The sequence below is a fragment of the Ictidomys tridecemlineatus genome, chromosome 11 (genome assembly GCF_052094955.1).
Source record: "Ictidomys tridecemlineatus isolate mIctTri1 chromosome 11, mIctTri1.hap1, whole genome shotgun sequence".
NCBI lineage: Eukaryota > Metazoa > Chordata > Mammalia > Rodentia > Sciuridae > Ictidomys > Ictidomys tridecemlineatus.
The window spans coordinates 62,662,244-62,806,422 of record NC_135487.1 but is presented as its reverse complement, the minus strand read 5'-3'; the positions used below and the strand labels follow the sequence as shown (position 1 = coordinate 62,806,422).

At 33.3% G+C, this 144,179-nt stretch overlaps 1 protein-coding gene across 1 annotated transcript; it reads left to right on the top strand.

The window, feature by feature from the left end:
• Nucleotides 1–30,793: 30,793 nt before the first annotated feature.
• Nucleotides 30,794–135,825, top strand: Adgrl4 (adhesion G protein-coupled receptor L4). The gene is made up of 16 exons (XM_005330711.5): nucleotides 30,794–30,960; nucleotides 32,305–32,454; nucleotides 83,956–84,108; nucleotides 91,992–92,141; nucleotides 92,530–92,600; nucleotides 93,532–93,711; nucleotides 93,820–94,003; nucleotides 95,316–95,432; nucleotides 99,599–99,804; nucleotides 106,391–106,564; nucleotides 107,804–108,007; nucleotides 109,587–109,807; nucleotides 109,924–109,990; nucleotides 132,477–132,568; nucleotides 133,919–134,087; nucleotides 134,410–135,825. Exons 1-16 carry the CDS (start codon nucleotides 30,939–30,941, stop codon nucleotides 134,470–134,472), a joined length of 2,223 nt encoding a protein of 740 aa, XP_005330768.2. The 5' UTR covers nucleotides 30,794–30,938; the 3' UTR covers nucleotides 134,473–135,825.
• Nucleotides 135,826–144,179: the final 8,354 nt, after the last annotated feature.

Sequence of the window (144,179 nt, the reverse complement as noted above, 5' to 3'; positions counted from 1 at the left end):
AAGGAGTACTTGTCAATTTGCTTGATTCTTCTGTTTTAATTTTGGGAGGAAATTAAACTTGCTTAAAATTTTTCATTTTGACAGATTGCAGCTAAACTTCTTCAACTTCTGCCTTTAGTTTGCAAACATTAGGGAAAGTGCCCATAAATATTCAGCAACTGGAATAAATTAAGGCCAAATACACTTGAGAAAGATGATTTGATAATATCCCTTTTGGGGTAATATTCTTTCTAAATTACATGCAAGAATGTATCTGTATCATTTAAACAAATTTTCAAAATATTTGACAAAGAGCAGCATTATCTTCTGTTCACAAGTGTCTTCTCCAAAAGAATTCACATTGTTTCTGGTAATGAAGCTTCTGGGTTTTAAGTCCTTTTAAGGATTTTTAAAATTTTTATATGGAATCAGACTGTTTTTCACATATTGTTAGACAAAAATCCATGAATATTAAGCCATTATTTTTACATTAGCAAGTTTTCCCAAGGTGAGTTTTTATCATTTTAAGACATTTTGTTTTGTGTGTTACTCCCTTTTTGTCTAATCACCTCTAAAATTATGAGCACTACAAGAAAAATACATACTGAATAACAAAACAGCTTGAAATATTCATAACTAAGAAAGCAACTGTTAAATGTTCATAAACAAAGTTGTTTGGAGACTCCTTTATTAATTTTTAATTTATTTTCAGTCAATTCCTTATTACTTCCAAATTCCTGTAGGGGATTCTGTTAATTAGTCATGTGTAAAATATTCATTAAAACCAGCCTCCTATTTTCTTCTTTTATTGCAAATTTACATTTCTAATCTTATAACCAAAATAAATGCCATTGGGTAGAGGACCACATTAATTTTGATCAGGCATTTAAAATAGAAGCTTATACAACAAAAGATATGGTAATATAACCTAGACTAATATTGAGGTGCTATTTGGTAGATTCTGACATAAAATAGCAGGTGGGTATCTACTTCATTTATGAAAAAAATAAAATAAAATTTACATAAAGTATATCTTGTTTGAAATTAATAAAGTCATCTAACATGAATATACTGACTTCATGCTTTTAAACTCATGCACATTAAGAATATTTCAGAAATTGCATTTAGTGAAGTTAGGGATTCACGGTTAATCAACAGTGGTTGTATCAGCTCTAAAGTCAAATCAGTGAGTTTCTCAAGCTTTGTTAAATCAGTATTTAAGCCTCATGCTTTATTTTTTAATAAGTTTTTTAGAGGCTATTACTTTTAAAATATTTTAATTATCTTTATAATACGAATCACGTTGTTTTAATTCTGTTCCACAAATACTAATATAGTGTAGCAAGTGACACATTTATGAGTTTAACGTTATTAATGTAGCTGTTGATTTTCCCCAATATAAGGATATACTAGTAAAACATTCGTGGAAATAGCTCTAAAAGAAATATACATGCCAGCATTGTAAAAAAAAAAAGTTTCCAATACCAGTTATAGTGTTACACAGGAGAAATTCTTGTTCTTGTAAAAACCTTTTTACTTTGGATACATTTTACACTGTCCTGAAAAACTTCAGATAAACTATATAACTGCATTTCTTCTGGAAATTCATGTCTAAATTTTAACTCATGTAATTGAAATATGTAAATACAACTCCTTATGGTTGGTCATTCTTCTAAAAATCCATTTAACCTAATTACTCTTTTTGCTTTTTTTTATCTTGACTACAAGACATCAAGGAAAGTCATTCCATAGTAACACACACATAAGCTAATTTATCAGTCAGGTATTGTGATTAAAAAAATAAAATAAAGTTCATTTAATATTTCTTGCTGGTTAAGGATCAGCTTGCCCTCTGGAATTTTCAAAAAAAATTATTCACAGTCATGATTTCTGAGCTCCATGACTTTCTACTCTTCAGCAATGTAATTCTTCAGCATCAGAGTTTCCTAACCTAAATAAAGTCTTTTAAGAGATCCTAGAGTCATGTCTCATATCCTGAATGTTGATCACATGTGTCCTCTATTCTCCAATTTGAAAATCAATATCACATCTCAGATGGTGAAGTGGGAAGTGAGCAATGATCATGAAATCCAACCCTCTTTGCAATGAGGACCTTAAAGTCAAGCACCTGTAAATTCAGTGAACAGGAGGCCAGCTGGACCTGGGGCCATTCTACATGCTCAGTGTCTATGAAAAGAAGATGAAAGCAAAATAGGAGCTGACTAGTATGTAAGCCTGAGTACCAGAAGAAAATTAAAAACACCAAGCTCTGCTTTGGTTTAAATTCTAGCTCAACCCTTACCTTTAGGCCAATTTTTGAACATGTTTCTCTCATTTGAAAAAGAAAGAAAATCTTGTGCAGTGTTTCCACACCGCTGGGAGGCCCCAATAATACATATGTTAACATATTTCAGTATATAAGTGTATGTCATATTAATATTCTAAATTATACCATGTGTCCCTTGTGTGGGCTATGATTTTTTAGTTTCTATTTTTTTAATGAATACATAAAAACGTAAAAGTTTTGCATGGGTCCCTGTGTAATGGTTAGTGCATGTATACAGTGTATAATGTTTAAATTAGATTATACATAGTTATCTCCTCATTTATCATTTCTTTGCACTATGGGTAAAAATACTGTCTTTTAATAAATAATGCCTAAATTTTATATTACTCTAAAATGTACTTTGTATCACCCTTCAATATGAAAACAAAATAAAACAAAATGATGTCATTTAACCTAGACAAACGATAAAAAAAACCATTTTGCATTTACTGCATGCATTATGAAAAATCAATGAATGCAAACTACATAATTCTTATATGTTTTCTCCAATAGATTTATGTGAAAAATTACTAATAAAGCTGTTATTTTAAAATAGTTTTAATATTATTATCCCCTATGTTTTTCAATGAAATGATTAGTAAAAAGTATGTAAAAAGTCATAAAATGAGTTGGTATTAAGAAGTTAGTTGATTTTTTCTTCTAATCTTTAACAATTTTTATCTATTACCTCCAAATATATTCACAATAGGTCAAAACAAGTAAATACAATTTAATACAATTTAATATTAGGCTACACAATTGGGATGCTGTCATAGTAATAATCTTATTTTCATTTCACTATACAATAGAAAAATGAAAGTTATTTTCCACTCTTCTTTCAAACTCTAATTACAACTTATGCACAGAAAACATAGGTCCTGAAAAAAAATTAAAAAAAATTATTCACATTCAAATCACTTTTTGAGTTAAGATTCAGGTTGAAAAGGGAGGGATTTGGAAGAGAATCAAAGATTAAGAATTCATCATTGCAGAATGACATTTCTTTTGACAACATAACTCAATTGCTACTCAAAAATAAATCATTTATGATTCAAATGCTGTGAATATTTATTTAGTGTCATACCTGTCATTTGTTTGACTTTTTTCCCCATGGATAGAGAAGAACAACTGTGTATCTCTTATTACACAGTCAAAATGATTCCTGGTAGCAGAAAATCACAAACAGTGAGTGCAATAAAATGGGCAGCAAAACTTTTCATTCATTCAAATAAATCTCAAGGAGTGCCAATAGAATTCTCCAAAGACCACTCTACTTGCTCTGAGGCCATTACTTTATAAAATATAATTCAAATGCAGCATTAGAGAAATCTATCCAGGCTATGATGAAACTTTTATTAGATTTAATAAAAGTGGAAGGAGTCAAACCCCCAGTTATCTTCACAACTTAAGTCTCTGTGGAGACCCAAACAGTCCCTTGCATGGATCCTGTCATGCCTGTGCCAATATTTTCTTGAGGAGCTACCCATCATGCTGATATCATGCTGGACCAGAGAATAGTTCAAAATTAAGAAAAACTTCTAGGAAGTTAAAGTAAACAAAATAGACTGGGTTCTGGGTAGAAATGAGTCATATCTTAATGAGATTGCTGTTTCTTACAAGGTTAACATTCTAATATTGAAAAACAACATTTTAAATTAACTTACTCCTGAACTCATATGGCTTCTATTTGATGACGTCTTTGGAGATCAGATTTAATGTCAAGAACATCATGCAGGATGAGTGATTTTTAAACAAAGGACTAACACTCTCTAACCTGCAGTGGTAATTCCTATCTTGTACTATATTGAGTAAGGTAGACTGATGTTTCATATGTAAATCACACTGTCAAATAAAGCTTTATATTAATGTAATGGATCACAATTCTTATGGTAGTGATTAATATGTTTTGGCCAATTTAACCAGCTACATTGTCATCTAACTTTAATGTATTTTTGGTAGTTAATCACCCTACCTAAACCAGATAAAGTGTCTGAGTTTATCAGAGATTTTAATCTTAATGGGAATCTATTGAAAATTAAAGTAATGAGTTAGCATACAAGTCAGATTATCATGTTAAGATGGAGTATACAGTGAAGCAAGTTAGCAATTTCAAGATCTAGTTCCTTAATAAATCTGGCACTTGATATCTTTTAGTCCATGAAAGGTATGGGCTGGAGTAGAGGTCCTCCAATTTTCTGTCTAGCTATAAATCTTTATATTTATAGTCAAAGTCAGATCACCAATAACATAATGTTAGGAGCCAAACATTATTCTTTATCCACTAACTCAAATGGTCTTCAAGCCCCTCCTCCTCTAAAAAGCTCTGAGGCAGCACAAACATCACCTCTGACATTTTACAGATACATGAAGTTATGGAATTTGTCATGAATAAAAAATATAAGATGTTCAACAGGGACTGGAAGCAAATGTTTTTTAAAATCTCAGAAAATTTATTTGTTTATTCCTCATTAAGTGTGGTAGGCATGTGATTATTCATTCAAGATTTTACATGTTAGGCATTATATCTCCTTATCAAGTTATATTTGTATTTCAAACAAAAAGTCAGAATTTTAAAACTACATGTAATTATTATGATGTTTAAAAGTATTAATGTTTCCCTGGGTTCAAACAATAATAAATCATAAAACCTCTAGACTTATTAGAATCAAGTTCAAGCATATACATATTTTATTTTAAAGGCAATTAATTCATTTAATAAAAATGTACTCATACCATTAAACTCTTTACTATTAAACTTCTTACTCATACTATTAACTCCTTCTAAATATGATTCAAATAATAAAATTTTCTTGAGGTTAACATATGATACTAATATAAATAAGTATTTTAGAATAATGATCTATAAAGCTCTATTCCTGAATTTTCATGTTATTTAAAACAGTATGTGGCCAGCTTTGATAAAGTTTATAAAATTTGAAGTACAATGATACAGACATTCTTTTATATTCAAAGACATTTGATGTTAACTTTGGAAAATTTTCTACTACTGATCTCCTAGCAAAAAAAATAATCCACTGGAAAGAACTGTAGGTAGCTGATAGGATTTAATGAATTAAGACTTAGTAAAACCTATTTACTTCTTTCAGTAAGCTCAGTTTAAGAGAAAATTCGTCACAATGTGTAAATTTTCTTTTGTTGGTGGAGTGACAAGTATTATTGTACAATGGCCACAAGGTTATTAGCATAAACACTGAGGACTATTTTTTATTTGATAAATAAATTTTCTTGTGCAACTTTTACATTTATTCCAGGTTGGACTCTATTCCTTATTTCAGTAAACTGAAATTTTCTTTTAATTTAGAATACCAAGAACATATCCACTATATTTTAATATTTACTTTGTAACAGGTTTAGGATGCATTATTATGATAATAGCTTTGGGGACCTTTACAACTTTTAAAAAGGAAGGGAGGAAGGAAGAAAGGGGGCCACAGGAACAGAAAGAAAAATAGGAAATAGGGGGTCAGAGAAGAAAGGAAGGAAAAATATCTGACATCCTAATAAATTTACCTCTCATTCCCTCATATTCATTCCATCACATTGAGCAGGTTGTCAGTTGACAGACTGAAGTAATTCACAGATCCTGCAGATTCCAACCCATACTCACAGGAATGAATTCTGGCCTTCCTAAGAACTCTCTGAGAAGATGAAACTTGGCAGAACCCATGTGGAAATTCATTTCATCTGTTTTCATTTTATATGGTCTATCATGTATTTTTGATGACTAAATGGAAAGAAAAAATGAAATTCTACCATATGAATTTTTATTAAATATCATTTTAGCTATCAGTTGTCACACCTGCTATTTGATACATTTCAGTCAATTGACACAATTATGTATTTTTGCAACCTATATCATTCTCTGAAGGCTTGTTTATTTTGCAATAAATCCAATTTATTAAAAATTTATTTAAACATTTTAACACACACCAAATATTTGTTTCCAATATATTCTACTAATATTCATTCTGAATATATGAGGTATTGACTAATGTGCCTATTTTAATGTTATCCTGAGTCCCTTTTTCCAGGATAGTGTCATGACAGCTCTGTGGGCACTATTTACAAACATGCGGGTTTAGCAGATGTTATTAGATTAGCACACAATTTCAGGAAGTTTGAGGCTTCCTTCCACCTCTTCATTATCTCTTCCCAACTCCTGAAGCCCAAACTTCTAAATTTCATCATTAGACTCACAAATTTATTACTTTTTCAGACTCTAAATACATGTATATTTATTTATGTAAAATAGCGTATAATATTAATTTATTACATAAAATATACACATACAAATTCAGACTTTAAAAGATGAAACAAAAATGCAATGAACAGGGCTGGGGTTGTGGCTCAGCAGTAGAGAGCTCGCCTCACACATGAAAGGCCCTGGGTTCTATCCTCAGCACCAAATAAAAATAAATAAATAAAATAGAGGTATTGTGCCCAACTACAACTAAAACATAAACATTCTAAAAAAAAAAAAAAAAAAAAAAAAAAAAAAGATGCAATGAACCATATTTTACTGCTTCCTTATTGAAATGGTTTCAGGAGTCATGGCTTGTGTTCTAGTGAGTTTCTCAGTAAAATTATTTTATGTAAACCTAGTTTCAAAAAGAGTTCATGCTTTCTTTTTCTTTTTTTGGCAAAACTTTTTTCAGATCCTATTAGATAGTCACTACTTTTCCCTCCTGAAATAACTCATACTGGAAATAGAACTGTCAAAAAGTCAGCAGTCAATATATTACTATATACACACACTGGTTATTGTCTGCTTTAGAAAGAAACCACACTTTCCACGTGGTAGAATCTTGCCCAAACAGGAATTCACCAGTGGAACCCTAAAAACAGAAATACTCACACACATATATTTCAGGTTACATACATTTCAATTTCTTCAGTTCTAGTCAGCCTTAAATAAACTTTTAAATGCTTCCCCTTATATTTAATTATCCCTAGATTAAGAACTTTGAAATTTTACACTATCATAACAATATTTAAGATTATTTTCTGAACTTCTGGTTCTATATGTGCATGACATCTTATTCAGATCTCCTTGACTGTATAATCTGATAGAAAAAAAAATAAAAGAGTCTTACCTATGTTAACAAATATTTTCCCTTTTGGGGTTTTCCTGCCACATAATCTTTTTTTAACATTATAGCTAATATTTTATGAAAAAATATGCAATTCATTTCCCAATATTCATTTATTAAAAGAATATTTGAATGAATATTACTTATGAGCACCATGCTAGGTAATATAGCTGTCCTTTTCAATAGTTACTATATGCTTTCTTGCTTTATATAATAATTCTCACTCTTCAATTTGTGGAATTGACAAGGAACCACCCAAATTTCCTCTACTGTTTTTTTTTAAGTCTACTACAAATATTTTTTCCCAAGTCAATTGAAAATAGGTAGTCCTTGCCACAAAGAATTATTTAAATTTGAGTGAATGAGCACAGAATCAGTCCCCATCCTCACAATCTGAGTTTAGAATCAATCCTGGAAATCATGCTCATTTTATCAGGGAATATAGATGTGGACATTTCCATACATAGTCTGCTTAGTCTTTGGTAGTAATAGGGGTTAAGAAAAGACTGATCTAATATTAATCTTCTCAGTATTCCAAATTACATCATAGACAGTGATTCTTGAGATGAAAACACACCTCATTTCACAGACCTACTCTGTAAAGTTTATATTCTGTGCAGTGACATAGTATTTAGGGAGTGAAAATGACAGATGTACGGTACATTAGCAAAATGAATAGTCACTTCTTCCACCAGATGAAGTGCTTTTATCACAGCAATTTATCATGAACTAGATTGTGATTTAAGAGGAAACATTTGACTATAGTATATATTGCCAAGGGAGTTGGCAATTTTGAAATTATGACTACAAAAAAGGTAAGCAGAAGCTTTTTAAGCTACAGTGTGTTCACAAAGCATTTTTGTTTCTTTTTTAATATTTGGAAATTAAATTTCATCATTTAAAAGGTGAAGATATTATATACGTATATACATATTATATATGTATTATATGTATATACATATTGTATATACATATTATATATAAACGCACACACATATGTGTGTGTATGTGTGTGTGTATACTCAGAATATTTCAGGCAAAAGTTAGGGAAGAAAGAATCTTCACCCTGACTTGGTCAATAACTGCTTATAATTTTCACTCTGCAATTGCACACTTTGTTTTTTGATCATGCACCTGCTTTCATGGCAAGCATGAACAATTTCCATTGTTGCTATTTATACATTTTAGGAATAATCACAAATATAAGTTCAAACCCAAATGCTTAAAAAGCAAGCAGAGAAATTTTGATGAATTCTATTTTGCTTTATTTCATTTTCTTATTGACATTTAGGAAGTGTTATCTTAAGGTCATGTGTGTCCAAGAAAACCTCTGGAGATAAATATCTATGATAAATTCTGATAAATGCCAAAATTATAGAAGGGCTGTTTGCACTGAGTCAGAGCATACCTGTAGCCCTTTAATCTTTTACTCCCTTTATTATGCATGAAAAGTTCCTCTACTAGGTTCTAAAGATGAAGAAATTAGACACAGTCCAGGAACTTAAGAGCTCACACTCTTTTGAGGTAACAATAGATGATTTGAATACAGTGCAGACATATTTTAATAAAAATACATTTAATATGCTGTGAGAAAAAATAAAGACCAAGTATGTCAATTTTTGAGAAATCCTCAGGAAACACTGCCCAGAGAAAGATCTCTGTGTATGATAGGCTAGCAGGACACAGAATGTTCCCCAAAGTGGAAGCCAGCCCTTCCCTGGCCTACATCAGAAGGGTAAATCTAGCTAGTTGGAATATTTCCATTCTTCTGACCATTCATCATATTTAGAAAGTACTGCATGAAATGATACTAGGCAGTAGTGAAGGAGATCTGTAGGCAAAAGGGATTCTCGGGAAAGTTGAAGAGAAATCTAAACATGTGCACAGGGAGTAAAACATCTTTTGGCCTTTGCACATTTTTTGAGAGGATAGGACAAGAGAGAAGATAGTTTTGTTATCATTCTAAAAAGAAATAGGGAGGAAAAATGGGGGGGGGTGTCACATTAATTGAACACAGTCCAAGTCTTATATAAAGTTACATTTTGCATTTATAAACACATGCTTCTTTTGGGGCAAAGCAGGGGATGGAACAAGCAACTTAGAGTTCTCTACTTATCTGTTTAGTCCTAAACTTTCAACCTAAAAGATTGATTCCCTTGTGATATCAAAACTTAAACATCTTTGCAAGGGCTCAGTTATCATTAGCTAATGCAATAATTTTTATTATTTACATTATTACATGATGCAATCATGTAATAATTGTATTGATGTTCGAGAGAGAACTAGAAATAAATAAAGGGTACACATCAAATGAATGATGAAAGTGGAAGTGAGAATAGACACCAAACTTACCTATTTCATTAATTTTGGCTAGTTCTGATCTTTTTTTTAAAAGATAGGAGAGAGAGAGAGAGAGAGAGAGGTTTTTTAATATTTATTTTTCAGTTTTCGGTGGACACAACATCTTTATTTTATTCTTATGTGGTGCTGAGGTTTGAACCCAGCGCCCTGTGCATGCCAGGCAAGCATGTTACGGCTTGAGCCACATCCCCAGCTCTGATCTTAAGCACTATTTATCAGCCAAATTCTATTTCTTTACAGAGCAAACTTTTATACCTAAACTTGACTTTTTATTTCTTTATTAATTAAGACTATTGTGGAAAGGGAGCCAGTTAGAAAAATTCTATATTAATATTGGCAGGACTATTACAAAGTGATGATGAAAAATTGTGACATCATTGAAAATTACTATGTGCAGGCATAGTACTTGATAAGTATCATCTTATTTAATTCTCATTGCAAACTATAGACTGATAGATTCTTTATACTCTGGAACAAAATTAAGACTCTGTTGCCCAAGGCCACAGAACTTGTTAGTAGCAAAGCTGAGTTTCAAATCCAACCTTTCTGAATGAAAAGTCAGTGTTCATTCTTAACCCCTAAGCGTGGTCTGACTGCTCCCAAACTTGGGGTGTGGCACCTCTATGCCGTAGAGGTAATTATTCCAATGTTTTATTTTTGAATGTTAAAATAATCTGTTGAAATGGCTATGCTTTGAATATTCTCTCCAAAATTCATGCTGAATGTAATTGTCATTGCAACAGTAGTAAGAGATGAAGCCCCTAATAATTTTAAGAGGTGATTAGGACATGAGGGCTCTTCCACATGACTGGATTAATGTTTTATCATGGGGGTGGGCTAGTTATTTAAAGGTGGATGTTGGGCTTTTTGGTCCCCAGCTCTCATGTGCTTCTCACCGTTGATACTGTGCCATGATCTGGCGTGAAGGCTCTCACCAGTTTTGGCCCATTTTTCTTAGACTTCCCAGCTTCTTGAACCAGTCAAATAAACCACTTTTTAAAGTTTTTCTAGCCTGTGGTAATCTGTTCTAGAAGCAGAAAATTAACCAAGACAGAAGCATTTCTAAAATTTTTATACACCGTATCAATTTTCTTTATTAAGAAATGGTAGTGCTTTTTTTTTAATTGTAGGTGAACACACAATATCTTTATTTCATTTTTATGTGGTGCTGAGGATCGAACCCAGTGCCTCACACGTGCTAGGCGGGTGCTCTACCACTGAACCACAACCCCAGCCTGGTAATGCTGCTTTTTATCAGATTAACTACAGACTAAGTATTTACAAGGATTAATAATTCACTCAAATTTATCTGAAAGCATGCCTATAGCAACTTATAACTTCCTTCCTTTTATATATAAATTTGTAAAAATTAATATTTTAAAATTTGTTAGAATGTTAATGTGAACAACTCCTCTTGAAATTTTATGGGAACCGGTGTGTTAATATTCATAAGGTACATTGTAGTTCCTAGTTTAAAGGTGTTTAATTTAAAGAATATATGGACTCCAATAATGAGGTCAGGTGTGACATTTATTGAACTGAAAGCAAGTTGTTCATCATGTGCTATTAATCATGAGACTTTTATTGATGTGAACTTAAAAACAAACAGGTTCATTGCCTTCCAGGCTTGCTTGAATAGTTAGATGAGAGAACAAACTGTGGAAGTAACATCAGCCTGAAGAACACAATAGTAATGACATAAGCATAAGTATCATAACTGCCATAATTTAATATTTGCTGACTGCCTTCTGAGTGGATATGGATATAAGCACTTTAACAGTTTAAAAGAGAGAACATCGCGTGTCAGCAGCAAAGGAAAATAAGTTACATGATGATTTTAATAGTTCTAGAATATAGATCCACTTTAATTTATAGCAAACATCATTTATTCACAGTTGCATTATTCATAGCATTTTATTAATTGCTTTACTGTAAGCATTTGATACAGACAAAAGGTCATGTAAGTATGCAAGTTACAGAGCATACAATAAAGAAGGCACTGCCACATGTCTTGTGTTCTGCCTATATGTCTGATTTTTGTCTCTTGGCAGGAAGTAACAATTATCCTGAATTTTTTTTTGTAATTCCTTTGTTTCTTATGGTTTTAGTATAAATAAATCTACCATAGAACAATAACTCTTTGGTTTTGAGATTTCTATGAATGGTGTTGTACTTTGCCATCTTTTGTGGTTTTATTCTCTCTCCTCATTGTTTCCATGACTTACTCGTTTCTTTTTTTCATCCATAAATTGATCTGTAGATTTGTTTTGAATCACTCTTCTTGTATTATCCTTGCCTACTTTGAGTTTCAATGTTTTATCAGCTCCCTCCATTCTTGAAATGTTTGATTTAAATGATAGGTTTCTTGGAAATGTGATTAAATTCACCTGTAAAATTATACAGGTTTAAGGTTATCTCTGTGGGAAGACTTGTAAATTTTATGAAAATTGACATGAGATTTCCCTGTGTTGTATCTCTTTAGTCAGTCAAGGCAAATTATTTGTGTCTTGGAATGTATCATTTTGGGCGAATATTCCAAATTAATTAGAGTAAAATAGTTTATGCTATTATCTTTATGTTCTACTAAAAAAAAAAACTTCCCTTGGTAACAACAAATAGTAGCAACCTGAAGTGCATACTAAAAATTTTCATTGCTCTATATATAACTCATAATCCTTGCAACAATCTTAGGAGAAATATTTATCATTAATTGCATTTTAGAGATGTAAAACTGAAGTAGAAATGAGATTGTCATGCTTATAAATGACACAGTCAGAATTTATAACTAAGATCTTTTGCTTCAGGATATTTGCTAAAAGTTGTGTGATTTCATTTTTTTGTTTTGTTTTACACAAGAAAAGTCTTTCTTTCTTTTTTCTTTCCAACTTTAAAGATTCTGATGAAGGTCTTCAATTCAATCAGGTTACTCTAGTCCACTGTGGTCAGAATGGCAGAGTCTATACAAAAATCACTGCTCCCAGTCTCAGATTGAAGTAGAATTAGCAGATGTTCCCAAAATAAAAGTGCTGAATTTATAGAAGATGGTCAAGGTTCAGAGCCGAAAGAGGCACTGGACTGGGAAAATGTCTCTGAATATGAAGAACAATACTAGACTTGGAAGAAAGTCTCTTCTTTTATAAATGAAACTTCCTGTGTAATAAAGAATTTAACCTTACCCCAAAATAGGTCTGAGCTATGCACTTAGCTCCTAGGAGATAATCCTTAAGCTCTTAGAATGATCTACTCAGTAAAGTGTCTTTTTTTTTTTTTTCTAGAAATGTTAGACCGCCGCAACTAGTCATTGTGATCAATGTGATTTATGAGAAGCTGTTGGATCACACATTAGCCTGACCTCTGGAGGTGCTGGGAAGTAAGTCCAGCCTGGAAAGTGAACATGTCTATATGAGCTCAGGGAGAGCTCTGGGCATCAAGGCTTGTGTGACTGCCATGGCTGCTAAGACCATATTTTCACAGAGTTTTCCGGAGGTGTTAACAATTCCCATGTCTCCACTGGGAATGAACAATTAGCTCTACATTTGGAACTGTCCTGGAGTTAGCTTCATACATGTCTTCCCATGGCTGATTTTTTATCTGTATCATTTCATAGTCTAACAGATTTCAATGAGTTCTCTGAGTACTTTGGGTGAATTATCAAATCTAAGGGTGGTTTGGGGGAATCACTGAACTCTACCACTGAACTTATACCATTCCATATAATGGTACAAATATATCTGCCCAATGTCCTGTTCTCTTAGGATAGGATAGATCCTCTTTCAGTAAGTACCTTGTTCTCTAGCAAAAACATTGGTAGCGTACAGTCCATCAAGGCTTTTTTTAACATGTCTAATTTTCTATAAGGGATTCAACTCATACTTCTGTATATGTATATTTGTATATGCTGACATCAATTTATCATTGCATAATTATCTTTCCTTTTAGACTAGTAACTCCAGGAAGTTATAATATCGTCTTTCCTATCAGTCTACAGAGTCTCTATTCATTTATCATTTGGAATTGATTCACTGATATGAACATTTAATGTTTATATCATGTAAAGTTAAAGAAAGTAAATTACTCTCATGGATCTTACTATCCATCATGAAATACAATATAAATAATTACATATATATATATATTCTCAGATATTAATAAATTTATAAAGCCCTCATTTGAAATGTGACATTTAAACACATACCTGATGCAGTATGCCAATGCTGAGCAGGTGACTGAAGCAGACAAATTCATGTGAAAGTAAGGGGAGAAGCCCAGCATGGTAGCATATGCTTATAATCCCAGAGACTCTGGAAGCTGAGGAAGGAGGATTTCAAGTTCAAATCTGGCCTGAGCAGCTAAGTGAAGCCCTAAACAATTTAGTGAGAACTTCATTCAAAACTTAAAAAAAAAAAAAAGACTGGGGATATGGTTCAGTGGTAAAACACCACCTTTGGGTTCAACCCATATTACCAAAAAAAAAAAAAAAAAGAGAGAGAGAGGAGATATATATATAGAGAGAGAGAGGAAAATATTTACACACAGAGTAATTGTAAGTGAAAATTGTCTGGGGACACCAGCACTAACTCTAGTTGAGGGTGAAGTAAGAGAAATTATAAGAGAGGAAGAAGGAGAGGCAAGGAAGGTGACAAGTTACATAGGTCCCTGTTGGTGAGCAGAAATGTTCAGGCCTTAATTCTGAAGAACATAGACTGATGGTTTTGAGCAGAGAAGTCTCATATAATTTACATTTTTAAAAAGATCTGTCTAATTGCTCTGTTGAACACTGTCTATACTAGAATCACAGGTGGGAGTAGATCACCGAGCTAAGAGACAGGGAGAAACCAGGGAGCTCAGTGGTCCCTTATATCATATTCCAGGTCAGGGTGGGGACATCAGTGGAATGTGCAGTGACTGAGTGACCATGCAGCTTGACCTCACAGAATTCACTAGCAATTTAGATTGGGAGTAGGAGAGAGGAGCCCAGGGGTGAGTGGAAGGCTCTTGTCTCAAGTTCAGGAGGTCATCATTTCAAATTAACTAAGGAAATAGATGCATTTAATTTCAGATTTTCATTTGTGAAAATATTATTTTGTTTGAAGGGGAAAACAAGCAAAAGAAGAGAATTTTAGTTTGGGAAAACGTTTTAGATATTTAAATGGCAAAGTCAAGTGATTAGCAACAAGAGCTAGGGCTACAGTTTAAACTTGACAGGTATAAAAAACGAAGACATAGACTTTGCCAGGTTCCTGACTGTCTTGCTCACTGTGGCATTCCTATTACTTCACACAGTACGTTGCTTTTAGTTGCTCAGTAAACAAGTGAGAGTACTCAGTAAATGTTTACGACCTGAAGGAACAAAAGTTTAACTGTGAACCTTCAAATCCAGCCATAATTTTTCTCTGTGGAAGCTCGGCGACTGTAGTTCTTGAGGGTAGTGTCAGGAATTTCTTCAGAATGCAACTCCAGAATATTCTTTTCTGATTTCTACACAATAAGTAGCCTGTTTCCTGTAATGTTCTTGATTTTGAACAGTGATTTCCATGTGACCCAGTTAGGATGTTAGTCAGAAAACAGACCTCCAGACAAATAAACGAGTTAACTCGAGCAAAACAGTTTAGAGTTACCTATTAAAATACCAGATCATTTTGTGTAAAACAGTGACTATGACTTTCCCATAACTGATATGTGGCTGTTTTTCTGACAATAACTGGCCAAGATGTTTGGCTATTTCTTGAGGTCACTCCTGGAAAGAGGAAGTTTGTTTTCCTGTTGCTCAGACAGGAAGAGGTGGATCTAGTTCAGCAAAATGCAATACCAATTGGTTAGGGCATGAACTAAAAAGGAGAAAGTGTATGGTGCTCTTTAAAGTTATGCAGCTATAAGCACGAGATACGTGTGTGTGTGTTTGTGTGTGTGTGTGTGTGTGTGTAAAAGCTGAACTTGCAGTGCCAAGGAAATCTATTGTTATAGATTAAACAACCAATTCTAAATGCTCATTTGACAGTGAAACCAGAGGCACTGAGACAGGATCTAGACAGAGCCACTCACTGGTAGATGCATTGGACACATTTTAATCTTGCTAAGCCTCAAATCTTCATTTTCATTTCACATTTTCTTGAGTTTTGGTAAGAGATAATTGACTTACAAAAATTATATATATTTAAGGTATACAACAAGATGTTTTGATATACATAGTGAGTGTACTGATTCATTCAATAAAATTAACAAATCCATCACCTCAATGGTTACCTTCATATATGTGGTGAGCATATTTAAGATCTACTCTCTTAGCTAATTTCAAGTTCACAATATAGTACCTCATAGCTTGGTATACATAAGGAGTTGGTTACAGGAAGCTCCATCTCAGATACCAAAAATCCATGTATGCTCAAGTCCCTTATATCAAATGCCATAAGTTTGTGTACAACCTATGCACATCCTCCCATCCACTTTAAATGATCTCTAGAATACTTATTACACATTATACAATGTAATTTCTATGTAAATAGCTGTTATAACATAGTAGTTAGGCAATGATGAAAAGAAAAACATTTGTACATATTCAGTACAAACACCAATTTTTTTAATCAAATCTGCAGATGCAGTGGGCTGCCTGTGTAATTAACTGTAATTACCATGCTGTGCATTAGATCTCTGGAATTTATTCATACTGCATGACTGAAACATTGCACCCTTTGACCAACATCTCCCCAGTTTCCCTAGCCACAGCCCCTGGCAACCAGCATTTTACTCTGTTTCTTTGAGTTTTACTATTTTAGATTCCACATGTAAGTGAGATCATGCTGTATTTGTCTCTAGTATTTACCTTTTTTCATTTAGTGTAATATCTTCCAGGTTCATTCATATTATCATAAATAACAGAATTTTCTTTTTTATTTATGGCTGGATAATACTTCATTGTATATGTATATACCATATTTTCTTTTCCAGTTATCTATTGACAGGTACTTAAGATAAAGGTACTTTTTAAAACTTCATTTCTAAAGTGGTGAGGCATAATTGTGTCATGGGTCACCTCAAAATGTACATAAATTTCTATCTACTAGATGCTTTAAAATAACTGTGTAGAACAAACATTTACTCTATTGTAGTTATTGTAGCTGGATAATATTTCATTGTATATGTATATACCATATTTTCTTTTCCAGTTATCTATTGACAGGTACTTAAGATGCATTTTTAAAACTTCATTTCTAAAGTGGTGAGGCATAATTGTGACATGGGTCACCTCAAAATGTACATAAATTTCTATCTACTAAATGCTTTAAAATAACGGTGTAGAACAAACATTTACTCTATTGTAATTATTATTGTTAATGTTATTACAAATGCAATTTTGTATCTTTCTCTTCTTAAAATTATACCATAATTATTTTTCATGGTATTGAAAAGTCTTTATAAGATCCACTTTAAATAGTGCTTGTAATGCTTGTATTTAGTCATTACAGTATTCAGAGCAATTTTTAAAAACCCATACACCTATTTTTGTTAGTATTATGTCATCATATTAGCATTTAAAAAATATGAAGCTTTGTCATAATTTTATTCAGATAAAAACTGTCAACTCTATTAAACAATTAATATGAAAAGACAATTACAACTCTAAAAGTCTAGCCAGATATATACCATGAGTTTGAACAGGTAGATATATTGTTTTATTGCAATCCTTTTTTTGAGAGTAATTCTCACTCTACTGTAAAAATATTTCCAATGAGGAGAGTATGAAAAAATAGTATCGAAAATGATATAGGTAAAGTTTGTACCCAAACTTTTATCTATCTGAGATAAAATTAAAGAACAAACCAAGAAACTTCTGCTGTAACAAAAACAAAATATATAGCTTGCTATCAATAAAAAGTTTGCAGAGTCAGAAAAAAATACATAAAATCTTATTTTAAAAGATCTCCTCAAGGTTATCAACTCAGAGATGTATTATTTGGAGACGAAGGATTTAAAGTATTTGGAGTTATTTTATAGTCTGTCTCTGCCTCATTCTCTCAACTAATGCAGAGTCAAAAAGAGCTGCTTCAGCAGAAGCAGGGAATAATCTACCCAAAAATATACTCTTGAGTTCACATTGGCAACAGTGACACTTCAAGATAGTGCTTTTGGGGGTCAGAAAGTTCAAATATTATTTTGCTTTAAAATTTCATAATAAAATATAGTTTCTTGTTCAGAAAGTATTTCATTATCTTCTTTGATATTTTATTGGAAAACGTACAATTATACTGCATGTCTTATAATTTATTGTGTTAAAATTTTCATTTTATTTTATGAATTTAAAACTATTTTTAATTAAAAGATCAGATGATACAAAATGTTGGTACAACATTTTGAAATTAGCAAAATAATAGACATAAAGAACCAATATATCTATTTCCCCTTAGTATCACTGTCATTAATTTTATATTAACATACAACTTTGACTGGCTTATGGCATGATTTCAGAATATACATAAAAACTGAAAACTACTACATCAAAAGGTTTTAAAATACCTTTAAGGCATGTATGAACATTGAGAAATTACTCTCTTAAATCAGTTCAGCTGTTTTTTATTTGAATGCTTATCTAATTAACCAACAACTGCAGAAAATTTGGAGTGGGGGGTATTCTTAGGCATTGTTGCTGTTAATAGCTGAAGGGTAGATTTCCACAGTGGGCAGCAATGACTAAGTACAGGATGAGACTCAAAATCACATCTATAGATGACAGGACAGGACCTATCCCCTGAGGGAGCTTGCTGTCTGTGTCAGGCATTACAGTTATACATAAGTAGCAGCACTAAGAAAGACATTGGCAAGAGTCAAAATAGGGAAATAAAGATGGCAGGACATGGAGAATGAAGAAATAAACAATCACAAATCACAGGGCAAAAGGTGTCTTTCATAAATAATATGTGCTCAAAATGTGAAAAGAGATTATTCTTATTCTATTGATAATAGACCATGTTTCTGTATCTCTATTTTATTTAAAACTGGAAAGCACACTTCAAATTTTTCTTAATGTGGGCTAGGGTTGTAGCTCAGTGGTAAAGTGCTTGCCTTGCACAAGTGAGGCCCTGGTTCAATTCTCAGCACTACAGAAAAATAAATAAATAAAAATATTGTGTCCATCTACAACTAAATTTTTTAAAATTTCTTAATATTTTTCCCAAATTTTATTTTGGGAATAGCTATCAATATCAATACTTTACTAAAATAAATGAATTGCAAAAGAAAAAAAATCATTGTTATCCAAATTGTGATGTGCAGCAAAAGATTTGTGTCTTTGATTGATAAAAACTATCATGAGATTACTTGTAAAGATCAAAGAGCTATCCTTATTCTACTCAAAAGAAAATTTACCAATATGTGTTAGCTAAAATTGCATTTGAGAAGAAACTCAAACTGATGGTTTTAATAGTAAAGTTGCAAGTTCTAAGCATTTCACTTAATATATCAATGGCTTAGAGGCCAAATGACTTTATCAATAAACCACATTTGCTTCACTCAAAGCTTAGGATTCTGTTACAAAAACACCATGTGATAGTAATAAATTAATCACAGATTTCCATTATCATTTACAGCATGCTGGGATACTTTTTTCATGTTACTCCAATAAATACTATCTTATTTTTAATGACTGCCTTCATAATCTATAAAAGCCACCATGTCAACTCTCTGAAAGCATTTCAATAACCTTTTGGGTAAAATCCTTATGGATTTCTTTGAAATCTTGAAGGTTTGTCACTATTGTTAATAGACTAAGTAGAACACCCAGAGAATGGAGTCATGAGCAGTTAAGTCACTTATATAGGGCATGCCACACAGAAGGACTTGCGTGCAGCATTTATATTTCAATGAAGAAAATCATTTTAATTTAGTTCACAAGCTAATGGAACTCTTATAAGCTCAATATGTGCACAGAATTTGAATATAGAGGGATATAACATTGAACTCATAATAAATATTGAGAAAACATTTTAATTTTTTTTAATCACTAGACTCAATAAGTGGAAAAAAGGTGAAAATGAAGATTTTAATTTTGAATAATTTTTGTTGTACTTACATATGAAAAGACAATATATAAGTTTCAAAAGTTTTGCATTTTTGTCCATAACTCACACACTCTCTCTCTCCACACCTCCCCACCTATTAATATACATATACATGTAACGTTAACATATGTATATGTATATATGGGTGTGTGTGTGTGTATGTGTGTGTGTGTTTAATGTATTTATTCTTTGAAATTGTAGTTCTGAGCCTTGAGATAACCTAGTCTTATCCCAAAGTTCTTAGCTCCTCCTGAGCTTCTGACTTTCTTGCTGAGGCTTTGGTCATTAACTACTAGAAGCCAAGAGCAATTTTCGTAGGGTCCAGGCATCGTGTTAGTACAGAAGTGACTGTCATCTCAGTGAATGAGAACACTGCCTGGTTAGTGGCGGAGCATGACCCTATCCTCATCTCTAGCCCTGTCAACTCCAAACCAAACCATTGATGGTTCTGAAATTAGTGTCAGTTGGGATTACATTTATATATACTTAGGAGTAAATTCCAAATGATGATAGGAGGTAATTTTTCTTGCATTAAAGAAAATTAGGAGTATCCATTTTTGCCTCCACTTTTGTGGAGGCTGCATTGCCTCAACCATCTTCAGGTTTCTCACTTCAACATTGCAAAAGCTGTAGCTCTTTCTTCTACTCCAAGAGAATAGCTAGAGTTCCAATTTTTACCACTTTGTCATAAGTAGCAGAATGGAGAGAGCAGAGAGAGAAAAAATCTCATCTATTTTAAGATTTCTATGAGTGAAATCCAAAGAGTGTACTTACACTCAATAGCCAAACTTAGTCTCAAGGATAACAGCTGCAGGGTAGACTAGGAAATGCAAAAGTTTTAGCTTACTAGGCTGGGTTCACTGCTCTAAGTACAAGATACCATTGTTAAGTAGAAATATTTGTTAGAGAAACAACAAGGAGATTATGCAATGCTCTCCAGCAGTCTGAATTGTTTATACCATTATTGACAATTTCTTTGCATCATAATATTTGGTTTATCCTTATGTTATAGTTTGGATCTGAATGTCCCACAAAGGTCTTGTGCTAAAACCATGATCCCCAAACCAGCATGGCTTGGGAGGTGAGTCTTTAAGGCAACCATTGCATCATGATGTCATCACTGATAGCTAAATGGACTACAGGGAGGTAGGAACTAGTTGAAGGAAGTAGGTCAATGGGGCCTGCCCCGGAAGGATTTATCTTCTCCAAAGCCCCTTCCTGTCTCTATCTTCTTCCTGACTCCAATGAGCTGAGCAACTTTCCTCTGCTAGGCCCTTCTGCCATGACATTTCTGCTTTAGAGTCAGTTAACCATGGACTGAACCTCTGAAACTGTGGGCCAAAATAAATCTTTCCTCTTCTAAGTTGTTCTTGTCAGACATTTTGGCCACAACAACCAAAAAGTGACCCACACATATTATTTAACTCTAAAATCATTGAAGCCTAGGATATATCTTGTCAACTTTTATAGTATGAGGGGCAGGACTGAGAACTCATTTTGGGATACCCAGGAAGATAGATTAGAGAAAGAATTTCTCTTCTCCTATCACGAGCCAGCTTTATCTCCCACCCCTGACAACCCATAGGACTCCACAGTCACTGATGTTGGACAACCAGGACCTAAAGTCAGATTTCTTGTATCCTAGGTGACTGTTATCCTCTGAAAAAGGCATTTTCTTAGGCTTGCCCTAAAAGAAGGGAGGAAAGACCCAAATCCCCTTGCACATCAATCCAAACCTACACAATATGCATCCTAAAAAGTACCTGACCAAGTAAATATACAAGCTTCTGTGGTATGAATATAGTTTACTCCTTCAGAAACTCATATTGAAACATAATTCCTAACATGAGTTATTAAAATATAAGACTAGGTAAGACCCTTAAGAAGTAATTAGGGTTCTGCTGTCTTGAATGAATTAACCCATTCATGTGACTCATCAGCAAGTTATCTTAAGAATGGGTCTTGGGGCTGGGGATGTGGCTCAAGTGGTAGTGTGCTCACCTAGCATGCATGAGGCACTGGTTCGATTCTCAGAACCACATAAAAATAAAAAAAATAAAGATAGTGTGTCCACCTAAAACTAAAAAATAAATATTTTTTTTAAAAAGAATGGGTCTAATACAGAAGCCAGTTTGGCCAGGTCTGTGGCATAATCCCTGTCTCTTACCCTGCCCGATGCCACATTGAGACTGCAATGAGTATGAGACCAACATACTCAGCCCCTCAACCTTGGACCATACCTTGGACCATAGCTGTGAACCAAAATTATCCTCTTTTCTTTAAAATTTACCTAGTGTATGGCATTGTGTTATTAGCAACAGCAAAGAGGCTAAGATGGAAGACAAGGGTCAACAAAAAAAAAGAAGACACAGGCCTCCCAGTCTATCCATCATCTGCAGAAAACGATTGTCCAGGTCTCTCTGCTGTCCATGAAGTACAGATGTGTCTTCCAGGGGAGAGGGTCTCTCATTCTCTTTTGATGGGAAAAAGTAGGACTTTAATTTTGTCAGTTGTAGAAGAAAGAATTGTCAGTAAATTTTGAGGTCAAGAAGTTTCCATTTTTATCCTAGTTATTGACAACAGTTTTCTGGGAAACTACCTGGGTACCTTGGGGTCCACTGTAAAGTCAAGTTTAGCCCTTCAATCTGCTTAAGAAGGCAGAGGGCAAAGTCCATGTTCCAGCTGGCTCACTGTCCAGGCAATCCAATGTTAGTCCCTGTGCCGTTTGAGATATTGCCACTTGTGCTACTATAGCTTTGGGAATCCAGGATGTCACACAGATTATGCCACACTGTAGACTCTCAGTAATGCTGGCTGGAAACCTGGTGAACAGAGCTATGATATCTAATGTTGCACCTGAAGCAGCAGCAAAAAATAAATTGATAGTTGAATTATTTTCTTTTTTATTTAAATGAAACAAAAAATTCTTGCTTTGGATTTAATAACTCTAGAGTGTGTGTTTTATAATGAAAAACCAACCTTCTTGTGATTCTACCAAGGAAAATACGGAACGAGCTTTAGTGGAATATGGCTAAGAGCCTTTAATTACTAGAGTAACCACTCATCAGCATGGAAGAAGCTTCATGCTGTTCTTTTTTTTTTAACTTACACATTTCTATCAGTCTGATCCCAATCATCTAATTAGAATAGTTCCCCTTCATTGTAAAATAAAAAAAAAATATTCATTATAAACTAAATTTCTCTTGAGGACTATGGAAGTAAGCAATTATTTGCAGCTGGTGTGCAGGTACATTAAGAGCAGCAAGGCTTGGTTGGACACCAATGTTCCTGTTCTGGGCCTGGTAGATTGAAGCAAAGCATTCAGCTTCAGAAGATGAAGAAATTGAACATCACCTTGGGCAGATGAAGTTACTGGAAGTTAATGGAGCTGTGATCATTACATGATAAATAAGTACTGGGACAAAGTTTTTGAGATAAAGCACGGAATTCAAAAACATTTTATGTACTATTGTTCCAAGTAACTTAGTTAATGATTCTATTCTATACAGACTATTGCTTTCATTGGATAATAATACTTAATAGATAATTCAATTCCAAAATGATCTTATAAGCTAATAATGAATCATTAATTTGAGATTTGGACACTACACATTCAAAGTTGCATCTGACAAAATTTTACCAGATTTCTCTAGTGCAATGCTGCCTTCAAAAAAATCCATGAAGTTAGAACTTAAAGACTCCAATAAGAATAGGTTCTTTTGTTAACCACATTTTCCCTTAAAAAAAAAATCTTAGTACAGTGAAAGTATGAAATACACTTTAAATTCAACCACAACTGTTTTTTAGGTGGGAGCATTTTTATGTCAGATTCACAAAATTAATCCATACTTTTGACAGTCTTGTAAGTCCTTCAGAAAAAAAAAACAAAAACAAAAAAGAAAAACAAAAAGATCAGGATAAATTTTAGCTGCTCTATTGACAAGGACAGTAGGGAAATGGAACAAAATTAGTATATTTACAGGACAACCTTTAAGACCATAATCATATGGTTCCTCTCAAATGCACTGGTAATGGACCACAGAGAATTGTAAACAAGATACATCACTTAAATATTGTACACATCAACCTTATCAATCTTAGCACTGAAAGTAAAAGCAATTCATAAAATTAATTTTAGCTTTTCAAAGACAGGAAGATAGAGAAATCATAATTTTAGTTGTATGCGTTATTATAAAGTTCTCAAAAGTGATTCCTTTCAAGTATGAGTAAAACATTTTATACTCAAAAATATAGGAGTGTTGAGGAACATATTTAGAAGATATGTTGCTAAAGATAGAATGCTGGATTTATTAAAAATAAAAGAATGTATAATTATGAAAACAAATCTGGATAATAATAATATTAGCTGTTTTAGTAGAAATATTGGTATTTAGCATAATAAAAATCTAATAAAAACTACATTAAATCTTTAATATATAGCTCAATTTTTTAATGAACTGCCTCAATTAAGGAAAATGTCAACTGCTTGTACTATAATCTTATTTCTATATTTTAATTTAATTAGACAAAATGAGAAACATACTAAAATAGAATTTCAACCTCAGGATTAAGGGTCCATTATGTTGATGAAATTCAGCTGCAACTTTGGTTGTTCATACCTACACAGTTTCACAGCTAACTACAATTATAGTTTAGAAATTTTCCCATTTTAAATTTCCTTAATATTCATTAAGGAAATTACTTGTAAATATTTGCTCATCTACTTATTTAAAAAACCTCTTCATTCGTTCACTGCATTTTGTCACAAAAACAAAATGTTAGATTTTTTTATATCATTATTCTTCATACCTTAAAAATTATTATGCTTCAAAAACAAAATTGACTTTCAAAAGATGTCATTTTTCTTTTTTCTTTTCTAGAAGTCCATCCATACAGATGTTTCTGGAAACATCTCTAAATCTGATCAATGTTTTAATTTTTATAACTCTCTTATAAGTTAATGAAAAACAAATGTGTCTATATAAATTCATATGCAAGGAAACCAAATGGTATTGACAACTTTAAAAATGATCAAACTATGTACTGTGTTGCTAGGATAAATCACTAGAATAAGTTTCTAGGATAAATATTATTTAGTATAATTAAAAATTTGAAAGTCAAAAAAGTAAGATTTTGGCAGAAAGTAGTGCAACTTTTTTGGTAAATAGTTTTTTATGAGATATAAGAGTAAAATTGTTAAAATAGACTCTTTATGAGAGTCCCTGGTTCAAAAATGTTAATCGATAAGTTATGTATCAATAATGCCTTTATGGCATCATAGCTTGAAAGAGCAAATGGTTACATTTAATTTGCCTAATTATTTTAGGCAAAAACACATTTTCAGTTTTTTGGAGACAGCCCTATTTATGTTTATTTGTGGTTTTAAATGAAGACATGAAGCAATCTCAGGACCTGACACCTACATTTAAAATAATTTTTTTTTAAATAAGAGAAATCATAAGTGAGTATCAGTTAACACACTTTATTTAGACTCCCAAATAGCTTTCTATTTTCTGATCCATTTCCTCCTCACAAAGGACAATTCACAACACAGGTTACAATAGAAAAATTTAATCTTAGCCAAGATTTTTGACAAAGTAGAAAACCAAGAGTAAGAATGTACAGTGGGGCTGAGGCTGGGGCTGCGTAGTAGTGCACTTACCTGGCATGTGTGAGGCACTGGGTTCAATTTTCAGCACCACATAAAGGCCTATCAACAACTAAAAAAAATATTTAAAAAAATATAAATAAAATTTTCAAAGCAATAGGAAGGTAGGAATGTTGTTCCCTGGAGACCTTAGCCAAAGGCCTGTATCTTCAATTTGCACATTAATAACAATGCATCGTAGTTCCTCTTGGGACATAATTATAATATTTAATTTTGCTAAGGAAATGAGCCATTGTAGAGAAGTGTAAGAAGATGTAATAAGCTAGTGATTGAAGAACATAAAGGTAGATGAAATTTAATGTAAAGTACAATGTATTACAAATCTAAAAAGAATAATTTAAATCACTTATACATCCTGATGGATTCAGTAACCTCTCAGGACATAATTATAGACAACTTGATGAAGAAGAGCAATCAAGTATGAATAATCAGAACTACAACATAAGGAAAGCACAGTTAAAAGTGAAACAATATTAAATAGAAAGTGAGTAACATGGTTTCTGTTTCAAGAGCGCAGTCCTTTTATAAAATGTGGTCAGATTTAGATTTTTGTAACATGCAAAAGTCCTAAAGAAAGAAAAAGAAATTAATGCAATAATTTAGACAGGTGTTAAAAGGCAAACAAAATTAACATAGATTCAGGTCTCTTTCTCTCTTTCTCTCTCTCTCTCTCTCTCTCTCTCTCTCTCTCTCTCTCTCTCTCTCTCTCTCTTCCTAAGTGTAGGTGCTCATTTATAAATATTTATGAAGGGAACCTTGAGGAGAAAAGAAACCATACAAAACAGGGACACTTGCAAATGTTAAACAGAATAATGGAAAGATTTAGTGATTTTTTTTGAAGGTCATAGAACAATTGAACAACCAGGCTGGGAAGGAACTTGGGCCTCCTCCCTTCCATGCAACACTAAAAATTAGCAGATGCTTTTTGCACCACCTTCCACTGAGAAGGTTACTAGCAGGAAAGCCCAACAAATGTTCCTACTCGTAATCTTGGAAAATCAATTTTAAAAATGGTCTTTGAAAGACTAACTTGACGTTCATAATTAGATGATTAAATTACACATACCTAAGTAGAAATGTATATTAAAATATTGTAATGTATTTTTATTACAAAATGTTGACAAATATTAATATAGATTATAAAGGTCCAAATTTCCAGAGAGCTATGTTTGAATATTGCAACATCTCTTTCCTGAGTGGAAATTATATTCTATATTACATTATAAAGTTAACACTAGACAAAAAAGAATTTGTCCCCTACCCCCGACCCAGAACTTAGAATTACTGTAAATAGAACTGTTTTGCTGACTTTTATTTTAAATTTAAATCCAATAGATAATACTTCGATATTCCAATAATAAAAAATGCATCTGTATACTTACAGGACCTCTGAGACAAGCAATTTCCAGCTAATCTCTGAAAGTAAGAGACCACATTAAGAAGAAGCATTTAACAAAGAAGTCCATTTTGTGATAACTCAGTCCTTATCCTTATGGGAGTTCCCATAGTCTGAGAGGGTTCCAGTTTCACTTTGCTAAACCATTTTTTTTAACTTTCAATATTACTTTGTTGTGATAAAGTCTTCTTTCTTTCTTTATCTTTCTGCAGTACTTTTGCCATTTGTACATTGTTCAAGCTGGTTTTGATAAAAATTGAGGCTCAGGGAAAAATGATGTGGTAGATGATAATCCAGCTGTGCTATAGGAACTGTGATAGTGTGAAGTCATGAGAAATGACCCAAATTAACAAATTGCTGATGAAAGTCCAGTAATTTGAGAAAGTCAAATGAACTGTGATGGCTAAGGTTTGGAGGTTCAGTATCATGGTTTGACAAACAGAATCCAATCACATTAACACTTAGGTGAGAATTAAGACACTGTCTCAAAGACCTCAGGAAGGAAGGTCCAGGAGCAGCATTATGTTTCTAGTAGATGCCTTTGCAGTACTTTTGGGAAGGTCTTTTTAATCAACTGTGCACTGATTTACTGTATTTAGATGAGCAGAATGTTTAAAGTATGGTTGTTTGATAATTCTGACAGGTAATGCACTATCTCAATTTCCATGTAACAGGCCAACTGATCCCCAATAAAGTTAAAGAATCCATTCAAGATAGAAGCTGGACTAAACTGAGGTCTTCACATTGAATACCTTCCATAGCAAACTCAAATCTGTCCAAGAACTTTTCAAGGAAATCCTGTATAATTCAGCATTTGTAAACAGACCTCAGATAGAAGTAAGCATAAATATGATAAGATCTTACATTGATGATAGAATACGCCAATACAATGGTGTATTTCCTAAAAATCACAATCAGGTAGGCAGATTAAAGTGACTTGACTCCATGTGCCATACTTAGCCACATTTAAGCTCCAAGTGATCATTCTATCTTCAAAAGCCAAACATGCCCCAATGGCACCCAAAGGAAATGTGTTGATAAAAGTTTAGACATACAGTTTAATATTCCTTTGTAAAACACCTCTTTCAAACATGGTTTCTTTCATTGACAATTAAATTTTTTATTGAAAATTCTCAATGCTTCTGTGTAAGTAATGTAAAGATGATGGATTCAGAGTTACATAGTGATTACATGTATTCCTTTAGGGAATGCAGGCTTCTTCGATCAATATATTTTTAAACAATTTTGATATTGCAACTTGGCATCTGTAAACCAGAAGTATAGTAGTAAACACTTGTGTATGCTATCATTTTCTTAATGAGAAGTATGAATAGATTTTTACCTATAGAAAGAATGCCCAGGTGAAAGGAAAGCTTGAAAAATATTTTAATAAGAAATTCAAGTTTTAATTCTCTTTTGCTAATTTTTAAGCAATGTACAGAGAAGACATATTTTAAAAGATTTGGCTGTCTTCTCTATTCTTTGGGATAAAACTAAAGATTAAGCATGTGTAACAGATATATGGGGTAAATTATTTTAGAATAATGATTTTTTTAAATAGATGCTGTATTTCAGTTATAGCTTGTTTCCGAAAATAATACACTTCTATATTTAAGCCTTTTGAAGTTAGTTTCTCTGTATATACAGCACATGGAAACTCAGCCTCATATGAAGGAACTAGTTTCACCTAAACAGAGTCAGATCTGTATTATCGGTGTACTTACAATTTTATGTTGCAAAAATAGGCTCAATTTTTTCTCCTTCAAAGGTAGTCCTTATCATAGCTTTCCTCTTTGTGAGAATAGTTCTTTCTTCCACTCACATAACTTGAAAATCTACATTCTCTCTACCTCAAACATATACTTACCTCACCATCCCTAAATCTTCTACTCTTGTTCAGGAATTTGTTGTTTACTGCCTGTACTCTTTGTAGTCTATTCTTGCTTCATTGCCTTTGGTATCTTCTTAAAATCCATCATTTGTGTTGCTACCAGATTTTTTTCTATTGAATTGCTATCCTATTTAAAAAGAGAGGTATCGTCCTGTAATCCCATCTGCTCAGGAGACTGAGACATACTGATGAAAAGTTCAAGGCCAGCCTGGACAACTTAGTGAGATACTGTCTCAAACAAATTAAATAAACAAAAAGATCTAGGGATACAGCTCAGTGGTACAGGTGCACCCCTACTCCCCCCACTCCCTGTTCAATCCCCAGTAGGAAGAGTTTGGAAGAGCAGAAAGAGAAAGATAAAAGAAATCTTTAAAAGAAAAGTTTTGTGTTTGTTGTTGTTCTTATTTTACCTTAAGGGTTTTCAAGCTCCTTAAGTAGCACTATCTGATGGCTTCTCATTCTTTCAACAACCTCCTGAGGGTAGGGCCACTACTAAAGGAATACAGTAGGTAACTAAGAGCAAAGTAGCCTGAGATTGAATCAAGCCCAGCTACTAAGAATAACTGTGACTCTGACCAAGGCATGTAACACTCTGTGCCTCCTTAGCCTCACATATTGTGGTATTACTCTTAGGAATTTTTGGTCATCTTTAAACTAAATTAGAAAAGATCCAGGAAAATGCTATGGAGAGCCAGGGAAATGTGTCTATACTTAAGCACTTAATGTCTTTGTGATGTGTCATTATGACTAATTTTGATTTTTACCACCACTATTTTGTTAAACTCCATGGAGCTGGGGGGACCACAGCTGTTCATAGTTTTGAAGATGCTGTCTATAAAATGTCCATTCACAGTTGACATTCAGTGAATCAGACTTTGAGATTTGACAGGGTAAATCCAACTTTTTCCAGGCACAATGGCTACTGTAGATGGTATGAACATCAGTCATTTCTTTTCCTTAAATTGATTTTATTTAAATTTACCTAGAATTTGATTTCTTTAACATACAATACAATGAACCCATTTTGAGTACACAATTAGATGAGTTTTGACCAATGCTTGTATTCATGTATCACCATCTCAATCAAGATATGCAATGTTACCATTACCCCAAATTTCTGCAGCCAATTAACTCGTCTTTCCCATTCTATGAAACCACTGATCTGCATTCCCATTATTACACATTATTTTACCTTCCGATTATACTTAATTTTTAGAATTGTTTTTATGTTCCAACCTGAATCATGTTTCTACATAATGAACTTATTCAGTAACACGCAAAAGGAAAACCATCTATGATGCATAAATTGTTCTGGGGTGAGAAAGTAGAAACAAGTGTATTTTAAGTGAAACTTAGTTTAAAAAAGGAAAACAACATTTTGTAGTTCCATAGCTGTTTTATTTTTGAAACTCTGTTTTTGTTGTTGTTTGGTTTTTATTATTCTCTCTCTCTCTCTCTCTCTCTCTCTCTCTCTCTCTCTCTCTCTCTCTCGTTTATTTATTTATTTTTGTGTAGTTGTTTTAGCTGTTTGGTTTTTGTCTATTGATCTGTTTGTGTGTGTGCAGTTGTTTTAGCAATTCTAATCTCCCTGTAACCCTGAGTTCCAGCAAGGTGAGTACTGAGTATTGGCAATGCTGTATTGCATAAACCCAGGTCTATTGACTACTTTTTGGTCAATTGCTCCTTATGGAAGTTAATTATTGAACAGTAGGAGGCTGTATCTTGGAGTACAGGTTGCAGGGAGGACCCCTAAAATCTAGCTAGCTCTGTATGCCCTCAGGAAGCTATTCCATGGGTCTCCGGAGATTTTTGACTATTGAACACAGGTTTTGAGGGTGACACTCTTGAGAGCTGCTCCTGGGGTCAAAAGATGCACAGGGGATCTACCATAGTCCTGGCAGCTATAGTCACCAGGCAGAGAATGCAGCCCAGGTGGCCTGGGGAAAGGGTCCAGAGGCCGGACGTGGCTTGCAGACTCAGGACTTGACACACAAACTCACACAAAAGAGGCCGGAAAGTGTCCGGAGGAAGCCCGTGCGTCACGGGGGACGGAGCCCAGCAGGACCCTGCCGCGCCCGCCCCGCCATCCAGGGCACAGGGTCCCGGACAGCCAGCCGCGCTCACTGCCAGCCCCACCGCCGCGGCCGCCGCCAAATGAAGCTTCTCCCGCTCCTAGGTGAGTGCTCCGCGTCTCTGGTCACCGCGGTAGCAGGGGGAAAGTCGCTTGTAGGAATGGGAGTTTTTACAAGGTGGAGCTCACATGGTAAGCACATCTGGCAGAGTCTCAGAGGAGAACTGACTCAGGATGTTTTTCTCCTTGGCCTTTCAATTCTAGAGCTTGGTATTCAAGGCTCAGGGACTTTACTTTTTTATTCCTACTGGAGAAGTCCCCAAAGCCCTCAAAGACTCAGACTTTGACCATTTTTTTTTTTTTCTGATTTCCCCCCCTCCCCCAAGAAACCCAGGACATCCAAGCCATTAGCACTTGTGGGAGGCTTCCTGACATTTTAAGGGGATTGCCTGCCCAGACTGTAGGTTCACTGAAAATACCATTTTGATGATGCTGCCCTGAAAGATAATAAATCACATCTCGGAAGACGAATTAATTCTGGTTTGGACAGTATATACAGTCCTACGTGGGCCTGGGATTTAGAATTGAATGTTTAAGGATCTCTTGGTACCAGATAGGGACAATTTATCTCAGATGTCTGTTTTCAGAACAATGACTTCATGATTCATAACTGTTGGTCCCCAAGCCTTCTCTTGAGAAGACCTGGAACAACAATAAAAAAAAGGAACACCCTATGCTTTTTCTTATCTTAACAGTCCATAAAATAGCATTTCCAAGTTTATTTTCAGCAACTTTGAAATAAAACCTTGTTCTGTTTTTGTTGGTTGTGTTGGGGTGATATTCCATTTCTGGAAGATCAATCTTTGAACAGTACGTTGTATTTTGTTTTAATTTCCCCTAGTGTAAGAAAATGTAAAAAAAAAAAAAATGTGTTATAAGATAAGCAGAATTAACAATCATTAGAACACAGAGAAAAGAATAAACAACAATTACATTTGTCTTCCTAGATAATAAGGTATCATCTTAAAATAACACATATTTGAATATAAGATCCAAATAACTGATTTCCTTGATTTCTGAAAAAAAAATTACAATAATTACTCCCAAAAGAGAAAAATTGCTTTACAATCTTGCAGTTACCTGTGAGGAATGATATTAGATCACCTTGGCACAATGATCTGGAAACACAGTTTTTATTACAAAACTGTGCTGCTTATTATATTTTAGTTTTGTCAAGCTGTACTTGATAATGATTGAAATTGAAAAAGGTCTTTTTCTTTTTGCCTAGTTGCTTTTGTGCTGTTATTTAGCTAAATGCTCCCTTGGGAAATTTTCATAATCCATTTATCTAAATGGAAAGAAAGAGGAATATTTGTATTTATTATATTCTAACTCAACAATGAGGGGATGTTTTTTAAAAAACGTTTTATGTTTTTCTGTTGTATCTAGTGGGTTTTTCCACTTTGTTGAATTGTGCCCATACTCAAAATTGCACCAAGACACCCTGTCTCTCAAATGCAAAATGTGAAATCCGCAATGGAGTTGAAGCCTGCTACTGCAACCTGGGATTTACAGGAAATGGTGTCACAATTTGTAAAGGTACGCCATTTTATTATCTTTTATGGATTTTACTGTAAAATTCAATTTCTGATATTATGGTATTTATGGTCTTCCAGAAATTAACTTGTTTCACCTTATCCCGTTAGATTGCAGGCTATTGAAAAAAAAAAAAGCTTAATTAAACAAATTTGAATGTCCTATGTAAATTTATACTGTATTTTTTAAATTTTTGATGACACCATGTGCATCCATCTTTCGTTGTGAATATTAAAGATTGTTCTAGAACCTAAATTGGAACATTTAGGTGCCAACAGCAGAGTCAGTACTTTGAGAGCACAGGAACAGAGAGGGTTCATGGTCAGGTTACATTCAAAGAGGTGCTACTTAGAGTAACATTCGACTAACTAAAGTTGAGGATATTAAGAGATTTGACGTTTTCTTTTGCATACACTTAAGTGTGGGAAGTAAAAGGGAAGGAAGGGAGGCAGAAAGGAATAGAAGGAAATTTCGAAGACCTTCTAATTCTGAAGTAGAGTCTTTCATAGAACTTGAAGGTAGAGGCCAGAGGTTGCCAGAAAGGGTCCTCCAAGGGTGCCCATTGACTTAGTAAACATAACATCATTTGATAAACAAATTTAGGTGATTCCTTGTGTGTGGTTTCCACCAGCAGCAGCACTCCTCCGCTCCCTACAAGCCTCACTCAATCTTCATTTATTTTCTTTCATTTTCAAAAGGATCTAATTCTAACTAGGTGGATAGCACAGAATTCTGTGTAGGTAGGAAAGAGAGAGAAAGGAAAAAGAGAGAAAGTTTCAAGTCATATAAATTAGTTTTATATATAATTAAATGGCAAGTTCAAATTACAGCTGCATGGTATTATACTTCTAAGTGTATTTAAGATAACATGGACTTTTTCCAATTAAGCCAGGATATTGTGCATTGTTAATATTGCATGTGGTTGCTTATAGCACAAACAAGTTGTATCTCGTGATTCAATTTGATAGACTTTTAAAAAGATTAAATATGTAGTATATACTAAGACCAAACCTCATCATAATTAGTTTAATGTTTAAAAAATGTACAGCAAAGCTACAGTTTGCCTAATGGTTCATTAGATCAGGCGTTTCTGTTTTTACATACAGCCAGAATTTGTAATATACTATTCTACGATCACTACAAAATACTTTCCATAAATAATCATAGATTTTTATTGTGTATTTAATTGAATGGCATTATGGGAAGTTGATGGCTGAGTGACCTTCAAAATATTGCATCAAATATATTAGTATGCTTTTCCACTAATCATTACAAATTGTATCATTGTATTTCATAAGCAGCATTGCCATTTTGTTATTTAGATACTTTTCAACTGCCATAATTACTGTCATTAACATCAATAAATTTTCACAATTTGGACATTCAGCAGCCAACCAGCTTATAATCATGCTTTTAATGATTTCTTTTTTTTAAAGCATCTTCCATTATCTAATACAGTTGTTTTTCACTCAACTGCCTGAGTCAATAGCCACTTAAAATACAGAAAATATTTTCCACCAGAAAAAACAAAACAGTAAAAAATCCAAAAAGACATTTAGACCTTTTGACCTTCCATTTCTCCTCACTCAGAACACAATTTATAGTGGAAATCACTTTTCTTATTACATTCATGTTAAACTTACATCCCCTTTGTATTTAAAGAAAGTTATATATTCACTTGTTTTAATATTTATTACCTGAGGTTTGTAATGTTTTCCTAAAACTAACACGGTTTAAACATTGATTTTTTTTAATCTTTTTTTTTTTACCTTTTAACTAATTCACTAACAGATTTTTGACATATTTTCTCAGAATGTACACTTATATGTTCCTTAGAATTAAACCTAAATCATAGTATTCTTAATCACTGAGTAGGTTATATTTTGAGTTAGAAAATTCCTTTCTTGACTTTTTCATCTCTAGACACATTCCTCACAATTCTTATCTTTCTCTACAATTTATATTGCACTAATAAGGAATGTCTGGATAGGAGTTTATCTTTGAAGGTATCTACTTATTTAAAAATAAATGTTGTTTTCTTCCTAGCATCATCAGCATTATAACCATTATAAAATTTGGGTCTCTTACACATACCAAGAAATAACCCAATCTCACTAAATGTACAAGAACAAGTATTGAACTAGTCTTGTACAAATTGGATTACAGGATTCCTTGGAAATAAATATTAATAGTAGTGACTTAATGTTATTTACTCAGTTTTATTGACCTTCTTCATCATCATTATCATCATTATCATCTCAAACTAGAAATTAGAAGCAGATATAAAGGGAAGCATTTAGTTCAATGCATGTGCAGGTGAGCGGATGAATATACAAGTCCCTTTACTTGCAGATAAACTCATTAGGTGCAGCTGTGTTCTTGGGAACCTTATGGAATCTGAATGAGGAAAAAATGATTTCCCCAAATGAGGATAGAAAGGGTCAGAAAAGATGTATTGACAGCTTGTGCACAGGTATAGGAATCATTTTATAGCTTGAAACATGATTATTTTGAAACAATATCGCAAGGAAAATAATGAAGTATTGGTGCCGACACACAGGAAAAAACATCTTGCATTTAACTGGAATTTTTTTTCATCATATCTAATAATATACATGTTACTAGTGTGGGATGGTGGCATACACTTGTAATCTCGCAGCACATCAGGAGGCTGAAGCAAGAAGATGGCCAGTTCAAGGTCAGCTTCAGCAACTTAGCCAATATGTACTTCTAGAATTCAACTAGAAGAAGATTATAACAAATTAGAGAACAAGGGCACTAGTAAAGGGAGAGCAAATGCTGTTGCAATAACTATCTAAAGAAATAGCCCATGGATTCAGAATGTTGGAGAAGTATTAGTTCAAATAACTCATCAGCAAGATTCTTTTTTTTTTCGTCAGCAGGATTCTATCTGGGCTAAAATAAAAATGCTGAGGACAATTGATTGCTTGCATGCTAGTTTGTTCCTTGGCAATAAAGAGGACTCTCATCACAAGGCATCAGAACTGATGCAAGACATACAAAATGTGTGTGTGTGTGTGTGTGTGTGTGTGTTACAAGTATACGCATATCAGTTAACCCAATTAACTATACTGTCTAAACCATGTTTCACAAATAGTAAGTTTTAAATATTTAATGAAGTCATAATTTCCACAATAGAAATGTAAACAGAAAAGTAATTCTAACTGCTTGTCTGTGAATTTCATTTCTAGAATATTTTACATTTAACTATGAGAGATATGGACAGGGTTGAGCATTCCTAACCCAGACATCAAACCTCTGATATGCTTCAGAATCCATAATATTATGAGCCCAAACATTATCACAAGTGGATAATTCCACACCTAACCTCATGCAATAGGTTGCAGGTTATGAATTACCATACCTAGAATATAGTATGGATCAAAACTACCTGGTTCAAGTCACTCCAGAAAAGCCATTTTAAATCTAAACACTTCTAAATCTCAAGGCTTCAATGGGTATCTTTTTATATTTGCTTTCCATTCCCATCAGGAACTGTCAGCTCCTCTGATAGTTCACCTAAAACTTTTCCTACTCTTATATATTTATTACATTTTTTGTGATATTGAAACTTGGGGTACAGAGTTGGTAGTAGGTCAGCATGTATTTCCTTCCTCCCTTCCTCTTCCTTCTCTCTTATTTCCTTTCTTCATTTTTCTCTCTTGTCTTCCTACCTTTCTTTCCTTCTTTTTTTTTAAATTAAAATGTTTAGGAGGAGTTGGTTCTTTATCTTTAGATAGTATTTCAAGAATATTAAAAGAACTCAAATATATGACTCAATAATATTACACAGGCATGTTATGCATCATAGATATGTAGCTAAAAATCTTTGGGGAAGCAAATATTTTTGCAAAACGAATGCATTTTACATACTACAGAAGAATTTCCCAAATGAATGAATACTGCTAAAAATTTGGAAAAGTAGGAACTCTGAGGTGCATATCTAGATAGTATACCAGATTTCCTTAATGTAAGTTTTATATTTCTTTGGCATTTCTTGTAACTAAATGGAAAGTGAAACCTATTTAAGGAATGGTCATCTAAATTAACTCAAGGTTTCCACTTCAGGATGCAGATTTCCGTGAAGTTTATCCAATAAATAAAATATCTTTTCCAATTTTATAAATCCTTTCCATGTACTAGAAATATGACCTCTTTCTTCTCTTCAAAAGGAGGTTACACAACAGAGAGAATAAAACTGCTACAATAATTAGGTGGAATTTCCTAAATCATATTCACTCCATGAATATTGAAAGTTTCATTAATACATTGAAAGAGAAAAATGGAACAATAAGACACTGCAAACTTTTATTTAGGTTAGTATTTTATTTTGAGAAGGATAAGAAAAAAAAAAGGCTTGTGTTATTTTTGTTTTGCTGATAGGTTCCAGTTTTGGAAAACTTTTCTTTTTTGACCTGTCAATGTCAGTTTTGCAAGCTGTTTCAGGAATTATTTTCTGGGCTGGGGATGTGGCTCAAGTGGTAGCGCGCTCGCCTGGCATGCGTGCGGCCCAGGTTCGATCCTCAGCACCACATACAAAGATGTTGTGTCCGCCGAAAACTAAAAAATAAATATTAAAATTCTCTCTCTCTCTCTCTTTCTCTCTCTCTCTCTCTCTCTCTCAAAAAAAAACCCTCTTTAAAACAAAGGAATTATATTTCAAAATCATCCTGTTGTATCTCACAGGACAACTATAATAATTAATGAAATACAAATAAGAAAAATATATAGACATTTAAGAAGGGTTTACTATAAACATGTAATTTTGGGTTTCTCATTATAGTTTATTCCAAATAACACTAATGAGGTGTCATAAAAATTCTCTTTCACATAGAATTCTTATTTTGGACCACTTTCTAATGAGTATTATCCAGATGGATTCATTGCATATTTAGAAACAGAAAAGTAATATTGATAACTAATAGGACAGGAAATAAAACCAAAAGAGTGAAAATGAACACGTAGCTTCTGAATCTTAATTTAAACAATCATAAAGAGTTTTTCAAAATTCTATGTTAAGTCAATAAAGTTTCTCACAATATTTTTTCTACTTATCACAATAAATACTGAGTTGATATTAAAGTGTTTCCTTTTCTCCAAGTGAGCCTATTATTTTAAGCATGTCATTAAGGCCAAACATCTGTTTTGATAGATAGAAAAATAGATACATGAGAGGTAACTATTACTATGTAATAATTGATGATATTATATACATCAATGACAATAAATATTGTGTATTGTTTTTCTAGAATTCATGTTCATTTTGTACTCAAAGTGAACATAGAAACTATACCATCTTGTGTTTTCTATCCTGCCATTTATTTTAGGAATTGCTAACAAATTAAAATTAAGTAAAAATGTGCTTTAATTGTGTATTTTTAAAATATATTTAAATCCTCGGTTTAAAGGATTAGATTCAGGGGCACTTGACCTCTGAGCCTCATCCCCAGCCCTATTTTTTTTTTCTTTTGTTGGTACTGGTGATAGAACCCAGGGCCTTGTGCATGCGAGGCAAACACTCTACTAACTGAACTATATCTCCATCACCCTAAAGGTGCACATTTAATACCACAAAATAAATCCCTGAGTTTCCATTTTCAGCTTTACTTATTATACATCTACTCTTCAGTCATATTTTAAACTTGCAAACTATATTTGGCAAAATTGGTAACATTTTCTTTGTTCTGGCACTATCCTTTGGTCTCTTTTTTTGGACATCAGTATACTTCACAGCCAAATACTGGTTATTTCAGAAAAATTATCTAGTCTTCTATTGGTCTAACTTTCTATTATTTTTCTTCTTCCCAATTTAGTCTCTTAAACTCCTAAATAATGCAAAATTACAACTGAATAACAAAAAAAGTAATATACTGTTGTTGATTTTACTGTTTTTCTGTGAGTTAAGCTAAGCTCCTTACGTGTATTTATGAACTTAATCCTAACAACAACTTTCAAAAGTAAAAGCTGGTATTATCCCCAATTTATAGATTAAATAATTTTCCAGAGAAAGCATATTCAAAGAATCACTTTGTAAAATTCTCAAACTACCTTTTGAGGTAGATCTATAAATAAGAAAAGTGAATCTCCTTGAGATAAAAGTGGATTATTTGGGTTCTATCCTCTCTGCACCTGATTTTTACCCCCATAGCGTTATCAAAACAGTTGAGTTGTTTTCACATTAATTTCTGGCACAACAAGTGCAGGGAAGCTACAACTGTTTATGGGTTGTGATGTCTTGGGTTTAGGTCTTGTTCTTCACCGGCTTCCCTTAAGCTATGTTCATTGACTAAAGCAATGAAATTAGAAGGGGCCATGAGGAGTCCACAAATGAAGAGTGAACTTCTCCAGACTCCAGTGTCATAAAAGGGGGCACTTCACCCACACACAGTTGGTTGCAGCAAATCTGGTAGTTTTTCCTTGTGGTGCTGGCTCTCTTTACAGAAATGGAGCAGAAATCTAGGTGATTGGTTGAAATATTATTTTCAAAGGGCTACATATTACTTTTCTAAGGGCACTCTATTACCCATTGTTGGTTGCCTCCAGATAAGGGGGCAAGGAAGTATGCTTGTTCCTTTAGGGAACTCTTGACAGTGAAAATTGATGCTGCTGATTATTTTAGAAAAAATATCCACCTTTGTGTCTTCTTCCAACCTGTGCTACCTGCAATATGCCCTCCCATGCGCACAGGGAATTCTGAATTTTCTTATGATAACTTGCCTGTCTCACAGTCAAAACCTGGGGCAAGCTACCTATGATAATCCATGTTATTTGTTGATTATAAACAGAAGGGTCATTTAAGCATGAAGTCACTAAAGAAAAGCCAACAATTAAAAAAAAGATGAATAATAAAAAATGGCCTGTAAAGCGATACTTTTAGGAAAAGCAAAAGAGATTGAAAGGAAAACTCTAATTTATTTATGTTCAAAGAAATTCTGGAAACCTTTGTACTCAAACAACAAAATAGCATAGGCTCTAAGTACAAAAGAACTATCATATCACAGACACCTTCCTACTTGCATAGATCCTGGATTCTGTTCAACCTCTTACATCTCCAATCTCTTCTTGTTCTCTTTTGCAGCAAGAGGTATCAAGACAATACCTGGTAAATTGTAGTGTTACAAACAGTACTTGAAAACCACCGTAAGATTGATGCTAAAGTCTCCTATTTCTTGATTTCTTATCCTGAAAGGAAGGTTAGCACATAGAATAGGGAAGCTACAGATATTGAATTTATTTGCACATCAATGTAGAATACATTGAGACTTCAGTAGTCAAGATATTCAGAAAATATCAGCTCAGCACAGTCCCCCTTTTTATAATATACCGATTTCACCCATTTGTTATCTTTCCTTTTATCTGTGCCCAGACTTTCTTAAATGCATCTTCAGCTTTATTTTATGGGTTAGACAAAGCACTAGTCAACCTAATTGCACAATTTTCCTGCGCTTTTCCACATTTTAATGTTATTCACATCGGAATGGAAACCACATCTAGTAACCAGGAATAGTCATTGTGCCAGTAAGAGCCTCAATTCCATTTGATTGAGTTCAAACTCTTTTTTTAATATACCTATAACTTTCATGGTTATAATAGTGCAGTTGTCCATGGTCTCATCTGTTCTTATTTAAACTAATCTCTGGAGCTGGCATGACAACTGTAAAAGATGCTTCCATCTATTCTGGTACTCCCCACTCATAACTATCACATTATGATACTTTTTCTTGCTAAGCCAGAATGTGAGATCTGAGTTCTTATCCTAATCTTACTAGGTAGGTGCCACAAATCATTAGAAGTTGGAGCAAAAAATGACAATTTTTTTCTGTTTCTCTGGTGGCTTCCTCCCTTAAAAGTAATTTCTGATTCAATCTTCAAAGAACCCTCCTGTATTACAGTGCCCCAAAGTAAGGTATTCAATATAATCTGGTCAATGAGGGAAGCACTATATTGGAGTCACTTGAACAATTTAAACCAGGTGGAAGGATATAACACAATGATTTTTTGTATTTTCTTTTAGGGGTTTAGTCACTGTTACATACAATTGAGAGTATTCTCATTGAATAATGGTGTACACCGGTTTGGGGAGAGGGCAGGAGGGTTGTGTTTTGAGTGATGTTATAATTACCATGTAACTAACACCTGGGGGTGAGGATGGGAAATGCTACATAATGGAACTTACCCTTGGTTGAAATTCCAAAAGAACTTAGCTGAGTATATCCAGGGATGGTGAGAGTGAAATTGATCCAAGGTCTTCTTAGCTAAAAAAGGAGTCTAAAGTAAAATTTCTCCATTCAAAGGATAATACATATTGTCAGACATCAAATAATCTTTATATTAGGTTCAATAAATGGGGCAGAATCATCAGAGGAGAAACTGGGCCTTTTCAATATTGGAAATATTATAAACTCTGACTCATTGTCTAAGATATAACTGATATGTCACCTTCTTTATAAGGCCTTTTTGGATTTCTCTCCATTATAAATAATAGGGTTTTTTCATATTCTCCTAGTACTTTCATTTTGTTTTTACTTTAATAGATTTTATTGAAATAAGTTTCAATGTGGTGTGCCTGCTTTTCAATAGTGACTGGGGAATCTCAACAATCACCATTTTTTTATACTTGTTTGTATCCTTGGAAACTATCCAAACACCTTTAATCCAACATGTGCTTTACACATTGTTTTACTACAATTTTGGATGGTGCCCCATTTTTATTGCTCATACCTATACTGAATCTATTAACACACTGTGATTATTTGCTCCATTTGCATTATTGTGATACTTTGTTTGGCTAGATTTTATACATTTAAAAATGTCCATATACAGAATAACTTTAGATATAATCCCATTCCCAAATATTTTGCTGTAAATAAGAATGACCTCTATACCCAGGTGAAAATTTAAATAAATGATCAAAGTTAGAGTCAAAAACTTTACAGAGGTTTGCTCCATAAAATATTTGTTTTCCTTCTTCATTTTGAGTGATTAACTATTCAAGACTGAACATGTTCATAAATTAGGAAGCATTATGTTCTAAGGCACTGTCAGTTGTAATATTGACACTCATACCTTGTGATGGTCTTCTATTTTTGAGGAACCTTGGCCAGTCTCTTTAGAGAATGCAAAAATCACTCTATGTTATTTCTTTTCATGTCTAATATATAAAACATGTATTTAAAATAAACTAGGAAATATGAAATCATTAGCCCTTAGGAAAATTAAATTTTTACTTCTAATCATAATAGTTCTTTGATGGCTTACTCTTCAGTTAATTCATAATACCTGTCTCATGCTTATCACTCCTTCCCATGAACCAACCTTTATGAACAGCTTTATGTGGAGCTGTATTTATTCCTCAGTAAGCAATTGAAGATGAAGGGTTTTTTTTTTTGCATTAATATGTATAAAGCAAAAGTCTTGCAATTCTTACAATTTGACACTAGAATAATTCTATTTTATTTTCAATCCCTAAATTTGTTTAAAATGGGATAAATGATCAAAAACAAATAGGGAAGAAATAACAAATTCCCTCTTTACTACTTTAAATCATTTTATGAGAATTTGATAATCTCAATATATAAAAAATATAAATATTGTCTTTATCCACACAAAAAGTTTTGTTATTAACCCTCCCCAAGTAACTTTTACTCTTCACCTCTGTTTTATTCAGCTTTTTTTGCTGCTGTGACATCAAAAAAGACCTGACCAGAACAATTATAGAGGAGAAAAAGTTTATTTGGAGACTCACAGTTTCAGAGGTCACAGTCCATGGACAGCTGGCTCCGTTTCTTGGAGCTTGAAGGGAACCAGAACAACATGGTAGAAGAGTGTGGTGGAGAGAAGCAGCTCACATGATGACCAGAGAGGAGAGAGAGAGGGAGAGAGAGAGAGAGAGAGAGAGAGAGAGAGAGAGAGAGAGAGAGAGAGAGAGAGAGAGAGATGGATCCACTTGCCAGACAAATATATACCCAAAGCCACACCACCAAAGCCACATCTCCTCCAGCTATACCTCCCCTGCCTTCAGTTACCACTCAGTTAATCCCATCAGGAAATTAATTCACTGATTGAGTTAAGGCTCTCACAACCCAATAATTTCCCCTCTGAACCCTCTTGCATTGTCTCACACTTGAGCTTTCTGGGGGACACCTCACATCCAAACTTTTAACACCTCACATCCAAACTTTAACAGGAAGGACTGTTGGTAGGGGGAGAATGAGGATATTATGAGAAGGAAGGTATATAGAGAACATTTGGAATATAGGAAAGACCTATATTCATGAGAACATAATGGACAATGGTATTTTATATTCAAGTCAAAGAGTTTCCATTAAAAATGTGATTATCTTGAGTGTTGTTGGTCAGACAAACTCAATTCCTACAAATTTCCTATACATGGGATTTACTGTGAGGCTGTGTTATTTTCCATATTAACATGATTTGATTTTTTTGGTGCATTCTTGTGTTCAGATACATAATTTATATTACCGAGAAATCCAGATTAGTATACAGATTCATAGATTTTCTTTATAATATTTTACAAGTTTCCAAATAAATCACCATAGGCATAATGTCAGAACTGTTCAAACCTTATATTTATTTTAAGGATGAAATTAACACTTTGGTCCTTTATTTGCCATGGGAAAAGATAATGACTTTCTCTAGGAAGATTAGAATCTAACCAAACTTTGTAGGCTAAATATAACATACAAAACCTTGTGCCATTTGTGAAAATGCTATCAGGGAGAAAACCCCATGACTGAGTTTCTGCGCTGTATTTTTTAGGTACACAGATTTAATTTAGAGATTATGGTTTGAAAATAAAATTTGCTGTATGAGTGTTTTTGGCTGATAAGAAATTGATTTTGTGACCTTGGTACACATTAATTGAAATATCTGGCAACATGTTTCAACTAGGTTAAAGGAGCCATACATACTTGGAACCATATTATTCCTTCACATTGAAAATGTAAGTTAATCACTTCATTACCATTATAAGGAAAGAAGCTACATCTTGATAATAGGGAGGAACTAAATAATCCCCTGCTATGGCATAACAGTGAGTCTTATGTAACTAACAATTTTAAATATAGTGAGACAACTATTGTGTTTAGTCGACTCACTATATTGAAGGTGGAGTCTTTTAATTTATTTAAGAATTATATCACTAATGATTAAATACAGTATTTTATATTTTCTAATATATCAAATGTTCTGTTTATAAAATTATAAGAAAGTATGTGCTGAGAAGCATATTGAGACAAATAAAAATTATTTACATTTTGAACTAGTCATTAAAATGTAGTATGTAGTTTTCAAGACATTAAAACGTTGGCACCTACTTAAGTAGTCAGTGTTCTCCATGCATCTAAATGTTAGGTTATTTAACAGGTATTGACTCTGGTTGTATTTACACAGGAAAAATGGATTTGAAAGAGGAAAAAAAAAGGTGAAATTTTAAAAATTTACCCAAAGAACTCCAAAATACAGAATATCCATGAGATTCTTCGGGCTTGACTAGCTAGGTCATTATCCATACAATAATTATCCAAACAAATGCACATCAATTTATATCTCCTTTGTGTGTTTAACATACAAACTGAAATGTAGGTCATGTTTATGATTTCATAGTGTTGGCCCTCTGCTGGACAAGAACACATCCTACGTCTTGAAGAATTTTATATTAAAGGTGCAAATGAAGTCATGTTTCATCATTAGAACTAGAATTAGAAAGGAATACGCATAGTCTTTGGTCTTTGATAATTAAAGTTGACATGTTCAGACAGATCAATCAGGCTTGATCAGATTAAACAGAAGCTAAGGTCATTCTAACAGTTGCTTTGATAACTTTGTCTCTGTGACAATATTTTGATATTCTGAAATAAAAGAGTTGTATATCCTTTGTATCAAAAAGGTTCTTATGGCAGTTCCTGGTGCCATATGGAAGATAAGTTCTGAAGATTATTTCTGGACCTTTATTAACACAGAAACCTATTGAGAATACTCAAAAAGAACAACAAATCTCTGCTGTATACGCGACTCAGGATGGAAAGCAGATGCGTGATTATAGTGTTATGTTTGTTCAACTGATGTTATGTTCATTGCTGCAGTTTCATAGTGGAATACAATGTGGAGAAGAATGATCTTTTAAATGTGTTTTAGACTTGGAATTTCAGTTTATTAGTGGACAAACATATCAAAAAATATTTCAGTAAAGGCATTGTTTTATATTCAACAACTTATTTATTTATTTATTTATTATTTCTTACATACATCACAATAGAGGAGTGCATTACATTCATAATTTTTTTTTGCATTGCAATTCTTAATACACCTTTATACCACAATTTATCAAATCTCTGTTTGTATATAAGGTATGTTGTCAATAATGTCTTTATATTTATCCTGTGAAAAACATCAGATGGTTCCTTTCAGAACAAATAAGTATAGAGTGAATCTGCATTGAAGCAAGGTTTTAGACAGTAGTCCATAATACAAATCACATTATTATGTTGTGGACATAAAACTTATATCTTATCAATTACCAGTGATACAAGTTTAATAAAAGCTTTTAGTTATTCCAAATTTGTAATCCAAGGACCTACTACTACAAATACCTGCCTACTATATTTATAGATTAATTCTTTTCCTCATTGAAAACAAATATAAAATATAATGGAAACACGAAGAACTTACAGAGTAGAATTTCAAATAAAATTCTGAAACATAAATATTCAATACTAGGACATCAAGTACAAATAATAAATACTAAAGAGAAAGAAAATAGCTATTGTTGATCTGAAAGTAGACAATCAGAGGTGAAGCATTATAATGGAGATCCACTGTGAAAATACAAGTCTAAGCACTTAAATTCAGAAAATGAATTTTGATAATTTTAACCAACATTGATCAAAACTTCATGAAAATAGGTCACTATGTTCAGTAGGAAGTAGAATTATAGTTTTGTGTGGGAGGAAGAACTATGAAAGAGGCAGATCCTCTGAGGAAGTCATCCATGGTGTGAGTCTCAGTTTTGGCATTTATTACTTTCTATATCTAATAAATATAAATAGTTTTATCAATATCAAAATGGTTGTTGAGGACTAAGATAATAAAAATAAAACAATTATAATACTAACCACATAGAAATGCCTCAATAAATGTAAACTCTTACTCCTGTATATCTGTCAACAATTTTCTCTCTTGATTTTTTTTTTTGGTAGATACATTCTCTTTTTACCTTCCTAGACCATTCAAGACACAAGAAGAAGCTTACTTGAGCAGCAGGGTTCTGTGACTATATCACCTATGTAGTAACACTTGCTCTTCTGCTTTTCCCACATTCCATGAACAGCAACACATATATTCACGACAGTATACATGAAATGAGAACATATTAATGCTTACTTGTTATCTGCTTGCTAATTCTTTACTTACATTTTAGGCTTACTGTGTCGAAAGGGAAGAAATTCAGAAAAAAATTACTTCCCAATAAGCATTCTTTAAAGAGGGAGTTTCTTTAAATCTTAATACAAATTACCTGTCCATGATGAAAGACTGTATTTAAAATAGAAGCATGTTAAGCTGGGTGTGGTGGCACATGCCTGTAAGCCCAGTAGCTGGGGAGGCTGAGACAGGAGAATCAAGAGTTCAAACCCAGCCTCAGCAAAAGTGAGGTGCTAAGCAACTTAGTGAGACAGTGTCTCCAAATAAAATACAAAATAGGGCTGGGGATGTGGCTCAGGGGCCAAGTGCCCCTAAGTTAAATCTCTAATACTACCCCCTCCAAAATAAATAGAAGCATGTTTACAAAGAATATCTTGGATCTAATTTCTCACAAATCATATTTATATATATACATGTAATACACGTATACATATAAATATGATTTATTATACCCATACACACATGCATAAACACACTAATAAATCAAATTGCCAAATAAAAGATATTTAGCAATGAAAGCATGGTGCGTAATGAATGACATAAAATATATAAGAAACATTTTAAAAATGTAAATTCTCAGATAAAAGTTATTTCCTAAGAATATTTATCAAGATTAATCAACAAATATATTAACATCCATCACAAATTTTATTGTTTGAGAACAATAGTGCTTACATGAACTCCTGTACAAACCTCTTTTTTAGAAAATTCTAAATATTTTTGTTTGCTTTGAATATGTCTCTTGCTGAAGGGAGAGAGATAAATGATACTTCCTGTGTAGAAAATTTTCTTTAATTATCACCATGCAGTTAAAAAGCCTTGAAGGATGCTTTGGCATAAAGCTTACTGGAATATATATATTAGCCAAATAATTTCAGGTAAAATGGAAAGTAAACTTATTTTGTGGGTAGAAGAATTGAATAATTGGCACTATTTTGATTCAAAGACTAGAATTTGGTATCTTACATCTCAAGTGATCTGTATCATCTCCAGGTAGATTCTTAAAACTCTTGAGAAAAACCACTGACCCATAAAATAACCTTATTAGAGAGAACTTAGGATTTTCAGTGTTGGGGTGAAAAGACTTGTATACATGGACAGGATCTGGTTGAAAAAAGTGATTAGAATTACCCTACCATGATTCTTTTTTTTCCTATGACTTTTCAAGTATCCATTGGTATAATCTAATCCTGAACAAAGATAGATTGAGTGGAATTATGGCTAGACACTTTCATTCAATTCACCTACATTTCTGAGTTATAGTTTAACTTATGTCAACTCAAGACAATCACATACTTACTTGTGGCATTAGAACCCTTTGCAATTTCTTAGAAACTGCCATAGTTTGGAAGTAGCTTAATTATTTAATCATATACCCCAAGGGCCCATTGTGATTGAGGTCTTGGTTGCCAGAATGGTGCTATTGATAAGTAAGGGCCTGGTTGGGAGTTCATTAGGTCAGTGATAAGCAAGTATGGGACTTCCTACTGGGTGACTTAAGCTTTTTTCATATATGTATATATGCACATCTGCCATAATGTGACAGGACCCAGGAAGTCCTTTACCAGAACTGAGCTAATGCAGGTGCCACACCCTTGACCCTTCAAGATTGTGTGCAAACTAAACTTTTCCTCTTTCAAATGTTACCTGCTTTAGTTATCTTGTTGAGTTACACAATGCTTACTACTATGGAAACCTTTTCAGTATATAAAAAGTGGGGATGCCAATATGGATCCAATTAACTAAGAATGAACAGGCAGCCTTTTGAGACTAAAGCTCAGTTTTGTACTTTTGAGAAGTTGAAACAGACTTCTTTGCACTTGACCAATGGTGGAAACTCCCATTAAGCTTTCCCCAGTCTAAATTTATTATTATTATTTTTAATCCATTTCTTCAAAAGCTGGTGATCAATTTACTTTTTCTAAAATGTCCTGATATAAAGAATTTGTGTCCTTCATATAATGCATTGTTTCTGACTTTCATTTGGTAATTTGGTAAGAAACTACTATATTATGACTTAAATTGCTTTGCTTTTATAGTTGTTAGTTTTAATTCTAATATATTTTGCAGCTTTTATTCTAATTTGTCAATATTCCTAAATTATAGAAAAAATAGTTGCCATCTTAAAATGTTTTAAATAATAACATGAAAAATAATACCCTACCATAAGTCTAAAAATAAATTCTATAATTAGTCTGGATTACATTTTTAAAATAATAGACCACTAAGGATGAATGAAATTGGAAGCTTGCATGAATAATTTACCATTCATTAATTCATACCTAATTCATTCAGTAAATACCACGCAGCACCTATAATGCATCTGGCACTTTGCTAGCTTAAATATAAAGCAAAAAAACAAGCATACATGGTCTTCATTGAGTCTCAGAGGATAAAAAAATTAAAAAAATATACAAATGGCTTCTTAATTATTTGGGGGAATGTTCTTAAGGAGGCAATGTATAAGCTGAGAATTGAGCTGGGAATTGACTTCCTGAGGCATGTGCTTAAGGATGGGAATGGTGAGAAGCGACTGTTCAGGAAATGGACTTATAGAAGTATATTTAAAATGAAATGAATGAAAAAGAAATGCAAATTTCTGGAACAAAAAAATGTTGAAGTACTAAGTAAAGGCTGTAATCAGAGGGGACATATCTATAAAGTTGTTCAGCAACCATGTCTATGTAGGACTCTGATATTTTCTATAGGAAAATTGGGTTCATCTCCAAATATTTGCATTTCTGAATATCACATTAACTTCTACAAAGGAAAATGAATTGGAAACCACCCATGTGTGGATGTTGCCTCATCAGGTAGGAGGCTATCACATTGGTCAGCAAGAGACAGTATTAGCTTAATCAAAATGGCTATGCAAAAAGTTAGGAGACAAATGGGAGAAATGCATAAATGTAGAGATCTATCAATCGTGGTGATGGATTGGATATTCCAAGTAAGAGAGAAGCAAATGTGAGAGATGTGTCTTAAGATTGCATCATGAACAACTGGGTGGCTATTGATACCATCATTTAGAGAGGGAAATGTAAATGGAGAGAAATAATTGGTCAATTATGGACATGGTAGGACTGATATACTGTTTATCTAAATGGAGACACTAGTTCATGTTGCTCTAAAACTTAGGAAAGTTTCAATGTACAGATAATTTTTGGAGTCACTAACAGAATATTGGTGGTAATATTAGACATGAAAGCAAATATTATCAAAAGCACTGTATAGGGAAAGCTGACAGAATGAGAATAAGAAGGAAGCAAGCCCAAGTTCTAAGAGTCAAACCTGTAATCAATAGAAGCATTAAGGGAAATTGACAGGATTCCAAAGTATGACCTTAGAGGAGGGAAAGTATATGATTAGCACAAAAGAGTGGGTATGTCAAGAAAGAGCTTACAGTTCTAAAAACAACTGAGATGTCCAGTGGAAACTGAAAGACACCTAACAACTTTATAAGTGTAGAGATGTAGGATGACATTAGCAAGAACTGTTTTGCTGTAGTTATGGTAACCAAATCTAATCTATACTGGGATTGGACAATTTTTGAGAAGGAAGAAAAAAGATGACAGCCAAGTACCTGAAAATCCTCTAAGTTATTTGGCTGTCAAAATATAAGCAGAAGGGGGCTGGGATTGTGGCTCAGTGGTAGAGCGCTCCCCTAGCATGGGCGCGACCTGGGTTCGATTCTCAGCACCACATTAAAATAAAGGCATTGTGTTGTGTCCATCTACCAAAAAATAAATAAATAATAAGATTCTCTCTCTCTCTCTTTCTTAAAAAAGATTCTCTCTCTCTCTCTCTCTCTCTCTCTTTAAAAAAAAAAGATAAGCAGAAGGATCAATGTGGAAACTGACCTTCTTAAAAGGCTGTTGGAAAAAAAAACAGTAAAGAGTAGGATATAAGAGGAAATGGCTAGACAGAAGAGTAAACCCAACAAAGACAAAAATGTATAGACTACAGAGCACTAAAAAGTTCCCCAGTGCTTAGTAAGGGTCAAGAGCTGGGAAAGCTTCTGGCTTACTTGTAGGCACAGCTACAGGTCTGGCTTTGGAGTATCTTCATGTGCTATTTCTAATGTGTAAGTGGTGAATACAAAAAAGAAAGTAATTGTGAACTATCTAGGAAAATAATAGGAGTCTTGCAATATTGAAAAAGAAATGATTACAGCAAAGAAATTACCCATATAAAATGATCAAAAAATATTTGCCAGTGCTTACAGCAAGACAACACATTGTAAACTTCCAATGGTGCCTCACTTTCTGCCTTCTCTGGTAGATAACCACCCTGTCATCCCTTAACAGTGCTGACTACACATTGCCTTAGGAATTTTCTCCACACAGACTACTGAACTATAATTATCACGGGAATACACCTCATTCTAATTAATTTCTCAAAAGTTTTCAGACTGAACATCCAGTATATGTACATTTGTTTATTGTTGTATTTGCATCATTCCACATTATGAAATGCCCCAAAGTTGAAATGTATAAAATATAAGTAAATTAAGCAATATGAGCATTGTTTTTCTTTGTATCAATAGAATTCTCTGCATATGCATTACTGCACATTGCCTCAGGAATCTAGAAACCTCTGGTACCAATGAGGCACTCTGAAAAGTGTACCACAATAGCCTGTTGCTCACATACTGTATTGCTGTCTTAAGTCATGTATAGAAACTGTCATTATTATGCTTTCTGTTACATAGTGAGTTAGATATTGAGATTAGTTTCTACTTTTAACTAATGTTCTTGGTTAAAAAAAATTCATCAGAAACTGGAAGTTTAAAATATCACTTACATCTTCTTCCAAAATATCCTGTTTAAAGGATATCATCATCCCATGATTGATCTATTTTTGTTACATGGCACACATGTTGAGATTAAAGTGTCTTCAAAGCATCTTATTGCTACAGAACACCTCCCTTATGGTCAAATTCATTTTTAGAATTCACCCAGTCTCTTTTCCAAGATACATGTTTTTCATCCCTTTGATAGTCTTTTGAGACTTCAACTTAGATTGTTTATAGTTATTTCAAATAGGACACCAGCTGCTCTTTAGTTTTGATGAGTCAACAACTTGGAAAATATTTGAATTTGAATAGAAACACAGTGTGAATTTGGATTTCAGTTTTATTTTATTAGTATCAAAATATTATTTTCAATCCCAACTTGTAAAAATTTGAATAAGAAACATTGATACATACTGCTTTAAAAAAATTATCAGTCTTTCTTGTATACTTCCTTAACCAAGAGAACAAAGTAAATTAGTCATAGTACTGCTGTTTAAAAACTTAAATATGCAGCCAGGCACATGGTACATACTGGTAATTCCAGCGACTCTGAGGGCTGAAGCAGGAGGATGGCAAGTTCAAGGCCAGTCTTAGCAATTTTACAAGACCCTAAGTAACTAGAGAGGACCTGTTTGAAAATAAAAATATAAAAAATGTTGGGGATGTAGCTCAGTGGTAAAGCACCTCTGAGTTCAGTTCCTTTTATAAAACAAAACTTAAGTGTGAGTCACGGTTTTCATAAATTGCTTAAGCTTGGCCACTCCTGCCTTCTAACATCTAAAAAGAAGTTACATAAATTTTCTCTGGTTTTCCATCTTAGGTTAGATGGGAAATGAGAGTATATAATAACTATGAACTTATCTCAAGTTATCATTGGGGGAAACATGCCAGTACCAACTCAATGCTAAAAAAAATAGATGCTATTGTTAAATTGATAAATTTTATGATTTTGTTCATAAATATATTTTGAGTGATTTTTTTTATAAAAGTGATATATACATATGGTAAGAATTTCAAGTCATTTAAAAAGTCAAGGGAAAAAGCAAGACTTCACTCAAATCCCCAACTCTTAAACCCACTTTTAGAAATTTATTTAACATCATTCATGTTATCTTTCTTTTCATGAAAATGTACAAAAAAGGATATTTAGATGATGTAGAGAATATAAGATAGACTATTATAACAATTATCATTTATGTCTTATTTCACTGAAATAAGTCTACTCTCATTTTACTAAAAGTTAACAGAAGAAAAAGAAATTGGAATGAAACAAATTATTGATTACAGATTTTTATCTTTAATCAACAAAAAATTGATTTAAAATGCTATAATATATTTAAGCAAAATTATATAAATATAATTAGAGTGCTAATTTTTAACTGAATTTGACTTCAGACAGTACTCATTGATCAGTTGCTATAAAAGGCAAATGAATATCATACTAACAATTTCTTCTTCTTTCTCTTCCCTTTATACCTGTTTTTTATTGCTTATACTGTTTTTACTTTGTCAGAGGTTATAGAAGTAGTACTCTGTTTTACCATGATTCATACAGTAGTTTTGTCTTTATTTTATTATAAACAATTAGTGCTACTTTGAGTCTTTTACACTATGGTCTCTATTTCTGTTTGTTTGCTTGTTACATGCAATGTAGTTATTAAGTGATTCTCTTTTTTAATAACTTTTTATTGATGCATTACAATTATACATAGTATTAGGATTCATTATAACATATTTGTTCATGCACCTATTATACTTTCATCAATTTCATTCTCCAGTACCTCCCTTTTCCTTCCCCTCCCTACTTCTCCCCACTTTTACACTCTACTCGACTTCGTTCTGTTTTCATGATATTTTCCCTGATTTTCTCCCCCTTTTTCTCTAATTTCCACATATGGGAAAAAATAAGATACTTGTCTTTCTGAGTTTGGCTTATTTCTAAGTGAAATTAGCTGAGTTCCTTCACTGAATTTGTTGTTTTCAACAAATGTAGAAAGTAGAATGTTAACCACTGTATTCTGTTTTCCTCTGTATTTTAAAATGTCTTAAAGTTCCCTTTATGCTTGAAAAATTTTGTCCAGATATACTGTGTTGAAGCCAAACTGTCCTAATCAGAAATTCGTGAACCATATTTTGTGTATTTGGGCATTGACTGCTGTCATGCCAGAGACAGAGGCTTGCTAAATTCCCTGTCTCCTGGTTGATGAGCCTTTTCTGCCTGGTGGATACATTCAAACTTTACTGAGACTCTGTCTTCAAATGCATTTTCTTATTCTATTTCTTTTAGTAGGATCTGTAGGATCTGCAGTTTTGAATTTGCAACATTACTTAAACAAGTAAAAATAATAATTATCATCTTCATATACTTCAAAATGCAAGAAGTTAAATAGTTTAATATTAATCACACACTTCTTTTTTTTTCATTGATATTGTATCATAGTATTTTTAACTCCTTTGCCCCAATTAGTCATTAGTTTTGTTCTGTTTGGTACTGGGAATTTAACCCCAGGGGTACCAGGGGTGATGGGGCGGCACTTTACCACTGTGACACATCCTCAGCCATTTATTTATTTATTTATTTATTTATTTATTATGAGACAGGGTCTCACTAAGTTGCTTAGGGCCTTGCCAAGTTGCTGAGACTAACTTTGAACTCATGATATTCTTGTCTCAGCCTGAGCCACTGGGATTATAGGCTAGTAATTAGTATTTATAAGTAGTAGTAGTAGTAGTAGTAGTAGGAAGAAGAAGGAGGAGGAGGAGGAGAAGGAGAAGATGATGATGATTTTTTTTCTAGAAAGTTTCCTGCTATCTTTGCTCATATTGACTCATATAATCTTGCAATATCTGTTTTCAGATGTGGACATTTACACATTTTGCCTAATATTACTCTGTAAGCTATTAGCTGAATGGTATTTCAAACACATAGTTGCTATAGAAAATATGCTCTGAATCACTAAACTTTTGTATTCTCCTTTTGAACTTGTCATTCTTTTAATAATGTTGCCTTATATTTACTCAGATATTTCCATTTCTTCTCTGCATTGCTCCCTGTTGTCATCCATTTCTTCTGAGTGCAATATTCTTTGTCCCAAGACTCACCACTGATAATACTTTTGGTTTTGTTTACCTGAAAAAGTCTTTATTTTTTTCTTGTATTTTAACATAACATTTTGAGTTAAAATATGTTTTTTCCTAAGAACTTTCTTTTTCCTTTACATATCACCTATCTTTTCTGCATCCCTATTTATAATATCATCTGTGTATTAGACTTTCTGAAATTTTGCTTTGATGTTTCCATGTTTAGATTTCTTCTTGTTTATTTTGCTTTGTATTCTCTGATTTTAAACATTCATAACTTCAGTTCTGTAAAATCTTTATCTGTTACCTCAAAATAATGACTCATTTGCTTTCCTTGGGATTCTAATCAAATGCTCTTCTATCTTTCATGTTTTCTGAACTTTCTTAAAAAATCATTTTGCATCTCCATTCTCCAGATTTTTCACTTCTACATTTTTCATATAGCTTCATTTAATTTGTTGTGTGGCCAATTCACTAAATTATTGTTATTATTATTTTTTACTTTAGAGCTTCTACTTTCTCTGGAGTCTTTCTTAATAGAACTGTGTTTCCATCACATATTTAAATTCAATCTCTTTTCTGTTTTAAACATATTTATTGTTTTCTCTGTATCAAATACATTCATTTGTAAAGGAATCTGTTAGTCATTGTTTCTGCTGATCTTCACTAATTCTGGTTGTTTGTATGTGTGTATTTTTAATTTCGAATGTGTAATTATTCCACAAGTCTTCATGTGTGGGAATTCTGTGATGCCTATCTCAAGGATGTTTCTATAAGAAGGAATATTTATATCTTCTAGTCACTCTACCCTCTTTCCTACCATCTCAGGGATACTTTTTGCTATTTGTCAGCTTGGACTTTCTCTAGAACAGACATGTAGTTATGAATTCTTAAATATTTACACTCCCCTCCCCCCCCCCAAAAAAAAAACTTAGGCCAAGACAAATCATTTATCCTTTTCCTGGAGAGGATCTCTTTCAAGACCATCTTATTTCTGCATATGTATCCCTTTAATGTCCTGACTCAGACAGTTGTCTCAATCCTAGCTCCACCTTGCAGATTCAGTCTTTGTCTCCTCTCCCAAAGAAGCCATTGAAAACCATCACCTCCCAAAATTCTTTTGAAGCTTTGCTTTACACTCAAGTTTATGCTTTCTCAGATTGTAAGAATAGAAATTCAAAATTCATTATAAGTCGCCTGTGTTCAAGAAGAAACCTAGCCCAAGAGAAAGTATCATCCTGTGGATGACAGAGGAGCCTGAGAAAATAAGCTTGATGACATGGTTGGTGACTAAATTAATCAGCCCTGTAGCTGCTCTACTGCTGCACTTTTTCTCTCTTGTGAGATTATTAATTGCCTTATGGCTTAAGGCACTTTGAAATAGGTTTTCTACAACTTATAGTCAAAGCACTTTGAATGTTTTGTGTAAGTCCATCTCCATCTGAGCTGTGGGCCTACCTTTCAAGGAGAATGTTGAAGCATGTAGTTGTCAGGCCCTCACTCAAGGAGCATACATATTTTACAATGTGATGTATGCAAATATGGAGAATATAAGTGAAATTTTCTGGATAGAAAGCTGCTTCAGTGAATAAGATGAAATTTAAGTTCAGGATTACATAATAAATCAGAAAAATTCAAAAACTAAAATTTAATTAGAATATATGAATGAAAAATTATATTAAGGATCAATGAAGCAAATTTTATCATCATGTTTCTTAAAAGATGCTGAGGGTTAAACTGTAATGGAACACATAAAAGACACGGGAGGCAGATTACAAAAGAATACCAGGAGAAAAGTGGTAAATAGTGAAGTTGAAAATGAATTACAATATATATTGAACATAAAGTAAAAATAGTAAAATGTTCCCTACGTCTGGCAAGGACAGTAAGGGACATAAAAGAATATTTAATAATTTAAATCATTAAATTTGTATTTAACCTTTGTTTTACATTAATAATTACTGAAACTTAATTCACAACACAAGACAGATATTTTAATTATTCTCAGCAGCTTCGTTTGTAGAACTGAGAAAGACTAAGACATTAAACAGATTTATTTTGTTTCTGTAAGACCATATTCCTTGTCATTTCAGGGCTTTTTTGAGAATTAAAATCATACAACTTGGTTTTTATATTTAAAGAGTGCAAAAAGATCATCCGTACTACAACAAATACTGCAAATAACATAAACTAACATTTACTATGCACCCACTCAATGCAATAATCTTCTAAATTAACTTACATTATCCTAATCCATTTTAGGAAGATGCCCTTATTGTAAGCATTTTGTGGGTTCAAAAGTAGTCACATAACTTTTTACTTGAATTAATTTTAGAATAAAATGACACAAAATAATTTGAAATATTCTGAAAGGAATGGACATGATGAAAATCATAGTTTCATAACAGGCAGCATTTTTCCATATTGTCTTCTCCACCAGAGTGAACACTTCATATTAATCAATATATTTTACTTTCAGATATTGGACTTTTCATCTCTTTCAATCTACTGACTTTATTTTATTGATCAGCTTATCCTTCTTACTCTCTGTTCTTTGAATTTTGCATAATAACATGGGTTGCCTGGGAGAAGGGCTTGCCAAGGGGAAGGAGTGGAAATGAGAAGCACAGAGAGCATGATGCTTTCAGCAAGAATTTCAACAGATACCCAAAGATTGATACAATTCTGGAAAATGGCTATTCAACCTGAGACTAAAAAAATTACTCGTGGCTACACTGCACCAGTATGTGATGGCTGGGCACACAGAGATTAACCTGCAGGTTTAGGGCTTCAACAATGCTCATGTAATCCGTTGACACTCTAGCACTAGAAAATATAGGGAACATTTAGGGAAAGACTTTCAGTGCAAAGTTGTTAAGTCCTGGAATGTGTTACAAAGAGAAGTTGTCATATCTACTTTGGGGAGGTTTATACAAATAGTATAGTTTTTCATCACTCTGGGATGATTTAAACATCACAGATGAACCACATGACCTTTCTGATTCATTTTCAACCTTATAATTCTGTGAAGGAATAGAATATTTCTTTAGAAATGCTCATAAATTCCATTAGCCTGAAGTTAGTACGCTCAATGGTAAACTAGTTGCTAAAGACTTATTCTAAATTTTCTGACTTTATAAGTAAAGCCTGAAGTCCTTAGTGGCTATAAAATTTTCTGTTTAAGAATTTAAAGTAAAACTCTTTTAATAGTAAAAAAATCAGCACTGTTTTATTATAAAACACTTAAGTGGACTGCATTTATAGGTCTCTGCTGGAGAGAATGTAATATTGTAAACAGCATTTTGTTTTGTTTTGCTTTTACTATTTGTTATGTGTCTATACTTTACTGACAGTGTGTTTTAGGCATTAGAAAGAAAACCAAGTCCTGGCTCTTCAGAAGAAAGGCCCAGTGAAAATGTCAAACAGTAAATAAATTGATTTAGACCCCAGCCAAAATAAGCACATTGAGAAAATGTAACTCATAGGAGAAGAAATGCCCGCGCCACCCAGTTTGGAGGTGTATGTGTATGCATGTGGTGACTGTGTGTGCAGATCAGAAGTTAGGGAGGCTACTGGGAGATGAAACATGAGCTGTGTCCAAAACATTACTATTCACTGTTAATGTAAGGTTAAGAAAATGATGGGTAGAGACAATGTGTAGTAGTTTAGAAGAGGAGCAACATGAGATGTTTGGAAATCTTCAGGTACCTAACAGGTCTGAAATATTGGCTAAAAGGTTGGAAAGAAGAAGGATACAGGCCAGGTCTGCTTACGAAGGGACTTCAATATCAGCCCATGGAAAATGACAGACATACCAAACTAAGGGATTGGAAGTTAATTTTGACACCAAAGACCTTTAAAGTAATGAAAGGGTATTTATATTTTATGAATGTAACTCTCATGACTGTGTGAACAATGTTTAGTTTTAAGTGCTAGCCTTACCAATTAAATATTATCATAAAATCTGAACTTGCTTTTCTAAGACCAGGTTCATGAGGGAGATAAACATGCTGGGGTTAGAGAAGGCTGCAGTGTTTCTTGTTTGTTTGTTTCATTTTGTTTTTTGGTTTATTGAGACACACTCAGAGATGTGATTTCATTGAATTTAACGTGTATCCAATTCTAGAATTTGCAATCCAAAATGATAAATATCCACAGCCCAAAATATTAAAATTTGAGGTACTAACATTAGATTATCAACTCATTTACAGATATTCAAATAGAGAAGGAAAAAAAAAGATGAGATCTTTGGCATTAACTTGTTTTTAAGGCCTTTTCTACCTTTGTAAAGTTTGAAAATTTAACCTCTCTGACTCCAATTTTCTAACTGGTGAAACAGAACTAATAAAATGTAACCCGCGGGAATTTTTGTAAGGATCAATTGAAACAGCACATGTAAAGCACTTACAGATTTCAACACCGGAAAATACTCAATAAATGTTAGTCTGCTCTTGTGCATATTTGTAAAGGAGAGTAAGGTATCTTGGGGAATCCTTCTCAAAGGGGAACATTATATCATACATGTTGAAGACTATAGCTATGAGAAAACTATGGTAATTAAAAACAGATACCTGGCAACAATTGCCTGAGGGATTATACAAGAGAGGAATTCAAACATTGATTATTGCAAGTGGTTTTCTACCTGGAACATTTAGCTTTTCATCTTCCATGTTCTTGTGGTCAAAGACAAGGCCTTTCACTTTTGCAATGTCAGCTATATGGTAGGCCATACGCTTTAAAAACAAAAGCAGTTGTGTGAGTACAAAGTTCAATTATAGGTGATTCTATTTTGATTCTTTACAAAAGGCAAGACAATCCCCCTAGAGTCCTCTAAACTCCAGAAAGCAGGAGCGTGACAATAAGCATAGAGATTACCCAGTCAGCAAAATAGATTACCATGGGTTACTTCAAAACTGGAAGATAACTGGAATTCTGGGATGAGGTAGTTTCCAAGAGCCAAGTCCTTTTATTTTATTAGAGACCAAAGAGGCTGATCTCCAAACCTCTTCCACATGTTCAAGATAAATGAGGTAGAGCAGAGTGAGGAATCATTACAGAAATTTATATGACTGCAACATCTGTTGGGGGATACTATTAATTTTAATATTAATTTAGAAATGCACATTCATTTGTTAGTTTCTTTTTTATTAATTAATTTCTTTTCTCATCCACTTTGTATTTTCTGCTTACAAAGGCTTGATGGAGTGACTCTCTGCTCTTTTTGTTGTTTTAGTCTTTTCCAGTGAATTTCTGATAAAGAAATTATGTGACACCCATGTTGTACACTTCATTTGCTAGCATACATGTTTTATGGCCAGATTCTGTGACACCAAAAGAAAATAATACCTTTTCCAAAGTACTCACCATTTCACACATGTATCAGAATTGCACATGGATATGGTTCTGGCTTCTCCATTCCATTTCATCAATCCCTTTGTCTATCTTTGCACCAGCATCACATGATCTTAATTAATATTTTTTTATGTTAAGTCTACTGATAAAGCCATCCCACCTTGTTTTTCTCTTCTCAAGAGAATGTTAGAATTTATCTCTGTGCATTTTAAAAAATCCACCTTAGTGAGTCACAATTTGAACTAAATAATATTCACCCATCTTCAATCTCTACTTTGATGGGCTTTTTTAATTTATAATGCCATTTAACAAACACCACAATCAATATGTAGAAAATTTCCATCACCCCTGAAAGTTTCTATATATTCATCAGAGCCAGTCTTGTCCTAGTCTCCATGCCATGTATGAGTCAACCACTGACTAACTTTCTGTCACTATCTGTATATATCTTAAGTATGTAAAATCATAAAATATGTACTTTTAAAAATCTGTCATCTTTTTCTTCACATCATCATTTTGTGATTTATTCATTGTGGGATGTATCCACAGTTTCTTTCTTCTTCTTTGTCATTAGTGTATATCATGATTTATTAATCATGTATCTACTGATGGAAATTTGGGTTGTTTGGGCCAATTATAAATAACACTGCTACAAACATTCACATACAAGCTTGAGTGTGGATATAGTTTTATATTTCTCTTTGAGTAAACATTCAAAGTAAGGAGAATGGCTAGTTCATTGGGTAACTACATATGTAACTATATAAAAAAGTGACAAAATATTCTGCAAAATAGTTGAACCACTTAACTTGCCCATAGACAATGTGTGAGCAATGCAGTTTTTTCACTTGATCTCTTATTTCTTTGTACTACCTAATTACATTAGATAAAACTTGCAGTATAATGTTAACTGAAGAAATGAAAGTAATCATCCTTATTTTGTCTTTCATCTTAAAGAAAAGCATTTGATTTATTTTTACCATTATGTAAAAATTTTTGTAGACGAGGGAGTTTTCTTCTATTCCAAGTTTGCTAAGGGTCCCTTTAGCATAAATGGATGGTAGATTTTTTGATTTACCTTCTCTGCGTTCATAATTATATAATTCTTTGAAGTTTGTTAACATGAAGAAATATATTGATTTATTTTTGAGAGTTAAACCATGTTGACTCTCTTGAGATTAACCCAATTTGGCCATGGTGTATTATGTTTTGTATGGATAGCTAGGTTAAGTTTGCTACAGTTATGTTCAGAATTCATGCCTCTGGGTTCATAAGGGATGTTGGTCTGTAGATTTCTTGTAATGTCTTTGTCTGATTTTTGTGTCAGGGTAATGATGGCCTAATAGAATGAGTTGGAAAGGATGTCCCTCTATTCCGTCTTCTGGAAGAGTTTATGTGAATTTCATATTTATTTCTTAAGTATTTAAAAGAATTCACCACTGAAGTCATTTGGTCCTTGAGTTTCCTTTCTCAGAAAAAATTACCAAATATAATTTCAGTTTCTTCAAAAATATAGGGATACTCAGATTATTTTTTTCTTCAGTGTGCTTTTGATTGTATTCTTTTTAAAGGAATTTGTCCATTTCATCTAAATCAGAGGTTGGAAAATTTTTGCATAAAGACTCACAAAAGTAGGTATTTTAAGCCTTACAAAACAAAATCAAAGCTCATATGTATTTTTAAAAATAATTTAGTAAATAAATATGAAAGCCTTTCTTGACCCATGGGTCATAAAAACAAACTAAACCAAACTTAAACTAATATACAGAGCATTTTCCACCTCAGATGTTGAATATTTTATCTCCAAAAGTTTTTGTTTCATTTTGTTTTATTAATATTCCATGTCTATGTGCAATTGTTCAATAGGAGAAAGTACTCAAGCCAAACCTTATTAAATATTCCACCTAATGTCCTATTTCCCTTATGGTTTGTGGGGACAAAAGAGGTTGGTACCTATACAAAGAGCCCTGTTCTCTTTTATCCTTTCAACTGTTTTTTCTCCAACATGCAATAATCATTAGTCCTTTGCTGAATCCTCAGGAGACCTTTGCAGTTCCTGGGATTCTTTCTCACTGTAGTTTTTTCCCCCCGTGTCTTGTGTACTCTATTCACCTTGGTCTTCTGTGTCTATCAGTTCAATCTTCTCAATTTGAGGAATCCATCAGACTCTATCTTGATTATAGACAGAAGACTCTCAAAGCAGTAAACTAGAGAGGTTTTGTAATTTGTTTCATTTTCCACTCTTTCAGATATTAACATCATTTGATGGCCTATTGTCCAGTGTCTTGGAAACCACTGTTTATGTATTGTTCCTCTTGTTTGCTGTTGTCATTGATGGTGGTTGTTTGGGGAAGAGTATAAATTTTTTCCCTGTACCAAAAAGGGAAATATTTTAAAAACTGTTATATAAAAGTTCATATAGGACTATGTAAGAAGGTCCTTGTAGAACAAGAGAATCGGGATGGAAAGATAGTTGCACAAGTGGCAAAGAAGTCTCTTACTATTTAGGCATCTGTCACTGTCATTCTGGATGACATAAAGCCATATCAGGTTCCTCATTTTCAAAATGAAAATGTGGTATTCTTGTTGGTTTATCTTCTTCCTGTTCTGAAAATTGATGACTTTACTTACTCTTTGTTTCAACTATAGATTTTCATCATCTATGTTCCTGTACCCTAGTAGCCATGTCATTAATTTACCTTGAGATGCTTATTCTAAGCAGTAATTTTTTTTAAATCAAACTTGCAACTCTTAATCTCTTTTGCCCCATTTTATCAGAGTTATAGCCAGAAACAAATGATGGCCATGAGTAAGAATTAACTAATAATCACTTTTTAAAAAACCTGCTTATTCTAACTTTCTGCTAGAGAGAAATTATTTATAATTTCATATTTTTCACTTTGTAGATCTAATAAGACTCAAAAGACAAATATTTTCAACTATTGTCTTTTGCTGGCTTTGTTTTTCTTCACTATATGAAATACACAACTAAGGTATACAGTATAATGGCTCCCTGAGATGCCCATGTCCTCATCCTCTAAAACTATAAATGTAATATTTTACATGGTGAGAGAGGATTCATGTTTTGGGTGAAATTAAGTTTGCTAATCCAATGATGTCCAAATAGGGTAGCTATCCTGAACCATCTGTGTTGGTCTATTGTAATCTCATGTATCCTAAAATGTGCAAGAATATAGAGCAATGGAATATGAGAAATGATCAACCAGCCATTTCTGTGAAAGTGGAATGGGATCATGAGCCAAGGAATGCTGGAAGCCTCGGAAGCCAGAAGAGGCAAGAAAATTGATCTTCTCTAGAGCTTCCTGGAAGGAACTTATCCCATTCAACACATTTTAGCTCATAAGCCTATTCTAAGACTGTTAGATAATACATTGTGTTGTTTACAGACACAGAGTTGGTGCTAATTCATTTTAGCAAAAGTCAAAAATCAACATGGTAACTGAGAATGTTTCCTTGGGTAGAATATTGTATAAAGGTATAAAACATCAGTGCAGATATTTTCATTCTTTTTTAATCTTGTAAAATTTGAAGTCACATTTTTAAAAAAGAGACATTATAAAAGAATACTCAAAGCTAAGTGACATGATTGAGTTGCCATAAATATCTGGAAAGTAGAAGAAAATAGATTATTGTATGATTGTGCTAATCTATCTATGCCTAATCTAAGCAGAAGGTTGTGACTTTGATCCCATTTTTTTTGCAGGAAATTATTACATAATGATTTAAAATCAGAATAGTTACCCAAGAAACAGAAATAAAGTACAAATTGTTTCAGTAAAGACAAACTGGACAATAAGAAAATTTATGTACATGCTTGAGAGAATAAGAGGGAGATGGTGTGATGTAGGTTGGGCACTGTGGCTGTGCAGTCTGGGATGGGTGCTAAACGGAGCAGTGTTTGCAACTGAGTGTGTCCAATATACTGCAACAAGCAAAGAAAAGAGACTGTTTTCCACTAAAGATTATTACAAATATATTCTTAATACTTAAATAATGAAATCCAAGCTAACACTGATGATTACTGAAAGCTTTTGTCAGCTGTCCTAATCTTAATTTACTTTTTAAAAAATAGTCAAAAGTCTTCCTGGAATTATTGAAAAGGTGAATTATAGAGCATGAATGTATATAAGAAAAGCAATATATAACAACAAAAACACTTTAGCACCAGTGGATATTTTAATACTTTTTACAAGTAGAGAAGGATAACACAAAAACAGGACAATTTATCATAAACATTTTAAATGACAAATTTGTTGGAACAACATGCATATTTCTTTATTTATGTCTATTAACAGTTAACAATTGTCATGTAGGATATATCTTATAGCACTTAGGAAAGACTTGTATGTTACATTTTATTCAAATTGTTATATATATATATATATATATATATATATATATATATATATATATAAGTATCTTATATGTAGTGGATTAGAAGATATTTACACTGTTATGAGACTAAAATGAACTATTTTTTAAAAGACACAAATCATTCAGTAAAAGTAATTTCTGATTTAACTCTAAAATATGAACCAAAATCAAGAAGCTATTTTTAAGAAGGTTTATTTTTTATTTTAAATGTTTTTAAACTAGCTCCTGAGAAGAGAGGGGATGAAGGGCTAAATTAGGAAGGAAGACAAATGGATGAAACAGAGGAAATGATATTTGAGACAAAAAAAAATAGAAATTCTAAAACCTAAATAAATGTTCCACCTGTCTGGTTTCCTTTAAAACTACAGAAATATGGGCTTTGCAACTGAAATTCAGCCTGATGTTCATAGCCAAGACTTTTACACCTGCTCAGAGCAGAGTCCACTGGCAATCTTATTTCTCAACCAAACTTGCCACACTTTACCGGTAGACTGGAATAGGCAGCAGCAAACAGAGGGAGTTGTACGGTAGCACAAAAAGCATTTGCTGGGAAACACTTGCAGTTGTTATGTTGGCCATGAAAGTTGATATAATTTGAGAAATAAATCAGAACCATTGCAGAAAACAGAATTACCCAGAATTGAGGAAAGTTTTGACAATAAACACCTTATGTTTTTAAATCAAATACCAACACCATTTTCAATATCTTTCAAGCAATGAAGTTTATTTCCCAGCATGTTTGGTTTCTAGTTAAATAAATGCACATCCATGTACTAGTAGTCAATGTATACAGTACATAAATTTTAAAGGTTATTTTACAGAAATAATATGATTTGCTCTGTTTCCTTTTGTAAAGAGAGATTCTTCATGAGCAGGGTCTTATTCTTTTAAATATTTTTTGTAGTTTTCATTAGTTCTAAATATATGCTAGAAAGCTTATGAATTAATAAGATTCATGAGACCTATTAATTCTAATCTTAGAATTGTATAAGTTTCTGTTTACTGCCTTACTGAAGATTCCCTTTTAAGTGTTACACCCAAGCATTCATACTGACATAGGACCCAGTCCAAATTTTTCATCACACTGGTATGGTATGGTGATAAATACACATTTACATGAAAGAAGTAGGTCCCATAACTTCAGCAGTGAGTTAAAAATAATAACTACTTCCCACGTGGCCATTCAAGTTGGCCTTTATAATCTGCTGTTTGCACAGCATTAGGCCATCTGATGTTTAGTGGTACTCAGTCCCTAAAAATCATTCTAATAATCATTAGTTCCATTTTACAGAAGAGGAAATTCTAATAAATCACATAAAAATCATACATCGTTCTTTGTGACTCTTCAGGCTGGGTTTTTGTTTTGGTTTGGGTTTCCTGTTGGTTATCTGTTATTGACATTATTGTACTGTGAGCACAGCTAAAATGAAGCAAACATTACTACTTCATTAAAGACTATTTCTTTTGCATCATGTTTATTCATATATTACAAATACTGCTTCATGTTTTCTAGTGTCAGCTTCATAGGGAGATGCAAAATTCAGTTTTGACACTGCAATGACTGTGTCCTTCTGTGAATTGTTCAATATGTCTATGCTTTCAATATTTTCATCTATAATGTGGAGACAATATCATTTCAAAGGTTTGTATTACTATTTCAATGATAGTTAATTTTGCCTAGCGCCTACATGTTCCATCAATGTAGTTGTTGTTTTCTCATAAAAGATAAGTGGAAATGGATACAGTAGAATCTATAACATTTTCAACTATTGGTCTTTGGAGCAGTTTTTTAAATGGGGATTGTGGTTAGATTTGTTCTTGGTAAATGAGTTTATTTCTTGCTACAAAATTGTTGAGTTTGTGAAATAAGAAAATTCTCTTTTTGGTTTTCTTACATGAATTCTCAATATTTGGGCTCTTAGGAATACTAGAACTAAAGCGTTAGCGTGTTGTTCTAGAGTATTTATTTTTCCATTAGTCTGCAAGGTTTGCATACTATAAATAAACAAGCACAAGGAGTTAATGCTCAAATACTTTTTTTTCTAGCATAGTTAAGATGGATCAGCTAATTATTCACCTAAATGTTATTCTTAAATTTATACAGACTATAGTTTTGTTGAGTTGTATTTAAGTGCAATTGTTTTTAAATTTAAAAAAAAAACAATTTTAGGTTTTTACACTAAAAAAGAATCTCCCAAAATATATATTTGCATTTTACAAGAACCAGATATTCATAAGCATGAGTGGATTTCTATATTGTGAATTACACAAATTCCTATTTTTAGAGATTAAAATGCTCGAAATATTTTAGTTTTACAGTTTTATTTATGCAAGTCCATTTACAGCCACTCTCATTTATTGCTGAAAATAATTCTGCAGAAATTTAAAGGTGAAAATTATATTACACCTACAAAGGTTATGATATTAATACTTCATATTAATATGAAGTATTAATATCATAACTTTGTAGGTGAAAAAAGAAGCAGACGCAAAAGAGAACTAAGTGATTTGTCCAAAATAAAAAATAACTACTTGTGAATAAATCTAGGACTGGGGTTTATCTTCCCAATTTAATGTCTTCATACTTTTTATTTCACCAATAAACGGAGTTGTATTCTGATTGCATGTCTCTACCAAAATATCTACTATGAGTCATTTAGCAGAACCAAGAAGTACCCACTTTCAGTAAGTCTGCACGGAAAACTCATTAGGCATAACTAACTGCTATCACAGCCATCTTTAAATGGACGTTTGAAAGAAATAACTTTGATTCTATAACAGAAAACGTTACAGAAGCAGAAAACACTATTTTATTTGATGAGTTTAACAATATATCAACTAATAAATTGGCTGTCATCTTGCCCAGTGTGAAGATAATGGGGACGAGGACATGTAGATGCCCTTTTTGGCATGTCAATTTGCAATTACCCTGTGACAGCACACAGTGATTGATGAAACATTGTAGAAAGAAAGAGACTTAAATGGAAGAATTTTATTAGCTTTGAAATGACATTGCTAACAGTAGTGCTAGGGGGAAAATAAACATAAAAACATTTTAAGTAGATAGTAGCGATGCAGCCTAATCCAAACTGCCTAGAATGTCCTTGCTATTTTCACTTACTTTTGCATCATATATGTGAATATAAACAACTTAATTCTAAGGTTATTGTGCGACCTTTTCTTCTTTGTACTTTGATCAAAAATAGTGTCTGAAATAAAAATGAGATACCGCTAAGTCTTCAGTGGCTTGTCATAAAAGACTGTTATTAAACATAAAAAAATGCAGTAACTGCATACTCTGAGCTAGAAAAGCATGAGAGTGATAAAGAAATGTACATTACAGTAATATCAGGATCACTCTGATCTTGAACATTCATTTTCAAGTTGGACAGAGTTTTTGAATCAGTCTCTTTTGCACTTAAGTATTCGTATCTCAAGTTATAAAATCAGTTTTACTATCCCATGTTGGGTCAGATCACTGGTCCAGAAAATAAGGCATCATGTCTTTTTCCTGAGTCTGTGCTATTAGTTAAATCATCTGCACACAACCCAGTCTCTAACCAGTGGTATAAGGCTGCAAAATCATTGGAGGAAAACAATTTTTAACTGACCCTTTAGGCAATTATTTTAGGGCTGGAAGCCTAATATTTGATTACACTCGGTATCATTTTCAATTTACATAGCTATAAATTGTTCGGACCTTTTTTGAAAAGCAACAATTCTTAAATCAATGAACTATTCTAAGACTTGAAAAAATGTCCATAGGTTGATTATATGCTCCATAAACCAGTATTTCTTTACATACTTTAATTTTTTCCCAGAGCCTTGATTTTATGTGTAAATTTATTTTCAGAAGAAATCATGAAAATTTGTCAAATGACTGATGATTTGAGACCAACAAGACATAAATGATAAAAAGAATAGTTTTTCAACATGCTTAAGGTTAAAGGCAGATTTGTTTTAAAATACAAACAAATGGTATAGATAATCCTGCTAGTATGAAACTTAGGAATTTAGTATCCAATATTCATTTTCTACAGCCCCAAAGTAGACCTTAAATCCATAAACCAATGAGATGAGAGACCTCAAAAGGCAGAGAAAGACAACCTTGACCTCACCCTGAGTGTGAGAATTCTCCTGTTTAGACAGGGCCTCCTTTCTGGGTTCAGGGGACTTGGGATTAGGAAAAAACAGCAAAGGGGTGGAGGCAAAGGGATTATGGATTTGAAGTTGCCTATTGAGCATGAAAACCTGTGTTGTAGTTTGAACATTAGAATTCCGTACAAAGTTTTAAACAGCTTGTCAATAATAAATGTTTGACATTTTGAGATCTAGATGCAAAGAAAAAGCCTTGATTTCATGGTTTCCTTATTGAACAAGAATTTATTATGTATCTACTAGGTGCCACATATATACTATTCCTAAGAAAATTATACATATCAATAATTTATGGCCTCTTAACTTGATAATCTTACCGTTTAAAACAGAAGACAAATTTATGGAGAGTTCATCAATTTATAAAAATGAAATGATTTTGTACATATCATAATTTTACCTGTTCAATATTTTTAAGAAAAGGGAAACTTTGGCGATCATGTTTGACAAGTAGATTGGCACCACATCTTATAATGGGAGCTTGTTATTTAATTAGTTTTATCTAGTCATAGAATTTAAATATATCCTTACCATTATTGTACTGTATTTTGTGTATAGTGAGATATACATGAAAGAGCTGAAATGGTTGCCATCTTTGAAGAAGATAACACATTAAAATTTTCCGTATTTAATGTAGGTGAAAGTTGAGGAAAGTGAGTGAGTTATTTAGTAGTTATTGAATTAAAATACAGAGAGAAATCAATCATTGAACACAGGGGAGTAAACATGATCTCTAAGGAGAACAAAGGAATTCAGATTGAGACATGTCAGAGGTACATTGAAGGATAGTTGAATTAGAGACTGAAATCCTGCCCATGATCTGCTTGTCAAGCCCTGTACCATTATGCAGGACTGAAGAAGGGCCCAATTCTCCATATTCTCATCTAGTCAGGAGCCTGCAAACCAGCATCCACCCAGAAAGCACACACAGTTTTTTAATACTTATGCTGGTGCCATATATGAACATTATGGCTACATGAGGTCTTCAGTCATGTTGCAAGTTTGTTGTACAACATCACAGAAAAGTATTGTCTGACATCTGCCACATAGCAGGTCATCATCAAATGGTGTCTAACAGTGTGAAACTTAAGACTGAATATAATCTTCTTGTTCACACTATAGTTCAAGACCCATTAGGGGGTTATACAGTCAACATAGTTGCATTTGAAATAGTATAGAATAAAAAAAATAACAATACACACAATACATATTGGAAGTGAATTTTTAATGAAAAATAAATTATTTCAATTTATTTATAAATATGTTCACATGTGAATACATAATACACATTTCTTTCAGTAGGCCTGTTTTCATTCATTCTGGCTATTATAACAAAATACTGTTATCTGGGTAGCTTGGCAACAATGGAAATATATTTCTCATAGTTCTGGAGGCTGGAAAATTCAAGATCAGAGCACTTACAAAAATCTGCTTTCTGGCATCTTCTCACTGAATCTTCATATGGTGGAAGGGGCAAACCAGATCTTTAGATCCTCTTTTAAAAAGGCACTACACTCACTCACTGCAGAAGGCCTTATACTCCAACACTATCACTTTAGGTTTAGAATTTCAACATATGAATTTGATGGGGCTGGAGGTGGTATGCATAAATATTCATTTCAATAAGGATTGTAAAAAATTCTGCAGAGCATCCTAGGCATCACACAATAGAGTGGAAGACTTAAAACAATAAATATCTCAAATTTCCTTACTCCTCATTTCACACCCAAATGACTCTACCATTTGTGGGATCTGGGACACAGAATAATTTTGTTAGGTCACCCTATAATGTTGTCAAAACAATAATTATCATTTCAAGGGGAAGGAATAATGTTTACTGGTATGATATTTTTAGAGATTAGCAATTATTTATAACATATAATAATAATGTAAAATCATAAACTTCCATGGGCACAGAGAACCAAAAATCTGAATTGTCCTTGGAAAATTTAATAACTTTAGGAAAATCATGATACAAACAAATTCTTTTTAAAACAGACACATTATAATTCAATTAAATAGTTCATATAAGGATATACACTCAAATAAGCATCTTTAAAGAAAGGTGCAAGAGATACTTTGACCAATCAATAAGCAATGGGCAACAGGAGGAATCATCTTTATTTCTCATAATATTCACCTATTAAATTCTAGATATTATCTAAAGTTAGCCAGTAATCTTCAAAATGTTTCATTCAATATTTGCACATTCTTAGATAATTTGAAATATTTTATTGGGCATTTAGGATCTTGCTTATTCTTACCATTATATTACCCACACGATATTCTTCTATGTAAGTTTTGCCATATTGAAGCACTTCAGTACAAATTACCTAGATGATGAATTTCTGGGATAAAAATATGACCATTTTTACATCTCTTGGCATAATATTGTTTATATTTCTGATAGCAGAATATGTGGGTGCTCAGATTATACTGATTCTGATTCAGTGTTCTCCAAAATCAGTATATTCTCTTATGCAGCATTAAAAGAAATTAAAATGCCAAAGTAACATGAATTCTGACCAATGAAATAAAAGGAAATGCAAGTTGAATTTCATTACTTCTGTAAGTTTCTTTCTGTTTGGATGAATGGATGGATGAATAGATAGATAGACAGATACATTAACTGATCGATAGATGGTTGTCTCCCAGTCCATTCATGAATCTAGCACTGCCTAAGAGGAAAATACACAAGGTCAGGATAGAGACACGGCTAGAATAAGATATTGAGGATGATATTTCTGTGTTTTAGCTGTTTCTATCTTATGATTCATTCTGATTTAAAAAAAAAAAAAAACATTTGTATTAGCCAAGGGTAGTATTTAGTATCTGTGAGTGTCGTGACCAATTTGACTCTGAATCACAATGTAACAAATCTCTAGCTTAAAAAAAAAGTTTAGAGAATCACACCCTGTCTGAGACTCCTGTGTTTATCTTATACTAGCAAAGCAATAAAACTTATTTTTCCTTTTTCTCAAAACCATGTTCTTGTTATTGAATTGGCATCAGAGACAAGGACCAAGCCAAAGGTCAGTTTGATCAACTTGGTCTTGAACACCTGGCAGGAAAGTATAGCCTAAGCACAGTCCTACATGGACATTTAAAAGGAAAAACATTAAAAAAAATGTAACTTAAGATGTACACTGTGTCAGCCCTACCAAAAGTAAGTAAAGCTGGAGGAAATTAAGGAAGGGTTCTTGTGTGGGAGTGTCTAATGATAATGATCACAAAGGTCTCTACAGTTGCAAGTTTGTTCTGAATCAGTTTGAACCTGATCTCTTAAACCAACAAATCTTCTTAACCATCTATATTGGTAAACGATCTGATTTTCACTGATACGATATGATTTATTATCTTCATGGTTTTCAAAGACTGGCTGAAATACTAATTACTTTTATGCTAATTGTTTACCCCCCCCAAAAAAAAGTAATGCTGAGTTGTCTTGTTTATTGTCATCTTAACATGATCCCTGCCTTATGTATGCCTTGTCCAGTCACCTGCCATCAGCCACTGTGGACCTCTGAACTGCTCTGATGCTGAATACCCTTAACTGACCATGCCCCACCTGAACAAAGTCTTTAGGTTACTTCCCCCAACTTCACCCCCTTTCAGTAGGAAGCAGTTTGGAGATGGTATAACTCATTTTTCCATAGAAATGGAATGTACAAATTGACACTGGGGAAATGTAACAGTAGTCCACTTTATATTTTGAATATAGCCCTTGCTCTCTGCCATTGCAAGTTATTTTTCAAATGGACACATTTTTTTTTTCTCTTCTTCTCTCCCTGCTCTTCCCTAATCTCTCCCTCTCTCTAATCTCAGGGGAAATAGGATTACCATTTTTCCCTATCCTAGGCAGATTTATCTGTCCTTGAGTACACAAGCACCCTAGGAATAAAGTAATCCAGACTTTGAAGATGGTATCAGAAGATCTCAGAAATGACTATCTCCCAAATTAACAAGTGAATTACAACTTCAGACAGAGTATGTGTGGAATGTAGCCCTTGAACCACCTCTTTAAAATCACCCTGTTCTTGCTGATGAGCAGAATTGTAGCTGGACAAGAATCCCCTGTATTTCTCCTATGCTAGCAAATCAATAAAACTTCTTTTTCTTTTTTCTCAAAAAAAAGTATTGTTAAATACACATTACCAATTTTAGCTGATATTTGACCTTGCATTTATTTGATTTGTGTTTCTTTGGTTCTGAGTAAAAATGAATATTTATTTACAGAACAATTAGCTACCTCTGTTTTCTTCTGCGAATTATACATTTAGTTCTATATTTCTGAAGGATATGTTATTTCATAATGATTTCTGATTTCTTCTTTGTCCTATGCATTATTTAGGATTTTAAGATTTTATTTTTATAGTCTAAAACATTAGATAATTTTATTTTTAAAATATTAACTTTTATGCTACCAATGCCTAGTTTAATTCACTACTGTCAATTATTGTTCTATGATATGTACTTTGAGAAATAGTAGTGGGGCAACCTAATTTATCAGGGAAGATTTGAAGAATAAGAGGAAACTAAATTGAATTGAGAGATTTGAAAAGTAAACATTAGTCTCTTGCTTTACTAAAAATAAAAAAATAACATAGACTTGACTGTCAGGTAACTACTGTTTTTTAAATAGCAATGAGTCTGATATCAAGAGAAACTTGTTAGCTTATGGAGAAATAAGTGTGAGTTTCTTGCCTTTTCACACTCAGATGTATACGCTGTCAAATCTCTATGAATGTATATAAAATGAACGATGGTAGGTGAAGTTGGCATAAAAATCAATGTCAGATTCAGGAAGAGAGTTTGCTAAAGCAGGGATGTCTACCTACCTGAGCTTAAACTGAGTGCTGAGAAAGTTAGGCAAATTTTCAGAGTGATGCAATGTAATGACGAGGATAGAAGTTAAATAGCTAGTTTAAATTAAAAGAAAATGCAAAGTTCTAGTAAATTTTATCCTTAAACAATATTGAATATTTACATGTTATAAAAACGGGAGTCAGTGTTATAATTACAAATTATAGAGGCAGTATCAGCATGAACTATGTATTGTTGGATACCAAAGTCACTTTCAGGTAATAGTACAATGTAATGTGAAAAAGGATTGCAGTCAATATTTATGATATGGTAAAGGAAGTACAGTGTAGTAGTATGGATAAATGCATAAATGTTTAGTAATAAGTGTAGATTGGATATCGCTTTTTCCAAAGTATCTTATTATATTGGAGAGTTGTCTTGTGATTTTCAGCATCTAAAAATCAGGGAGCCAGGGTTCCACTAATAATTAAATTAGGCTGTCAGTGATATAGATATGGAAAACCCAGTCCACAGAGACACTTCAGAAACTGTTTTAAGTAAATGAATATATTTTGAATATGACTCTTCATATTCATTTCAAATGATGAAAGAAATAAAAGATTATTCAATAAGTGATAATGAAATGACTTGCTCATTTTGGGAGAATCAAATCTCTGCCTCACAATCTACACTGAAGTAAATAGCTTATGATGTAAAGATTTTATTGTAGAAAAAGCAAAGGTAATTTAAAAAGTACTATTGAACGTTTTTATAAGTTTAGGGTGAAAATGCTTTATAAATGTGAAAAAAGGACAAAATAAAGAAGGAGAAGAAAGTAGTAGTTAACTGTAAAAATGTTCTGGAATTTAAGGAAAAAAAAAACCATACCACCAAGTAAGTTAAAAACAATTTTAAGTTCAAACATATTTATATTATACCAATGAAAGGCAATCATTGATAATTTTTTTAAAGGCTCTTTTAAATCAACAAGAAAATTATTAACGTATGGGCAAAAAGATAATGAAGAGCCATCAGCAGCAGAAGAAACACAAATAAATGGCAAATATGTGAAAGGTGCCTGTCCTTTTGATATTTAAATAACTGTCTGAGCACAATTATGAAAATGACATCTTATGTCTCTCATATTGGCTTGTGTGCAGAGGGATGGGAAAATAACTACAAATCATAAACTGTTAGATCTAGTCAATATCTCAAGGAGTACTTTGGCCATGTTGATCAAGATTCGTTTTTTGGAATATTATTTATGTTGTTTTTAAAAAATATTCCTTACTACATTAAATGTTTTTTCCTAATTGTTGAATTTTAGTAATTATATATTTGGTACCTATTGATGTAATTTCATATTTTTACCAAATGGGATATATCAGATTCAGAAAGAGGAAAATTAAAGTATTACTTCCCTTTTGAATTTCATGTGACTTGTTTCTCTATACTTACTAGACTCTATTTTGGCTTCAGGTTATGTTTTTAACTAATATAATTTTTTATAAATTGAGAATTTTTTTAATATAAAATGTCACTCTTGCTCTTATTTCATGACTTAAACCTTAAATTCTACTTCGATGTTACTTGTCTCATTCCAATTTTCTTTGTTTACTGATTTATTTTCAACTTTATTCTAATTTAAATTTTATGTTTATTATTGCCCCAAATTTTCTCAAACACATTGAAAATAGAAAAAAAAATACCTGTTAAAACACAATTAAATATCACTTTGAAACATTCATATTCAGTAAAGTTAATGAATAATGGAAAGTATCAAGTAGAATGTGAGACTGTAGGAACCTTCATGTATCCAGGAGGTAGTGTAGAATGGAGCTGCCACCTGGTAGTTCACGTTTAAATTAAGAATTTACATGTCTTTAACACAGTGTTCACATTTCTTTTATATATTCTTTTATATTAAAAGTGTCTCACACGGGATCATAAGGACATAATGTAAAAATCTTAATTACAACATTATTTGAGGTAATGAGAAGTTGTTAGCAATCTAGTTTCTATTACTAGGAAAATGGAAAAGTGTAACACAGTGGATGGAAACTATGGGATATTATAGAAGCAGCCAGCAAAATGGGCATAGATAAATTCAAGTAGGCCTTAGTTTGCATGCAGTATGAATAAAATGAGAAACAGAACAAAGGCTATCGCAAGCAGTATTTACATGAATTAACAATGCAGAAAAACAAACAACCTAGATTTTGTTTTTAATCTAATTTGATATCTGTGTCTTATAATAAGGAATTAAGTCTTTTCCATTTAGTGTAATAGCTGATATACTTGAATGATATTTTCATTTCACCAAAATTATTTCATGTTAACTATTTTATTTTTACTTTGCATTAATTTCATTGTCTTTCTCTTAAATTTGATCTCATCTCGTTACTTTTAATTCCTTTAGTCCTGAATTTTTTTTGAAACCTCAGGGGGAATTAGCAGTGTCTTTTCCATTTCTATCGAATTCATATTTTTGAAGTTTACTAAAGTTAAATAACAATAATATCTTTCCCGAGTCTGCTCTACATGCTAACCAAAATAATATGAAGCCACGAGGCCTAGTATGTCCAGACAATTAATTTCTCCATTTAGAATATATTTTTTAAGAATGTTAATTAGCACTCTTACAGTAGTTCCCCTTATCTGTGGTTACACTTTCTCCTGTTTTAGTCATCCACAAGCAACCAAGGTGTGGAAATATTAAGGGAAAATTTCAAAAATAATTAACTCCTAAGTTCTAAATTACATGTCCAGGTGAATAGTCTGGGGAAATCTCATGCTGACTCCCTGAGAATGTGAAGCATCCCTCTATCCAGCAGGTCCCTAACCACCTATTATTCACTGGTAGCTATCTGGGTTATCAGGTTAACTGTGGAGGAGCTGCAGGGCTTTCGTTCAAGTACCTCTTATTTTACCCTATGATAGTGCCAGAGTGCAAGAGTAGTGATGCTGGCGATATGGATATGCCAAAAAGAAGTTGTAAAGTGCTTCCTTTATGTGAAAAGGTGAAAGTTCTAGACTTAAGGAAGAAGAAAATTATAAGCTCGTGTTAAATATTATTTTGAGGTTACTAGAATCTATAGGACAAGGAGGTATTTTGAAAAAGTCAATATTCACATAACTTTTATAATTGTCTTGTTTTATTATTAGTTATTGTTATTGATCTCTTACTATGCCTACTTGACAAGCTTTATTCTAGGTTTGTATTTGCAGGAAAAATGCTAGCATATATAGTGTTCAGTTCTGTACACATTTTCTGGCTTTCCAGTGGGAAATAGAAAAGTATTTCCTGTGACAAGGAGGGGTTAATGGGTTACGCTTATAATGACTTATACATTTAATGTCATTTGAATTTATACATGCAAGGCTTATGGTCTTAACTCTCTTCCTAATCTTCACCCATGTAGAAGTCTGTCTTCTGACTTCATTATTATTGGGATAAAATGCTATCCTGAATATTTCCTTCACACAATGCATGGGTGATTTACTCCCTAAATCTGTGTATTTCTATAAATATCTTTCACCCCCATGAATGAAAGATTTTTTGAGCTGGTAATTGAATTATAGGGACACACTCATTTTCTCAATGACTTACAGGTGCTACTCCTCTGTCTTTGGATGCTATACGAGTCTGATGACTATTCTGTTCTTTTTTCCTTTGTGAACTAGCAACTTTTTTTTTTTTTTGCAACTGAGAGCTTGTAAGACATTTCTATCAATGCTTTGATTTTCCCTATTGAATATGTATTACATCAATTATTAGAAACAAAAAAATCAATTAAGGCTAATTTCTCAAAAGCATCTCCTAACCATCACTTAAATCTCAGACTACAAGAGTATTGTTCATCTCAAATATTAAAGTTGATAGATACAAAAGAATGAAAAATTTCAGAATCATTGATTCATAGTTTGAAATAAATGTGTTAGGATTTTATCTAGCCTCTGTCCAATGAGCAAGAGAAAGTTTTCTAGTGTATAGAAAAATAAGATTTTTTCCTTTCCATTTGCCTCCTCTTATATTCAGTTTTGCTTGTTTTTATAATATGTGTGCATTAATAGTTCTGACAAAGAGAAGACCAAAAATGATACTAGTATAAAATGGGAATATTTTCTTAAGTGCTGCATTTCCCTCAGAAAATGAGTAATTGCAAAAACATCAACAGAGACAATTCTGTGCATGTATTGTTTGTTTCCGCTCTCCCAACCCCTGCCTATGCATCCTTTTCAAAATCTGATCCATAGTCAAAGACACATTTTTCCTTTCAAAAAACCCTCAAAATAATACTTTGCAGCTTCAAACAGTTTAAAAATCACATCTCCACTAAAGAAACTTAAAAATAATAATACCCAGCATAAAAACTTATTCTTGTATGACTCTTCTTTGTTTACCTTGATCATCATAACATTTTTCACCTGCTCTGTCTCATTTTTCCTTGAATACATTGCATGGACTTATTAAACCCAGGGTCAAGAATGTGAGTTCATACTCTGTGCTTTATACTCCACAATGGAAAAGTGGGAAGTATTATTCCCTTCAATACTGGACTGTGTTTTCATCTGTGTTCTTAGTTACTCCCGCCTATGTGAATTTATATGTGAGGAGGGATAAGTCAGATGCATATCATTCTTGTATTTTTAAAGATTCAAGTGCAAAAGAAATTCCCAGAGGAGAATCAAAAAATATATAATTCTGTACCTTTCTTTGTCCCTTTCTTTGCCTTTTACAGAGTATGCTAGAGACATCAGTTCCATGTGGAAACAATAACTCCATTACTTCTCTTGACTGATTGAACCCATTCTAGTTTCATTGTAGTTCTCCTTTTTCTGTCCCTTCGGTTGACCTTTCCTTCCCCCTTATCTCTTCAGCTGCATGTGTACCTTGGTGTTCACCAAAAACAAAACGAAACATACTAAAAACAGATAAAACAAACACAAAGCCACAGGAAGTACAAAATTGAGAAGGCTAATAATGACGATTTTTCTAAATTCATTGGAGATTACTTATCAGAGGATTTCCAGGACTATTGAAAACAAATGAGCCCAGCAAGCTGCATGGGGGAGAAAAAGAAAAAGAAAGCTTTCTGCATTGCTCCACCTTTGACATAGAGGGCCTGTTTCACAAGGAATCACACAATGGTTATAGTCATTTTAGTGTTCAAATTTACAGAGCAATACTGGCAATCATGTCCAGAGGGAAAAGACAAGAGTGATGCTGCTGTTAAAGTCTCGTGGCTTTCAAGTTGTTATAATCAATTTGAGCCTAGCCAATAATATCTCAAGTGTTAGGAAAAAAAGAAGGGAATATTTTCTCTTTTTAAATTATTTTTCCTTGTCTTCAGTCAATAGATAGAAAAACGGAATGCAAACTAAAGTCTTACTCAATTTTTTGGAATACCCAGGTCTTATAAAACCTATAAAATTCTGATTTAGTAAACATAGAAAGTAATGTAACCATATGATTGCCAAAAGAGTGCCATTACTAGGGCACCTGGTATCACTCGCGAATTTGGAGAATTAGATGCCCACGCTAAGTATTTTATTGAGAAACACATTTTTTGACTTAGTACCCTTCACTCTAGAATGCTAACAACAACAACTTTGTTTTTAAAGTCAGACTAAGTATGAAACCTGTGTTCACCAGATTCTGTTTCTACACTAGCATGATTTAGCACATCTGAGATTGGTTTTCTTCATAAGTAAAATGGAGAAAATGTTGAACATTGTGTTATCTTAACCACGGAGTAATTTAAAATGTATCATATATAGAAGAGTACCTGAAAAACAAGTTCCCTTTCTTTAATCAGGTTATTGGGTATAAATCATGCTGATCCAGTTGTTGATATAAACGCAAGGCAACTAAATGAGTAACTTATACCAATTACAGGAAGAAGCTGCCCAAAATATACTGGGAGAGGATATTTGAAACACTCACATCTGTTTATTCTTTCAAACCCCCATGAATGTCTTATCAAAATGGTTCAGCTGGACTGAACCATGTGGAACCCTAAGGATTCTTCCAGCCAATGCTGAAAACACACATAGGTGAAGGTGCTTCTTTGATTTATTTTCTCTACTCTCACATCATTGTAGCCTCAGTCCTTTGTACTTCACAACAATTTGGTTTGTGAGAAGAGGCAAACCCAAGGGAAAAAACCTACAAAGAACAACAACAGAGTGGGAAGGAAAAACCTAAAAGCCGCAATGTCCTCAGCTACATTCTGTTTAACTGAGATCAAAGGAGGAGTTGGAAAGAGAATGAGCTGGTCTCTCCAGAGATAAATGTAATGGAAAGGAGCAAGCTGGCTCCTAGCACTGGAGTGAATCCCCTGTTCTTGAACTCTCTCAAGAGGAGACCGCTGATGGCTACATGGTTGACTCTGCAACAGTTAAGACTTCTATCTGAATGTCCTCAACTAATTGTGCCTCCCTTCCTTGACAAAAGTGACCTCACTATTTTAACCTGCTAGAAAGTTTTTCTTTGCTTCTCCCAGTCCTGTTAGTGGTCAGTACATCCACCAATCCTTTCAGGTTGGAACCTGGAAGCCATTGCTGCTTCTCTTTTCTCTCTAGCCAACTTGAAAACCCAGTTAATCTCTAAGACCCACAGATATTTTAAATGTTATTTTATTATGAAAAAAGTCAAATAGACAAAATAAAAATGTTTGCATTTAGCCATCATCCAGATGGCACATTTTCAAGTCATAGCTATCTACTTTAATCCTACCCGCTATCTCTTTCCAGATCACTAAATTCTAATGTCTAAATATTGATGAGGTGTAGCCTAATTCTTCTTGACTCTGCTTTGATTAGTTCCTCCACACTCGCATGTTCTATCAAGTTTGTCTTTACCTGACTCATAGTTTACCTTAGATTTTAAAAATTGTTTTGAAACTCAAATATTTACCATGTAAAACATTTTGATAGACATTCTAAATCAGACCCTCTAAATATAGTTCCAAATTCTTAGCATGTGTTTTCTTTCAGTTGGACCATTCTTACTTTCATAGATTTTTTTGCTTGATAGTCTCTAGGCTCAGTCCCAGTGTTCAACAATAATACAATTCCTAAAGGCCATCAGGGCTTTGAGTAAATGCTTTCCTTTGTTTCTCGACCCTTTTCTTTGCCTAAATAATCCTTGCTTACACTGAAATGCTTGACTCAAGCATCACTTTTTAAAAGAATTTTTTTCCTTAGTTGTAGTTGGACACAATACCTTTATTTATCTATTTATTTTTATCTGTTGCTGAGGATCAAACCCAGCACCTTGAACACACTAGGAGAGCACTCTACTGCTGAGCCACAACCCCAGCCCCTCAAGCATCACTTTTTTTCTTGTAATCCTTCCCTGCAAATAATTTTGGCTTTTTAATACTGAACATGACCTGAATAAAAAATTCCCTTCTCTGAGTTTCCACTCTACTACTAAATGCCTCTTTTATTTTTATGTATACATTACAATCTAATAATCTGGGTCTTTGTTCATCTTTTCCAGTAGCCCTGGATCCCAGTAAATTAGGGGCTCTATGTGGATGGCTTTGTTCCTGCCTTTGTGCTGTGGCATCAGACCCCTCTCTACCTTATGATAGCTACCTTCCTGGCATACTGAGTTGAAATCTCTACTTGCCAAAAAATTCTTGTCCCCAGGATGTGTCCCAATTTATTCTTGGACAGACCGAAGAGGAGAACAATATGGGAAGACTTTTGAACTCACGCCCAGAACCAGCAACTTTGAGACATGCAAGAGGAGAGGTTGAGATCTCCAAAGACACCCCATGTGCAGCATGGACCAGGCAGGTCACTTAGAGTTTGACTCCTCCGGGTGTCAGGCAGCAGAAGATGAGTAGCTTGTGAGACTAGAAAGTACACACCTTTCCTAAAAGATCAAAATTGTTCATCTCAGTGTGTTAGACATGAGCCAGGAAGAAATTTGCTGAGAGAATGCCAAGTGCCAAATATTTCTTCTTATTAAGTTTTTGATAACATTTTAAAAATCTGTCTCCAATTTAACCATATTAGAGTGAACTTTTCAAGAAACATCTTAATCTAAATAAGCATTTTATAATCCCCCCCCCAAATTACATGTAGACTTACTTCAAGTAGGTATTATGACTAGGAAATTGTTCTGAACATTAGAAATAAGAACACAAAAGAAGAGGTTTTTTATTTTCCTGTATTATACCCATCTAAAGAAACTTTCTCCTTGAAGATTAATTATCACAAAGCTGGACACTGGAAAGTTTAATGCCATTTAAATAATTCATATTTATATATTACTTCACAAAGATAATTTCTTGCCTATCTCCACTATCTTGAGGGAAGTGAGGTTACGTTCAGATAAGTGGTATTTTACTGAACAAGACTTCACTAAGACCATTGGGAATATACCCATATTATATATCCATTCCAGAAGATTGAGAGATAGGAAATATTTTTATTTCCAAATTCTCAATAAAGAAGCTAAGAGGTCAAGTGTCCAAAACCATGCAGTATGGAGAGACAAAAACATCAGTATCAATTATTTTTTCCCACCTATTAATATGTTACTTGAGACTAGTAAAAATATGTTGGAGTTAAATAACATATTCGTCTGTTAATTTATTTTTAGAAATATAGTCAGTCAAAGGATATAAAGTGCTTCATTTTCTTAGACTCTGACCCATACTTCAGACCTGCTGAGTCTTTTTCTCTTCATTTTTACATATCGTTTTGCAAGGATAGTCCACAGGGATGCAATCCTCATCGTTTTCTATATTAGCAATAACTGATCTGAGAGCACAGTTTCTTTTAAAGTTTAATATAAACTTCTCCCAGTATGCTGTGAAGAGACTCAAATTTAGAAATATAAATGAAAACTTTTATTTTAATAAAAACTCAATTATATGCATCGGTGTTAACTTACCTTTAGAATGTGAACTCTGACAGGAGGGCACAGATCCTGACTTTCTGATTAATTTTTACTTATTTCCCAGTATAGATATTCGCATTTGGGAATTGGGAAATTCCATAAATATTTGAGTAACTAGATGATTGAATCAAACTCAATGTGGGTGAACTATTTTTCTTTAACCTGATTTAGGTGCTCGTGTTCAATTTGTGAGTCACTCTCAATTAATTTTATGAACTTAATTTAGATTGAATGCTTACATACATATAGTCAAATATTCATATTATATAAATATATATATATATATTTCTACTTTCTGAATATGTAGAACAGATAACTGAATACATAATGTTATTAAATATTAACTTTTCAGCATTTTATTGTCATATTTTTAGCAACTGGTTTTAAATTCCTCCAACCTCCATATACTGTTTTGGAGAAGAGACAAATCCCTGGCCAAATACCAAAACTGAGTACACTGTTTTTAAGAAGTCTTTGATCCTTTAGGTGAGGTGTGTATTTCCCAGTCTCACAAGCTATCCAACTTTAAGTTACCTGCCTGGTCCATGATGCACAAACTTTGGCCAACTCAAACTCTGCTCTTACATGTCTCAAAGTTGTTGGCTCAGTGTGTGTTTGAGAAGGAGGGGGAGTTCAAGAGTTCTCTTACAGCTCTGCCCCTTTATTTACCTACGAATAAATTGTTACCATATCTTAGGGAGTAAAATTTAATGGGAAAGGAATTTCAATTCACCTTGCCTGGAAAGAAGCTATCATAAGAGAAAGAAGTCTTATGCTACAACACCCCCCCCACCACACACATACACACACACACCAAAAAAAAAAAAACAAAAAACTTAAATGTGACGTCTACGCTAGCAATGCTGCTCTGCTTCATTTTCTCATCCATTAAGATAATACCTACCTTCTAGAGCTTAGGAAAGGATTAGGTGAATTAATATTTATAAAGGATTTGGAAAAATATCTCCAGCTCATAGCTGTATACTATATGTGTGTCATAGCCAACCTCTGTATGTATTAAATGTCATATAACTCACTCTTTAAGAAAATAAATTTGATTTGATTAAAATGAAGAATAAACATTTAATGAATTTTCCAATCTTGACCTATTTGTATAACGAAGTCCTCCATAGTTTCACTCTTTGCTTTCAAATTAGGCCTCCAAGGCATTCAGAAAAGTCTCAGTCATCCTTATGATCATAGCTTTGTCCAACATTCTTCCTCAGTTTCACTCCTTCTCTCCCACTATTATGTGTCTCATATTGTTCCATTTAGGTCTATCAGTTTCTTAGAGCTGCCATAGCAAATTACTAGCAATTTGGTAGCTTAAAAGGCAACCCTTTATTCTCTCACAGCTTGGGAACTGGAAGTCTGCAATCAAGGAGTCAGTCAGCTGGGCTGTTTTCCTTCAAAGTGTACTGGGAAGAGTCCCTCCCAGCTTCTTTCTAGGGTACTAGTGACCACAAGCCATCCTTGGTTTTTCTCGGCTTGAAGCTGCTCACACTTGAAGCTGCATCACATCAATCTCTGCCTGTCTTCACAGGGCCTGTTTCTGTCCAGATTCCCTTCCTTTTATATGGACACCAGACATTGGATTAGGACCCACCCTAACCAGTATGACCTCATGTTAACTTAATTATATCCTAAAGGTACTATTTCCAAAAATAGTCATACATACGAACTTTGTGGGGTTAAGAATTGAACATTTCTTTAAGGGGAGACACATGCAGCCTGCAACAGGGTCTCATGTCATGTTAAAATGTTCTTCTCCAGTCCATTTTGAACACCTCTGAGAACATATTTTCTTATCTACTTATTTCACAGATAATATAAATATGCTTTCTGATTTTTAAAAAGGGTTTCTGAATCTGTACCTTTTCTGGTAAACTATAAAAATGTAAGGGTAAGGATCATGGTACCATGATGCAGTTCCTCCTTCTCTCTCTCTCTCTCTCTCTTTCTCTCTCTCTGTGTGTGTGTGTGTGTGTGTGTGTGTGTGTGTGTGTGTGTGTGTGTGTGTGGAGAGAGAGACACACAGAGACACAGAGAGACACAGAGACACAGAGAGAAGAATACATACATTGTGATGTATACAGTGCTGAATAAATGCATTAATTAATAAGAGAACCAGTAATACAAAATTATACTACAGAAAAAAAGATGAAAATAAATACATGGTAGAGTATGCTGATTTATAATCTTATGGCATTCTTTTGAATTAATACAAAGAGTATTATAAATTCACAATTGAGCGTATATTGATATCATTATAATTAAATAACAAAATTAAAATTATTACAATATAGATTGAGTAGTCAAGTTTAGTGCTTTTGAAAGAAAAAATACCATTTTCCTTTGTAACTATAAAGAAAGCTTCACATTATAAACTATGTATGGAAGGTGAGGTCTTCAGTATTTTTTTTAAATAAATGATGCTTTACCTTTAACCAGTTAATAATAAGAATTCTCAAATGGTGATGGAAAATAGTATGAATTCATGACAACTATACGAAAATAACATTTTAAATTAATATATCCACAGATGATAATGAGTGTGGAAATTTAACCCAGCCCTGTGGTGAAAATGCTAACTGCACTAACACAGAGGGAAGCTATTACTGTATGTGTGCCCCTGGATTTAGATCCAGCAACAACCAAGACACGTTTATCACCAATGATGGAACCATCTGCATAGGTAAGTTCAATTATCTAACATAACATTTGTACCTGTCTATTACTGCATAATTTTTCCAGGGATTAAACAATATTTGAACTAAATTCTGCTGGATTAAGTAATATTTGAACTAAATTCCCTGATTAAACCCTAGTTGATAAATGCTTTTAGAAACTTCATTTTTCCTTATCAGTAACAAATACTTATTTATCCAAGAAATTAAGAAGAGGAACTATTTTCAAAGCATATTCTCTAGAGACAAAAATCTTTTAACTTTGAGAATAATAAGTCATCCTAATCATGTTTCTAAAAATTACTTAATTTACTGGCTGATAAAATTAATTGTGATTGATAATGTGATAAATTAGTAGACAAATTGAGATCCTAAGAAATTAATCATACTATCAAAGAAAAATATGGGACTGGAACTCAGGACTACATATGCAAATCAGACAGGAATAATATGATGTTACTTTACATAGTTAGGTAAAACAGAGGTATTCAAATTAGTCTAGATCACACTAAAAAATCTTTGATTTTTGCTCTAATAAAATCCTCATCAGCAAGCTAAGAAGTCTGGCAATATTAATAGTAACACATGATAAGTTAGGAAACAGTAGTCAAAGAAAATTTATCAGTAAAATGTCTGTTTCAAAGAAATCATCCAGTCTCATGTACCTATGCTTTACACTTTCTTAAGCAAATAGGAAGATTTTAGTCTCTTCATTTTATAGCCAAGGAAAGTGAAGGGCTACTCCAGTTCATACATTTAAGATAAAGGGAGGACTAGAATCACAGTCTTATATCTAGAAATCCATTATTCTTTCCACAGGAGACTTAAATAGCTGGGCCATTTAAATCTCACACTGAATCATGTAATATAGTGGATCAAGCTTTGCAAGGGCATAAAGGATTTAAAATATGAGAAAATAATGCTATTCTTATTGAACAATAATTTCATCTTTAATGGTTGCAGAAAATGTTTTATTGGAATACAGCATTATGATGTATTTAGGATCTAGGAATCTATGAAGTACTGCCCAGAAAGTTTATAGTACCTTTCTATTTGCCCTCTCAAGCCTATATTCTTGTCCCTTATCTGGATAGAATATCATAATGCATTTGCCCTTTAATAATTACATGCTGATTATGTAACTCTGTAAATTTAGTAGAAATGTTTCAATTAGCAAAGAAGCCCAACTTATTGCATCTCAATCACTGTAATTTAATACGATTTTATCTATGCGTTCAATTTTCTAACTCCTCTTGTCCCTAGAAGATATGTGTCTTCATCTGATCATTTTTATTATTAATATCACTCAATTCACAAAGGGATATATTTCTCCCTTCATATTCCTTATTAAGTGACGAATTCCTGTTGTAGAAGAAACTGAATCCTGGACAGCAGAGAAAATACACACACACACACACACATACAAACACACACACACACACACAAAAAAAATGAATGCCAGCATTTTAAAGAGGTGTACTATATTTATAATGTAAGCCATCTTTCTTCTCCCAATATTCATCTCTGTTGTGATCCTGTGGAATGACCCTCAGTTTCTGCTAATTCCCTTTTTAGTTATTTTAAGTAGTCAGAAAACACAACAACTATATGAAAAACCAATACCCAGTTCCGAATCCTTCTGTTGCTACCTGCTTTGTTTGATGGATTATTCAGTGGAAAACTCATTCTCTGGAAAAAATGTTATTTCTGTTGTCCTTAAAGGACAGAAAAATGTATTTTCTGTTGTCCTTAAGGATTAAGCTCTTTTGAGAAGCTGTGCAGTTATTTCATCTTTTGCCAATTGGTAGTGATATTTTTTGTGCACAATGATAATCCTCAGGGAATTTGAACAGAGAACCATAAATCCATTTGCTTTTTACATTAGTTTAACCCATTGTAGTATATTGCTTTTTGATTTGAAAATTTAGCAGATCCCCAAATTTGACACCTCTAGTAATTAAAATCATTAAGAACCTTAGTAAGTAGAAAATGAAAGACTCCAATTTGGGGCAAGAAAAGACCCAAGTGAGATTATTTACTTTTAGTCCATATGCATATGATATTTTCCACAAATAGGATAATTTTATCACAGAGGCTGTGGGTGAGATTTAACACTGTGCATATTTTTCTTCTCTTTGGAATCACAGCAAAACAGAACGTCAGATACCCAGTTTCTAAGAGACCTAGATCTAGATCAACATTTCACAAATGGTGAAACTGAAGCATCCAATTTTAAGTGACTCCCAAGGCCCAATGAGTAAAAGCCACGAGTTCTTTCTTTTTACCCTGTGCTTTAGAGCAATGTTTACCTCTTCATTTGTTGTGAACTACTTTCTATGGGTATTCTATGTAATTGTAGATTTTTTTCTTAGTATTGGATAATATTAAAATTAAATTTGGTCTTTGTAAATTATTTCCAATAATTTTATATTTTTATATTTTCTTTGCCACTTAAAAATCATATGTTATAAATCTCTATCATTAATAATAATTATAAGTATCATATGATCATAACCAGGATATGATCGTGTTTTGAAAGACAATTATGATAAAATACCACTGGGTTGGCTAGTTGTAGGCATGAAAAATAAACATAACCTTATTAATGAAAAAATAGTAAATGAATTATGATTGTTAGTGATGTGCTTGAACTTAGTAATATTAAATTATTAGAATGAAGTAAAGTGATAGATTTGATAGTAGGGAAGTGGGTCAATTACTACACCTGTTCTGTGAATCCTAGCTTGATTAAAATAGTTACATAGTTGCAATTTAGCTTTCATTAAGATGGAGGAGTGGGTTCTCTTTCTCTTATAGCTTTGGGGATTCTGGGACATGTCAACCTAGAAATAAATGCATTAGCAACCTGAACTGCCAAACCTACTTATAAGGGTTCCTTCTATGAGAAAAACACACATGTGAATAGAATCACTTGTCCTGATTTTCCAGTTCCAATGTCAGGTATCTGCTTTATCCTAGACATTACTCCAAGCACCTTCACCTGTATTTCCACATCTGTTATAAAACAGCACTCTTTTGAGTTAAAAGCATTTCTTTAAAGTATTACCCAAGGTCACATAGCTAGTAAGTGTGAGAATCTAGTATAAATTAAAATCTTCTCTCTGGTAAACTCAGTGCTTTTTCTTGCAGAAAGGTGAGACCACAGTAGATTTTTTTTTAGGTTCAAGCCATTTAGGCCCTGCAAGAGATTGAAAGAGAATTTAGTGAGGATGTTGCTGCAAAATGATAAGTTATATTCCATTTGACCACACCAATATCATCCCTTTACAACATGGGATTTTTTAAAAAAGATTTTTGCTTCTTTACATATTATCAGATAAAAGGGGGGCATAAAACAAGATGCCAAGGATAGATGAAGCTCTTTTGACAGGCATATAACCAGTTGGGGCAGTCAACCCAACACTACTGGGTTAAACTCTAATAATTCTACTACTGAGGCCCAGAGTGATGATATCAAATTCAGTAAGCCTTACTTCATATTTTAGTAAAACATTATGGAAACAAAAGCATAAATCAGGCAGGAGATGGAAAATCATTGCTTTAATGGGAAATTTAATAGTTAATCATAAAGTTGAAGTTAAAATATAAAACTTTGCTAGTGTCTCAAGATATTGCTACTACTACTACTACTGCTCTCATTAATATTAGATCACCATATTGTCACTTGATGAATTCAGAGGCTAAATGCCCATTTGATGCAAGTTACTGGGATATCAACCAACCAGGTGGGTAATGATCAGGGTGCTAGAACTAAAGCAAACACCCCAACTGAAACCCCAAGGGTTATAAGGAGGCACAGGGCAAAGCTGAAACAGAGTCAGTTATTAGTACCAAGGTCTTGTGTATTTAAACCTAAAGTACAAGTGAGTGGATGGAAATTGAATTCATATGGCCAAGATTTGTATGTTACTCAGAAATTGGATTTGGGATGAAATTATTAAGAATGTTGCACATTTAAATAAATGGTTTTGGAATCGAGAGAAGTCAGCACCTCATTTACAGTATTCATAGAAGTCATCTAAAACTATATAACATAGGTATGCAAAGAACATATTAATTGGCTCACCCAACAAAATATATTGTGCTATTTATGATACTTCATCCATCTATTAACAACTTCACTGGGGTGTTTTTCCAATTGGGGTGCAGCATGTGTTACTTTCAACAGCTGTGCTCCAGGAAAAATAAAAAGACCTATCCTGGCTTTAGTTCCATATATTTTTTCCTACTTCTTTGACCTAATGAAAAATAATAACCCTAGTCTGCACTCCTGTCTGCACTGGTTTGGTCTTTAGCCCAGGCAAGAAGGCTTTTCTTGATAGTTCTCCATAGCCCTGGAGTCATAGTCAACCTGTTTGTCTCTTACTTTATTTCCTGTCCATTTGTTTTTGTGGGCAATAGTTTCTGAACACACATAGACATAAGGGAAAGCAGGGTGAAGAGGCTACAGCAGCACTCCAGATTCTTTGGGTGGAGTGCACTTAGATTTCTACAAGGTCCAGATCATGAACTTGTCAGAAGAACCAGAGGATACTAACCTTTAAAATTGAATCCCATCACCTTTCTAGCTAATGGAAATTACTTCAAGAACATAGAAGAAGTTTTGCTGTCAAATCTGGCCTTTAGTGGTATGAGTATGGTTGTTTTTGTCTTATCGAAATTTCAAGTGATAAATTAGAAACAGCTGCATTTAAGATAACCAGCTAGATGTCACTTTAAATTACTTCTGTTTAAATACTGGTAAACACTGTGGTTTTTTAAAGATCAAATTGCAAATTTATTGGGAATTGTGCTGCTATGAACATCAATGTGGCAGTATCCCTGTAGTAAGCTCTTTTAAGGTATTCAGGGAATAGTCCCAGAAGGACAATAGCTGGGTCAAATGGTGGTTCCATTCCCAGCTTTCTCAGGAATCTCCATACTGCTTTCCAAATTGGCCACACCAATTTGCAGTCCCACCAGCAATGTACAAGTGTACCCTTTTCCCCACATTCTCGCCAGCACTTGTTATTGTTGGACTTCATAATGGCTGCCAATCTTACTGGAGTGAGATGGTATCTTAGGGTGGTTTTGATTTGCATTTCTCTGACTGCTAGAGATGGTGAACATTTTTTCATGTACTTGTTGATTGATTGAATGTCCTCCTCTGAGAAGTGTCTGTTCAGGTCCTTGGCCCATTTGTTGATTGGGTTATTTGTTATCTTATTGTTTGATTTTTTGAGTTCTTTGTATACTCTGGATATTAGGGCTGTATCTGAAGTGTGAGGAGTAAAAATTTGTTCCCAGGATGTAGGCTCCATATTTACCTCTCTTCTTGTTTCTCTTGCTGAGAAAAAACTTTTTAGTTTAAGTAAGTCCCATTTGTATATTCTTGTTATTAACTCTTGTGCTATGGGTGTCCTATTAAGGAATTTGGAGCCCAACCCACAATATGTAGATCAGAGCCAACTTTTTCTTCTATCAGATGCAGAGTCTCTGCTTTGATATCAAGCTCCTTGATCCATTTTGAGTTAACTTTTGTGTGTGGCAAGAGAAAGGGATTAAGTTTCATTTTGTTGCATATGGATTTCCAGTTTTCCCAGCACCATTTGTTGAAGATGCTATCCTTCCTCCATTGCATGCTTTTAGCCCCTTTATCAAATATAAAATAGTTGTAACTTTGTGGATTAGTCTCTGTGTCCACTATTCTTTACCATTGGTCCACTCACCTGTTTTGGTACCAGTACCATGCTGTTTTGTTACTATTGCTCTGTAGTATAGTTTGAAATCTTGTATCACTATGCCGCCTGATTCACACTTCCTGCTTAGAGTTGCTTTTGCTATTCTGGGTCTTTTATTTTTCCATATGAATTTCATGATTGCTTTCTCTATTTCTACAAGAAATGCCCTTGGGATTTTGATTGGCATTGCATTAAACCTATAGAGAACTTTTGGTAATATCGCCATTTTGATGATGTTAGTTCTGCCTATCCATGAACAGGGTATATTTTTCCATCTTCTAAGATCTTCTTCTATTTCTCTCTTTAGGGTTCTGTAGTTTTCTAGACTGTGGAACCAACCTAGATGCCCTTCAATAGATGAATGGATTAAAAAAATGTGGCATTTATACACATTGGAGTATTACTCTGCACTAAAAAATGAAAATATCATGGAATTTGCAGGGAAATGGATGGCACTAGAGCAGATTATGCTAAGTGAAGCTAGCCAATCCCTAAAAAACAAATGCCAAATGTCATTTTTGATATAAGGAGAGCAACTAAGAACAAAATAGGGAGGAAGAGCATGGGAAGAAGATCACCATTAAACAGGGTCCAGAGGGGGGAGGGAAAGAGAGAGAGAAGGGAAATTGCATGGAAATGGAAGGAGACCCTCATTGTTATACAAAATTACATATAAGAGGAAGTGAGGGAAAGGGGAAAAAAAACAAGAGAGAGAAATGAATTACAGTAGATGGGGTAGAGAGAGAAGATGGGAGGAGAGGAGAGGGGAGGGGTGGGGGGATAGTAGAGGATAGGAAGGGCAGCAGAATACAACAGACACTAGTATGGCAGTATGTAAAAAAGTGGATGTGGAACCAATGTGAATCTGCAATATGTATATGGGGTAAAAATGGGAGTTCATAATCTGCTTGAATCAAATGTATGAAATATGATATGTCAAGAGCTTTGTAATATTTTGAACAACTAATAATAATAAAAAAAGAATTAAAAAAGACAAAACAAAAATAAACAAATAAATAAATAAATAAATGCAAAAAAAAAACCAAATTGCAAATTTAAAGCTACTGGTTCATTCATTATTAGAAAATATCTCTAAGAAATTGCAGCTGGGCTTCTAAACACGAAAGCTCGGCATTGAACCAGGCATTATTGGCCTGTGCCTATAATCCAAGCAGCATGAGAGGCTGAGGCAAGAGGATCAGGAGTTCAAAGCCAGCCTCAGCAAAATCAAGGTGCTAAGCAACTGAATGAGATCCTGTTTCTAAATAAAATACAAAATAGGGCTGGGGATATGACTCAGTGGTTGAGTGCCCCTGAATTAAATCCCCCATTACCCCCACACACCAAAAAACCTTGGCATTAATTTAAGGTAATGATCTGGATGATTCAGTTTCTTGAAATCAGTCTCTTTTCTGGAAGTGTATTTATACTATATTTATAACTTTAAGTCATATTTCATTGTAGTATATAAAATTTTGAATTCAGAATACAAATGAATTGAGCTTAAAACCTAGCACCTTTATTGTGGTTTTAATAAATAAATAAATAAATAAATAAATAAATAAATAAATAAATTCTGTGCAATTTATTACTTTATCTTCACTTTATCTGTGATGATTGCATATGAAGAATCATAGTAAAAGTAAAATATGTACAAAAGTAATAAGTTGTGGTAAATTTGAAGGAAGTTGAATAACACATCTGCTACATCTTAATTTTTATGTATAAAATGAAGGTTTGGAAAGAAAGTTAATAATTCGTTTATTCTCCAGATTATTTGAAACCCAGTCTTTACAATAAATTTAGCTTAAGACTAAACAACTAATAATTTAAAGTATATTTTTAAATTTTTTTTTATTAAATTACACCTAAATATTACATTTCAATGATGGAAGTTATTTAAATGACTATGTTGATGAATCATTGCTATTCAGAAAGCAATTTGAGAATTTGGCCCATGAATGACATTTTCAGTACACAGTGAAAATGAATTGGCCAAATTAGAGTTCAAAAATATGTTGTCTTGTTTTCTTTGCTTTTTACCAAATGATAGGATATGAAATCACCAACCATATGTAATACTGCTATCAACAAGGTAAACAACTATTTGAACACTAAATTAAAAAAACTAATTTTTCAAATATTTCCAGATATAGATGAGTGCAGTGAATCCGTTGTGTGTGGTGCTCACGCAGTGTGTGAAAATGTGAACGGTGGGTACAACTGCTTCTGTGAGGAAGGTTATCAGACATCCACAGGAAAGGCGAAGTTCATGCCTAATGATGGCTCTTACTGCCAAGGTAATTTATGTTATTAAATTTTTTGTGTAGTCAAAGAACTATGTAAAACATTTACAACACAATTGTGAAGTATCAAAGAGTTATATTTCCAAGAAAATGTGCCAGCATTCATTTGTGTCTATAAAATGAATTAAGAAAAGGTTATAAATAAAACTATTTAACAGAAGAGGTAGGCAGCATGTTTTATGCATTTAATTGTCATTCCTTAATCCTTTCTTCTATTTTCTACAAACTATTATGTATTCTAAAATGGAAATGGAAACTCTAGTGTTAAAGAATATGATTTCATGAATTTTTATGAATGAGTGAACAAAATCATTGTCATCAATATGATTAGTTTAGGAAAATATTTTTTTAAACTTACCATGTAATCTATTTTTTCCTGCAGAAAATGTGAATGCAAACTGCCATTTAGATAATGCCTGCATTGCCAAAAATATTAATAAAACTTTAAAAAAAGTAAGTAGACAAGCTGAGTTCAAATTTATTCTCTTTTGCCATTTTGGTCTCAATTAAAATACTTCCAATGTCTTATATCAAGAAGAGTAAGTATCAGTTGAACTTCAATCTCAACTTGTGGTAATTGATTACATATAAGGTCTAAATATTGTGTAACCATTACAAATAGAATTAGTTTTAAAATCTCCAAAGTGTTGAGGTTTGGAGATTTTAAACTTCTACAGGTTTAGTTTATGTAATTTGTTCATTATTCAGTATACTGGAAAATTACCTTCTTCCTAAAAAGAAGGTTATTAAATGAAATAGTAAAACTTTTCTTTGACTCCTGATCCAATCCTGTGTTCTAAGAAGACATAGTTGAATACAACTAGATTTTGTACTTCAAAGTGAATACTTCAAAGAGCAAATAAAGTCAGACTTTCATAAAATTATTGTCATGTGATTGAAAATATGAATCTCAACAAGAGCAATCAACTATCAGCTAAAGCAAATTTCTCTTTGATCACATAGTAAAGAATCTCCTTTGGCTGATTAAAATCTAATTTAAGTTATTAAGTTATAATTTATCACTTAGGATATCAATATTTATAAGGAGTAAGGAGCTTAAATATTAACATATTTTTTGGTTAAGATATAATTCCATATTGGAATATAGGAAGTTACTTTAAAAGTTATTTTTTAAATTGTCCATTCAAATACATTCTGTGTCTTTTATGAAGAAAATGCTATGCTTTTTAAGTTATCTACTAATCCCTTGAAAATAATTCAGATTTAATTGATGCATGTTTTGGTTTAAGTTTAATCTGGTAATTAAATATATACGTATAGGACAAGAAAATCAACAGTAGAATAAACTTAACATATGAGTTTTATTCTTGAAAAGCTATAAAAGTCTAAATTGGATCCCTTGTCTGGACTCATTTTTGCTTAGATGGGACTGATAAAAGAACCTATGGCTTTGTTACAAGAAGTCTATAGAAATTCTGTGACTGAGCTTTCACCGACGGATGTAATTACATATATAGAAATATTAGCTGAATCATCCCCCTTACTAGGTTACATGAATAACACTATCTCAGCCAAGGACACCCTTTCTAATGCAACTCTAACTGTGAGTATGTTGAGCTTTAACTTTTAATATAATTCATCTTTACATTTTTCCTTACATTTGGGATTAGTGAAGGATTCCAATATTTTTAAGACTTACTTTCTTTTATAGGAATTTGTAAAAACCATGAATAATTTTGTTCAAAAGGACACATTAATAATCTGGGACAAACTGTCGACGAATCACAGGAGAGCTTATCTTACAAAACTGATGCATACTGCTGAACAAGTTACCTTAAGGATTTCTCAGAATTTCCAAAAGAGCACTCAATTTGATACAAATTCAACTGATGTAGGTAAGACTTGAAGGTCAATTTCAAAGCAGTAGTGTTTTCAAGCAAGCCAGTCTCCAAAGGAGGGATGGGTGTTTAAAACAGTGTTGATTAAATTGGTAGGTTTATCAATGTAGAAGTGAATAGCGATGTATAGTGCAGGAGCTATATGAACAAAGTACTGCACAGCAGAAAAAATGACTATAGAGGTGCTGCTTCCTTCCTGACACATTCATCTTTTCCCATCCCTGAATTGTTTAGCATTTAAATATACAGAGCACAATACCTTCCTGTTATTTGCAGCCAGTTATGTTATAACTTCTTAGAATCTACTTTGACCAAAGATAGTGACATCAGATCTTCTTAGTATATTTAAATATCTGTTTAGGAACCCTTTGCTTTTTGATAACATGAAGTAGTAAATATGGTAAGTTAAAAAGTTCCCTGCTTAATGCAATTTTATACTAAAACCATTCATGATCTTGGGTCAAATTAAGGATACCTATAAAGTTGTCCTAAGGAAGCAAGATATATATTTTTAAATAATCATTGCATTTTGTTATTATGTTTTCTGGGTTATGATCTGTTATGTAATAGTACATTACAAAAATAATTATCAAGATTTCACCACTTATCAAAATTAGCTTTGTAAGCATTTTGATTGATACATGGGGGCCCTAAATTTCTAGATATTGCTTCAAAAAAGGTAAAAATCACCAGTTAAGGGAATTATCTCACACTAATTTAATTCATTCACTCTTCAGATAGTAAGGTATGTTATAGATAACATACTCTAAGTAGATGTTGCTTATCTTGGGTTTAGTAATTATGTATGAAGGCCCTTGAATGCATATGTATTTTATCATTTATTTAACACAGTATGAATTAAACCATGAGTGCTATAATGAAATGAAAAATTAAAACATCATATTTTTAAGATATAAATTATAATGTTTGCTTAGCACTTTGAGACATGCCTCTAATAGCCTGTAATTCCAGAGACTGGCGAGGCCAAGGCAGGCGAAAAGCAAGTTTCAGATCAGCCTCAGCAACTCAGCTAGGCCTTAAGCAACTTACTGAGATGGTGTTTCAAATAAAAAATAAAAAGGGCTGGGATTTAACTTAGTGATAAAACACCCCTTGTTCAATACCAAATACCAAAACAATAACAACAAAAAATTACATTGCTTGGATATGTTCAGAATATGTTCATTTATTAGGAAGTTGAAATATAATAATGATGGATTAAACTGTCTCTAAATAAACAAATACATTGATTATGAATAGTGAGTAAACTAATTTTGGAGAATTTATGATTTTCATGGTTTTGTTTCAGCTTTCAAAGTTTTCTATTTTGATTCATATCACATGAAACATATTCATCCCCATATGAATGTGGACGGAGATTATATAAAGATCTTTCCAAAGAGAAAAGCTGCATACAATTCAGATGGTAGGACAATCTTATATGCAATGTATCAATGAATTTGCAATAAAAGTTGTCATGCATTTGATTATATCACATGCACATATAATGTGTATTTTCCTATATAAAAATATTTAATGTTTATTTACAGAATATCTACAATTTGTATTTAAAAGTTTCATTTTTAGTACCTGAGGAAAATTTTAGCTGACCTGGGTCTTTATTCTTCTTCATGAAAACAAATTTGAGATTGTGTGAAACAAAATATAGATCATGTTTATAAAATACTAAGTTATTTAGACTTCTCTTTTCACTTGTCATTTCTTAGCCTTTGCACAGTAAACTCTTAACTAACCTAAAGACAGCATTATTTAAAAACTTGAATCAGAGAATGCTAGCACCAACAGTCAACTTAATGACTATATAATTTATATCTCATTTTATAGATAATGAAACTAAGGTGCAAAGTTAGTGGATTCATCTCCATGCTTATCAGAAACTAGTACAGAATCAGTACTAGATAGGAGGATGTTAAAAAAAGAAATCATCTCAACAATATCTTTCCTGTCAACTAACAAGAACCAAACAAGTAGCTACTATTTAAATTTAACCACTTATCTGCTCTTTCAGAGCAGTACACTTAGAAAAAATCTCTGCTGATAGAATTTTTATTGTAGTTGTTCTCATGTGGGTAAAAATATATTATCTAGGAAAACATGAACCAGAATATATCTTCAAATAATATGTGTATGGTCATAAATACAAATGAAAAAAATATACAAGACACACAGAGTCTCATGTGTAGACACTATTTCATAAAAAAGATAAGATTTCTTTCTTATTAAGAACATAGTATACATCCATTCTCAGAAGAAAGCCTTTTTGTTTTGTTTTGTTTCCACTGCACTAACCAGGGATTTTTTTCTTCATTCATCAATATTATCCTCTCCATTCTTCCTGTCATTTTCTATACAATAGTAAGAAACCTATAGTCATAAAACAAAGGAAAAGCCAGATGTGGTGGTACATGCCTGTATTACCAGTGGGTGGGGAGGCTGAGGCACAAGTTCAAAGCCAGACTCAACTACTTAGCAAGTAGATAAACAACTCAGACCCTGTCTCTAAATAAAATACAAAAAAAGGGCTGGGGATGTGGCTCAGTGGTTAAATGCTCCTGAGTTCAATCCCCAATACCACCTCCCCCAAAATAATAATCAAAGGAAAATATCTAAACTACACTGACTTTGAACCCTTGACGCTAAGTTATTATACCAGATTCTAATTAGCTAAATCTCTCTCTCTCTCTCTCTCTCTCTCTCTCTCTCTCTCTCTCTCTATATATATATATATATATATATATATATATATATACATAATACTTAATAGCTATTCCAAAGAACACAAACTGTAGAAATTTCAAAGACATTGAATAGTGTTTAGAGGTTGGGGGAAAAAAAAACATTGAAAATAACCATTATAGTGACAGATGATGAAATTGTCATGGAATTAGTATCTCAAAAGGATACTGTCTGATTGTATGGTAGCTTTGTTATATTTAATGATTGCACATATAAACTGACATTGAAAGGCATAGTAATATCAGCTCTCGATAAAGCAGAATGAGAAAATGTCTTTTCCTCAAGGTTGATTCTTAAATATAAGGGCAAATCTAACAAACTGATCATACCCTCTCAGTGATGTTTATGTGTGATTTCACTTATTGACAGCATTCATAACTAAAACACATGTATTATTTAAAACATGTACATTGCTATTTGTAGGAATATGTAGTAGGTCCATGGGGAACAGCTGATTTTTAATATTTTTTATAGGCTGAATCTTAGAAGAATGAAGGAAAGGGGCTGAGGATGAAAAGAACAAGATTCAGTACTCTGACCATGGTTTTGTAATAAAAAGATAATAGAATTTTATTGAGAGATTCCACATGCTTACTTTTAAATTACTTATGAAATTCAAATAATATTTAGACAACAAAATAGAGAAGCATATAAATTCCTGTTGAGAAGATGCTTTTAGTTATTCTCAAGAGAAGTAGCAATAAATAAGTGGGAGAATAATGATTCTCTAAGGAGTTCATTGCATAGTCTAGGTTGAAACAATTGATCTTGGTTTTTAACATATAGAAAAACATAATTTCTGTCATACTAATAATTTTCCAGTAGTTTGTACTGCAACTCATGATTGGACCATGGTAATAAAAAACTTTCTAAATATCATATTAAGGAAATAGAGGCCAAAAAATAAAATAGGTAAATCTAAGAAAAAACAGTTACTGAATAACAACCCTTTAACAAATTTATGTAATTGTTAAAGTACAGTCCCTCCAGATTTCAGTGTTTGGTTTTTTTCCCATTGAGAAAATGCTCAAGTATTGGTTCTAGTCATTGAATTAAAGGCTATATCCACTTCTTAGAAAAGGTATGGTAATATTAATAGATATTAGAAAGATCATAGCACAAAAAAGACTAACATAAAACTGTATTAAGAAGAAAAATGGGGAAGAATGAGTAATGATTTAATAGGAAATTACCTATTATTTTCATACTACTCCAGGTTTTTAATTTCTTCCATTAGTGATTGACCCCTAATTTTTGAAGAAGATATAGATTTGGTAAGAGAGCTCAAACCTAGAACAGGGCTAGAGGGAGTGAAAAATCATAAGAAAGAACTGGAAAAGGTTCAAAAGTTTGAGATCGAACAAATATTGAAACAATATTCTTAAAGGTAATCAAAGGGATTTTGGAGCATTCTCTATGGTACCCCTTGCCCAAGGTAAAAAAATAGATGTTAAATAATATTTGTCTTTAGATAAGATAGCAGTAAGTAACAGAATTTTTGGTTCCACCTGCTCTTTCGATTCTTCATTTGATTTCAGACCATCTCTTATTACGACCCCAAAGAAATCACTATTATCAACTAGATGTTGTATTGACTGAAAAGGTTTTTAGGCCCTTGTCTCTCCACAGCAAAGCCTGGGATAATTGTCTAAATCTCTTGGAGTCCTAATTGCACTAGTCCAACTGTGTTACACTAACACCCATTTGTTTCTTTGATATAAGTATTCTAAGTTGACAGGAAAATGTTCTATGTGCTATATGTGGTTCAAGCAATCTGTTAACATTTCCAGTGGTGCCTTTTAAAATTACCATAAGAAATATGCATAGGGATACACCTTGGCAACTTTTGCCTAACATAATCATACTGAAGAATACTAATAGATATTGATAATGGTAATCTTATTATTTATTAATTCTTAATTAACATTAAGAATCATATTGTTAGTATGATGTGGAGGTTTCCAGTTTTATTATCACAGGACTTTGTTTTTGATGATGGTATCATTATTTGTATTTATAAATCTTCAGTATTGGGTTACATTCTAATACACTGCATTGTGGAATGTCAGGGGATGCCATAAATGGCTGCGTCTCAGGTCAATCCACTTCCTCCTCTGGCACACATTAAATAAGAGCATGTTCAGTGAAAATAACATTAAACTCAGTGGCAAGTCACGCAATCTTAAACTTTCTTAACCTATTTTGTCCCACTGGCCCAGATGTGGAACATCCACAAAAACTTAAATATACTGTATATATAATATAAATTTCCATAATAATATAATTATGTTATAATGTAATTGCAAAGTAATAATATTAATATTAAATATAAGCTCTAGATTATGATTTCCAACCTCTCTTAATGTACTTGTGTCAATTTTGTTGAAATATTTGTGGAACTGAAAATTTGAGACTTAATGAGTAAATTCTATAAACCTGTGATAATTTTCTGTCAGTATCTCTCCAGTTCATATATTTGCACATGGAAGTAATAACTCAAAATTTTACCTTTCAAGTGAATATGCTTCACATTCTGGTTGATCAAGATTTAGATGTAACTTAATCTGAGACTATTTTTCTCTAACTATTGTGTGTGCAAAGGGGAACCTACAGTTCATGATCATTTTCAGATTCATGGAGATCAGACAATAATAGCAGTCTTACCATGGTTTGATAATGTATACATGGGCTTAGTGTGGCCCGAACTTCGGTATCTGTGTATTTGTAAGGCTTCCTTAGAGTAAAATTTTTGTTTGTTCTATTTTTATGTTTAAAAGCTCCAATATAATTTTTGTTTCATAAGAATTTTACTAAGCATATTAATTTGATTAATAGGCAATGTTGCAGTCGCATTTTTATATTATAAAAGTATTGGCCCCTTGCTTTCATCATCTGACAACTTCTTATTGGAACCTCAATCTTCTGATAATTCTGAAGAGGAGGAAAGAGTCGTCTCTTCAGTCATTTCTGTCTCAGTGAACTCAAATCCACCCACATTGTATGAACTGGAAAAAATAACATTTACATTAAGTCACATAAAGGTAAGTTGTTTTTTTTTTTAGATGGTGATACATTCAGAGAAATGCTTTTTTTGTTGTGGTATTGTCATTTTAATACATGTGAGTTTTATAGCTTAAAAATATGGATGTAAAATTAAGAGAGTAAAATGTTTTCAACTAACTTTTCTATAAAACATTTTTATACTCATAGTGTTCTTTGAAGTTTCTGATCAGTACCAAAGAATTTACATATTTGGTTCTCTAAAATTGTTATGTTTCAGTTTTATTCTTTTAAGTACACTATTCATTTTGGAAGTTTTCGTGCCTTCAAGAAATGAATCATGAGAAAGTATCACAGTTGAAAATATAAATGCACTTGTTCAATAAGTGAGGCCTTTACTTTATAATTGTAATTTAAAACAATGTTTGTAGGAATTTGGGTGTGGAGTAAAACAAAATCATACAGACTTTTATAAAATTTCATAAATAGCCAAAACCACTTTACTCTTTTATTTTTATTCAAAATCATTTTTAAATTCAAATATAATTAAAGCTATATAGTAAAAAGCACCATTCGAACTAGCCAAGCTATTTTAGTTCCCAGTGAATAGGGAAACTCAAAAATCATGGATTGTTTGCCACCTTTGTACAGTTGATGATTTTCCTGGGCTTTCAGAAGAATTTTGGTTTTTGTACATGGTCAAAGAAACCTTCAAAACTCCATTTGAAGAACCTTGAAGCTGGCCATTATATTCGTGTGTTCATGTTAGTGGGGAGAAACTTTCTAAACCAAAAGCATACATATGCATACACATAACGCAGATATGTCATTGTTCAATGAGGACTTCTAAAGGAAAGCGACTAAATGTATAGAAAATTCACGTAAATAATAGGTAAACAATGATAAGCATTACAGAGAGAAAAAGAAGTGTGGGTTTTTTAAGAATGTAAACTTGGACATAGTTTTCATTTTTATTTAAATTTATATTTAATACATAAAAACATAAAAATTATATATACTTATGGGGTATCATGATATTTCAATACATGTATATATTACATAATGTTTTAAATCAGGTTAAACATATCTGTCTCTTAAAATTTCATTTCTTTATGATGAAAACATTCAAAATCTTTTATTTTTGCTTTTTGAAATATACAGTATACATCATTTCCATGGTCACTCAACTATGCAAAGTATCACAACAGAAATTCTTTCTCTTCAAGCTCAACTTAGCACCTTAAATTAATAACCCTTTCCCCATTCCTCTCTTCCTCCTATTTTCCTCTCTTTTATTGTTAACTTCTATGACACCATTTTATTGTTAACTTCTATGACATCATCTTTTATTCCATGATTAGGTGAGATTATATGATGCTTGTCTTTCTGTTCCTGGCTTATTTCATGTAACATAATCATTTCCATTTCCATACTTGTAGTCACAAATGGTGGGATTTCATTCTTTTTTGTGGCTTTATAGTGTTCCACTGTGTGCATGTACCACATTTTTTTATCCATTCATCAGTTGATGGACCTTTAGGTTGTTCTCATTTCTTTGCTACTGTGAATAGTGCTTCAGTAAACATGAGAGTGCAGATATCTCTTTAACATGCTTTTGTCATTTCCTTTGGATATACGATCACTAGTAAGATTAATGAGTTATATAGTAGTTCCCTTTTTAATTTTTTTGAGGAATCTCCATATTTTTTTTCCCATCATGGCTGTACTAACTTACATTCCTACCAACAGTGTTCAAGGGTTCCCTTTTCTCATCCTTTCTAGCACTTATTAACTTTTGTCTTTTAATAATAGCCATCCTAAGAGATGTGAAGTGATATCTCACAATGATAATTAGTGAAGTTGGAATTTTTTTCAAATAAGTTGCCATTTGTATATCTTCTTTGAGGAATGTCTATTTATGCCTATTTCCCATTTTTAATCAGGCTGTTTTTATTGTTCCAATTTTTTTTCTTTTCTAGTTTTTTATGTATACTTGATATTAGTCCCTTGTCTGATGTGTAGTTAGCAAACATATTTTTCTATTCTGTACCTTGTTATTTCACTCTATTATGTACTTTGCTGTAGAGAAGACTTTACGTTTGATGTAATCTTATTTGTCTATTTTTATTTTTGATTCTCGTGCTTTTTGATCAGAGATACTAAATGTTTTTGTAGCTTAAAATTGCAAAGACAACCCACTTCACTTTTTTTTTCTTTTGAAAAGAACCAAAACATAAAGCACACATGTGAAAAGAAAAAAATAACCCTCTTCAAAATCATCCATGGAAAGACTTAATTGTCCTTGATCCGCCCACCTGTACAAATGTTTTGTAACTCAAAATAATGACCCTTACTTTCTACTTACTCCCTGCATCCTCTTTCTCTGAGAATGATAATTTGACCCCTTATTATTTTCCCTGAGAAAACAGAAGATATCTCACACATAATAGCATTAGTGACTTGAGTCTCCCATAATTTATCTGTGACTTGATAAATTATGTCTGTTATGCACCTTTTATTACCTCAGAGGAATATTAATAGTAGTAACAATATCAATAATAAAATATTAGTGGATAGTACAAAACAGTGTTATCATGCCATTTCTAAATGATTTACTTTGAAGAAAAGCTCTCAATTCTCATAAGATCCATATGCATGATATACTGTTATCACATTTTATACATAAGGTAGCTGGGACTTCAGGAGATTAAACAATTTGCATGTGGTCAGTTGGCAATCAGTAGGAGAGGATGGCACTCCTCTGCAGACCTCCTTCAGAACCTTGCTCTCCATAATCCTCATTATTCTGCCCAGTCTGGTGCTCTTCAAATCCTTGACAATCTAATTCCCAAGAGAATTCGCTTCAGTCATTACCTCATCTTTCCTGGATCTCTCTACATTTACTCCAGTGTCTTAGTTAATGAATATACTGAAGTCTCTGACTTCTTAAAGTTTCTTTGCCGTTTTATCTCACCAAACCTCAGTTACTCTTCATTTTATACTTCTAAAAATAGGTCTTACCTCCTAACTGTCATCTTTGAAAGATTCAGATTTAGTTCTTTTACCTCTTTTCCCCTATGATAGACAAACTTCCTGAGCCACCCATCATCCCATGCTTACCTCCAATTTCCAATAAAATCAGTTTTCAATGTCTGTAGTGTTGTAACTTGGAATGTGTTATTTGCAGCTGAAACATGAGGCTGAATCTTTTCCTATAAATGAATTGATACATGTTTGCTTATATTTCTGTATATCCATTACTAATTTGTTCCCAAACTCTATGATGGTACCTGATGCCTTTGAAAACACAGAAGAACATGTGATTCTCTGTCAGAAGTTTTTCTTCTGTAAAGTTGCTGTCCCTATGATCTACACTATGGTTGCTGTGCCACCATGAGCCTCGCTGTCCTCTCACCATTACCCCATACATACAGTCCCCTCTCTTCTGCATCAGGCTCTATGTTTCCCCAAGCCAATCTCATCCTTTTTCTTGGTTTAGTTGTGTATTTTGGTGGCATATTCTCTGGTGGCTACTTGAGAAAAGAAGCATAGAAGGTCACATTTTAAGCCCTTGCATTATCTGGTTATTTATCTCATAGATAGAGATGTAGCTATAGTGAGTATGAAATTGATACTTGTGTGTGTGTGAGATATCTACCTATCTATCTATATTATATCTATGTATATCATATCTATATCTATATACCTATCTATATATATCATCTCTCTCTCTCTCTCTCTCTCTCTCTCTCTATATATATATATATATATATATATATATATATATATATATATATATATGGTATACAGTCTCTGAAGCTAAGCTACAGCCCTTTATGCAGGAAAGAAAAACTAATAGGCTTTTATATATCAAATATATCATATGATATATTAATATATCATCTATACCTACATATCTATCTATAGTATCTATCTATCTATGTATCAATATTTTATGTTTATACCTTACCATTATGTCTTCTAGATTGTAGTGGCACCCCCTCCTCCACACAAAAAAATCTTAACCAAGCTTTGCCAGAAATCTTCACCATAATTAATTTTAAGACTATAAGCAAAAGAGACTCTACAAAAAAAGTTCAATGTAGTTAAACTTCCTATTTTCCTGTTGCTCTGTTTTACTTGCCCACTGGCCTGGAAGAAATCAGCACTCCAGGTTCTAAACGCTCTTTACTTGTTTTTCAAAAACATGAATCCAGTATAGTACTTTGTAGAAGTATGTTTGTAAATGCAAAATGTGATAAAAAAAAAATAGAGAAGTCCTTTAACAAGGCCTCTGGCCTTCACAGAGATGACTACATTTCTAAGAGAAGTTACCAGTTAGTAACATCTGGCAGAGGGAGGAAAGAAAGGGAAGAAGACACTCTCTCCTGCTCAGGTGTTGTCCTTGAAGGGTTAACTTGCCCAGAACAGGAAAAGAAAAAGCTGTTTTTATGTGAACTTCTGCAGACTGTGAATTTCTGAGCCCCTGCTCTTACATGCTGGGTATAAAATTCTGAAACTACCTGAACTTGGGGTTCGGGGGATTAATTGATTACAGCAAAAGTTCTGCCCTCTGAACCTGGCTACAGCTAAATAAAACTCTTTCCTGCTATCTTCAGTGTCTTGCCCCATCTTTTCCTACAAGATAATATCATGATGCATGACACTGGGTTATGAATTATAAATGTTTTTTCTCAACTTTCTAGACCTTGCTCATATCTTCTAACTTCAAGGCTAACTTGGAGAAGTAGAACACAATTAATATTTTAATTAAAATGTATAGCCTTTTACATGTTCTCTCTCATTCCCTCTTTATCCTCTCTCTCTCTCTCTCTCTCTCTCTCTCTCTCTCTCTCTCTCTCTCTCTCTCTTTCAGACTTCTCAGATCTTAAAATTATTCTCAATATTCCAAAATCTTTGAGCTGGACTTCAGTATGGGTCTTTATTCGTTAGTAATAGTAGAAATTTTGAGAGTCTGTATAGTCTGAAAATGTTTCGGCATTAATTCTAGAAAATACTCTGTTAATTCTTTGCTAATTTCTCCTTCTCCTTGTCCAGTTTCTCTGTTCTCTTTTTCTCTTTCTCCTTTTCTTTGTTAGACTTTCAAGTTAAGCTTCTAATTTAAAAAAAAGTTTTATATTTTTTATTTCTCTTTTCATCCAAATGTTTTTTTTAGTTTTCCTTTATTTATAATTTTCATGGAAAAGTTTCACTCTTTTTGACCTTCATCTTGTTTAACAAATGTAGTATCTCTTCTGTCAGATACACTTCGTGTATGTTTTTAAACTATTATCTGCAGCCTGCCTTGCCTTCCTCCTGTTTTCCTGTTTGGCTGGATAGCCTTGGTCCTACCTCTTTGGTGTGAGAGCTTGTTCTCTGGTGTCTAGTGGTTCATGGCTATCCATCGTGTTTCATACTGAGGCAGAGCATGCTCCAGTAGGTTTGTGGCAGTGATGTGCTTCACCAGAGAGTTTTCATCGGGTAGGTTCCTGGCTCTGGCATTGGAAGATCTTAAAGGTCAGTAACAAAAGCCAATTTCTCTTGAGCCTATCAGTTTTCCTTTCCTGCATAAGGTTGGTAGCTTAGCTTCAAGGATTAAGAGAACTAAGAAAATGTGGGTGATGGGGGGTGGTCGGGGGTGGAGGTCCAGTGTGTAAACAGACCTCACTTGACTGCTCTTTTCCTGAATGGCATCTGTGCTTTCAGTGGACTTTGGACCCCCAGTCCTAGAGTCCCTCTGTTTCCAGTGGCATTGGATTGAATTTCCAGTCCATTAGATAAAGGCTTTCCATTTTCTCCATGTAGCCTCTTCTAGAAACCTTCTAGTCATCTCTTCAACTGAGCTCCATCATTGTCTTCTCAGACTCACCCCAAACTCAGACTGTGTCAGTGCTCCCACTGTTGCCCATAAGAGTTCTGCTATTTATTGCTCAACCATTCCATTATCTATGTGATGGAGCTCTGGTTTGATTTCATCAGCTCTATTCTCTCTCCTGTTCATGGTGCTGTATCTTAACTGGCTTCTGGACACTTCTGGAGGATTCCTGTCGTCTCACTTCAGGGGTTTTCTATTTGCCACTTCAACTGTGTGGAACCTTCTGTTCCCCAGTCTGTAGGGCTCACTCCTCCTTCATGGAGTTATCTGTTTAGACACCACCTCCTTACACCAACTTCCTTTCCATTTTCCTCTTTCCCAGATTTACTTTTTACATTTAATAACTTTTCATCCCCAACTAGGATATAAGGTCACTGGTACAAACATTTTCGTATGTTTTGTTCAGTATTAGATTTTGAATACATAGGATATGGCAAACGTTCAGTAAATAATGAACATTTTTTTTAATAAAACTACATATGATGGTTTATACATTGAGTTAAAGAATATATCCAGGATCTCCTTTAATAATATAAATGATCACAACTCTGTGACATAAGATTGATAAAATAACATTGTTGCAAGACAAATTTCAATTCTTTCATGTAGCAATAACCTGCATTTATTAGAATTCATTTTATGCTTTATTTTCTAGACATTATTTTAATTGTATTAATGGTATTTTAAATAAAATTAAAGCAACATTATGTAACTTTTTCTTTTTTTCCATCAGTAAAATGTTTCTTTTTCAGATCACAGATAAGTATAGGACTCAGTGTGCATTTTGGAACTATTCACCTGATACCATGAATGGCAGCTGGTCTTTGGAGGGCTGTGAGCTGATCTACTCAAATGAGACCCATACCTCCTGTCGTTGTAACCACCTGACCCATTTTGCAATTTTGATGTCTTCTAGTTCTTCAATTGTAAGACAATTTCCCATTGCATATATATAAATCTGACTATGTTTCTTTTTCTGCTTTTATTCCATACAATTCAAAAGAATAATTAATTTTATGTTTTTCTTGGATATAAATAGCATATATAATATAATTATAAAACCAAAAATATTTTATCTGTCTTTTAGTCTCTGTCTTTCTCCCTGCCTTATAAGACATATCTAGTTTGGACTTTAGGTTATTTCTAATCTATGATTTATCTAATCTGTAATATCTAGTAGATTACATATTAAATTAAATATCCATCTATAAATTCTTAGTGTTTTACGCCACTTGAACTTTATAATGATTTATGGAATCTAAGGGTCTTTGTCTTTGTATTGAAAATTTATTTTTAACAGTAACAGAGTACCCTCAAATATTTAATATTTATTCAAAAATGACACATAACTAATATCATGCTTTTAGCAATATAGAATCCTGCAAGATTTTAAAACACGAAAAATCTAAGATGAATAATTTCATAAAGTGTATTTTCCTTTAGTAATATTTTACTTACTTATTTTATGCTTTGTTATTTTATATCTCTGAATCATATCTTCATGAGATTATAGATTTGCATCCATTCATACTTAGAATTCATTATTAAGTTTATAAAATGGCCCAATAAGCCTGCCTAAAGTAATGTCAATTTTAAAGATTATTTTTTCAGGGTGTTAATTAAGCAAAGAAGTCTCTATTCTACATGTAAAGATAAATACTTATCTAATTAGAATAAAACATTTTCCATTTCAAAGTCTTTGGACTATGCTATTTGGGTCTTCCACATATGCAGCTTTTCTTATACCTTTGTTTAATGTGTTTTAGATGAATCACTGCATAGAAATAAGAGTTGGACTTACCACTGATAAATCCATTTTAATTAACCATTTCCCATTATAACAATAAATTGTCTTTACAATATCATGAAACCAATGATGATAATATCATTAAACCATAAACTAATAAACACTATGTTTAAGGGGAAAAATCACTGATTAGAGTACTGTTGAATTGAGTGCTATGTGATTTATATCACCTTCTTCTGGATACTGAGTATTTTCAAAAGTACAAAATTTTTCTCATCTAAATGCACATTTGTATTTTTACATTTTATGAACATTTTGATTAATGGTTTACCAAAAAAGGAAGTTCATTACATGTTGTAATTTCTTTGACAGGTTACTGAGTTATTCTTTTAACAGCTTTATTATTATTTCCCCTTAGGGCATTAAAGATTATAATATTCTTACAAGGATCACTCAGCTAGGAATAATTATTTCACTGATTTGTCTTGCCATATGCATTTTTACCTTCTGGTTCTTCAGTGAAATTCAAAGCACCAGGACAACAATTCACAAAAATCTCTGCTGTAGCCTCTTCCTTGCAGAACTTGTTTTTCTTGTTGGAATCAATACAAATACTAATAAGGTGGGTAGATTTACCTACTCTCTATTTTATTTAAAATTTTTCTCTTTCTTAAATATTTGTGTCCTGGAAACATGAATTGTAATGAAGGTCTTAATGGGTCAAACATACTGTATGAATTTTTCTTAAGCTATCTTTCCTAAGTTTGATAATACTAATGTATCTAAGCAACTTGAGTCCATTAAGTAAAAATGTTCCTCATTATGTTGAATTATTGGGACAAATTAAAATTTCACAACAAACTAAAGAATGTTTTGTGTTTAAAGGGTCATTAAAGACGAAGAAGGGAGAGAATTGGAAACAAAGTTCACCTTAGGATCCAACAGAACATCAAAGCAGCTAGACTTTATAGAATGAAATATAATCAATTGGTTCTACCTATTCCCTACGCTTTGTTAATGCCCCTTTACCAAACAATTTCATATTAGGTTCATCTAGGTCCTCCTAGAGGCAGACACTGAAATGGGATCAAATATGCAATATTTTTTTTTTAGTGGAAGTGACTATGAGGATAAAATGGGCCACAGGAGCTTGGAGAGCAATAGCCCACCATGCAGGTTTGAGCTGAGAGAAAGGAGGAGAAAAAAGGAATCGAAGGAAAGAGGAAAAACAGGAATGGGTAGAGAGTTTACACAACAATTCTAAAGAAGTTTAGCACAGTTACCAAGGAGTTCTTACAGGGGTCCCTGAACCAAAGTCACCTGTCCAAGGTATCCTTATCTCTCAGGAACAGGAACATGGTAGTAGCCCTGCTCTATGGGTGGCTGGTTATCAGGCAGCAGCCAGCAGAAAGTGTGAACATGGCAATGGATTCCCTACAACAGCAGCAGCTGGAACCTATGTTTCTGTACTCCTTGCAGTTGGAGATTACAGAAGTGTATTGTCATGATCACACAATGGCAAAGTGCCTCCAGAATTCCATTCTCCTTAAAAAAGTCCCAAGGACTGAAACTAAGAATCAGCTATCAAGGTTTTCTTCTGGAAATTGGGTGTCCATCGTATCTATTTTAAATACTATGCACTGGACTATAAACTCCTAACCTAATTTTTTGTTTGTTTGTTTTATAACATTATTAGGACATCTTTCAATTGAATACACCTCCCACCATCCCTCAATGCCTATTTCCTCTTTCATTGTCTCCCAATATCATCCTTTCTCCAAAAATACTTCTTATAGTGTTTATTACAAATATTTTTTTTTCTTTATTTGAGCATGAATAAAATAAAGGAGAAGATAGATGTGTCCAAAGCAGAAGTAAACTTAAATATAACATAATCAACAAGATACCATGGTTTACATGTGAATAACCCACAATTTTCTGCACAATGTAAATTTATACAAAGAATGTCTTTGCACAAGAGCCATAACTTAGCTCTATCACAAGATTAGTTAATGTCTTCTATTGTTGAAGCACAGTTCTTCTAAATCAGCTAGAAATAGCATATCTTTAAAAACTGACATGACAGGAGTATTTTAATGTCATCCATCATGCATAGTGGCATAATTTATGGAGGAATTCAAGATTTTATGTTATGATAATTTTAAAAGCAAATGCTTATGGATTCTTTCTTTTATTTCTAGCTCTTCTGTTCAATCATTGCTGGGCTGCTTCATTACTTCTTCTTAGCTGCCTTTGCATGGATGTGTATTGAAGGCATACACCTCTATCTCATTGTTGTGGGAGTTATCTACAACAAGGGATTTTTGCACAAGAATTTTTATATCTTTGGCTATCTCAGCCCAGCTGTAGTGGTTGGATTTTCGGCAGCATTAGGATATAGATATTATGGCACCACCAAAGTGTAAGTTAAGTTCTTAAGCATTTGAAAGACATTTCTGAATATATTTACTATGTCTTTGAAAATGTTGCTTGTTAAAGTATGGAAAAACATATTTATGAACTTTACTGTTTTTTCAGATGTTGGCTTAGCACAGAAAACAACTTTATTTGGAGTTTCATAGGACCAGCATGTCTAATCATTCTTGTACGTATATATAAAATTGTTATTAAAATTTAAAAAAAATATGATTAAGGGGTGCTTAAAATTTCCAGCAATCAGGTATTTTATTTTTAAGGAGAAAGTATTTTGAATACTGTACAGTATATGATTTATTAATATTTTACATATATTGCATTGCAACTGAGAAAAATATATACCTTATAAATTCTAAGCAATTATACTTCATTTGCCCCTTTTGGGGGAGGATTGATTTCTGCATAACATAGGAAAAAGCATTTTACTTATCAGGAGCCTCTTGGTATACTTCAATACTGAGAGTGTGCCAACCAGCTGATAATCTGGTATTGCAGATGTTTACGTTATTTAATCTTTTATCGATGATCGGTCATCTTTGAAGATTAGACTGTCATCTTTATAGTTTTATCATCTTTATGTACCCTGTCATCATAAAGTGATTTTAAACTAAATTGCAACGTCAGAGACAGGAACCCACTATTTCTCAGAAGCAGACAAGTCATATATTGATAGTCCTATTTCAGCAAGGAAGAGGGCCTTTTAATTCTTATTGAAGGTGGTTTCAAACCTACAAATTTGGCAGGTATTATATGTTCCATTCTAAATAAAGACATTTTTATATGTCTCAAGAGCATTTCTAAGTGCTGAAAGTTTTCAACAGCCGGTCTGAATATAATAGTCTGACAATGAATCCGGGAGGTATGACAAGACTCTAGAATGGAATGAATTGTCAGTAGAAGAATTGTGACAATATTTTGGACAACTTTGTTCTATGTTTTGACCAAAACCTAGCCATAATTTTAATATCTTTTTTTCTGTTTTATTCTTTTCCCTGAGTCTTTTATGGTTGCATGAGAACTGATAAGTGGAGAAAAGCTTGAAATGCAAAGCAGAGAATTTTCATGAAGCTTTATTTTTTAATGGTGTGGATAAAATCAAGTGCATTCAGAAATTATACTCCCTAATCATCACAGAAAATTGTTTCTAATTCTCACAATTAATCTAGCAATATTTTAAGCCACTGGGTAGATTTCAGTTACAACAATTTCAGCTAATTTATTATAACTGCAGTATTTTCAGCCCACAGAAGAATACAGACTGAATAGCATCCTGTTCTCCTATACCCTGGATACTGGGGATTGAACTCAGGGGCACTCAACCACTGAGCCACATCCCCAGCTCTATTTTGTACTTAATTTCAAGACAAGGTCTCACTGAGTTCCTTAGCACCTTGTTTTTGCTGAGGCTGGCCTTGAACTCTCTATCCACTGGCATGTGCCACCATGCCCAGCTGATATGAGTATTTTGTGTGAAGACATATTACAGATATTCTAACTTTACTGATTATTTCTTTCCAGCATGGACAATCTCTGATAACTGTTTTATACCAGTAAAAGTTCTATCAAATAACGATTCTTAAAGATTAGGTGAAAAATAGCACGCTGGAAATTATGCTAAAAACAGGAAAAATGGGAGCATGTTTCTGTAAAGTAAGAAATGGAAAGTGCTCTCTGAAATAGTTTTTTACTGTTATTTCTATAAGTGAAAAGATAACTTTGGATTATCTTATAGTATGGTACTCAGGCTTCAGCTGGGCTTATCTAAAAATGAGTCCTGAAAACTTTCCAGAAGTCTAAATGGACATCATCACACTGTTCCAGTCTGGAGTTAATGAACCAATTTGTCTTCTGTACAGTTGCAGTATGATAATCATCCCCAAGTTAACCAGAAGGTCAGGATACTTAAGAAATGGGCAAGGCACCTCAGTTTTATTCTAAACCTAAATGTTGCTTTTATTTATAGTATTTTTTAAATAGCAGAAACTCTTTTTGAAGCAAAGTGAATTAATTAACTCTGGTTATATCCATTCAATACCAAGGCTGGAAGGTAGATAATGTGATGTTAAATGAATTTTTTCTCTTGTTCCAGGATAGTTTCTAGTCCAAGGATAAAGTAAAAAAGATTGGGGATCAAATATTTTTGGCCCGACACTTCCCATGGGTCTCACTAAGAGTCAGTAGGAACATCTCTAGTCCAAAAAAAAAAAAAAAAAAAAAAAAAAAGAATGGAGAGAGGGTCTCAAGAGCTGATGGCCCAGAATTAGGCATCCTTGGCTTCTGAGGAAGTGCAATGTCCTCTGTAGGAAGTTCTTCTTTTCCCCACCTAGTGAGGAAGAAAATTGGTGCTCCCCAGCTCCCGAAGAGAAGGTGAGGAGGAGCACTCCAAAGATGTTGCAGGAAGTGGATCTGACATGGTAAAAGAAAAATGATCATCCTGCTCCCTGATTGCTGGTGGGACTGTAGAACTTCCATGTCTCCTTGGTATATTAGAACAGAGTAGGAGGAACAGATTTTGGAAAGAGTTTGACATGTGTCTCCTGATTTGAGGCCAAATGTGAACATATAACACCTGCTTTTGTCTAGAGTTTCCCTTAGGCTGCATGCTTGCTTTGGAATCCCCAGTAGCAGGAAAGGAAAGAGATACCATATGGTGGGCCTAGGAGTAAATTATGGGAAATGCACAAACTTCAGCTGTTCTATGCACACAGAAAATTTAGAGAAGTAAAAAAGAATTGCATGCCTGCCCGGATCAAATGAAGTTATATACATACACCTAAGGGAAGGGGTTGAATAGAGACATAGCTCCCTCCCTCTGAAGAATAGAAGGGATTAAGATAGAAATGAACTACTATATAAATGCCACAAACTGATATTACTACCTAAGTGGAGACCCTTTTATAAGCCAAGAGTATTGACAAGAATAAGAACCAAATTAAACTAAAGCGATGTCCTGAGGCTTCCCCATCACTGATAGGTGACCAGAATTTTCTAGCCCTAAAAGGAGATGAGCTGAGTCTGGACCATGGAAAAAATTATCCAAAAACCAACCATGCGCACTTACTCCAACAGCTCAGTGTATCTGCATGGATACAAACCATATGTACTCCAAAGTCCTGGAATGGAAAAGGAGTAAAGACCAGATTTTCTTTTTCATCTAAAATTGCTAAAAGCAAAGGCATGTAGATTTGTCAGAGTCTAAAAGGGGGAAAAAAACCTTGTCTTTTATGTTATAAAACAAGTAAAAATTTCTTTCTAAAATGGGTTCAGATGTTCAAAATTGATCACTTGACATTTTGGGGATATGAGTTATCTCCTGACTGAAAAATCACCATCATATGTTTGGGAGTATTCTAGTAGGTAAAGATGACAAGACAGATAACTAAGTTCACCATTTTAATTGGGTGCCCTGAATATAATGGACATAACCAGAATGATCCCAACCTGCTAGAGTATCAGTGAGAGAGCAAGACAAAACAAATGAAAGAGAACAACATATAATTTCATTTAAGTGATACTGGTAAGATGTGGGAGCCACCAGTATAAGTTACCATAAGCATTCAACAGAGCTTCATCTGATGGAAGACCTTGTTTATGGGCATAGTGAGTAGTAGATCCTACTTTATAAAAGAAATGGGGAGAGGACTAAAAGGGTGAACATAAGCTTCTATCAAATAACCCTGTAAGCCTGCCAGATCCCTTTTGAGGGAGAAAGAAGGGCAAGGCAAGAAACAGCATTGAAAGCCAGGTCATACCTGACATAAACTAAAGTATCACTGCTACTCTATTATTAGCAAAATTCAAGAATTATCTTTTCATAGATTCTTCACTCCTGAGTCTAGGTTGTCAGTAATTATAAAATTTTTACCTCCATATATAAACTCATCTATTTCTTCTCCTCCACTTCTATATTCTGGCCTTTGTTTTCTTAAGTGCCTAGTATTAATATAAATACTAAGCATTTTTTAAAATTTTCATTTTATTGAGTATCCACTACTTTTGAAACACATGGTCAATACTTTAATTCTCGATCTCCCTAAATCACTTATATTTTTATTATGCCATTTTATATTGAAAGAAACAGGACTTTTGATTCAAGATATTAAGTGATTGGCCTAAAACTATTATTCTACAAGTAAATGTTTGCATTAAAGCTTGAAACTCTTCCTTGCCTTAATTTAAAACTCACCTTTCATTTTACTTTTGCAATTGCCTTCTGATCTATTGCCGCGACCCCTCGCCAGCAAGGAGGACACGACACAGGATTCTTCTTTCAGCAGTTTATTCAGGCCTTTAATTATGTGTCTCTGGAAGCTACTCTTACTACTACTACTGCTACTACTACTTCTTCTACTACTACTTCTACACCCGAGCGCCCCAGCCTTGATAAAGCACATCAAGCCCCAATGCACAACTGCCACGTGGATCTTTCTCCTAGGGTGTTTTACAGCTACGTGCCAACTCTCCCAAAACAAGGAGTTGTTTATCACAGGCCAGGGCTCTTATCAGCGCCATCTTGTAATGGCGACCAGGTCCGCTGACACGGCTCACCACAATCTATCCTTCCTTCAGCTATCATTCTTTCTCATTTCAAGTTAAACTATGCAGAATATACTGCCCCAAAACAAATTCACATAAGGGGAACATTAATTTTAATCCATAGTATGTCTGTCCATGGTCAGTATAAAAACATTCTCTGTGTATTAGTATATTCAGTGGTTTAAACACATCAATGAGAGATGTTATGTGTTGCATTTATGTGTGATTTAATTTATTTCAAAGAAGAATAAATGGAGGAATAGAGTATTTACACTGCTCTCCCAACAGCTAGTAAAAACCCTAACCAGAACTTTATTCTTGGATTTGAATTCGTTGTCTGCTTTCTTAATTCCAGTGCTGCTAGTTACCTTTTGCCTATAGTTCAATGCTGTAGGCTAGTGTATAAAGTTCCCAGTAACCTGCATATTCTCAGCCTATTTCACACTGCATGTCTTCATACCACAATCTCTTCAAGAATTTTATCCTTGTTACACTACTTCCTTTCCCTTGGATGTTTTCTTGATTCCTTGCACTCAATAATCCTGCCACTTACAGCACAGAGTCATGAAAACTTTCTCCAACATGTCCCATAGACATTTGATTCTAACTCTATATAGTACTTTTTAAAAAAATATTTATTTAGTTGTCATTGGAATTTATTTATTTATATGCAGTACTGGGAATCGAACCCAGTGCCTCACACATGCTAGGCAAGCATCCTACCACTGAGCCACAATTCCAGCACTATATAATGCTTTTAATGCTCTATTTTGTAGCACATATTAAATTTCTATGTGCATGACACTACTTTTTGTTCACCCTAGAATATAGAAGTAACTAGAAAGACCTCAGTGATTATTTGTGTATTTTAATGGATCCATTAATAAAATCATAGTAATATATGAAACAGCAAGAAAATACCATGTGATCTTAAGCTATTTGTGAAATCTGTGCCCTGATTCCTAATAGGTAAATGAAGACAAATAATGTTAGCCCAATATAACAAGATGATAGTAAAAGCAAAAACAAATTTTTGAGAAAGCATCCATTAACAACTAAAAATGGAAAATGCATAGCGATTTAAAGGACAAGCTTATCACCCTTGTATTTTTATCTTTAATAATTAAAAATGAAATGAAAGACAAATTTTAAAGCCAAAAATGTCATAGTCAAAAATTATATGCAATTGAATGTGTGCAAGATTGAATATAGAACGTGTGTATGTGCAGATCCTTGACTTTTAAAATATTGGTGAATATGTGACAGCATTTAATTATAGAAAGATACAATTATAATATATGTGCCTATTACTATATAGAATTTGTTATGTCTCAAGTATACTCTGCCAGGAAAAATTAACTAAATAAAGCAAAGAAAAACCATAGAAGCCTAATGGAACTAAAGAGCATTCGTTTTCTAGAACAAAGATAAAATGTAAGTGAACCTTCAATTTTAAATAGATAATCAGTGGCAACATTTTATGGCTTTAAATGAGGGATAAGATTTCTTTTATACTTTTGTTTAAACAAGGCTGGGAAGATTTGTACTCCAGAGAAGAAATCACGATAGAACACTGCAATCTCTTTCATTTTTTTCATGAAATCTTGCATTTCATCTATAGAGTAAGGACTGGGTACCTTAAATTGTATTTGCTTGTTTGTAAGGATGGAGCCTGGGGTATGCCTGATTTGGGATTATAATATAAAAACCCTTTGAGACAACATATAAATGAGTAAAAACAAATTAGTTCAGCACTGGTGGCTTTTTCTACCCCCAGGTATGTTGTTTCAAACAAATATTCAAGGTTTTAATCTACTCTGATAAGTGTTAGCTACTTAGCTATTTGAACAGCAACATTTTCTGCATTGATCATATGAAAGTACTTCCTCAGGTGTTGACTCATTAATATTAAGGATCTCTTAAATTCTGAAAAATGAACCAGTGACCCCATTGATTCTATCTATGAATCACTACATTTAAAATTTAAGATTGTAACTCTACATGAAAAGCTCTTTCTATGCTTTTGAAAGAGTGAGCTGTACAAGAAAGAGACTTCTAAATCTTTGTAAAGCAAGCTGCAAACTGAAGATAATTTCTATAATTTTTCTTCAATATTTTTAATCTTTAGTGCTGAATTCTTTCAACAAAAACTACATAAGCTATTAGATTCAAGTACACAAATATAAAAAAGAGTTTGTAAAAATAATTTAACTTTTAAATAGAAATTGAACTTTCCCATAGATATGTTCAGTATTGAAGAATAGAATTTGCCTGATTGAAGCAAATACTAATTAAGCTATGTCCAAATAAGGCATTCTTTTAAAAAAAATGTGAGCTTTCATTAGAATTTAAATCAAACTCTTATAATTGAGTGTTGTTATATTGCTACTCTTACATACTTTTTTCAAGATTTGCCAAGAACTTCCTTCACTTTTCGTGGTAGTCTCCTCTATAATTGCTTTTTCTGTGTCTACAATGTCTTCATTCCCTTTCCCCAGGAGATACCTACTGAAACCTACTAAGAATGAATTCCTATGTAACTCTTATAAGACAGGCCATGTCTATGTAGATATTTGTGATGTGACATATTCTGTTTATATTTTTAATTGCACACATTTTTTTAAAAAATTAAAGGAAATGTAAGTACTACAAAATTGTGTAAAAATTGTGCATGCCATCTTGTACTCATAGTCTAACGATTTCTTCATATATACTCTATACCTTTTCAGATCTTGGCTCTGTGTATGTATATATACATTTGACTCCAAATTCAAACTAGGTGAATTATCTGTAACCTATAATATATCTTAGTGATATTTCCTCATTAGCATCTATCATTTTACCATTTTGTAATTGCATATTATGAATGTGCAGTGATATTTAACCACTTCCCTAGAGGTGAATATTTAATTTACTTCCAATGTTACCTTATTACAAGTAACATTACACAGATAATCCTTGTTCCAGTACAGTTGCATCTATGCATTAAATATAATTTTGAAGAAGGCTTTCTAGAAGTAGAAATGCAAGTATGTACAGGTTTTTAAATTATAAATTGCTTTCAAAACAACTTCTTCAATAGACTTTTACATCAATGGAAGGAGAGAATGCTCTTTTTCTGACATTTTGCCATCAATAGATATTTGTCTACTATGGTGTCCTAATGACTTAGTTGAACAATATAAATCAATAGAAAGGATGATAGGCCAGGATTTCATAAGAGTGATGCAGTTGACATATTGGAGCAAATCTTTGTTGTGAAGGCTATCCTGTGCATTAGAGGATGCTCAGCAGCATCTCTGGCCTGTATTCACTAGATTCCTGTGGTACCAACACTTAGGTATGGCAAACAAAAACATCTCCAAACACAGCCAAATGTTCCCTGGACCAAACTGAACCAGTAGTCTAGACTTGGACGTTAAGTACCTCATGTAGGAATGCATTTTGGACTCTTCCACTAATAACATAGACTTAACAAAAATAATTACAATCAGGGTGTGGACACTATACTTTCGATGACCACATAAAGTGCTATTATAAACACTGCCCACTGTAATTTTAAATATTGTGGATAACAGCATCAATATTACAATTAAATATTTTAATTTAATGGCATGACACGTTTTAGGTGCATCTTTCAGTGACCTCTGTGGTTCCAGGCACTTTAATTATCTAACCTTTCCCCATATTTTATAATTATACTAAGCATTTCAGTGTCTATAACATTTCTTTACTTTTTTTCATATTATTCTGACCTCCTTGAAAAAAATAGCTAGAATTTTTTTTAAAAAAGGATCAATTGGAGTTTTTTTAAAAAACAATAGAAAAAATTACATTGATAGTTTTAATATGTTTTCATATATGGTAGTTATATTCTTATTATAAATACTTTCAAAAATAGAATCCTTGGGACTTAGTAGAAAATTTCACAGGAATTGAATAACTTTATAGATATTAGAGATTCAAAAATATTGTTTTAAATAGAAATAACTAGTACTTCCTTATGAAGGTAGCTTTATGGTGAAAGGGGAAACACTGTGGATGATGCAAGAGTAATAGAGTCATTAGAAGTATTACTACCCTTATGCTTGTATAATCTTTTAATCTTTCAAAACCTTTTAATATATCTCAGTTAATCCTCACAAAGTTTCTCTGATACAATAAAATAAAAATAGTAACAGTATTTAGTAAATGATAATGCTTTACTAGATTTTCACACTGTGTACTATAATCTTGACTTATCTGTTTGTAAGTACCTAAAGGGACTCTGCTATTTATAATTTAAAGAACAAATTCCTTAAAAAGTACTGATTACACTAAAGCATATTATGTACATTATTGCGTAGATAACGGATAAAGCCTTCAAACATCTGTTCACTAAGAATTTATAAAAACACTTAAACTTGACCAAGAGCACCGTGCATGTGCTGATCATCATTAGGTGATCATTTTATCATCCTGAGTGTAACACAGTGCACTTGCAACAGTGAATCGTTCTTTGAATCAGTCTTTATTACACTTGCAGAACTCTTATTCCACATCTTCTAATGCAAAATAAAACAAAACAAAAAAATGCATCCTATGGTAACTGATAAAGAAGAGAACCCAACTTGTTCAGTTTTACATGCAGCTTTTAGTTGTTAGAGTTTAATTCACATTTCAGTGGACAACAACTATCACTATGCCTGTACTGTATTCTATGTAGGTAGAAAACAAGGCTGGGTGAGCTGAAGCAGTGTACTCAGGATCACCCAACCACTGAGTAGCAGAAGCCAGCTCAAGGGTTCAGGGCTCACATTCTGCACAGTTTCCTTGCCACATGTCCTTTCGGCTCTCCTTGCACACAAATTTGAAGGGAGTAGATTGTTAGGTCTATGAAAATCTTGTTCCTGCCTTCTGGTTTCCAGAAATGGCTTCAGGATGAGTTGTGGAGAACTAAAAACTCAGATCTTATAAATGTTATTCATAAGCTAGGCACAGTGACACACACCTGTAATCCTAGAGACTCAGGAGGCTGAGGCAGGAGGATTGCAAGTTTGAGACCACTATGGCCAACTTAGTGAGATTCCATATCAAAATAAAAAAGGACTAGGGATGTAGCTCAGTGGTAGAGTACTATGGGTTCAATTCCCAGTAACCCCCCCCACACACACACATATTTCATAAACTTTAAATTCTCTATTTGACTTGGTGAAGGCAACAAAATAAAATACTTTTTATCTTGTTGAAAATGGAAGAAATCATTGCTAATATAAATATCTCTGCCTCCATTTAGTATTGATTTATTTAAATGCTTGCTAAGAATATCCAACAATTTTATCTTTCCTAAAATTCTGAATGCATCAGGATTCAAAGCAATACTTGTAGTCTAGGTATTCATTAATAAGTAACTTTCAATCCACCAAATTATTCAAATTCCACTTTGTTTTTTTGTAGCAAATAATCTGAAAGTTTGAGTTATTACTTAACCCATTTTTCATTGTCCTTCATTTCATACGTCTAATTTGAAGATCTACTTTATTTGAGGAAAAATGTGTTCCATTAGATCCTTTAAAAAGTCTGTGTAAGTTTCTGTAACAGTAACCCTATCAATAAAGACATAATTAAATAAAAGTTTGGGTAGTGTGGAATGAAAATACTTGCAAAAGTAAGTACTACTCTTTAGATATTTTGTAGGTCAAAGATTTTATCAAGTATTAATGCTCTCACTAAGTTTGTGTTAGAAATTGAGTGGATACAAATGAAGGAAAGACTTTGCTCTTAAAAAGTATATCAAGGCGATATATATATATATATATAAACATGTTAGTAAGCTTGAAGTCATGTTTTAGAAAATCACATGTGATCATCTTTTCACCCTGCTCCAGTTTATATATTTCTTGGCTTAGCCTTGTTCTTGGGATCAAGTTCATAACCCAACACGGCTTATGGTTAGACTGAGCTTATTAGTTTATTTATCTTCAAGATTTAGACCTTCTGAAAGTGAAAGTGGCTGATAAACCCACTTCAAGTTTGTTTTATTAATTTGGACTTATAAAACACCTCTTTTCCAAAACCTATTTTCAAAACTAGATTTGTTTCTCTTTTTAAAAATAAAAATTCCTTGTAACAGAACACCATATGGCTGGCAGTATCAGCCATTTGAATCTTTCTTCACTACTTGCAATGCACAAAGGAGGTAGCTGTCCCTAACCACACAGATAAGTGTATTTGAATAAGAAGTAAAGCTTATCCTCCCTCTGCACAGGATCAGAAAAGAGAGGTTGAACATTGCTCATTATCTGTCACGACTATCCACATGTGGAAGTCAGAATGATCACTGCACATGTGACTCGTTTACAGGTCCAATGAAACTAGATCACAAAATAATGCTGACCAACTGTTGAATAAAAATGTAAATATATCAACACTTTAAATATTCGATACAATTTAGAACATAATTCTAGATGGTTGTGATAATTGATGATTGTTAAAAACTCACATATTGGGCTGGGGATATAGCTCAGTTAGTAGAGTGCTTGCCTTGCCTTGCAAGGTCCTGGGGTCCTGGTTTCAATCCCCAGCACCACTCCCTCCCCCCCAAAAAAAACATATTGTGCAATTTTTGAAGTATTTTAATTGTTTAATCTAATGCACACAATAAACTTAGTAGATAAGTAGTACTAATATTACCCATGCTTTACATACCAGGAAAGCAAAACACAAAAGAATTCTAAATTGCCCAGGTAACATCAGTTGGAATTTGAATCCATGAGATGAATATGGCTCTAGAAACCAATTATTCCAGTAATGTTGAAGGTACAAATTTTGCTTTCTTAAAATTGTCATATTATAAACAGTGGTCTCCATACTTATTTGATTAAATAACCCATCAGTTAAAAGTATATACTTTAATAAGTGTATGTTTGCTTCTTGAAAAAATGTATACATTTGTTAGTATATACATATAATATGTACATTATAAAACATACTTGAAAATATAAATTTCAAGAATGAAAGGTGAAATAAGAATATTTAACATATTTCAATATGATCCTCACTAAAACATTAGCATTTCATTTTTTAAAAAGAATATGTATTGCACTTTAAATACAGCAGTTCAAAGATGTAGATGTAAGTTCTATTTATTTTTTCACTTGGTTTTAATGACTAGCAGAGCTGCAACCTCACAAGGATGAATTAAATCCATACTTTCATGCTATTGTGTGGCAGATTTACTCAGAGTTTTCTCTTCTAATACCCATCCCTTCAGTGATGCTTTCCTTTGCTTTTTAAAACAGTATTTCCTGAAAGAGACATACATTTAAATTTATAAAAGAACACCTGCCTTTGGCATCATACTGTTTTCCACATATGGATTCAGTTAACTTACTTCATCATAAGGAACAGAGCTTCTCTTAAAAAGTATGTGATTGTTTAAAACACTATAACCAGGAAATGTTAGAGATACTTCTAAACATATAGCGCTGACTTTAGAGAAGTTATGTATTGAACTGGTTTGCATGCTTTAAAATATGATTGAAAACTGGATGTAAATCCATACTTTGATAACTTAACAATTTGAATGTTTACATAATGAGCTATGAAGTCTGATTAGATCTTCATGGACTTTAACCTGGCTGACTGGCATGGACTTGTGACATGGAATTGTGACCTTGTCAGCAAGTAGCTCACTTATAGACTCTTTATCAGTATTAAAAAAATAACCTGCAGTGCACTTGAAGACATCTTAAGGCTTTGTCCATTTCATTAGGGTTACTTTATTAAAACTACGTAATGTGATCTCAAAGTCCCCTTAACAGGCATATATGTAGTATGACACAGAGGACTGGAAGGCAGCATAGGGGGTGAACCTTGCCACCATCAACCAAAGGCTCATCTGACATTGCCGCAGTCTGGCTAGGCACAATTCAGGAGCCACTTGTCAAAAGAAACGAACTTTATTTTTAGAACACACACACCACACCACACAGCTCCTCAGGAAAAACCTTCAGAGCCCAACTGCCACCACCAGCTTCCCATGAGCCACTCAACCTCCCCCACCCCTCCTGCTCTTAAGGCCGATTGGCTGGGTCACGTGAGTGGAGCCTAAAAAGTTCCCCAATGAGCAGCTCCGTGGTCTGAAAGGGCAGGGAAACAGCCCAATGAGCATCAGCGCAGAGGAGCCAGTCAGTTGGCAGCTAGAAGTTTGCTGACAGCTGGAAGTTTGCTGGGGCCCCTTCCGCTGTGGCTCTCAACATGACATGATTCCATAAGACACAGATAATGTGAGGGTACCAGTGTCATTCATATGTTATGTTTTCCCCAGGAAAATCAGTCAGAATTCTGAAATGTTCTTTAGTTTATCTTGGCATCCCACCATGGAGATCAATGGCATGAATCTAAAAACAATACTTGGACTCCACCACAGGTATGGCCTTGCTATTCACCAGCACAGGATAAAGTATCATATTCATAGGAGCAGTGAGGACAGGAGTCTCCAGTAGAGGACTGCTGGCACTTTCCTTTAGGTCAACCACTACTAGCGACACTTCAGCCTTGGTATCTTGTCCAGTGAACTTGGTACCAAGTCGAGGGTACACAAGCCAATGCCAAATGGAAAACCCTATCACCATTTTTTTTAGTAGTTTACTCCTCTCTTTTTAACCAATTCTAAAATTAAGTAACTGTTAGTCACTCATATAAATAAATGTCTACATAATTAAATTCTTTAAGTTTTAGGTGTCAGTTTAGCTTCTCCTCACTGGTCCTTCATCTATAGTTTGATAGTTTATTATAAAGTGCTCAGAAATGTAGACTCTATAATCTGTTAATTATGAATTTTGGCTCTGCTACTGCCTAACTATAACTTGAGTGAGGTATTTAACCTCTTTTGCCTCTTTTGCCATAAATGTGAAACAAACATAATAATAGCATTGACAACAATAATGGTAATATAAGAAGAAGTATTAGTGCTCAAAAATATTTTTTGCCAGTGTCTTGTTTCTCAATGTTATAGTAGTTTTCAAGTACATGAAAATGTACATTATCCTAGAACAACTATTTATCCAATTGTATTCTTGGCAGACAGACAGTGCTTGGTGGGAGAACACTGATATCTTCTAAAGTATAAATCTCAAGGGATCATTGCAGTATGGCAAAAACTATAATATCCTAGACTGTTCTATTAAGGATCCTCTTCTCTTGTGATATTTATAACCAATTTGAATACATCTATTATGTTTTCAAATTGTGTCAAATATTTCAACATGTTTCTAGTTACTCAACATTTTTTTCTTATGATTGTAGACAATGTCCCCATTTTTCTGCAGTTATTCCCTTCCAAGATGGGGTAGACTCAGCAGAGGAATATAATTTTGTTCTTAATAATCCCAAGGCTGCTAATTCTGAGCCATGTAAGTGCTCTAAGTTTCATGATGTTGAGAGACACTTCCTAGCAGTGTTGCACAGGTATATGTGGGGGAAGAACTTATTCCTGGTCCTTCATGATTCTGTCAATAGGTCAAGAAACACTGCAGCACCAAATTATGTGAATTTTATGAAATTTATACTAATGCCATTTTACACCAAAGCTCTGTCAATTTTATTTCTAACTACTACTCTATTAACAAAAGCTATTTAGTCAGTGTGAGCTCAATTCTTTGCTTCCTGGCCCAGCTCCACCATGCACACCAAGGGGAAAGTGTTCTGCAAAGTTGGACGTAGTCTTTAATGGACTCAGTTTTTTCATGTGCCCTTTTATCCATTGAGCGACTGTGGAATATTTTATTAGTCTTAACATATACATATATATTTTACAACAGTTGAAGCATCTGAAAAATCTCCCCCTCATCCTTTGAGATGCCTTTTCACACGGCTAGATATCAGCCCATTGGAAAGTGTGACAGCATTGGGGTTTTCCACTAGGTCAGTGTTTTCAGTTATAAAAAGGAGAAGATGTAAATTTGAGATTCACAAATTCACCAATATTGGATGCTCAATTAACTTGAATTTAGGATATAGTATAATTATGTAAAGTCCAATTATTATAGGGAACATGCTTATATTAAAATATTATTCAATGTGTATCCAAAATTTGAATTAACTGGTATCCAACATTTGTATTTACTACATCTGGCCATCCTATGAAGAAAAGTATTATACAGAAGAAAGTGTGGTAGGTACTTAAAAGTACAAGATGCAAATATGACTTCCTGAAAAAGATATCTTTTACTAGTTATAATTGTCTTCATCTTTTTTTTAAGAAACATGGAAGAATCCATGAATAATGAAGAAATCTTTATATAAATTGCTTACTCATCAAATGTAAAACACCAATAGTAGATGAGTTTAAAAAGTCTTTATTTTAAAATGGATTTAAATTTTTTATTTAAGAATATTAAGTACTAATTATTCCATATTTTGTTCCACATACATAATGTACATAGAATATATATGTATAATGTGTATGTATGTGAACACATTTAGATTTCCATGTTTCACTATCTGTATTCATTTTCTCTTGCTACCATAATGCATAGCATAATTTACCAGTTTAAACAGCACAAACTTATGATCTCACAGTTCTGTAGCTCAGAAGTCTGGCAACATCATGGCTCAGTTGGTTTCTCTGCTTAGAGGGAGGGCTTAAATCACTGGCTAAACTCACCAGATCAGTTCTTCTAGAGATTTTGCAGGAAATTTATTTCCATGTTCTTTTAGGTTGACAGCCAAATTCAATTCCATGTCATTGTAGGACTGAGGCTCCATTTTCTTGCTGGATGTTTCATGGGTTGTTCTTATTTTGTAGAGGCCTCCCGTATTTCCTAAAACTTGGCCCGTTTGTCTGTCTTCAAAGCCAACAAACACCTAGTGGGGTCTTCCCATGTGGTAATTCTCTCTACTTGCATTTCTCCACTTCTGCTCCATCTTTCCTGCCCTCCCTTATGCTAAATCTCTTCTGCTTTAAGGGCTCATGTGGTTATATTGGGCCCAAAGGAAATGATTCACAATCATCTCTCTTAAAGCCCATAATTTTAATTCTATTTTGCAAAATTCCTTTTTAAAATATTGACAGATTTTAAGTTTAGAATATAGACTATTTTTTGAGGGGGTACATAATTCTGCTTACCACACCCCCAATTTTTCAGATACTCTATGTGATTGGCATAGAAATTAAGGCATTTAAAGGAATGATTCCAAACAGAAGACAAAGCTTCATCTATTTTATTCCAGTTTGAATTATGCACAGTTAATAGAGCATACTTTTTAAATTTTGATGCTTAAATCGATAGCTCCCTCACTATTTGTACAGTGGTCTAAAAATTGAGAATGGATAGTTATTTTATATGACCCCTCGGTAGCCCAGTTGAAACCCACCCTTTGTTCATGGAAGATGCAGTTTGTCCTAAGCCAGTTAGTTTAAAGGCAATAAAACTATTTAAAAAGACATATAAGTTCGGATCATGACACATTCTTAAATGAACCAGATTTCATTTGATGTATATGAAAAATTAAAGCACGGATCTAAAAGTGCTGTAAGAGAAATTTTCTCATTCTTTTTGGTAAGATCTGACAAGGGCATATAGATGGTTTCATTAATTATTGAGAAACAGACTAAGAAAATGACTGACTGGGATGCTTCATCTGGAAGTCTGAGTTTTGGGCCCTTGGGTTGTCTGTACCTGAAGGTCTAATCCTTCAGAATTAGCTCATGCATTTCCACTGACTCATCTACTTCGATTTCTTGTTTTCAAAAAATAAGGCTCTTAAAAGTTTTTAACACACCATCAAACAACAGAATGTGTTTGCTAAACTGCATCTACCTGAAGTTCAAAAACAGATCTCTGTATAGATAAATATCAGTTAAGATGAAGCAAGAGAAATTATTTCAAATTTAAAATATTGTTTTTTCTCTAGGATTAAGTGTTCATGGTTTCAAATGATTATTTTTTTTCTTCACAGCTATTTTCATTCTTTTCTGTATTTTAAAGTGCAGTAATAAATTTCAGAATCCTTACGATTCCCCTCCAAGGTCCTTGTCCTGCTTATTCCTGTAAAGGTATCACAGACTCCTAGTTAACACTCTAAAAGTGTGTTTAAAAATTGAGACAAAATAGTAATGAATGAATGTTTGTTTCAAGTCATCGATTAGGCTCTGTGCTTCTGTGACACTAACATTTGGAGATAAATAATGAAGGAACACAGCTGACAAAGTAAGCACACATAGCTAAACACCAGTAAGCAAAACATATTGTCTTGAAGACACCATTTTCTCTTCTTTTTTTTTTTTTTTCCTTTCTCTTTTTCTTTTTGTGGTGGTGATGGAGGAGGAGATGAGCATCTAACCTAGGGCTTCAAGTATGCCCAGCACACTCTTTACCCCTAATCCATAACCCCAACTGCAAAGGCATTGTTTTCTTAAAGTGATATCTCCTATTTCAAAAAATGACTCAAGTACGCAAGTCTGCTGTTAAGATGTAGCCACTGTCATGAAATGGAGTGCTAATAATATCTTTCCAACTGTTCAACCTGAAATATAGATTTTTTTTAACTATTCTCAAAGCCATTGCCTCTCTGGGTTTATTGCAAACTGTTTTTTTTTTCCAGAAATACTTTTTAATTCTATATAATTTTGTTTTGAGCTATTTTTTCTCGTCTCATTTGAGGCCCTTTGTACTTACTTCATAAAACTTTTCCTTTCCAAAATATGCTTTCTATTCCATGAAAACTACAGAGTTTTAACTTAATTTTGATATAATGTCATGTGCCTTTAGATGCCTTTAAGTGATACTGATTATTTATATATGGTTTTTGGCTCTGTTAGAAAAAAGATTTAAAGTAGCTTATCTATTTATGGATAAAGAAAAAATGCAAGCAATGTAAAAGGAGCAAATGTAGATTTTACCAATCACCTCAGATTTGCTGGATCATATGATCCAATATCGTATTATAATATTCAGCAAATTTGAGACAACTGAACAAAATTCTAAATAATAATTTTTGAAAAATGATTATTCTAGTAAAAATCATTATTATTCTGATAATTTTTTAAAAGATTACTTTGACTTTTATTAAGTGGTAAGAGAAACTTTATTTAGGGCTATTGTGATAGATGTCAAAACTGGCAGAAAGAGAGAGGGATTAGCTTAACTCTCAAAGCAGTAGAGACAGCTGGGGATTTATAGCCTGGGAACATGTTGAGGGTGATGGGATAATTACTAAGAGACATCAAGGGTAGGGGGAGTTTTTGCTAAACTGACTTAATAAGGTTCTTACTGAACAGCAGTCTGGAGAGATCAGATATCAGTGATGAGAGATGAGTAGTTTGATTACATATTGAGAGTGATCAGATATCAGAGGAGGGAAGAGTCTCTGTAAACTGACTTAGCAGGATTACTTACAAAACTGGTCTCTACAAGGATGGACAGTGAATCCCATCGTCAAGGCTTAGTTAAGAAGGGGCTGAGAGGAGCCTGTCTAACATCTGGTCAAGGAGACAACCTTTGTCAGTTTCTAGTAATTAAAACAAAGGAAGAAAGTGTTGTCATATGGAGTTTGCATTGTTCAAAAATAGTAAATACCCATCATTCTCTCCACTTCCATAGAATTTAACTCAGGTCTGACTTTATAATCTGCATGTCAGCTTTTTAATAAAAATACTCTGAAAGCTCTATGTAAGTAAGGTGACATTTAAACCAAAGCAGTGAGGGAATGACCATGGCAATGCTTTGGAGACAAGCAAATACAGCTGCCTGGGAGCATGCTTGATGTGCTGGAGGAACAGCAAAGAATCAGTGTGAGCAGACTGAGGCAGAAGGACCTGAGGAAAGAGGAATTCCAGAGACCATGTCATTTCAGGCCTTTCAGATCAGTCGTGAGATCTTTGGCTTTAACTCCAAATGAGATGGGTAGCCACTAGAGGATCTGAAATATGGTCAGACATACATTTTAAAAAGATCAGGGTACCTGTCTGGAATTCCAGCAACTAGGGAGACTGACGCAGGAGGGTCACAAGTTCTGGGCCAGCTTCAGGAAGTTAGCAAGGCCCTCAGCAACTTAGCAAGACCCGGTCTCAAAATTTTTAATTTTTTTTTATAACTGGGAGATAGCTCAGTGATAATGTGCCCATTGGGTTCAATCCCCATTGCCAAAAAAAAAAAAAAGTAAAAAGATAAGGCAGAGTACTAAGATGAAACAGATTGTAGGAAGGTAGGGATGGCAACAAGGAGATCTGTGGGGAGGTTTTTGCAATAGCCCAGGGGAGGCACCATGATGGCCAGTTTCAGGGTAGTAGTTGTGAAAGTGGGTAAGTAGTCTTCATATTCTGAAAGCTTTTCGAAGGTAAAGATGAAGAGTTGGCTAATAGATATGCCTTGAACCAGAAAAATTAGATAACGTGCACATTTTATTAAAAAGCTGACAAAATAAAGCAGCAAACATGAGTTGGGGGAAAGAAAAGTAGTTTGTTTTTTTGACATTTTTAATTCACAATGACTATTAAAATTCCAAGTGGAGGAGTCAGATTGGATCTAGGGACAGATGGTATTTTGGACCATTGGGTCTGATAACATAAAAAGTGAGTGAACAAAATAGATCTGGAAAGCAATGTGGAGATTCCTTAGAAAACTTGGAATGGAACCACCATTGACCCAGCTATCCATTCCTCATTCTATACTCAAAGAACTTAAAATCAGCATACTATCACAACACAGCCACATCAATGTTCACAGCAGCTCAATTCACAATTGCTAAACTGTGGAATCAACCTAGATGCCCTTCAATAGATGAATAGATAAAGACACTGTGGTATATATACACAATGGAATATTACTCAGCATTAAAAGAGAATAAAATTATGGCATTTGCAGGTAAATGGATGGAGTTGGAGAATATCATGCTAAGCAAAGTAAGCTAGTCCCCATAACCAAAGGCATTCTCTTTGATTAGTGGATGCTGATCCATAATGGGCAGAGGGGGCATGGGAAGAATGAAGGAACTTTGAATTGGGCAAAGGGATGTGGGGAGGGGAGGGGATATGGAAGTAGGTGAGATGGTGGAATGAGATGGACCTCATTACCCTAGGTACATGTACAACTGAACAAATGGTGCGATTCTACATCATGTACAATCAGAGAAATGAAAAGTTGTGCTCCATTTGTGTACAAAGAAATGAAATGCATTCTGTTATCATGTATAACTAATTAGAAAAAAAATTTTAATGTTAATATAAAAAAAAATTGGATCCATGACCAAGGTTCCAAGTGATGGCTTATTTTCTCTATACTGTTTTCTCCTGTCTCTTCTGGTTGTTCAAGATTGGCTAAGGCCTATTTTCCATTGTTGTCCCTTCTGTTCTTTCCTGTTGCTGGGCGAATGCCCACTGTGTGAGGACCTTACTGAATTGTATTGCACTTGCCCATTGACTGGTCATCTCCATTATAGTCCATGTTTCTTGAGGAAAAGGCCCACTGTGCATTCAGAACTCTTGAATGAGAGAATAAATAAAAAATCTTTGCACTTAAAAGGTAAAATCTGAGTGATATTTGTTCCTGCCACCCTCACCCACCAGAATGCATGCTACTTTACTTTTGTTCACTAACAAACTAGCCATCTTTATCAGCTGTTTAAAAGGAAGACACTTTCTCAACTCCCTCAAGTCTCTTGGCTTTTTTCTGTGCTGTTCCTCGTGGAAAATCTTTCCCCCTCCATTCTTTGATCTTCTAATGCCTTACAATCCATCAGGTCCTGGAAGTCCTAAGAGAGTGTACTTCCTGAAACTTCATGCTAATCAACCTCAGTCTTCTTTTTTGTCTCTCCTAACAGTCCATATTTGTGAATTACTATCAGAGTTTAGGAATTTACAAACATCTCTATGATTACTTATAGAGTCTTTTCCTTACTTGAATCTATGAAGACAAAAGATCGTGTCAATTTTATTGATGAATATGTATGTACCAAGTCCTCACTACTGTAGTACTTATTAGATCCTTCAGAAAATTCTTAGAATAAATAAAAATTTATAATACATATGTTTATATTATTATCCATGTATATAAGCAATATAACCAATGTATATGTAATTTTTTTGATTATATAAAACTGTAACACCTTTTGATAAAAATGCTTTAATTTCTTTTTTTTAACTTTTTGAAAAATATGAGCTTATGGAATAAGAATTAGCCTCCTACTTGCCTTGTAGCAAGCACCTGGTTTTTATAAGTATGTAAATATTTTCCCCTTTTACAGAAAAATTAATGCACTTTCCAGATCTGGACCTCCCTCAGGAAATGTTCCCTTTCCTCTCTTCAATATTTTAGCACGTGATATAGAAAAGTACATCCAAAATGTGTAAGCTGCTTTCCACACTCAGTTTTAACAACAACAACAAAAAAGTCTAGGAAACTTTAGAAAATATTTTAAATTACTAATTTAAGTGGAAAATTATAGATCTAGAAAACATTTTAAATAATTTAAAGTTATTTTATCTTACAGCTGTTTCTTGGTTGAGATAACAAATTCAATATAAAAACCTCATAAAAATTATTTAAAGATTTTTCAAACCAATAGTGATTCGGCATACACTTTTATACTAACCAAACTTGAAACATTTTTATTATTTAAAAATACAAATGCATTTATTTGTAAAATTAAGTACAGTTGTTTCTAAATTTATACCAAATAGCTATAGCTATTGAAACCTAGAAAACAGTAAGTATTTCTCTTTTGTGGGTATTAAAGAGTTTATAAAATTAAATATTATTAAATTGTCACTTCAGTTAATTATTTGAACATATAAATAGGGCAAAACTATTTCAACTAAATCAATTTAAATTATACTTTATCTCTCCTTTGCTATTGCTAATGTCTTTTCTTTGTATGGAAGCATTAGTGTAATTAGAGTTAATTAATCATATAATTAGAAGTAATAGACAGTTAGAAACAGAAAGAAAGTACTAGACCCCTTATTTCTCTAAGATTTCTTCTCAAGGACTCCCCATAGAGAAATGACAACATGAAAATCTCCTATTCATTATTTTATATGCTTGTTATAATAATAATCACCTAATTTCATTTTGAGAAGTTATATAAACTCCTTAAATATAGAAAAAATAGTTTTGTATAGCAATAATCTTCTAAATTACTAGTAGAATTAACAGAAAATTATAACATTGTGCTTGGCTGCTGTCATTTCAAAATGGATTTTGAAAAATCTGTTTCAATTAATAAAATACATTCAATAAATGAGTAATCTGATAATATTTCCATAGTACTTAATATTTTAAATGATTAGCATTCTTATATTAGAATAGATATACATTCAAAGCATTCCTCTCATTTAATCCTCTAACACTGCAAATATAACTTGAAATTTCCAAAACCATAGGACAAAGAAGGAAAAGAAGAAGAAATTTCATAATGTGGTCACATTGAGAAGGGTAAAAACACTACACATTCTATTTAGCTCATAGTATAAAATATAAATAGAATGTGTTTATTAAAATTTATTTGCCTCCCAACAAATATTTATTTCATGGATTGATACATTGAAACCTTGAAGGTTAAATCTGGGGAAAGGAAATCTCAATATAAATATAGAGAATTATCCAGATGAACCATAAAAAGAAAATACATTCAAAAAATTTTTAGCAATAGAAATAGAGATGTCTTGTTGAGTTTTCTAATGTGCTTTCAAATTTTCTTTTCCAGACTAAAGTTTTTAAGAGCTGAATTATTTCTAATAGTTTTCCTTAAGGAAACAGTGAATAAAATTTACTTCCGGTTGTGTTTATGAAGCTTTCCAATCAAAATTTGTCTTATATTGTTTATGAGTCATATTACTGGCAAGAGATGATACCATCAATATGTAGATGTTGTTGTATCAATTAATGAAGTTTCTTGAACCAGCAGCTTATTCCAAACTAGCAATTGCACTACTACCTTATACACTAACAAACAATATTCAGTGATATTATAAAGATAAGCCACACTTGCTTATCAGAGGGTTTATACAGTGTAATACATGAAAATATGTTTTTTGGTTTCTCTTATTGAAATCATTACTGCTTATTTATTTCCTTTGTGTGTAAACAGTTTATTATGAAAATAATCTAATTTTTGAAATTAATATATTTTTGCAGGTTAACCTCTTGGCTTTTGGAGTTATCATATACAAAGTCTTTCGTCATACTGCTGGGTTAAAACCAGAAGTTAGTTGCTATGAGAACATAAGGTTAGTGTTTCTTGATGCTCATGAACTTTAGTAATTAAAAGATTAAGTAGCTTGAAGTATTAATAATTTTTGGAATTACTGTGATTTTTTTAATTGATTGGTTCACACCTCCTACACCATATTTAAAATACTTATTGGTAAAAATATTTAATGTATGTAATTAGACTATAAATACCACAGATTAAACAGTAAGTGAAGCAGTCTTTCCAAATATATTTCCTTTTGAAAGGGAAGAGATGATGACTATGTTTTAAGGCAAAAAAAATAGGCCTTAAAGTTTTCTTTTATAAAACAGTTCTCAGTACTTAGTCAATTTTTCTTTTTCATAATTCCTTTTGCATTTTGCCATGATCTTTTTTTCTTTAACCCCCTCTCTTTAAAACTGATTTATTGAGACCTCAAAAATGGTTTGTTCAGGAAAAGCTGAAGTGTACTATAGGGAACAAGGGAAACAGCTGACTGTTGGTGTTGCTTGGGAACACTCCTGTAGTTTCAATCCTCACCCAAGATTTATAGTGGGGATTTAGCAAATGTTTGATCGATTACTTTCTTTTAGTCTTCACCATTCATAGCTTCATGTTGTGTGATGGTTTTAATAAAGTTGAAAGTGACTCATTTTCTGGGGCACATTGCTAAAACACCTTCTGCAGTAAAGAATGATTGGATTGAAAATGAATGAGAATAATCACTAGTTACTTCATGTTCAAGGCAGTGCCTTCAGTGAGCAGGACTGAATATTATACTACCCAAAGTCAGGGGCAATCAGTTGAAAATATGTAAGTCTGAGTATATTTTTTCTATAATTTTTAAAATATCAGTACTCTGACATCAGTTTATTTTGAGTTAACTACATTGCAAAAGCAGTTTCATATTCTACACTTTTCCTCCTAAACCTGAATGAAAAGGAGAAGCCTCCTTTGATGTCATGGCTATGTGCTGACCCAAGTCCGCACTCAGTATAATTTTCAAAGTTTCTTGGGAAAAATACTTCTTGATAGATATATTTTATCTTTGGGAACTAACTGACATGTTACATTTGAAATCAAAGCATACCCACTGCAGTATAGCATATAAAAATGTTTTAAGTTTAAGTAATTCCTGTAAAAATGCCATATTTTAATAGTGGGACTTTGATTTTAGAAACACATCCTGCTTCAGTGCAGTAGCAGACCCTTAAGACTGTCCCATCTAAGTACAGGACACACTTGTCAGTTTCAAAGTCATCAATGGTCTTTGTCAAAGATTTCTTGGTTTTGCAAACAATTCATTTCCCATACACTTTAAGGAATTTGAAAGATGCAGGGAATATACTTGGCTTTCTTAATGGAAACCTTCCAAACACATTTCCAGGTCCTGTGCAAGAGGCGCCCTTGCTCTGCTGTTTCTTCTTGGCACTACCTGGATCTTTGGGGTTCTCCATGTAGTGCATGCATCTGTGGTGACAGCTTACCTCTTCACAGTCAGCAATGCCTTCCAGGGCATGTTCATTTTCTTATTCCTGTGTGTTTTATCTAGAAAGGTAAGCAATTTATTATTTTGCCAACATCATAATACATTTACATAGCATCAGCTAACAATTGATAGTTCATATTCTCATAGATTTATGACATATCTTTATTAATGAAATATAATGCATTTTAGAATTAAAAGAGAACACTAGGGAAGTATACTTTTTGAAAAATTGATATTAGATGTGTGAATATAGATTAATTATTATACTCTGATAATCAGAAGATAATAATGCTTTAGAAAACCAAATACAGTTTGTGATTTGAATATAATTTGATATGATTGTCATGATTATGATTAACATTTCTTCTTTTCATTTTCTTTTTTTCAAGATTCAAGAAGAGTATTATAGATTGTTCAAAAATGTCCCTTGTTGTTTTGGATGTTTAAGGTAAACATGGAGAATTATGGATGATAATAGCTGAAGGAAACCAAAAATCCAAGCTATGGAGGACCAATGCATAAAAATGACTCAATCCTATTCACCAGTGATTAATCATTAGATAATCACAATTTTTAAATCAGTTTTTCTGTTTACACTCTAAGAAATATAGATAACAGGAGATAAAATAACATACCATGTAGTTATAGTATGTTTTCCTACATGCCACAGTTAGTAATGTCAAAAATAGTATTGCAGATATTTGGAAAGAATTGGCTTCTCAGGAGTGATATCACTGTGCCCAAGGAAAGATTTTCTTTCTAACACAAGAAATATATGAATGTCCTGAAGGAAACCACCAGCTTGATATTTTTGTGATTCGTGTTGCCTTTGAAACTAGTCCCCTACCACCTTGGTAATAAGCTCCATAACAGAAAAAGGAACATAAGAGAATGAAGGGGCAGAATATCAATCAGCACAAAGGAAATGGCTGTTGTAACAATGAAATGTACTTTGAATAAACATGCTTTTCTGTAAACTAGAGGAGAGACTTTTGAGATAAAATAAATAATTGAATAAAAATCTCTTACCATTTTGTGAATTGCTCTAAACTTAAATACGAAAACAACTTAGACCTCTATTTGCTCTATCCATTTTCTTTTATAATATTCTAAGAAATAACTCCACAAATGAAAAAAAAATCTATTTTTAAGTTAACATTAGATTGAGGTATATGGTATTTCTATACTTATTTCATAGATTGTAACTTCAGATGCATAATCAGTAAAATATAAAAGTGTCAAAACATAATGTTGTTATGCCTGGAAGTGTAAAAATGGTATGTATAAAGCTGAAGGGTTTTATTCTATAACTTTTTAGTGTAGTGAAATTATCCTATCATGGTAGACTAGTACATTTTAATGCTTTATTATTTTTAATTTTAGAAATACTGTCATTCACATTGCAATAGTCCCTTTTAATTTAAAGGGCATTGTAAATATGAAAGTATTCATAAAGTGAATTACTATATTTTTCTGTTCAGAAAAGTACACATTTAAAAATGTTATTTATAACAAAGAAATCACTGAGAACTGTAGAAGTTTTCACAGTGGATCGATTTTCTAACAGTTTTCTATTATCTATTAAAGCAAATCTGCTTCAATGTATGGCTTCTATCTATTCTCAAATCTTCTTTTAAAACTTAGAAGCAGTGAATTTATTTCAAAAAGTTGTAATTGTTCTGTACTTGCCAGCCTGTAAAAGTGTACCAATATACTGAATATTGTGATTTTATATCATTTCCTTTAGCTATTAAAATGAAGTTTGTCAAATTTTGCTCTAACAAATAAAATGTTACCTAAATGAAGCAGTCCTGTTCCTGCTTTTCTAAAATTTCTCAAGAAACATGATCTACCTGCCAAGGTCTTTTTTATGCTTTTAGAGAATCCTATGAATAACTTTTAATTATAATTTCTTACTATCTAAGCCTGTGACCTATTATTATCATTGTCCTTACAGACTAGTTTTAAAAGGAATGTAATATTGAAAAACTAATCTATTCAATCAATGTATACAAAACCATGCATGGTAGGCAGAACACAGGCCTTCCAAAAACATCCACATGCTAACCTTCAAAATCTGTGAGCAGGGTGAGGGGAAAAGGGGTTACAGATGGAATCAGGGTTGTTAATTAGCTGACCTTGGGATGAGGAGACGATCCTTGATATCCAGGTAGACCAGTGTAATCAAAAAGGTCCTAAAAGTGGAAGAGGGAGTCGAAAGGGACAGAGTCACTGTGATACAGTGTGACAGACTTCACCAGCCATTGCTGGCTTTGAAGCAGACAAAGTCCACAGACCACAGAATTCAGGTAGCCTTCTGAAGCTGACAATGAATGGCAGGGGATCCACTCTCCCCTGAGCTTCCAGAAGAAATCAGCCCTATAGACCTTTCTTCTAGTCCAGGGTTACCTGTGTTAGACTTCTAATTTCCAAAAATGGTAAGATAATAAAATTTGTATTGTTTTAACCCACTAACCTTATAATAACTTGTTATAGCAGCAACAGGGACTTAGTACAATGGAAGTATTCATGTAATAGCATCTTTAGAGTATTCAGGTGAAGATAAAGCTTAACTCCAGCATCACCCTCACTTATACATGGTTGAATAAAGCCTAGGAACAGGTATATTGTACAAATGGTATGACTTTATTTCGTTTAAACCAGAGAAGTGAAAAATCGTGCTCCATTTGTGTACAATGAGTCAGAGAGCATTCTGCTGTCATGTATAGCTGATTAAACAAAAATGCCTATATTCTTTAGCACAGCAGTCAAGCTCTTCTCGTAACTGCTCACCTCCCCAGTTTTCACTTTCACCCTATTCCCAATTTCTTCAGTCTCACCAAACATTTAACTTTTCCCACGACTTACAGCTCACCAGTTTCTCTTTTTCTGGAATTTGCTCCTGTGACAATCATTACTCTGGAAGACATCTACTTGTCGTTAGTGTATCTTTATCTGTGATAAATGGACATCAAAGAAATATAACTTCCCTGACTGAAAACTCACCATTAACTACAGAAACCATAATCCCTTAAGAAAAAAAATACCTGTTGGTTAAATGACTACACTATAGTTAGGAAAGACTTATTTACATGCAATATACTAATTATTAAAAGTATAATAAAGCCTATAAGCAAATAGTTCCCAATCTACACACTAGGCATAACCAAGAAGCCTTATATGCTAATTTGATGAGGACATTTCTTCAGCCCTTTTTGATTTGATGCCATTCAAAATGAAACAATATGTGCTAGTTTTAATTTTCTATCTATGCCATCTACCTTATTATAGCCATCTTAAATGCCCTACAAAGTATCTCCCTTTAAGTATCAACATGATTGTCTAATTTTCCCACCATGAAAATTTGAGGAAATCATAGATTATGAATTGAATTCAGAATTTATTCAGAAAGAGTCCCATTGTTCAGGTGTTCTTCTTCTGCCTGATGTCTTCTCCCATAAAAACCATACGTACCCTTCAAGAACCGCCCCCTGTATGAAGTCTCTCTGATTTGGTCCTCATGAATTTCCACCATATTTAAAACTTTACTACTTACAGGGTATAGACTAGACTTCTTTGTGGAGTCACTCTTCAGAGCTCCAGCTTAAACCTTAAGTTTTGAAATATAGATGTGAGAGAAATCACTTAGTGTAGCATTGAAAGGCAAAGATTTCTTCTTGAAAGCTGATATAGATTTCTGTTGTTGAGTTGTGCTATCTCATTTAATTGTCACAGTAATATAGGTAATTCTAACTTCCTTGGTCGGTATATGAAGAGTGCTTAGTGTCACACAGCTAGGAAAATTCATAGTGTTAAAACGCAACATCCAGGTGGATAGAAAGTAAAAGTCTAGCTTCATGCCCAGGATTTTTCCATCCCCATAGACACATATTTATGTAGTAGAAAATATTTCTGTTGCCAATTGTGTTCTCTAGTGGATGTAGGAAGCCCAATGCACTCTCTTTTTTGTGGGGGAAGGGGAAGTTGGGGATTGAATCCAGGGTGTTTTACCACGGAGCCATATGCCCAGCCCTTTTTATTTTATTGTTCTGAGACAGAGTCTTGCTAATTTGCTCTCTAAATTGCTGAGACTGGCTTTGAATTTGCAATCCTCCTGCCTCAGCCTTCTGAGCAGGTATGAGCTACCACCTCAGTTCATACTGTGCTTTAACACGGGATTTTGATGTCTTTTCTACATATGCATGTAATTTGAAATAAGTGCATATCATATACTTTAAGGGAAGTGATTTCCCATTTGCCCTTTTTCTATATATTTATTTCTACCCCTGCCCTCGACTCACTCCCTCAACCAGGCAATTCATTGAAAAATACTGCAGTATATTCTTCCATATTTTTTTCCTGCTAATATCATTGTCTTGAAATCATTCACATGAAATCTCATCATGAGGATATTTCTGTCATTTGCTTTTCTGATTTGCTAGCTCATTTATTCTTTGTAGCAGCTGAATCCTATTCCAGATTGAGTATGAATTTCATAGCTAGTATACAATCTGGATTAACGCAATAACATACTAGAAAGCTTTAGTGCCTTTAGAAATAACATTGTCTCAGACATACAGGTTGGTTTTGTTGTAGAAAATAACAAATACGGTTATTTGTTTTTTCTATGACAAATGTGAACCATCAATGAATGTCTATAAGCTGAAACTCCATAACTGCTGTGTTTTGGATATGTTCCCCAAAGGCCCATGTCTTAAAGTCTTTGTCCCCAGCCCCTGGTGCTGTTGAGAAGTGACAGGGCCTTTGATAAGTGAGGCCTAGTGTGATGAAGCTATTCATTAGGGATGGGCCCTTGAAGGGGACTATGGGAATCTAAATTCTTTATCTTCCCCTGCCCTCCCCCCCACCTTTTGTTGTTGTTGTTGTTGTTTCCTGTCTGCCAAGAGGTGAGAAGGTTATTCTACCACACACTCCCTACCATGATGTGCTATCTCAACATAGACCTAATACAGTAACAAAGGTCAATTGATCATGGACTGTAACCTCTGAAACTGAGTCAGAATAAAATTTTTCCTATTTGTGAATTGATCATCTCCGGTATTTTGGTACAGTAGCAGAGAGCTCACTAGCACAATAACCCTCTCACCCATGTCAAGACAGCTTGCTTGTTCTAGTAGGTATTCAGTGAAAATGAACAGATTTGAGATCCACAAAGCTCCTTGAGCAGTTTCATTTAAATGAAAAGAACTTGAATTATTTACCATAGATTGTTGGTTTGAACAAGCACTGAGATCAGTGTCAAACTGAATGTGTGGAACATTTTACTTGGTATTTCATTCACATGTTACATATCATAGGTTTGTATGATAGTTATGATTAATATAAAATGAGAGGGTGAGCTTAGCTGCAACAGATCTCTTCTGGTGCCAATGTACTATATTTCTAATTTCAACCTCCTACTTTGAGGCATTATAAATAATAAAATCTACAAAGTATATTACAATTTCATGTACTCAAAAAATAATAGAAAAAAAAATAATAGGTTTCTTTCAAAATTGTCCTTAAGAAAGGTGGTTTCGTTTCCTATTGGGCTGCAATTTGCCGTATATCAGCATCTAAGGGCCAGGCTGCACAACCTGAAATGATTATTTTCTTTCTTTTCCTTAATGTATCAGAAGTGGATCTAAAAGAACCTCCAGTATGCAGGGGGGTTAATTATCCTGGCAGTCAGTTAAGCTTTGGAAGTTTTAGGTGATAAGAACAGAGCCCTATAAAAGACTCCCTGCCACCACTGCCTACTGTGAAGGAACAGCCATGTGTTGCCACCACTGCAAACATTGTTCAAATTACCCTAAAATTCCCCTGCTTTTCTGTATAGCCTGGTTCCTGGAGAGTGGCGCTGTGCGGATGAGGTCATTTATTCTGTCATTTCAGCCCACTTGGCAATCATAACAACTACATCTTTCACTCAATCTAATGCAGGAGATTTTTTTTCTGCAAGACCTTATGTGACCAGAGTGAGGAAAGTAATTATTCAAAACAACAATGCTTCTTGCTCCCTGAGGGCCTCCAACTTCTCTGCAGAACCACCTAAATGTTCCCCAATTTGATCTTCCCACTCAGATCAATTTCCCAAATTCTCCTAACAGAATGTGTAAATAAACACCTCTCACAGTTTAGAACTTTACATTCAGAGAGGCTGTGATTCCTGTGTATACAACTCAGACTGTGGCAGGACTCTCCAGATTAGAATTCCCTCTCACCTACAGTAAGCTATGTAGTCCTAGGCAGGGTTCAGCCAGTGATTGAGTTTCTTGCCCATGAAGACAGTACCTACCTCATAACATTGTTGTAAGAATCAAAGCTCTTAATACAGGGGAGATAATCAATATGATGATTAGCACATGGCAAGTTACATCTAAAATTAGCTAAAATTCTTAGAATCTGGATGAACAGTGATGGATTGTGTACCTACTAGATGCCAGTCACTGTATGTGTGTATATGGAGGATTTCACCAATAAAGTTTCAACACACTAATATAGATAGACATAGGAGTGAGATTTTCGACATTATTGACTTATCAGCAAGTTATTTCTGAAACAAGCAAGGAAAAGAAAAAGGAGCAACGATGAAGTCAAATTGTGGGTTTACTTCCTCTATTTTCTACAATTTCACAATCTACTTTCCCCAACTCCCTTTCTGCCCTACTCAAAACCTGTAACTAGAAATTTCATTGCTATCCATTGCTGAACTGGTAGTATGTCACACAGAATTTTAAATGTCCATCAGTAGATATGTTCTTTTTTTGAGTGTGTGTGATGCTAAGGATTGAACCCAGGGTCTTGTGCATGTGAGGCAGGCACTCTACCAACTGAGCTACATCCCTAGCCCCAGGAGGTATGTTCTTTAAGGTGAGGTTGCCACCCAGACTCCACATTGCATTATGTATGTACAAACTCTGCTCCTGCAGAGGCTAATGTTCTTCATTTTTTATTAATTAAAGTGATTTTTTTGGACAAGTTTGCATCAACATGTTTTTGTTTAAATAGAGATACTATTTGCATTTAAATGAACTTGAAAAATATTTCATCTTCTTTAAACACACTACATATAAACAAAGATACCTTGCTATTCTCAAATTTCCATTTATTGCCATAAAGGATGGAGAAATTCACCCTGGCATTATGTAGGCACTTCATATTCTTTGTTCAGGATATTTTACACTAATTTCATTTGATTTTTCCTAACATAAAGCTATAGAAACCATGCACCTTTAAAACATAAATCTACACAAAGCCCTAGGTTCAATCCCCAGCACCAAGAAAAACAAACAAAAAACACAACCACGATTCTGTTATCTTTAAAGGCAAAAGCAAATGAGCTATTGTAATACTTGGGAAAAAATAACACAGGAATCTTCAACAGAAAGGAAGAAATATTCTTTAATAAATGCTTGTTCCTTGTATGTAAAATGCATTTGGTTTTAGCTATTATTTATGCTATTTAAATATTCAGAATTGTTTCCTGAACAATAAGATTTCTTTGTTATTATGTAAAGGTAATTTCTAGTTTCCATATTTAGTAAGCCAGATATTGCAAATTTTTTTTAGATAAATGAACTAGGAATTTTATTAGTTACCAATTTGAGAATTCAGATGTTTTGCTAAACCTACCAACCTCATCTACATAACTCATCCTTCTTATAAAAAAGCCTCAGAGATTAAAAATATGGTCCTTCATTCTTCTTTGTGCTAAACTGTTTAGCATTGTTTGATTTTCTTTTCCAAGTAGATTTGCTTACATAGATTGAATAAGCTGAATAACTCTACATAGACAAACTTTTTTTTTATTTACCACAACAACACTTAGCACATAAGAGGCTCTCTCTTGCCCACCAAAACTATATTTCCTTGAAAGAAGGAGTATAATGTTATTGCTTCATAAACTTCCATTTTCCTTTTAAGACTAAGAAAAAGCAAGTGAATTAATAAGAATTTTTTGTTTTGGACATAATATGAATTTCATTCCTAAATAATAGTGTATATGTTACTTCCTTATAAAATGAATATAAGGCATTTTACAAGGAAAAATTAAGTGTAAAATGTATAATATGATGATGAAGCACATAAAGAGTTGAGTCAAAGGAAAAACAAGGCATAGTCATAAAATGAAGGTTAAAAACTTCAGTAAAATATGAGAGCTCTATCCACTTAAGTTCTAACCTGTTATCTGTTACTATGGAACAAATCTATTTATTGGTTGGCCTTACTAGGTGAGTTATCACCCCAGATTTCTCATGAACTGCAGTCAGATATTAACTTGGGCTTCAGCAAGCCAGATGATTGTTCACTACAACCTGAACAGGAGCTGCCTACAGAGCACTAAAGTCTTTCCATGTCCTGAGTTTCATACACCATGCATTCTGGGGGCCTTCAGGAAACATTCCAAATGCAAATATTTCCAAAGGTTTGTTATTAGTATAGACTGAACATCTTCTCAATACCCAGTTTACTTCAGCCAAAGCAGTCATTTTCAAAGCCCTTCCAGGCTTAGGGGACAGGAGAAATGGGCCTGGTAATGGAGGAATGGCAAGGTCACATTGCATAAGTATATGTGGAATGGGAAATATTATTGAGGTTATTTTTGGAAAACCACCTGCCATAAGTTTTATGTTCTTGCTCTTATTCACTTATCATAATAATATCTTTACACTAGGCAAAGCAATGAATTTCATAAGACTCTTCCCTATAGGGTTTATAATGTAAGCCAATAAAACCACATAGAAGAACATTTCAGTCAAAGCAATAAAGGCCATACAAGTCCAAAGGTATATGGACTGGACAACTATTTTTTGATATTAGAATTTAATCCCATGTAGATTTTTGAAATCTATATCAGTGTCTTATACATTTTGGTATTTTGAATACCAATATTCTGGTTAATGGTAATAGAGCCCTGTTAGGAAAAAAAAACACTCCATAAGTAAATATTTTTGAGAAATCCTACATAGTTCATTATTTTCCACTCCCTAATTCCAATATCAACTTAAGTCAGCCTGTGGATTGTTAACATATTGTTTGGAGAATTGTTGCTGTTTTAGAAAACACAAAACCAAAATTTTTAATTTAATTTAACAGCATTTTGCCATACCCCTTTTTGAACACAATACTTTTTTCCCTGAGTAGTCCAATTAAGGTCTGAGGGAAGTACTGACACAGTACAATAGAGAGTTTACACATTCTTCCATGGTCACTCATCATAATTCTTAATTGTATCAGTTGAGTTGTCCAGAATATTGAGCAGCTTTTAGTTCAGAGATTAAATCAAGTGCCTGTTAGTATGAAGTAATATCCCTTTGCATTCAATTAATCCAGCAGTATAGTTGATACTGTTTTGTATCAACAAAAGTAAATATAGCTTCATTAATAGGTAAGCCGATGAGTTCCTTACCCACAGAACATAACAACTGATTGAATGATTTGAAATCCCAGAGTTTTAGTCCACATACATATTATGGTGGGAATGATTTAGTAAAAAAATCCTGCCATGGTCAATATACAGACAAGTATCAGGTCAGGTGAACTTTTACAAGTACCTTGATCTCAATTCTATATTCAAAGTAATAAAATCTCAAGTCAATGTAAAAAACTACAAATGTCTTGGATAACTTTGGAAATAGTTCCAAGTTCAGAACACAATTGTAAATATTTAATTCTCTAAATATCTATAATTCTAAAATTCTAATGATTACTTTTTATCTTCTTTGAATGGCAAATAAATTATTTTGTATTTTTTAAAATTTTTAATTTTTTTATTTACATATGACAGTGGAATGCATAACAAAATAATACAACCAGAGACATGAAAAATTGTATTATTTTTAATACAATTATAATTTTAACAATGCAAGACTTCTAATAATGCTATATCCTCTAAGCTAATATGGATTGATTAATATTCAGCATGACAAATGAATGCACACTCAAGCATTTTTAAGGTTGTATAATCACATCCACTTCTGGCACTGCTCTCGGCCACTGGTGCCATTTACAAAATCATATTTAACATAGTCGGGCTAGAAATAAAAGACAAATATTCAATATCAGAAAAGTTAGGAAGAAATGTTTTTAAATATAAGAATCTCTTTCATATTTGATATGGTTAGTGAAACCAAAAGTCAGTCTGTCACTTCAATTC

Excerpts from the sequence above, each read along its gene's own strand:
- Adgrl4 (XM_005330711.5), top strand. The coding sequence starts at position 30,939 with ATGAAGCTTCTCCCGCTCCTAG. Across the intron at positions 32,455-83,955 it reads TGGTGTCACAATTTGTAAAG|ATGATAATGAGTGTGGAAAT; the intron begins GTACGCCATTTT and ends ATATATCCACAG. Across the intron at positions 95,433-99,598 it reads AGCTGCATACAATTCAGATG|GCAATGTTGCAGTCGCATTT; the intron begins GTAGGACAATCT and ends TTTGATTAATAG.